Genomic DNA, 114,910 nt, shown 5'->3' with positions numbered 1-114,910 from the left:
GTTAAAAAAACAACGTTTTTATTAAAATATTATATTTTTTAAATATTTTATAACCTTATATTTTTTTAACTTTTTTGAATGACAACATAGAGTTTTAATTTCATATTCCAAAGCAGAATAGTTTTTTGTTTATTTAGATACATAAAAATCGAATTCAGGACGAGTAGTTTATGAGTTATATGTACTTAAAGTTTAGACAAAAAAATTTTTTCAAAAACATGAATACTTTTTGAAATAATGAGTGTACAATGATAAAAGAATCACCCTGTATAATATAATATGTATTATAACGTAGCAGATATCTATACAGGACGATATACACATTCGAATGCCGCCGTCTGTCAAATGAGTATTCATCACAATATTATAGTATACCGTATACGAGGTGTATTTCAAAATGAACCTCAGAAGTGAAAAATATTTTTTAAAAAAACCAAAAACATTAATTTTTTGCACAAAATAGTTTTATTGACATCTAAATTATTTTCTACATAATAGTCTCTGTTTAAATCTATACGTTTTTGGTATCGTGATGGGACGAGCTTTTGTAGTGGCAGTTATCCTATAGTATAAAGGTGTAGTACCTACTACACCTTTAATTAGAGGTGGATAGGGTGGGTTGTCTATATGTTATTTTTCGTAAGCGAATAATACAATAATACTTTGGAATATTTGAATAGTATAATAGTAACTATTATTTTTTTAACATGTTGAATAACCTATTCAGTAGATGGGATGTTATGTGGATGAATATTATTGAGGGTGGGTGGTTACTTTTTATGTTTCACTACACTTATATTTTTAAAGATAGCCATCACTGAGCTTTTGTATATCATCCTTAAAAAATGGCACCAACTGTGCAGAAACAAGTCACCGAAGTGCACACGTATGTAATGAACTGTAACACATCGGAGTTTGATTTTGGAATAGGCGAATAGCCTTCGTATAATAATACAAATTATTATTGTCTTATAGGGCATGTGCATATATTATGAGACGTCATGATGACAATAATCTCGGTCGGTTTTCGCATTTTTTCAAAAATTATAGATGTATAATACACACCATGCAGTTTACGGTTAAAGTACGGTCAGAAAATCTTAAATCAAAACAAATTTTATCGTGAAGATTTCTCACTTGTGCCTTATTATTGTTACACTGTCGTCGCGCGCATCTTTCGAATAATACGACGACCCAAAACGAAAATATTATAATATTATATTGTATTACTAAAGACTATATCATATTCTTAAATAGTGCATATACGTGAAAATAAACACCAATGTCAGACCTGTACTGCAGATAGATTTGTAAGTACCTACACGGGTGCATATTACACCTACCCTCAGTCGTAATACCTTTATTTACGAATATTATGTATGTATATGACGCATAGTTGTAATAGTTGTGTATAGATGTAAACATAGCAAACGAATACCACGGAGCGTGAGCTGTAAATCCGTCCGAGAAGTTGAGCGTTATTTTCCACGCTGTATAATATAGGTGCATGCGTGATAGCGACGTGTGTATAGCGTATTATTGTACGGCGCGAGCGGCGAGCGTGCGCGTTATGCAACAGCGGATGCGTATAAGCAACTAATTATCGCGGGCGGCGGACATATGTACCTACTTCCGGTTTTTGTACCAGCACCGCCTGCACCGTCGAACTTGCACACCGAAACGATCGTTGCTCGGGATCGCATTTACGTTTTCTCGGAGACGATAGTTTTGTAAAAGAACTGTGCATCAGGCATAGTAAAGAAAATAGCTCACGTAATTATATAGATGCAGTATACAGAGTGATTCGCCGACCATGCTCATCACCTCTCTTTTTATTTTTTAACAATATAGGTACAGTTATTTTGAAAATCTGATTTTGGGATATTTTTAGAATTTAGATGCACTTAAAGATCATGTTTGAAATTCTCGAGTTCTTTTTAATACTTAATAAGGAGATGAGTTCTGTGGGGATACAGACTTGCGTTTTCCAAACGAATGAAAATGGGAGAGGGGTGAGCATGCTTCAATGCTTGGTGAATCATTCTGTATACCTAGTAGATACACGAATGCGGTATAAAATAAAGTGTATCATAAATTCATAACGCACGATAACCATCATTAATGCATGTATATCAAATTATATGTATTTTATATTTTATATGACGTAGCCCATAAATACATTATCAGCCTATCTAAACGCAATATAAAATATTATATAGGTACATAAGTGCATAACTAATGTATTATTAGCACGGACGATGTGTTTCTTTGATCGTGACTTTCACAGTTTATTAAGTGTTTCGACAAATGATCCTCTATTAACGAATTAATCTTTTTCTTAATAGGTATACCGTTTTTCTCCTATTACAGTTTAGCTTACATAGCAAAATATAAATCATATTTTCAAATCACAAATATTAAAGGTGTTTCTATAAAAAAAAAAACTAAAAAGGATTGCGAGAAGAAAAAGAGAAGCTACGCGTAATCGGGTCTTCGAGTCAATGCTGCGGCGAAACCAGAGCGCGAAGAACCTTTGCTGCAGCCTTTCGCTTACTCGAGACCCAGATTTTATAGCTTATATTGACTATTTGTCTTCTGTTTTCAGTTAATTATTGGTAGGTTATAATAATCGTAATTAATGTCAATAAATTTATCATTCTTAATTGTAAGCATAACTGCATGTCAGGCATATAATAATATAGATAATACAATTAATATTAATAATGCGTACTGAATAGGTACCCTACACAAAATGAGCATGTTTACGTGTCTAATTCTGACAATGGTCAGACCTGTAAAATTAAATTGACTCAACACTAATTTTTAGAATTTTTTGTATGTTTTATTTTATTTTTAATATTTCTGAATCGTCATTAGTTAATAATACATAATTAAACATATACTTAAATATATATTTTTTCTATTTATAATAAATATAAACTAAAAACCATCGTTCAATGTTCATAATAAGTTTAGAAGTTTGTCTAAATCAAATTAAAGGGATTACAAATTTATTTAGTCACGATTTTTATAATTGCCATATCATATGAGTTATTCATGCATCATGCTTATGGTAGGTAAACATTATACACATTAATACATTATAACATAACATATTATTAAATTTTATTTTTATTTTTGAATAATATGTTTAATGAGATAATTTCCCTATTGATTGTACCACAATTTCATTATTTTTACAAAACATTTTAACTTTTATCAACTTAATAATTAATTTGCTTATTATAAGCTATTATTACCTAACGATTACTTTAAATAAAAATACTAAAAAAAGTATAATTTGTTAAAGTATTTACGATGTCTTACTGGTCAGTGGTCACAGTTCATATTCCAAATTAAGTAAAAAAATCACGGCATTATTTTTGAATATATTGCCATTCCCGCGCGTCGTATGATAAAATAACATAATTATTTGCAGAATATTCAATAAAATATGCAAAAATATCTATCATAAATAATTTAAAAAACAAACGAAATAGTTTAACATGACACTTAGTTTATATAATATGCACCACCATATAATATAGTCTTTGCAGAGTAGAACATAAAACTACTACATTTAGTTTAGCATATTACAGTACCTAGTGACTTCTAAAAATCTTATTTGAGTGTGTCCGCCTTAACAATTTTATCTTGTTCATAATATTTAAATGCGAATTGGTTACTCTTTAAGACCGGTTTGCTGACGCGCGGCTTCCCGGTTTGAAGTCGGCTTAGGAGTTAGGGTGCTTTGCTAGCCGATATTGTTGGCTTACAAGCACGTCAAGCACCCTAGCCATCCTTACCCTTCAGCATTCAGCTGCTAGAACAAGAAGTTCTTCGCTAGCTGCACCTCCGTCCTCTTCTTCACCACCGGTGCGAGAGGTGTCCCTATACCTATGGTATATCTAGTATAAGTAGTATTTTTTTAAAGAAATGTTTATATTGACGCGACTACGACAGAAGGTGATCTGTTGCTCCGCGGTGTGCCGGTTACCATTTGTAGACGGGTGACTCAGTGGAATGTGGATATAGTATCTAATGCCCACACAAAAAAATCACACACGTGGTTTAAAAATTAGACGATTAGAGTAAAGTACAACGTTATTTATTATGTCACAAAAAAAACAAAACAAAAGTAAACTACTAACTGCAGTAGTGTCATCTTAAGACCGCGGCTTGTGGACCAAACCGGGGTGAAGAACGACTTTTTGTGGCTGCATACGAATTATTGCGTCGCTGGTATTTTTGGGGGTTATATTAGTTGCGTCCCGATTTTTTTTTTTGTTTCGAGTAGGTACTTGTATATTTTAAACACTAAACAATATTTTTTTTATATTTTAGGGACGCAATTATAGTATTATACCTTTTTATACGACACGCAATTCGTAAACAACGCGTGTCGTACTCCATCTCCGGTAGCCCCTCTGGCAACAGGCCAGGAGGCATATTAGCATTCTAGGTCTATCTAGGCATCGGTTATAATTTTAGCTGTGTGCTTTGTCGTTTATTGGTTTTTCCCCGCTTTATAACCTAAATTGTTATCTATACAGTATTACAGTATCTGTTCTAAAATTCCCGTATCACCCAAAATATCTCTGCCATCAAAAATTATTATATTTAAATGCGTTTTTTTCTTATACTAAATAATAAGTGTGAAATTTTGATTAGGTAAATGGCATAGAATTCAATAGAATTCAATTTTTTTTATATTTTTTTACCAAAATGTAAATCAAAATAATACGTGCTTTTTTATATAATTTTTATATATTTTTTTATAATTTACTTAGTATTCACCAATAAATTTTTAACTACACCTCTTTTGATACAGTCCTAAGTCTGTATGAAGTGGGAAGGAATTTGTGTTGTAAAAAACCGGAACCGTTTGGGTAATTACCTGGTTGTAAAACCTTTTTTGACGGGAGCCGAATGGGCTACGTCCCCTTCAGTGGGTGGATCCTTATCTCCTCTAGCTCAAGCCATGTTACCTCCATCACATACGCTTATTGTAAAATAATAATTACAGATTGTGGATCTAATGAATGTTAAAAAAAAGATATTGCATAAACATTTTTTTGTTGATAATTTTTGAATTTAAGAGGAAGCCATACCCGCGTCCTCTTAAAAAAAAAAATTATCAACAAAAAAATGTTTATGCAATATCTTTTTTTTAACATTCATTAGATCCACAATCTGTAATTATTATTTTACAATAAGCGTATGTGATGGAGGTAACATGGCTTGAGCTAGAGGAGATAAGGATCCACCCACTGAAGGGGACGTAGCCCATTCGGCTCCCGTCAAAAAAGGTTTTACAAACAGGTAATTACCCAAACGGTTCCGGTTTTTTACAACACAAATTCCTTCCCACTTCATACAGACTTAGGACTGTATCAAAAGAGGTGTAGTTAAAAATTTATTGGTGAATACTAAGTAAATTATAAAAAAATATATAAAAATTATATAAAAAAGCACGTATTATTTTGATTTACATTTTGGTAAAAAAATATAAAAAAAATGTATAAAAAATTATATAAAAAAGCATATTATTATATTGTTGCGTTATTGTGAATTAAATACTAAGTTAAAAAAATATGTGTATATATGTAAAAAATTTAAAAAAAATCAAAAATCTGGTAGAAAAATTTTGGACAACACTTGAATGTGCCATCAACATAAATACAATGGGGTTTTTTGAGAATGTCCAAGTTGGTGTCACATGTAAAAATAACAATATTTGATACTTTATCATTAAGAAATAAAAAGTACTGCAGTTTGGGTAAGTACCTATTCGTAAAACCTTTTTCGACGGGAGCTGTCTTGGAATGGGTAATATACGATTGCGAACGGACCTTTTCCGGTGACACGATTGCGAACGTTTTTACTCGACTTTAATTTTGCGATGTTGTCAGATTTGGTGTTAATAACAAATTTTTAAATAATAATTTTAAAAATAATCAAATAGTAATAATATAAGGGTTTTTTGCTAATACACCACGCCGGGGTGATGCCGATAAGATAGATAGGTACAATGGTTAAAATGATTTTTCAGTTTACCGTTTTTACCCAGTGACGAAATTGAAGATGCATTTTTAGCATTAATATCCGAATGCCCCAACCTAGAAAAAGCTCATGTATTTACAGACTATTTAGTATCGACATATATTGCACCTGATTCATTATTTTCACCATATCTTTGGGCACAAGAACCCTCAGTAAATCCAAGGTATGGTTTTAAAATTTTTTAAATTAAATTCTAGTTCCTTCCTATATTAATTTTATTAGTAAATTCAAAATCTCTAAGTTTTTATAATTATTTTTTAGAACTACTAATGGTCCAGAGAGCTTTCATAGGACGTACAATGGTCAGTTTTATAGCCCCCATCCTCCAACACACGTAGTTATATCAGTTTTAAAAGAAACACAAGCTCAAACTTTGACAATAATTAATTCAATTAAAAACAATATACATAATCCTATGGCCAAAAAAGATAAATCTAAAATTGAATTAACTCTACAAAATTATAATGATTATAAAAAAAAAAACAAGGATTTAATTTTATATTTAAGAAAAACTGCAAATTCCTACCAAGGAAAAAATTTAAAAAAAAGTAAAAATGTAGAAAAAAATTTTTAAAGGCTATTATTTTGAATGTATAATTATGTATTATTTTATTTTTTATACAGAACTCAGATCTATGTATATATGTATTATTTTATTTATTCTTCAGTTTCTAATGTAACACTAGTTAACATGTGTATTTTTAAAACTAGTATTTTGAATGTATTATATTATTTTTTTATTCAGTTTCTATAACGTAAAATTAACAAGTACATTTTGTAACAGTATTATTAATATTTATACAACGAAAATTGTTTTAATTAATCAACATTTTAAACGCTACATACCTATTTGTATAATTTTATTTTAGTTTGTAACGAAGAGTTGTTGTTTTAATTGTATTAATACCAATAGTTTATATTTAAAAAAAAAAAAAAAATGATTATAATAAATGTTTAAAATATTTAGAAATTATAAACTTGGCAACGTTGTCTAAAAAAATTTTAGCAATCGTTCGATTTTCGGCTAAAAAACAAATTCTCTGATAAGAGTTATTCGTTCGCAATCGTGTTATAAAAAAAGTAGAACGTTCGCAATCGTATTGTACCCCTTGGAATAAGCAAACAATGGACGGGAGCCGTTTGGGATGCGCCGACTGGAGGCACTTATTAAGGGTAGGGGTCTGTTTTTAGTGCGTTAGTATAAGACAGAATGAGATTAAAAAGGAGGATAGTGCAATAATTTTAATTTAGCAGGTCCCGAAAACAGGTGCATTTAAGTCGCCTTCTGGGGTCACTAGGAATAGCGTTGGTGGATAGTTCGGAAATCAAGGGATTGCGATGGTTGTGAAATTTTAGAGTTTTTTTATGTTGATGTGTGGTGATGTACATATATAGATAACGCAGTAGGCGAGAGCGGTTATTTAAGACAAATCTTTTGATATATGTAAGAGTTGTCAAAGTTAGCTGGCGTTCTAATAATTAAGTTTTTTAAATTTGTAAGATAGCCATTATTTTGATACAATTTTTAATAGTTAAAAAAAAAATAAAATTGAGTAAAATTTGACCAAGTTATAGAGATTATAAGTTAAACATTATTGGTTTTTATTTTAAGAAAAATTATTGTTCTTAGAAATTCAAAAACATTACTGGCTCTATAACTTGGTCAATTTGTATTTCAATTTTAATAACTTGTTAAACCGCCGGCTAACTGGCAACTCATCCCTATATCAAAAGATTTTCCTTAAATAACCGCTCTCGCCTATTGCGTTATCTATACTCACATCACAACTTATCAACTTAAAAAAGTGCCCTAGTGCCTCCAATAGGTGGCTTCTTATCTTCTGTAACTCAAACCATGTTACCTTCATCACATACGTTTATTATAAAATAATAATTACAGATTATGTATTTAATGAATGTTAAAAATATATTACCTATATAACCATTTTTTTTGATAATTTTTGAATTTTTGAAAAAAAAAATTGAATTTTATATCATTCAATCAGTAACTCCATACTTATTACTGTAAAATAAACCGAATTTAAATATATTGATTTTCTCAAGAGATATTAAGGTTGAACCGGATTTTTGTCACAGGCTGTATAACACTAATATAATATGTGTATTTATAATTATTGTTTATATTAAGTACCTAAGTAGTAATTACCTATATAATATGTATATAATAACACTAAGAAATATGCTTTAATATTTGTTGAAAATACATAATAGGTTGATATTAAGGCTGTTAATGACCTTTAGCTATTATATTATATTATATCTACATTATTCGACTTACAAGTGCATAACATAGCAAAATTATGCTCAATAGATCACGTTTAGCTCCTTTAGTTTAAAAATTAGAGTGAATCGACCTATTATGAAACTGGATGGTATAAGAACATTATCTGTGTTTGTATTATCAATACATGCTTAGTTTCACTCAGAATCTTAATTATTATAGTATTAGTATAATAGTATATACTAGACGTCGTACTCGCTGTGTTGTATTTTATCTAACTTACTAACGCACACCATATCAAAATATAAGTTATGAGTATGCAAACATTAATATTTAAAAATGCACTTATTGAAAAATGCAATTATTCACTTAAAAATTAAAATATCGTAAAACACCAAAGAAAAAACTTAGATAAGTAGTGTTCTTAGTTATTAAGTTTGATAATAGGTCATTTCATTCTAATATTTAATCTAAACAGACTAAATTAGAATTTTTAAACGTATATATATATATTTTGGTATGGAATGCATTAGTAAAACGGAGACAACACAGCAGCCCTGTAATATTACTCTTCTTAATATTGTGTATTATAAGGTGTTATAATGTTATATATTTACTTATAACTTGAAGCCAGAAGCATTGGCATTATTACATCGGAAATTTAAATTGTATACTATATATAAATGTCGAACTAATCACGATGCATATAATATGATAATAGACTAAACAATTTTGATTTAGATCATACAAAATGTTTGTATCCCTCGAGTGAATATTTCTCAAACTCATTGTACTTATACATTTAATATTAGCGTTCATATGCGATAGTCTTGCTTTATTTTAATTGTAATTTATTATTTATTGCACGTAATAAATGTAACTAATAAGTAATAACCTATAATATTATATCATTATTATGAATTTTATGATTATTATACATTAGTACTTATTACAATTATGTGTATCTGTTTATATCTACTGTATAGTTTACCTTATAAAATATGAATACATATTTGGTTTTAGAAAACGGATTTATCTAAATTATATAGTATATATACCGTTATGCGAGTAATTATGGCATGTCGAGCGATTTGCTGCACGATATGATATTATAATGGAACGCGATATAAATATATAATTTAACATGTGTATGAACCAAATAGTAAATATAATACCCTCGAAGCTTTTATTATGCAACTTTTGATCGATAATATTATTATTTATATTGTTGTAATGACGTTTCCCATTGTATACTTCTATTACATAGGTACAGTATTGCCATTATCTATATTATTATTATAACTATTATTATACAGTTAATATAATAATATAATATGCCCTATTGGATGTCGCCGTTTGAACGCGAGTACCTATACTTTTACATAAGATTTACCATAAATCATTATTTGAGCTTGATTTATAATAATTATAACTTAAAAATTTTTTTTTTTTTACTTTTAATTTATAAAATGAGTTATAAATAATTAATTTAATCAAATAACGTTTATAAGAGATATCCTTGATTTTGCTAGATATTTTTTTATTAGGGGATGAGCCATGAAGTACATTGATTTCGTTAGTATAGGTATAGGTATACTATTAGTTTATCTTATCGAGTCCACCAATTTGAAAATTAAGTTTATCGGAACTAATAATGCATGGTATAAATTTAATATTATCTTACTGAACAAAAATTACAAATTATAGTAACATCGATCTTTTTTTTAATTGTTATATTTAGTTATTAGAATTAAACTATTAAAAATCTCATTTTGATTAATAATAAGATATAATAAACTACGAGTATATTAATAAATATTTTATTATAAAATTATACAGTTTAATTTAATAATATCACCTTACCGTTTAAATGTTTAAGTAATATATATATATATATATATTATAATCCCACTACGACTACTTGTAAATACCTTAACTATAATAAATATTATAATTCTATTTAATCTAATGATTCTAATGTATCGAATCTAAAACATTTATGTAAAAATTGTAATATTATAACTTACTAATGGCCACAGACGCTGAGTTTATCAGATTAATAAAAAATATATATTTATAATTTGAGTTGCATTTGTACCTTACATTGTTACCATTGGCCCAAAACAAGATATAATTGTAATATTTTTTTTGTTTTTGATAAAATTTTATAGATTCTATATGTTAAGGTTCGATTTAAACATATTTATGAAAATTATGAGTCCCCCAATTAATTTAATCAATTTAGTGTAAAATCAGAACTAAAACGTTTGAATTTTCTTAGAAATAGAATTAGTATGGAAAATGTTACAATTTTATCGTACCCGTTTCCCCTTTATACACAGTTTTAACGATTTAAAATACTATAATATATTCTATTATTTATTGATTTTTAATAATATATTTTGATATACTTTATATTATTTTTTACTTTTTGAATTATTAGTATATTATTTTTACGCACTATACATAGCAATGCATAATTATATTATTTCATTAACTTATTTGAAGATGAGTAGTAAGCAGAATGACTACGACCACAGGTAAAAAGTATAGGTATAAGTATGATTTTATGAAAAATATATCCTACAATTTTAAAAAATAATTATAAGTACAAAATACATATTAAATTATTTTAATTGCATATAAATATTGTAGGTGAATACTACGATATATTATTTATGCACAGAGTCGTCGTAACCTATAAAATATCTCTCGGAAAGAAATAGAACAAGAAAATGTCACCGTCTAATTTAAACTGTTTCTGGGAAATAAAAAAAAAAATAGCAACACAATATAATATAATAATGATTATAATTTCATTATTAGAAACGCATACGATGTACGTCTTCCGTTGAATTGTGACATAATAATAGATATACACATGATATCTCATAATTAATTATGTTCATGATATGTATATTGTTTTTAGTGTAAACGTCATAATACTATAATAGGTACTTGCAGCTACAGCGCGTCGCATACATCCGAAAGTTTCCGAGTCATTAAATTTGAAACAGTAGATACGCAAATCTAAAGCGTAAATAAACTACACGCAATTTAAGCCAATTTTCTGAAAATCGAAATGTTATGACGTACACTAGTAGCCAGTAGGTACGTAGGTACTAATTAGAGAATAATCGCTACTGAAAACATCCACCCGTAATAGTCGTCAACATTTATATAAAAATTTAAAATTTTAAACATAATATTACACAGGTATAATAGGTATGTTATTGTGTATATACATAATATGTATACGCTGTATGCATGAGCATATCACGAAGGCATACAACGCGCACCTAATTAGTTTTAATTATTATTATTATTATTATTATCCGTGAGAACATATACATAGTATAATACATCTATATCTATCTATAATCTAGTTTTTTCTATATAAATAAAAATGAATGTGTATGGTTGGTTATATAAGCTTAGAAACTAGCAACTATTGAACCAATTATTGGCATCAAATTGTACACACATAAATTCCTTAAGACTAGGATAGTATCCTTTGTTTTATTTTTCAACTCCTTTAGATTACTCTAAGATGGCTCACATATGAATTTTATTTTGACTCACAAAAATCGAATAATTTTTTGTATTTAATTCAAAAAAATAATATTTAATTGATTGTTATTCAAATGTACAACCAAAAGCAATGACAGCTTAAGTAAAATTGTACTACCCGTTTTTCAGGCATTATATTATTAGTGTGAATAGAACTAATATCATCGTATATTAATCTCTATTGAATATAATATGACTTCTTTATTTGACGTATACTTTAAACAATTGGCATCCAAATGACCAAATTGTTTTACAATGTATTATATTTTTATATTTACAAGTTTTCTATATCGGCTAGCTTATCACCAAGACCAAAACAGACTAAGTCATTTAGACCTCAGCTAATGAATCATTAGATTTTTAGAAAAATATAATATTAAAATTTTAGATTCTTTATGAGGCGATGAATTTAATGATTATTTCAATATTAAATAATAATAATAATTTTATAATATTTTATATTGATAGTAGTTTCTGGTAAAAAATTGGCTTAAGTTTGTAAGTTTGTTTACTTCAGTAGTTTAATAAAGTACAAAATCCTCAATATTTTACAAAATAATCGGGAGAATACAAAATCAAAAAAATATGGTTAAACGAAAATATTTGCAAAAAATTATTTTTAATAATTATTTTCATTTCCAACATGTGTTTACAGACACAAAAAAATATATCATTGAAAAATCAATACATTCATATGCCTCTGCACCGAATCTAAAATATGATGTTACGTAATAAGTACCTTAATTTTAAAAATCAAAGTATCATGTTTTATTAAGAACACCGTGTAATCGAATATTAATTATTATAGCTTGTAATATTATGTACATGAATCTTATTATTAGATGCCAGCAAGACGTCAATCTGGATAAACTATATTATAAAAACAGTGAAAAACAGTGAAAAACGAGTGTTTTTGCTTCTACGTTGAAACATTTTCTGAACAAATTTAAAGATTTTTTTTTCCAATTAATTTTAGATACCGCATGAAGTCATGATATATTGATAGGTATCTTTAGTTTGTTTAAAGTGTTTAAACTCTCAGTAAGAATTAATTGTAGAAATAATACGATTGTAGTTATTATTGGCCATGGTTTTGATAATATTGTTTTCGATTGATTTAATTATTGTCGCGGTTTGTGTTTGAGTTTCCTTCAAAACAGAAATCACTACATGTGTAGGCAAGGGCGCCTGCAGGGGGGGCTGGGGGTCCACACCCCCCGCTGTTGTAGTTATTATTATAAATAATAATTGTTTTATATTACCTACCTGAGTGGCTTAAGTATTTATACTTTTGACTTTGTTTTCTCCCCTCCCGATTTATATTTCTACGGGCGCCCTTGTGTGTAGGAAGATGCTTGCTAAAAATTTAGATAAACGACAACGTTGCTCAAAAGATCGTTCTCAATCGTTTAAATATAACTAATATAAGGTACAAAATATTATTTCTTTGATTTGCCGACAATCGTTCTCAATCATATAACACCGCGTTCAATATACTTTAAGTTTAAAATATAAATGTATAATGCGTACCTACCTATTGTAATAAAACCTTCATTTTTATTACATGATAACACGGCTAAACCAATGGTCCCCATTTTTCCAATCTCATCTATTCTACGCCTTCTTTGGAGATTTTCAAGTCTCGCGCCCCTTCCTATAAATTGAAAAAAAATCACCTTATTTTGTATAATCAACGAATATTAACTACAATATTCGGAATGAGTACTTTTTTTATCGATGATATTAATTATAAAATATAAATAACAGAATTAACAATTAATGTAAAGGCTGCAGACAACACTTTTATTTAGACAATTTTTTTTTACGATTAAGTACCTCGGCGAAGATTATGAGTGTTCAGCGACCAAACACTCGTAATCTTTTAATCTGTACCCGATAATCGCTCGCTATTAATTTTTATTATTTCCCTGCATTATAAAATAAAAATAATTACCTAAATAAATATAAATTTTACTTCGTGATGACAGCTTGCACCCCGCAACAATATGTACACGCCCCTGGGTTGGGAAACACTGGCCATAAACTAACAAAATTCGCAACTGCAATGTTGTACTTCGTACTTTAAAAACGATATACCTAAATTAAATAAATTACGTGCATCGCAATCCTTGAAATTAACATAAAAATTGTTTATAGCCTGTACTTACGTATCCAAATTACGATTGTGTTGAAATTAAAATTATTTATGTATAATTGATAAGTGGATCAATGACATTTGTTCATGTAACATTTATTCTATATCATATTACAACAATTAATAATAAAATATATAATAGGTACTTATAGTATGCTGCGTAGTCATTAGTCCGTAAATTCTACGCAGTCATCAACTTAAAACGCGCTGACTAACAAATAGTTAAGTGTACAATTTAGTATTTAGATGTAAATGATAGGTAATACCATATATAACCAATACAGATTTGAAATATTTAAATATATTATACGCACTGCACGAATTTATTGACAAATCAGGTTTGGTTTTAATTTATTTACCATTGAATACCAACAAAAAGTGCGTGAGGCGTTAACTATCTTATTTATTATAAGAGAAAGTATACATAGGTATAAATATATAATACACTTATTATAATTTATATTATATAGCTATACTATTTATTGGAACTTACCTATATATATTATATAATATATATCAAATACTTAATAATTATATATTTTCATATATGGTGCTTTATCTGATAATGATCGATGTTAATAACTTTAAATTTTAACAGATAATATTTGAAGACCAATAGGGAACCTCCGAACTTATGTATACCTAGATCTTGCAAACTGCAGGATCATAGATAAGCATATAGTGTGCAGGATTTTAATGTTTTTTTTTACTACAAACGTATATTATTGTTTGTAAAAAGCATACTAACCGGTAAGGGGTGGCCGGAAGGGTCTATATACAGAAAGGAGGTTCTCTATATAAAAACGTAAAAATATCTACATACTAGTGATTCATCAAATGTGTTCGCTCCCATTTTAGATTCTTAGTAGAGCGATCAGATTGATTTTACAATGATGTGTGACTGTGAGATTCCTTGTGTCTGCAGACACATGTGCACACCATAAGTTCTTAAACTTATTATTTCATCCACCGCCCACTTTTAGAATTAAAAATTTTCCAGTTTTACCATTTGTAGTGTATCTTATAAACGGTAGTACCACTAGTATCTAGTTTGGATAATTGGATCCTATACCGCTCCCCTGAAGACTATCATCATTAGGGCCCGGATTCATGATGATGATTCATCATTCATCGTCCACTTTGAGAATGACTGGTGTACACAGTTAATAGTCTATAAAATTCGATTTTCAACTTTGTGAGTGGTTTTGGATAGTAAATTGGATATAGCTTTTACCTTATAAAGATCAAATTTAAAAATGAACAGTGTTTTTCAAAATAATTGGGAAAAATCAAACAAAAAAATTAAAGAAAAATGGAAATTTTTATACAAACCAGAGTATAATTTAAAAATATTTGACTCTTTTTGAGCAATTTATGAATATTTGAAATTTATGAAATCTCGAACATTTCCAAATTATTTTGAAGATAGAAAAATTAGGTTCTTTATATAGGTATCTAAGATTTATAAATGTATTAATACAAAGTTCTTTAAACATTTTTCAACCTTTATTAAAAAAATTTTTACTGTTAAGTCAAATTAGCTTTTTTATATGCATTTGAAGTTCAAAATATCTTAATAAGTAAGTATTTCATATTATAGATAGAAAACCTAAAACGTATACATCAAAATTATTTTTTATAAAAGTTTGAAGTTTAAATTTGGACGCGTAATTACATATTTTCATGATGAATAGCTATGTCAATTATATTTTGTTATATTTCAAAAATATTATTTGTGGAAGCTTAAAACATAATAATCATATTCTGAATTTTACTATTCGCAATGATATACCAAATATGTGTAGATTAATTTTAAGATATTATCTATTTATACTATGCATCTAATATTTACACTGTTCTACGTTAAGGTATATTGACTAAAAAAAATCATAATATAAAATGGTAGGTATACATTTATATTGACAGTTTCTGCTCAGAATCGTTTTTCATATATATAATGGATATACCTAATTGAATTTAAATTTAACACATCCTTACATTATCCAATTCGATACCTTTAGGTACTATACAGTAAACAGTATTGCGGTATCCAGACTTGCCCATATTTTTAAAATACTACTTTATTACGTATTACAAATACCTCTTGAAAATAACTTCAATAAGGTCGTACGTCATGATAGCTGCATGTGCTGCAGAACTTTGTAAAACTTTTCACTAAATAGAAAATTCTATTTATAACTTTTATGCTAATACGTAATAATATACCTACTGTATAATATATATTAATACACTTTAATATAGGTACTATACTTGCAGCTTTAAATACATATGACTTACGCAACTATTTGTTAAATATACTGCACATATATATTTAATTATTATTTATATAAAATGAATTATCTCCCGAGATGTCGGCTATATAGTAGCAGCCGCCTGCAGCTAGGTTGCTCCGCCTCGTCATCGGCCACAGGTATTATGTAGAATCAACGATGGCTCTACGAAGGTCCCCCGCGTGTAATATATTATGTGTTATAAAAACGGCTTCGATAGTTTGATAAGTGACGAATGAGATGATACCAATGATATCATACACCGATATACTCACCTGTAGTCACACATAGCACGCCACCGCGGCCGTATAGAAATATTGGACCAAGGACGACAAGAAAAAATACAAAACAATCGCATATAATCCAATTGGTGTGCGCAGCACCACAATTAAATAATACTAATAATTACGATTATAAACGCTTACCTATATATAATTCGTATGAGATGTATATATACGTATGTGAGAAAAGTATTATCGTTTATTCAGTCGCCGGTTACGTAGACATACTATATGGACATCATTTCGATCCATATCTATATATAGCCAGCTTCTTCGTCCGGTCGGTTCCCTCGCCTATATATTTTCATTATACATAGTTATACTGTTTAATACGTATTTTATGCATGTGTCATTTGCGTATTCTGTCCGTGTAAATAAATACATATCAGCCATAGTAAATGAGATAAATAAATAATGATGGCGACGAAATTTGTGGTTTGTTTGTTTTTGACATGTTACGTGATCGTGAAAAATGTTGAATCGGCTAAGCTCCAAGCTCTACCGTTACGTAAGTAATGTATCTATTAAATAATCATAAACAAAACAAATAGGTAGATACATTGAACACTCGCCAATTATTACAATCAGTTAAATAATTTAAAAATAAATAATTTTTAAATTTTTTTTCAATAATTAATATCGCCAACCGGTAACCTGCAATTTTTCACATATCAGATGTTTCTTTTCATTTTCATTTTTCATTAATTAAATAAATCGATTTTTAACCTAACATTATATAGGTACTACCTACATACCACAATTTTAATAAATAATAATTATCAAATGTATGCTGCATGTAAAATATTATTTTTGTATAATTAACATTTTCGTTTAAATATTTCAAATCTTGTTTTAGCATAGATATTTTGATTTATAACTCTATAACTCCAATAATTTCGAGCCCTAATTATACTTATCTGTTAATCAACTCATAATAATAAAATAAAATAAAGTATTGGATTTAATAATAATACATGAGTAATATAGGTATATGCATCTTACATAGGGTCAAAATGTTACATATACAATATACATATAACTTTATATAGATTATTGGGTATTTTAAAAGATACAAACAATTTAAATCTTGTTAAATTGTTAATTTCTAACAAAATACAAAACGTATATATAATATAATTAAATAATATAAATTTTATATTATCGGGTGTTTAACAAGAAGTACAAAAACTATAGCATAGCAGTATTGGTTGATTATTAGATTATTATAGGCACTATAGTTATGAAGTTTATTTTAAAATTTAAAATTTAAAATCAATATAATATTATCCACTAAAGTGGATATAGTGAGTATACTCAGTTTTCATCTGAATATTGAAAATGAAATTCAACACTTAAAAGTAAACATCTTTATTGATTAATTATTTATACGAATATATAAAAAGTATAGAACATATTAAATATCTACAAGATACAGCGATCAGCGATACAATAATTTATATAGAAATACAGTAGGTATAGGTTATATTATTTTTGTTAAACAATTTAAAATATATATAGGTAGGTTCGTTGGTCGCCGTGGATATATGATATTTCAGTGACTTTAACGAATGCAATTACATTAATAAAAGGATTAATATAATCAATAAGCTCATATTTAGTTGTTTTTATAACGTTACTGAGTTATATACCTAATAATAAATATCTGAGGATGTATATATATATGTATTATATTGTTGATAATAACGACAATTTAAACACAGAATATATTATTATTATATAATTTAAATATTTTGATAATGGGTTTAAAATAAAAATAAAAAACCGAAGATAACCTTCATGAAAATACCTGTAAAATAACCTGTCACCATATAATATATATATATATATGTATATCACTTCAGAATTAATTTCAATTATGTAGGTATGTTACGCAATATAATATTATGTTTGTAACTATTTATCGAAAAATAATAATAATAATAGTAATAAATTAATACTGACATTGACATATTTTGAAAATACTAACATTCGACTTAAGGAGGGTTACCAACAATGCTATTTATTATAATTACACGATGATCTTTAATTTATCAAATATTAGTTTAATGGTTTAACAATAATTAACTACCTTAATTATTATATTATGTAATATTATTCATTGCAATTTATCCCTTGATATTAACCTTCTAGTTCAGTAATTGTTCACAAAGCTATTTATTTCAAAGCACTTCCTTATGTTCACGCTAATTCTTTTTATCGAAAAACACTAATCATTTCAAAATCTATTAACGTTTTTGAAAATATTTTTTGTTACATTATTTCCCGTCGAAATAAATTAACATTTTTAATTAATATTCTGAATCAATTTATTTTTCAGAGCATTTCTATACATTTTTTTTTAATTGTTAAATTTTTTAAAAGATTTACAATCTACTTATTAGTTATTAACACAATGAGTAAATGTGATACACGGAAATATAAACAAGGGGTAGCAAGACAATTAATTATTCAATCATACTTAGAGAAAAAATAGAAGTTTACAATTACTCGAATGTAAAACATGTGGAAAGCAGCCACTCATCATTAGCGAAACTTTCGTCAGGAATTTCTATATATAAAAGTCGAAATCCGGACGAGTAGTTAAGAAATAACTTTATAAGTATTTAAAGCTTAGGTAAGTGGAGTACCTATAGTAGACCAACATTTTGCGGGATATCCCCGCGGTACTGGCCGTACCACCCCACTTCACTCACCGAAACTATTCATTATCTTCAACTCAAAAACTACTTGTCCACATTTCAATTTAAATGTATCGAAATATTCTGTTTCAGAATATGAAATGACAAATTTATGATGTATTTTATCATTAAAAAAAAAAAAACTTAAAATATAATATTAATAGATTTTTTCAAATAATGAGTGTTGTTCGATAAAAGAATCACCCAGTACATATATTATATTATAATAATTATATATCAATAGTTATTAAAGTGATAAACAAATCGTGGCACTGAATATATCAAATAAATGTAATGAATGGATGTGATTATTACGGTTTTATAAACGGTTACAGCATCGTACATCGGTAAAGGCTGTCTAAGGGACGATCCAAACTTAAATGAATGCGTCGTGCGCAAAGGAGCTCCGGTAATCGACCGTTTAGTCAAAGGTGACCCCAAGTACCGGATACCGAAATTGGATCCTTTGGTCATACCAGAGTTAACGATAAAACAGGGTACGAAACAAGTGGGTCTGACGATGACGTGCAAGAACTGCGAACTGCACGGACTAAGGGAGACGAGATTCGTCAAAGCCAGGTATGAAAACAACATTAACGTCATAAATTATAACTTATTTTATTATATTGCATTTGATAACATTTGTATAATTTTATAGAGTTGAAGTATGATAGCATTTTATTAATATTTGATAATGAATAGACTACATGTATAAAATCCCTATGGATTATATTATTTGGATGCAAAATGGTATTATCTGTGATTTAAACTCATACAAAAAAAACGATAAAAGGATATTTAATTTTATTAAATTAAAAATTAATTATTTTTCAAATTTAAATATTAAAAATGCGTTTTTTGAGTGTACAAATCATGTAAGTCAGATGCTGGTAGTTTGCAGCATTATAGTGGGCAGTGGTACATAATTGTACTTTATAAAAATTGATCAGCCCTCCCCGAAAAAAAACCCTGGCTACACCACTGATTAAAAGAATAGTTCTATATAGTAAGTTTAATATAATTAAAATTATTGTACACAGAGTGGACGAGAAAAAAAGACACGTAGAATGGGACTTTGAACTCGATCAATGTATGTTTTTGGGACAATATTCTGTAGAAGGACAAGTCCTGATATTGCCAATCAAAGGCGACGGAGACGCCAATATTACAGTTAGTAAGTGCTTTTCGTGAATTATTGTCAACTATTTTTAACCAAGAGACATAAAAATCAGTTATAATTTCATAAAAATTTATAAAATAATAGTTCACTGATATCCAGTATAATACATTTTTAGTGACTAATATAAATCGTTAACAGATAATTACAATACATTTATTGTAAAACAACTTCAGTGATTGTCGTTGATTAAATTCTAGTGATGTTGACGAAAAAAATATCATTTTAATCCATAAATTTAAAACAACATGAAATACCTAAAATTTGGTACTTATTTACCGATACTTTAAAACCAATATGCGATAATATTAATTATTAACGATTGCATTAATTGTTATAAAAATCTAGGGGAGGAATTAGCCACAATGCCACCCGATATAGAATTAATAAAATATGTACACATTACGTAAAAAATTAAAAGAACAGTCCTTAACTAATAACTATATATTAAAAAAATGCAAGTCATCAAAATTCATGTTATAAAATAATTTAATTGTATAAATTTATTAGACGGGATAACATTCACGTATTTGTACGACTACGATCTAGTCAAACGAGCGAACGAAAAAGACTATGTGGATATCACCAAGAGTGAATTGAAGTTCAATGCAAACGGGATGAAATTGAAATTAGATAATCTATTCAATGGCGACAAACTTTTGGGTAAGTGCAATAAGTGCAAATAACATTATATTATAAGTACATTGCATTGCAATCTATAAATTAAATATTTATATGCGTCATGCAATTACCGCAATTTCGATAATTATTTAATAAAATGAAAAAAAAAACACTGAAAACTATATCATAATAGCTATTAGTAATTAATATACAAGTTGTATAGGTACACTTACTACACTTACAATAATATGCAGGCGTCACAAATTTCTTTTAGTAATATTATAATGTTAAATAGGTAGGCACTAGGTACACTTTTTTTTAATAGATCATGCAAATAATAATTATATACCGTTGCAAGATAAATAAAAATACAAGACCTTGTTTAATCTTTTCTAACTACCTTTATATGTATACTAAATTACCTATCTACCGAGCGTACCTATAGGTATTTATATATTTATGTCGTAATCTTAAATCTTAATAGAGGATAACCTTGTCAACAAATTAATATAATATATTAATATGTATACAATAAGTGTAATTTAAATATCTTTATAAGAACATAAATTTATGTCATCACTTATACATATAATGGGTAAAATATATATTTAGTTTATCACAGTTATTTTAAATTTTAAAAACATAATATTCTGTATAATTATTACTTATATTATTACACAAGTGAAAACGCTGTAATAATGAATAAAGGTATACTCGTATTTATTATTTTTATTTATATATATTGTAACCTCCAAGTGAACCGAGTTAATTTTTTTTAACATATGTTTATTGAGTTAATTATAGCATAAGAAAAACAAAGAAATTAGGGGTAACAGAATTTAATAAAATTATTATATTTACGCGTCGGTATTTGATATGTTTTACTGTTGTTTGTAGTCCTGTAGACGACAGTCGTCGCCGTGGTCGTATTTTTAAAGGACGCTTTTGTTTTATACATTTCAGGAGATAACATGAACCTATTTCTAAACGAGAACTGGCGAGATTTACTTAAGGAGTTTGGACCCGCTATCGGTGATGCCTTTGGAACAATAATGAAAAACACGCTGGGATCGGTGTCCGATCTAGTGCCGTACGACTTTATTTTCCCAACTAGTTAATCTATATTTTAAGTCTCTACTCACATATTATTAATTATTAATATAAGTTTTAACTTACAAATTTAATATGTACATATATATACCCGAGTTAAATTGATGTGTAATAATATTAATATGTAAATTATATAATGTGAACACTTAGGTATAATATAGTAAATGATTTTATAACCAACCTCTAAATTGCAAAATACATTTGCATAATATATATATTAATTAATAACCAAATATGCTTTATTGTCTACATAAAATTGTATGAACTCACCACTCACGTGCTAAAGGCTAAGGCAACTGCAGTGGTAGGTATTATTTAAATTTCCCAGATAATCGACTTAATGCTAGTTGGGCATTATTTAATTGCTATAAAATTATAATAATTAGATACCTAACTGGTATCAATATCTACAAGTTCCTCGCATTATTATATGTTTTTAATTTTTCTCTTTACAAATGTATGTCAATTATTAAATATATGGTATTCTTAGACCTTTTCGAATATGAATAAATAATTTAAGTATAAGTTAAGATATGGTTTACAATTTTCAGTATCGCATTAAGTATAAAATTTTAAGAATAGCTAGGTCATAGGTATATATACTTAACTTATACATTATTAAATCTTCATATATATTCAGCGCCAGATTGGCAAGATATCTGCCTACCGAGTTTTCGAATTTCTAACGTTTGATTACAGCTGCTACAGCTACTATATGGTTTAAATAATTCAAATCAATTATATTTTCTACTATTTTTTGTACTAATTTATCACAAAAAAAAAAAACGACCTAACACTAAAAAACAGGCCCACCGAGTTTACTCGATAGCTCGCCAGACCAATTCGGCACTGTACATATTTCACTTGATCGTTATTTTTATAATGCTAACTTAAAACAATAATAGTTACTATTGTCTAAAATTTATTTCAACATAATATTATATATGTAAAAATGTAATGTTAATTTTTTTTATTGCTTATACCTACACAGCAAAATAGTCTAATTAATAAATACTTATAGAATACAACTAATACTTATACATTATCTTTAAAATCCTATACATCTATTAAATAATATAATGTGTGTTATAAATTAAAGATAGTTAATAGGTACTTTTAAGTTCTAACTTATAAGTTATAAAAAAGTATTGTTATATATAATATTTACTTATTATAAATCTACTACTTTATTATTACTTTCGAAATCATTGTTATAATGTATGTACTTAGATATCTAGTGGCTAGTTTGTATTAAACTACTTTTTAAGTCCTAACCATTTTAAATTTTAATTATACCATTATATAAAAACTCTGCAGAAGTGTAAACAGTATACATTTGAATAATAAAGTACCACCTGACCGATACACATACAAAAATAGTGATAAATTAGTAATTACTGTGCATTATAGTGTTTTTAGATTCTGAGCGGAGCGATTATTATAACCTATATTATTATTGGTAATTGGGCAACATTTTATCTACCTGATTCGCATAAAATATTTGTTTACCATTTAATACACGTATAACAAAAATATATACCGAATCAAATTTTATAATACTAAATGTGGATAGCATAGATCAGGGTTTGGTCCAAGCTTTTGTAGTTTGCGGGCCAATTTACAATCATAAAAACACCGGGGGGCCGCCAGCAAAAATTATTACATTACAGATTAAATTACTTATATTTAGAATTAATTGATTAATTAATGTGATGATTGGCATTATTTTTTAGAAGCTAATTTTTCAATATCAATTGAAAATAATTAATTTAATTGTTTGGGGGAGGGAAGGCTTCAAGGGTTGCGGGTTAAACCACTCTGGCATAGTTTGCAATCAACTAAACGATCGCGATACTTTTATATAATCTATGTAAATTACGCTTACATAATTTAATATTGAATAATTTATTACATTTGATAAGGCACACGGTTGCTTCAAATAAAGTTTCGTGTTGGGTATTGACGTATTGTAGCAATTTATATTATAATAAAATTATCATTATTATTTTATAAAAATTTAATATTGGCCAGTCGCGTAATTTGGAATTGGTTCTGGAATATGAGCTTATAGTATTGTTCTAGTGGGGCTATGCCCCCCACTTGACAATTAAATCACATATAGATACAAATATTATATTAATTTATTATTATAAATTAAATGTGGTAAATGGTATAATAATAGTTTACAAAGACAATAAAGTAAACAATTAAATTAAATTAAATATATTTTTCATAAATTATAATATCAAGTCAATTCCTTTTTGTTTTTTTCGCCAAAATATCCAGTACGTCATCGGGGTTCAACTTAATGTCCCGATGCACTGATAACATCGTAAGTCCATTCAAGCGTTCCTATTAAGTATTTAAGTTAGTAAAAGTTCATAATTATTATGTAATTTACAAAAATAATGATTATTACTCGTTTTAGTATAATAGACATTGGTGTTGCATTGTTGCTCAAGGTTTAGTAATATAATATTTGTAAAATAATTAATACCTTATACCTACCACAGAATAAATAAAATTATGTTTTCATTCAATACCAGTCTACACCACGTTCATATTATTTATTTTTGTAAAGTTTTAGTTAAAATTATAACAAGAGTCGTAAGTTGTAGATTTTATCAGTGTTATTTTTTAACTATGAGCTATACAATTTTTTGCTCATAATATATAATATTGTAATTGTTGAGCAATCGTAATTTTACTACTTTACTAGTTTTATATTAGTAAAATAAAAAAAAAATCTTAACTACGATAATATCCATGAATTCTTATTTCCTATTTTAAAATATTTTTAATCTTAAAATCTTTTAAAGCTAAATGCTTACGAGAATTTAATTATGGTTATTCTAAAAAAAAGCGTCTGGGGGGATATCCCAATAAATCCCCCCCATAATTACGCCATTGATTTTGGCCTATTACCATATATAATAATAACAAATAGTGGCCCAATCACTAGGCTTATCTGTTATAAATGTAAAACAGTAGTGGCCCAATTTCCAGGGCACCTGAATGTATTGGTTGATATGATTTATCATGTTATATATTTTTTCTGTACGAATACACAATAAGTCTTCGATAAAATACTTACTTTTAAAAAAAGAAGTGGGAGTGGTTTTGAATATCAAATTGGACATTGTTTGTATTTTAGAGGTCTAATTTAAAAAAATCTCAGTACTTTGTTTTATTACCTATAGGGACAAGGTGGGGCTAAAATACTGTATTCCCTGAAAATCAAAATGTGTCCTAAGTTTTATAAGGTATTTTAGTTTTGATTACAAAAATAAGTAATAACAAATATTTAGGAATTTCAACATAATTTAAAATATTTTGAATTTATACTTGTATTTATTTTATATATTTTTAGTACCAAATACCAATATCATATAAATAATATTAATGTGTAAGGTAAGTGGTACCTACATAAAAAAAGGGGGATTTTAGGAGTTATAACCACCAAATATTTTTTTTGCTATATAAATCTGTCAAAGCCCAAAGGTAACAGTTAAATTTATAAGTGTGTCCCCTGAAATCAGATGTATTTTAGGCCCTGGGAACAAGGATAAAACAAACAAAAAATTTACGCAAATCGAATTCTCGAGAAAATCAATTTTTTTATTCGGAACTTCTAAAATGAAAATTTTTTTTAGATATTTGAAATTTTTATCAATCAAAGTGGTTTTTTTCCAACTATTTTTTAGCTATTAATAAAAATAATTTTTATTTATAAATGTTGATTAAAAATTTAATAGAAAGCTCTTAAAGTTGTTTATTTTTCAATTAAAAATTATCGAACATTTATATTCACAATATTGTCTTATAACTTTCCAAGCGTTTAAAGCTAAAATTTTGTCAAAATTCATAAAAAATTTAATTTTCATACCCAAGATTTAAAAATGAAATATAATGTTTTTATAAGTTTATCAACTGAGGTATAAATTAAAGAAAAAATAATAATAGATATTTGAAATGTTTACCAGATATTTATATCTTCATTTTTATTTAATACGATAAAATATTCAATTTCTCAACTTTTTTTTGTCATTTAGGTATATGCGTGAGAAAATTTGTTAAAAAAATTATTCACAGGGTCAAAATTCTTTAAAATTAAATACAAGATCCCACAAAAGTTATTTTTATATCTGTAGAAAAATTGTATATATAGACAGAAGTTTTTTTTAAATTTATATACATTTGAAATTAGAATTATGATGAAGTTCGTCAAAACATGCTCACTACCAAACAAATTAAAAATTCATAGAAGCTATTTTTGTATTTTGTTTTGAAAAATTAACAAAACAATTCTTCAGAGTTCACATTGAAACCATACAAATTATATCAACCCATTATAATATTAAAAATAAAATAGGCATATAAAAAATATATCTGATAGGCTTTTAGGCTGATTGGTTTTTTGGATACAATAATATATATCATTTAATTTAAATTTAATGCTCCTATAATAGTGACCAACACAGCTTATGTACAGCAGAGCAATACCCGCTTATCTATTTTTTTTAATAATTTAAATATTGAAAAATGTTGTTAATAGGTTTTAGAACTGTCTCTATGTACCTGAATTCCGCTTGAAATAATGAAATGTTCACAAATACAACCAGAGTTAATCTGGAAACAACAAAGCCAGGGCTGTAGATAGCTTTATCAAGCCTGAGGCCAACCAAATCTTACAGATTCAATTATTCTTCAAGATTAGACCTTATTTTATAATACAAATGTAATTACACATGAATAGTTCTAAAGCTGGTGTTCGTGTCTAGTGTAGCATAAGCATTAGCCGGGGCTTGTGTTTCAATTTTTTTGTAGGCCCAGGCCCCAGAAAAATGATTCAAAAAACTAGTTGCAGTACGACCTTGAACAAGACCTGTGTATAATTTTGAATAACAAAGTTACAAGATTTAATATTTTGTAAGCTTTTCATTCAACTTTCAAAAAGTAAATATAACTTAATAAATTAAGGATCATACTAATGTCAAAATGGATAGTAATAATAAAGACAGTTAGAAACAATGGGTGTCGAAGTCTGGAGTCTATGCATTTTTCACATAAGCCTCATCTTACAAGTTAAGTATAAATACATACTTAGAATTCATTGAAATGCGTAGATTTGTTCTTTTCAAAAATTACCATACAAGATTTAAAATTTAATCTATATATTCTGTTAAAGAAGAAAATAATTTAGACAATCAATTAAATTTTTAATATATTTTTATTTAGACATCCATTTTTAACATGATTAATTTACATAATCTTTGAACTGCATTGTTACATTTTAAAGGGTGACCTAATTTTGGAGTCAAAATGAAGCTTTATGTATTTAAATTCTAATTAACAATATATTGTAAGAGTATTATAGGTATAGGTGTTATAAGAAGCTTTCTAAAATTTACCAAATAGGTTTTGTAAAATTCAAGAATTCAAAAAATGTAGTAATAATACATACAATTATATAAAAAAAAAAAAATTACACATAAATAGCTTCAACTTGTAATAACCACAGTACCACACAATAAAATAAAGTTGAATATACATTATTGTTGAAAATTGACCAACATAATATTAATATATCATAAGTATTATTTTTTTTCACAATAACATACATTTCATATAAATCAATACAAATTAACATAAGTGACATAAATGAATAAAAATTTACTTAAATATTAAGTCAAGCTAGATACAATTAAAAACTGTCTCCAAAACACTAAGTGGTAAAAAGTGTTGACACCAATTATTATTTCTTGGATATTAAAAATTATGTTTGTATTTCTATTACAATGTATATTAACTTATATTTGTTTTATTCTATACAACTATTGCACCATAAAGTGAATATTGATTATGCTACACATACAACACATACAAAAAAAAAAAAAAAATACTTGTTTCATTATGCGTAAGACAAAGACAAAAATCAATGGCAAAATCTTTTTTAAAAAAAAAAGAAGAGGAAAAAAATAATTTATATTAAATTAATTTAAAAACATCCCTCACCAGCATTGGAAATAAGGTGTGATTAAGACAAAAACCAAATAAGACTAATACAAATTTATAAAAATCATATTAATTTCTATGTACACTTACAACAAAATCTTGACGTAAAGAAATACGTTCATGAATTTGTGTTCTAATGCTTGGGAGTGAACTTCGGCCATCAGTAAACTAAAACTAATTTAAATCTAAACTTACGACAAGATGAAAGTGTTTTGACACATTCTTCAATCTTGTACTCTAATCACGTGAATAAAACTCCCATATAGTATAAATTACTAAAACCTTATTTAAAATGTTATATTTGTGTTAACTATTAACACAAATATAATAACTATCTTAATATAATTTTAATATTAACTAAATAATATAAAAATTATGTACACTTACAACATGTCAAATGTTTTAATTAACAATTTAAAACATGATATCTATATAATTTTGTGCGTGTTTCCGTTGTGTCAAATTAATGACTTATCTTAATACTAGCTTAACAGTACCTTAAACAAAAGATTAATTACACTTACAACATGCTAAAATGTCTTTATTGACAAAAATCAACATGTTATCTAATTCAGTTTCAGGCGATCAGACAGTCAAATTAATGACGCTACTTAATATTAACTTAATAATATAAAAATTATTTACACTTACATCATGTCAAAATGTCTTGATAAAGAATTTAAAACATGATATCTAATATATTACACTCAGCTGTTGTATTAATAATATAACTTAACGTTAACTTAATAGTTAATAATAGAAATATTATTTACACTTACAACATGTAAAGATGTCTTAATTAACAATGCTTAACATGTTATCTAATTCCACCGGTCATTGGCCCTAATTTTAAGTATTCACTTAAAATAATAACAATAAATATAATATAAAAAGAGTAATGTATAGTAATGTATTGTAGTCCAGAATAAAATGAAATTAGGTTGTAATATAATACTTAATTTTGTGATGCATTTCAGGTAAAAGCTAAATTCAAACATTAATGTAGGATTTTAAATAAATGTATATTTATGTGTAAGAGATACAATTTTAGTTTAATAAGTCGCAGGCATATTTTAGATGTGGCAGTAGTATTTCAATTTAGAATATTATTACTTAAAAAATTATGGGAATGAAATAATTATCATAAGAAAATTAAACCATAATATTTATTTTTTATTCTAGATTATATTTAATTTAATACCTATTAATTTACATTTTAATACTTGCAACAAAATTAAATATTTAATTATTAAAGTATGATTTAGTCACATTAAAGTAATAAAACATTGATATTAATACCTATTTAATAGTTAAATTTTGAATAGAAAACAAATTAATTAACACTGAATCTCTTAATTTTGAAAAATCTATCAGCTAATCAATAATAAATAACAGCGAGATTTAATTAAGAGAAGATGAATTCAAAACTTTTTAAAAGCAATAATTGTGAAGACGAGAGTAGAGGAAATGGTTCCAGAGTATATTGTTGTTAACAATCCATATTTAATTTCACAAATTTTACTGTTTGAATAAATCCATCAACCCTATTTATTTAATTATATATTTGATGGCGATACTATGGAGGAAATTTTATTGAACATTTTTTACCATAATTTCGCATTAATGCAAGATAATAAATAATTAAATTATTGTAATTAAGAAATGTTCACAACAATAACTATATAAAACCTTTAACACTGCATAGTATTAGATCTTAAATTGTAACCAAACAGAGAATAAGACTTAATAAATCATTGCATTTTTTTGTTTGTTTGTTAAAGATTCAACACTTAAATTTATAAGCAGGTTATATTTAATGTAATATTTTATCAATATTAATTATGGTTCATGTATTACAAAAATAAAAACTATCATATCAAGGCACCAATCAATTTAATTTTAACAACTGAAATAATAAATTACTGAAATTGTTAGATATACTGAATTTTTGTCAATTACAAAACCACAATAATAATAATTAATAACATGGTTATAAGCTTAAATTAAAAAACTCCATATTATTAGTAATTTAATTTTAATTAAAATAAATATAATTAGTTCAATAATTTTAAAAATATATCAAGGTAAATAAAAAAAAGTTTGAATACATTAATGTATGAAGTATATAAATATTGTTAATTTATTATTATCCATCATAAATTATTCTACATTTTAAAAAACTTTATTTTCTACTTCTGACATGACAATTACAGTATCTTAATTTAATCTATTATTAAAATTACTTGACTCATAATAATAACTTATTTAAACTTATTCAAACATATACACTTATTGCAACTTCATGTTAACTTAAGTTAATACTGTGAAGTTGAATCTAACACTTTGAATTGTTTAAACTTTATGTGTTACCTATTTAACCTAATTATTTTACTAACCACGTCAAAAAATATTTTAATGTAGATCATAGATAATTTTAAATAATAAATATTAAAATGTTTTATTAATAAATTCAATTATAATTAGACAGAGTTTTTACCATACAATACATAATTTAGTAAGAATTTTGAAAGGTAACAGTTACACAGCAATTTTGACGTGGTTCATCATTTGAATATCATTAGTTATGACTTTTATTTTTAACTAATTAAACATATTGTTATATCTAAACCTTATTTTAACTGGTGAGGGAAACATTGAATTTTAATAATAAGTTTTAATTAAAATAAAGTATCACAGTTTTCTTTGAAAATAAAATGTATGATAAATAATAATAATTAATAACTAATGGATAAATGAGAAATATTTAAATTGACCAAGTTATCAAATAAAATGTAATATATTGTTTTTTAATACACTTTTTCCAATAATATATACATATTAGATTGGTCAATATTTTATCTATTATATATTTTTGAAAATCATATATATAAAGTAGCTTACATAAATTAAACATTATCACTGGTAACAAAAGTAAAAATAGAAAATGGAAATTTAGTAGCAATATTATTTTATTTTTAAATGATAAACAAGACTCAAATACTTAATTAATATAATTATATGAGATAACGATATATGAGTTTTATAAATACAGCAATTGTATATTTTTCATTTTCATTTTTTTTTTACTTACTTTGGCAAGCACACTCAAGTTTGACCAGCATCCTGGAGGAATTTGGTCTGATCTTAGTGCCTGCTTTATACCACTGAATTATGTTGTAACGAATACAGGCGAGATGTGTTCTGCGATACAAATAGTAGAGCAGTCATTGTCAAGTAAACTTGTAGCTGTTTCTACAAGCACCGCCATATTATGAAAATAAACTTTGATAGTTTGCAAAGAAAAGAAATAAAATATGGATGATAATACGATCTTGAAACAATTTAAGCCTTAAGATATTGATCTGAAAACATTTTTAAATTAAATTTTGATACAACAAAATTATGCATTATAAAATTACCTTTTTAACTCAAATTATTTCTCATTGAACAGCAGCTTAGGATAATACATTTTACAATATGGTCAGCAACGGAACAACACATAAAAAGAAAATTTGATCTAAAATATAAATATTTTTTATTAGTTTATTGTCAGACAAATTAAAACGAATTTATAATTTTATAAAACATTAGCTGATCTGACAAGTATTGCCCATAAAAAACTCCTAATTGTTTACATTAAAATGTATATAGATTATGGAAGATAAATAAAATACCAATAAACATCCCATATCAATATTTAAGAAAGAATAATTGATCTTTGCAACTATCATACTCAATGCTTAGCTGTACGTTTAATTTTTTACCATAGTAAAATAAATACAAATAGATGAAAGTACGTATAACAAAAAAAAAAACCAAATGTATATCAGACATTACAGCAGTTTTCCGCAGCAAATCTTTTAACAGATTAACTCAGAAGAGGGAGCCTGTTTTAAGTCATCATTAAAAAGTTTTAATCGTGTACCTAAGTATTTTTTATTTTTTTAGAAAAATGTATTACTATTTAATAATTAGTTATTTATTAACTCAGAAAATGGTTAATTCTGCATTATTAAATTATGGGTTCTCTCAGATGAGGGAGCCTGGAATTTTCATCATAGTAAATCTAATTAAACTAAAAACAAGTCAACATCAGACATTACAGCAGTTTTCCGCAGACAATCTTTTAACAGATTAACTCAGAAGAGGGAGCCTGTTTAAGTCATCATTAAGAAATGTTTATCATGTACCTAAGTATTTTATTATTTTTTAGAAAAATGTAATACTATTTAGTAAATAGTTATTTAATAACTCAGAAAATGGTTAATTCTGCATTATTAAATTATGGGTTCTCTCAGATGAGGGAGCCTGGAATTTTCATCATAGTAAATATTATTTAACTAAAAACAAGTCAATATCAGACATTACAGCAGTTTTCCGCAGACAATCTTTTAACAGATTAACTCAGAAGAGGGAGCCTGTTTAAGTCATCATTAAGAAGTGTTAATCATGTACTTAAGTATTTTTTTATTTTTTAGAAAAATGTAATACTATTTAGTAAATAGTTATTTAATAACTCAGAAAAAGGTTAATTCTGCATTATTAAATTATGGGTTCTCTCAGATGAGGGAGCCTGGAATTTTCATCATAGTAAATTATAAAATAAAAAACAAGTATTTTAATAGGCAAAAAACAATCAAAATTGTAAATTGTAGTGGTTTACTCAGAAAAGTGGTAATTTCTGCATTATTTAATTTTTGGGTTCTCTCAGATGAGGGAGCCTGAAATTATCATCACAGTAAACTTTTATTACTAAAACAAAACACATAATATAATATTTATAATTGTAGTAAATTGGTAGCTGAAAAACTGAAAACAACTAAATCTGATATTAAAATTCCTAAAGAAAAAAAAGAATAATTCAAGTTAAATAGTAATAATTAATAAGATTTAACAGTATTTATAAAATAAGTTTAGTAAAAATTTATTTTATTTTATGTTCTATATATACCGAATAACACAAATGTTGAAATACTTACTTTATTTAAATATGCAAAACTGTATAGAAAACTATTAGAGCATGTACTACTTCAATTATCCAAACAACTGATGAGTGATGTAATAAATTGATACTTGCTATCTTAAAGAACCAACTATAAATCAAAACAAATATCACAATTATTAAATCCATGTGCATTGAAATAATTTGTAAATAAATAAATTATTAAAATCCTTAAATATAATCTACAAATTACATCCATACAAAATTGTAATGTATTTTGATTTACTTAATTTTTTGTTACATTAAGACAAATTTAAGATTTAAGGTATATGGATTAGATAGTTACAACACTTAAGAGGAGTATGTTGCACACACACTTTTTAATATCATAAACATGGTCATAGTTTAAAAAATAACTTATTTTCAAATTGTTTTAAAGCTTAACTGCCAATCAACAGAATGAAATATAATAGTACATTGTTAAATTATCTCATGAAGTTTTAACAAAATATTTTAAGAGCAAAATATTATGAAATTCATTTCTAGATTTTAGATGTTAGATGCAATACTATATTAATTAGATTGTACAAAATAGTAGATACGATAGTTAGAAAATTATTTTACCGCTCACTAACAACTAAACGTTCTCTACTAGTAGGTAACTTACGGGGAAGCTGGGACATGCATGGATAAAGAATATTATCTAGGGCATCTCAATTTTTTATCAATCATAAATACATTGCACATACAGATTATGAAGTAGGTTTATCTTCTTAATTAATCTCATTAATATTAATGTTTTCAAAATTGCAGTACTAATTTGTTAAGGTTGTACAAAATAGTAGTTACGATAATATGAAAATTATTTTACCATTCACTAAACGTCCTCTACTAGTAAGTAACTTAGCGGGAAGCTGGGGAATGGATATTTTCTTTAGATAGGCACATATAGATGAAAGCTAATTTTACATCATCATGTATATTTACTCAATTTATTTCATTAATGTAAATGTTTCCAAAATGACAGTACTAATTAGTAAAATGATACAAAATAGTAGTTACGATAATTTGAAAATTATTTTACCACTCACTAAACGTCCTCTTCTAGTAAATAACTTAGCGGGAAGCTGAGGAATGGATATTTTCTTTAGATAGGCACATATAGATGAAAGCTAATTTTACATCATTATGTATATTTACTCAATTTATTTCATTAATGTAAATGTTTCCAAAATGACAGTACTAATTAGTAAAATGATACAAAATAGTAGTTATGATAATTTGAAAATTATTTTACCACTCACTAAACGTCCTCTTCTAGTAAATAACTTAGCGGGAAGCTGGGGAATGGATATTTTCTTAAGATAGGCACATATAGATGAAAGCTAATTTTACATCATTATGTATATTTACTCAATTTATTTCATTAATGTAAATGTTTCCAAAATGACAGTACTAATTAGTAAAATGATACAAAATAGTAGTTACGATAATTTGAAAATTATTTTACCACTCACTAAACGTCCTCTTCTAGTAAATAACTTAGCGGGAAGCTGGGGAATGGATATTTTCTTTAGATAGGCACATATAGATGAAAGCTAATTTTACATCATTATGTATATTTACTCAATTTATTTCATTAATGTAAATGTTTCCAAAATGACAGTACTAATTAGTAAAATGATACAAAATAGTAGTTACGATAATTTGAAAATTATTTTACCACTCACTAAACGTCCTCTTCTAGTAAATAACTTAGCGGGAAGCTGGGGAATGGATATTTTCTTTAGATAGGCACATATAGATGAAAGTTAATTTTACATCATTTGATACCAATAATAAACTATCATACATAAATACATTGAAGATATTGATTGTGAAGTAGGTATATCCACTCAATTAATGTCCTTAATGTAAATGTTTTCAAAATTGCAGTACTAATTTGTTAAGGTTGTACAAAATAGTAGTTACGATAATTTGAAAATTATTTTACCACTCACTAAACGTCCTCTTCTAGTAAGTAACTTGGCGGGAAGCTGGGGAATGGATATTTTCTTTAGATAGGCACATATAGATGAAAGTTAATTTTACATCATTTGATACCAATAATAAACTATCATACATAAATACATTGAAGATATTGATTGTGAAGTAGGTATATCCACTCAATTAATGTCATTAATGTAAATGTTTTCAAAATTGCAGTACTAATTTGTTAAGGTTATACAAAATAGTAGTTACGATAATTTGAAAATTATTTTACCACTCACTAAACGTCCTCTACTAGTAAGTAACTTAGCGGGAAGCTGGGGAATGGACTATTTCTTTACACAATTAAATAGTGCCTATCATAGAAAGATAAATACTTAGTTCATTGACCTCGCTCGTCACATGTTCATGATTTTAACTGTTAAGTAAAACTACTGAGTCTTAAATATAGATGTTTCAGACTTGCAATACTACTTAGTTATAGTGAACAAAGTAATAGTTACGATAGTTTGAAAATTATTTTACCACTCACTAAACGTCCTCAACTAGTAAGTAACTTAGCGGGAAGCTGGGGAGTGGACAGTCTGTTTCTTTACACAAATAAATACGTATGACATAGAATAACCACACACTAATTGAACAGTTTATATAATACCAATGTACTACGTATCAACCGAACTGAAAGCTTTAAAAAATTGAATAAACGTACAACAGGATCGATTGTCAACTGCTAAATTGGAAATAACAGAAATTAATAGTTTACACAATCGATTATTTGAAATTAAATAGGGTACCTACTACCTACAGAAGATACAAGTTAGATAAACTAACACGGGGTCATAATATACCTAACCTGTAAGTAACACAGATAAACCTCATGGGCATAGGGTTTAACAAAAGGCAAATTGGCAATCAATGAAATTTGAATCAATAACAGTAGAACTGATGGACAATAAGCAGCAAGCAAACCACATGTACAATAAACACTAAAATAAAAACGCGTCAGTGATGATGTCCAATCAAAATACTGACATTGATGGTGGATAGTAATATCAAAGCACGTGCATGCTAGTATTTCGATCGGTGGATGGACTTGGGAGTAGAACCAGACATTAAATCATTTGTATGTTAAAACGAAAATTAAAGTGGCATGTTGCCCGAAGTAAATGTAAGGTTAAGGAACAAAGATCACAGCATTGCTGTCAGACGGAGGTCAACGATACTTACATAGTTTTTCGTCGAGGCGGACGTCATTCTGCAACTACTGGACTATTGATCTATGCTAATGAGTTATGCGGTGATTCTGAATAAAGAAATGGTGACGGCACCGAAACCGCATCAGTCGGAAGATAAGCATTGAGATGGCGTACACCCTGGTCGCGAGAAGCTAACACAAATTTGAAATGTGCACGTGACAGATAAATGGTAGTCGGACACGTTAGCGTTTAGATGTCAAGAACTGAAAGCAAGGGACCCAATTTAAACTCCAAACAGCCAAATGCCAATGGAAAGGGCGAGGATGTCAATTTATTCTATAGAGGCAACCCAACAAAGAAAAATCCGCCCACCAACACGACCCATGGTCGGGCCGGTCGGCGTACAAAACACACTAAGCTAGTAAAGAAAGTAAAAAAACTTTAAAGCAGTAAAGACTAGAGAATGAACCACGGACGTGGAATGAAATGAGGAGTGAGGAAAACTACAGTAAAACGCCAGACGCCCAGACTGCTGTTACAGTAGTACAAATTGTGCAATACTTTTACAAGACAGCAAATGGTAACACTTCTACGCAAGTCGTACCAACTGTAATCAACTCATGAAGAATTTGACAGTCGTGACTTCATGAGTTACTGAGTTTGACACATAGAATAGTACACAGTTGACAGTATACTGCAGTCTGCAACTGTATTAACTATTAGTCAATAGTCACTAACAGTTGTACACTTATATTGGAATTTTGGACAAGACAAGGTGAAAACATTTTACAGCAGTATTTATAAATAATAATATGCCTCATCTCAATTCCATAAATAGTAAATATTTATTATTTAATATCTTCATGACTATTATATTCTATCATATATTAATAAATATTATAATATATAATATCCATGATCAACTATATAAATTATAGAGTATAGGTATATAACTGTATATTTAAGTCATTATATCTCATATTCTTATGACCAAAAAAAATAACTGATATGTCTTGAAACAATCTTTTATAAAAATATATAAATTTATACTTGTTTGCTAAGCTATGTTTATATATTTCTTCTTTTTATCTTTTTTTTTTTTTTTTTTTGAGAGATTATTACATAATACTTAAATAAAAATAAGTTAATATTGTGGTTTTTTATTACATTAATATCCATTCCCTACTAATAAAACTATACTATTGCTAAAATACCACATAAATGCTGTTATACCATAATATATTGTATCTACAAGTTGAATATATTTCAATTCAAACTAAACAATATAATTATAAAAACCACAATATAATTAAAAAAGTGAAATATGATTAAATCAATACCCATGTAAAAAGAGTATGAATTAATATTTAAAAATAATTAATTTTATAATTTCATGCTAAAATAGTAAAATATACTTAACTTTAATAATTTTAAAATAAATTGTGTACATACAAATATGACTACCAATAAACTTATGAAAATTATAATTATTCAATAAATGAAAAAACATTATTATAGTTTCTAAGTATGTATTTATTTTTTGGTTTTATAATATTAAATCTAGATGTTTATTCCAAAAATTAAGTTTTATGATAAACCTAAAAATGAATCAAAAGATTCTAAAAACCATTAAAAAATGGAATGAAATTATTATAAATTATAATGTTTATTCTTAGTAGTATTAATTAATATAGCAACTATATAGTTCTAAAATAATATTACTACATTCTTCATGTTAATGTTTTATTTATTCTTCAACAGCAGTAGATGCCGTATTTAAAATAACTTCAAAAGAAAATGGTGCAAATGCATAACCAAGTCCTTTGTAAAATTTGCTCTGGAACTCAACCCTAAAAAATGTATATTAAATTAATATTTTTGTATTAATATGACATAATACAATTAAATGATAAATGCATGAACTATGTATTAATTAAAAAATAAAGGATACAAATACAATTTAAAAACTTCTTCAAATAAACATTTTAGATGCAACTCGAAAAATTATTAAATAATAATTAGTTTTAAAATTCCTTTTAAAATGTAATAATAAAAAATGTTTTTACCAATGTAAACGAAGTGTATGTAAAAATGCAGAAAGTCCTTCCATCAGCACAAGAATGCCTACTGTTAGGATTGCCCAAAAACCAAAGACAAACCACAACCACACTCCACCTATCCATGAATTCAATATCAGACCTTTGGTCATTACCATACTCCATAACACTTCAGATAATTCTAAAAATGTTATAAAAAAAAAAATTGTGTTAATATACAATGAATAGTGAATAATACAAATAACTATGTATAACTTACGTGCATGAGCTAAAGAAAGAGCCCATAAGCGAAGGTATGAAGCTGTATGACTCACAGATCCAAGAACATATTCAATTGTATGAATGCCTTGGTGAATAAAAAGTTCACCAATCTCATTTTCATCATGTCCGCCAGCCGGTGGTGGTGGCTGTTGAACTACTCGACCAGCACCTTCTGCATCACCATTTTCAGTTGTTGCATGGCCATTAACTAACTTTAAAAGGGTAATAAATATAGTTGATTTTTAATACTTAATAAATATTAATATTTTTCATTTTATTTAATATTATAAATAATTTACTTGTACATGTTTATCTTTCTGTTGACGCATAATATATATGGGTTTGGCAAGCAACATAATTGGTACACACAAAAGTGCTACAATGACTAAAAACTTTTGTAAAGCACCCTAAAGAAAATATTTATAAAATAGATATTATATTCACACAAAAACTAAATAATGTAGTTTTTATTGTATGTATTTAAAAATAATGCATTAAGAAATATATTTACCTGGCCAGAAAACATGTAAACTGTATTACAATTTTCTAATGCAACAGCATCTTTGAATAACACCATATTAATAAATGTAATTAAAATTGATGGTGCACATGCGGGACTATCAGGAAAGGCTATAAACATTTTCAATTATTAATAATATCTATAGTTAAATAGTTGTAGTAACAAGTACATACCGTTTTGTGGTCCATATGATACCCATTTAATAAACATCAATAACACCATATAAAAGAATAGGAATGTCAAGAATATTACTTGTGGAATAAAATCACAATAAATGGAAAGCCGATCTTTAAAATATCTAAAAATTGAATTGTTTGTTAAATAATATTTTATTATGAAGATGTTAATCAATAAAAGTAAGAGTATTTTAATATCCTTACCTATAATTGTACAAACTTAGGCTAACTCCACTCAACATGTGTAATACACCAATTATAATGGAAATTTTCATTTTATATGCATTTAAAAACACAATTTTGTTTAATGCCAACTAGAAAAATAAATATTAATTTTAATTTAAAACCATTAAATTATAAACTATATAATATTATCATTTATTTTTTTACCTGCCATACGGGGTCGAGTCCTACTGGATATGGAACTTGATCATACTCTGATGAATTAGAAGGATTTATCTGTAAATCTTTATTACTCATCACAGTTGATTCATCGTAATTTGTATGCCAATGCGATCCAAACAAATTTAGAGATTTAGAAAAAATATCATTGTATATAAAACCAGTATACATAGAAAAGAGACCCATAAGTAATATTATGTACCGTCCAGCAAAGAATATATTCCATACCTAAAATAATTAATTATGATTTAGAAAACTTTTAATTTTTATATATTCATGAAGGATTTTTATACTTCATTATCAGTTTTTTTTGCAGCTAATGGTTTTTCACGTAGTACTAAGAAAGCAGCAAACAAGAACATCAAACATCCATGGCCAAGATCTCCAAACATCACAGCGAACAAAAATGGAAAACTGATTATGGTATATGGTGCTGCAATTAAAAAATAACATAAGTGGTATTAAACTTTAATTGTAACATTAAAGGACATCACAGCACTAAAAAATAAGTTTGCTTAGATTTAAAGTATGTCATTATCTGAGAAATATGGTGTGGGTCTCACACTTAAATAATTATTCAATGAGATGCAGGCATTTGAAAATATGCGTGTGACGTCATAGAGCTGAAGTCAGAACAGCGGCGTATGTTTTACAAGCAAAAGTATCTAGATTCAATTGTTAAATATAATATTTTTAGATTTTAAGTAACCTTAAGTGTTTTTTTTTGTGGTTATGGCACTGGTGTGATTATAATTTTGATATACTTTCTAGTTTTTTTATAGTAGATAAAACTATTATAATTAATTTTGTAAAATTTGGTTTGTGTGGCAATACAACGCGAGTCACAAACTCAATAATTATAATTTATAATAGGTATGCAACAACAAGATATATCATGGTATAATCATGCCATCGTCTTAAATACATAAATATACTTAGGATTATAAAAAAAAAAATTCTGAAATACTATTTTAAGTTATTCAAATCATAGTGTAAATCAAACTACTTTTACACGTAAAACATAGGCGGCTGCTCAGTCATCGGCTCTATGACGTCACGCGACTATTCATCAACTCTCATTATCTCGTTGAATAATAATTTTTTTAACTTTGAATTTTTACCAAAATGTTTTTCATTGTGTTGACTACAATAATACACCAATAGACTTAAAATTTTAAAAAAAAATGTAGTGTTGTGATGTCCTTTAAATATTATGAAACTTACTTGGATTTATTTCTCTGTAACTAGCAATTCCATAAGCATCAACCAAGTTTTGGAAAGCACTTGTAAATTTATTTGTTCTATTATAAGTTGGTGGATCTTCAAATGTATCCATTCTATTTAAAATGGGTGGTACAGAACTACCACTACGTTCCTAATAAAAAATTTTAAATTAAAAGATAAATTTCACATTAATTTGTTATAACTTTAAAAAGACTTACAGTTCCTCTACGTAAAGCCAATTGTATAGTTTCAATATCAAGTAAAGGTACCCAGCATTCAGCAATTAAACATTTTTGTGTTACATCCAAATTAAATAAATTTAATGTATGATAAATTGCTTTGATCTTAACGACTTTAATAAACCAATTTTTTATGTTTTTAGCAGCAGCAACAAGCACACGATGACGATGGTCTTGTGTTTGACCCAGTACCTATAATTTATATAAAATAGTTTTACTAAGAACTTGACATAAAAATTAAAAATTACATACAGTATTTAAATCTTCAATACGTGTCATAACTCCCATAGCCATTTCACGACGTTGAGATGGAGCTTCAGGACATGGGTATAATGTAGCACGAAATCCTTCACATATTTTACGTACTCGAGACTTAAGTTGATCGCCTTGAAAGAATATTATGAAAACAGATTTGTGGACTTGATCTCCCTAAAGTAAACAAATATTTTAAATAAAAAAGTGTATAACCAATGTAATAATTAATGTTATAATTTATTATTTGATAGTAACTTATTTGTGTGAACAGTAACTTAATTTGTAGAAATTAAATCATATATTATGTTTGAATCTAAACAGACCGATAAATTTATTGATTCAATATTTATCTGTCATTACTCATTACCTTTTAGAAAAGTACAAACAATTTAATCTTTAACTTTAATATCTATTAAGATAACAAAGTGGACCTAGGTGGTAATTTAGGAATATAAAAAATAAAAAAATTGAAAAAAGAGGAAATTTAATTTAAAAATGATTTATCATTGAATCCCAATTTACTATATCTACAGTGACTTACTCAATGATGATGTACATTCAATATCTATTGTATGCCAGAGCAGTTACCAAATTGCCCACCTTTTTTTTTAAATTACAACTATTGATCAATCATTTGTATTATGTATTTAAAAATAATAATTAATTTATACTATTTTTTAAAAACTATTTCATTATAAATATTATTGATTATGATTAATTTATTCTTACAGTTGATGGGTCTTCCAATGGAGTTTCAATTTCTGCTTGTCTCAAAAATACATTTCCACGACATGCACGCCATAACATCCTCTCAAATGCAGGAATTCTTTCACGTAGTATGACTCCAGCAACAAATCTTTAGTTTTAAAATAAAGTATTAGTTTATGAAACATAATTTAACATTTATTAGACATATTAAAGCATTGAAGACAAAACCATATTAGCCAGACTATTAAAATTGTAAGTAAATAAAACTAAGATTGTGGTGGAATGATCAATGTAATTTTCTCCCATTTACCAATATCTGCGCTGGACCTGCAATTCTTCCATGTATTCCACTCACCAACTCAGAAATGATAGATTATTATTATAGCGTTTATGAAATAATTCAAATTAAATATTAAAAATAATTTATCAAACTCTCACAGCAAAACATAAATGCCCTTAGTACAAGCATGTTTAAAAAAAAAAAAAAAAATTATATTTTATATCTAAACAATATAAATTTTATTTAATCATAGTTATGTTTTGTAAATATCCAATGTGTAGTTGTGTATATAAATAATAATATCAATATAGATACATACCCCAATTGCACTGGGCCAGCGTTGACTTGACGTGCTATTGAGTCATCACTAATAAGAGCCCGCGTCATTGATTCTGTTGGGTGCAAACCACCCTCTTGCTATTGTACACCACACACACACACACACACATATGGTCGTAAAATTTGAATAAATGTTTGATTTTCAAAATTATTTATAAGTTGTATTAAATCAGAAATTATCTTTTTGGTATTTATTTAAGGTTAATACATTAAACACGGAAGCTCATAAAATGTTTAGTCAATTTTAATTGATAATATATATATATATTTATAATTTAAAGGTAAATATTTTACTAAGGTGTATATTTATAATTTTTAAGTATTATTTAACATATTGATTTTTAATTACCTATAGTTCAATATGAAAAAAAAATGATATATTTTTTATTTATTGAATATCTGGGTTTTGTTTTTATTGTTATAACTTTTTATAAAAATATTGATTATGAAGAAAATATAGTAATTTTGTTTTGCAATGATTTTATAAGTGTAAAAGCAAAGCAGTGAAGTATAAGCATTGTTTATGAAACCCGCATTAATTTTAACATACCATAACAATTTAACCACAAACCAGTATTATTTATTATTAATATTCAAATAATTGTATTAGTCAATTAGACAAGCATGTATATATGTATGTATATAGCAATTAAATACATAGCCCAAAACTGTTCAAGATAATTTATAATTTTAAAGAACATAACATATTTGCCAATTTACAATAAAATTAGAAATAAATATTAAATTTTACAACAGTTTTTTCACCAGGAAACCCAGGTCCAGTCAAACTACACGGCAGCATCGGCAGCTATATATTGGGTATTTACATATGTGTAACCAATATGTGTCTTTAAATATCCTCCACCACAATCTTATTTACAAACTAACACAATGCAATATATTATGTTTTAATGATGTTCATGGTTAGTAAAAAATACATTCACAATTATTGATAAACATAATATTAAATAGCCATTAAATAAAGAATAATGATTTCCAATCATATTATAATACACTATAAATAATTTTAAAATGTAATTGATTCATTGATAGTATAATATTTACAAATAATTGTTTAAGTCATCAGTTGTACTTGAATAGTTTTTATGAATATATCATAAAATAAAAATAAAAACAAGTAGAAACTTACTTATAGGGAAATGCTGATTGAAAACATTCTTTATATAGTTATAAAAATATAATCCTATAATATATTTCACCATTACTATGTATTTGATACTTCAATAAAAAGACGGCCAGAAAATAAATGTATAATGCCCATTAGTGTATTTCCTATCATATAATAAATATAAATCGGAGCTTAAAACTAGTTTATAACAAGCCAAAAAAGACTTTGGTTTTTCAATTTTTCAATAGTCTAACTATGACTAAAATCACATATTTAAAATGAGGTTATAAAATAGCCAAGAATTAAAAATGAAACAAAATTGGACAATTAAAAAAAACAGTTCACAAAACTTACGAGAACATAGTGTATATCAAGTGTCAGTACTGTCAGAAAAGGATGAATAATTAAACTGGTTTTTAAGATCTTGGTTTTGGTTACAGTTAGGCTTAGGCCCGTTTTATATGGGCGCATATTGTATACTTGCATTTTTGGTTACTTCGGTTAAAAATATAGGCGCCACTCAGACGATGGCATGTTTCCTTCGCCAGTATGGCACTATGAACTTAAACAATGTAAACTAATAACGCACACATACGATACACGCCTATGTGAAATGAGCCTTAAAGTAAGAAAATGAAAATAAAGGTTTATTCAGCTAGTTTTAAGCAGATTTCCAAAAACCAGTTTTAAGTATTGTTATAAATCTATGTGACTATATTATAATATATAACATTCAATAAGTAAAAATAAATAAAACAATTGAAACAACTTGAATTAGAAAATAAAGTCAAATCTATTGCAAAAAATAGTATTGGAAATATTCTGATACTGACTTTTTTCAACTAATAAGGAAAATATTAATATTAATCACTAAGAAAATTCACAAAATGTTAGATCAGAACGAGCCAATAAACACACAAGATCATAATAACACGTCAGAGAATCTACCTAAAATAGTAGTTCCCAACCTTTTCTGGTTCAAATTTTGACTCTGATTTTTTCAATATTTTTGAACCCCACATTAACAATCGAGCAGAATACCTAAATAATAGTATATTTATAATCCCACAGATTACATGATTGCATTGGATAGAATATCAAAGCATACAGCAATTAAAACCAATACTACATATGAAAATATTGTAAAACCGTACCCTAGTTTGAGGGCTTGACCGCCGGCGCGAAGTCCTTCTTCGCCTAGCAGTGTCACTTGCTCGTCCTCCCGATTTGGGTCAGCCATCTGCGAAGCAACCGCGGTACCCATTTGCTGTTCAGTCTGGCAACACATACACACACGCGCGCGCATAGGGACGACATACGGACACACACCACCCCACCAGACAAATATTTTTGTTATAGTAAGTATATGATAAAATGATTGTATGAAAAAGCAAGCATCAAAAAATATTATAAATTACATTACTATATTTTTGAATAAATAATATAACTATTTGCTTTAAAAAAATATAATAAATAAGTTTAATAATATATAAAAATGGTGTTGAATCAATGTTACAGAACTTTTTAAGTATAATACAATTTTTAATGCTTACTAGTAATAAAAATTAAGCAAATAAAATAAGAAGCTTAACTAGATAATAATAAAAATGATCAATAAAATAATAAAATAATTAAAGCAGAAACTTTGTATTTCAAGTTTCAATTTTTACCATAGTGTAAAGTAAACAAATGCTATGAAAGTGATTATTGAAAATAAATATAATTTGTTTAATGGTTTTAAAATATAATTTAGGTTGCTTATATTTTGAAAAGCTCAAAATGGATTGTTATTATTAAAATATATTTATTTTCGCAATTACTAAACAATGTACTTCAATCATTTAAGTTTAAACTTGTATAAACAACTTATATTACCCACGCCAAAAAATGCATGCTTTAAATGACAATTATCTTGCCATGTTGACATAATATTTTTACAGTTAATCTTTTCATGAGATGTCATGTATTGCTATGAAATGCATGCATAGGGTTGAAAAATTAAAATTTTATTGATAAAGATTCATTTTTAATTTTAATTTTAAATTAAAATACTAAATAACATAATAAATAGTAACACGATAATATAATTTATTCCCAACATAATTGATATAAATATAAACAAAATTATTAACATTTAACTATATTGAAATGTAAAAATTGTAGATAATAGTCTATACCAAAATTAAAAATATTAATAGAATGCAATTTTTATTTTATTTTTTTGATATACTAGTCAACATTGCCAAACAAAAGTTTAATATATTTACAATACTTAGGCAACACACCACTATTTTTTTTAAATAGGTCATATTTCTTCGCCACAGAATAACATATATTCTGTTATTTTACCTCCACCACATAATAGATGAAATCTCCGTCATTTTTTATTCTCTTATCATTTCACAACCAACAAAAAGAATATAAAAATAAATATTGAGCAATAACTTATTTCATCAGTGATATAGTTAAAAGAGAATGAGAGTGCAGTTATGTTAACTGTACAGAAGATGCAAACATGCAAATGATAAGCAGTAAAATATAGTTTATAGAATACCTAATAAAAATACTATTTAATATATAAAAATAAAAATAATTTGAATAATAACAAATTTTAGAAGATTGATAAATGTATCCTATAAAAATTTAATAAAGAACTGGGTGACTACTATAGTTTGGATAAATATTCTTAATTAAATAAATACAATAAATAATATTTTTTAGTTAAATAATTCTACACTGGAGAATCACTAATAAATTTCAAAATTTGTTTTAAGTATAATTTAATTCAAACATATTTATAATTATACAAATTAAATACCTAATTAAAAATTAATATTTTTTTTTTCTGTAAGCTAAATGGAACATTAAAAAAATCTACATTTGTGCAATTAGCAAATAAAGCTCAACTTGATAATACTTTAAAGCAATTAAAAAGTTGAAAAAAAAATACTGATCAAATCATAAGAATAAAAAAAAATGCAGTGAAGTAAGAAAATGATAGAAACCCAAATGAAAACTTTAAGATCCAACTATGGTGAGGTGGTTCCTGTTTAATTTGATGTTGCCAGATACTGAAACTTATGAGATCATTATAATATAATAGTATATTATTTTTTATAAAATCTCTAGACAACTAGGTACCATTCATTTTATGGAAATATTATTTTAATTAGCAATAGGCATAAATGCATATTTAGCTAATCTATTAATTTTTTATTTAATTTAGGTATTGATGATTATTATTATACAGTAGAAACCTACTTAGATAACTTCAAATATTTATTTTAAAGATAATAAGTTAAAAAAAAATTACCTCATCAAAGAATACTTGAGTTTTTCGTAAGATATGTTTGAGCTCTGTTAACTCAAGAAAATTACGTTTCAAGGCTTCAGCATTATGATTTACTTCTCTCAACTCATTTTCTAATTTTTCAAATGTAGCCTAAAATAAAATGTAAAAACAAAATAACTTTTAAATTATATAAAAGTATAAGATTAAATATCTAAGATTCTAATTATTTATTCGATTGTATTGGAAATATATTTTTTTAATTCTTATTATCTTAAATTATAAATCTTGAGTAGCAAGTAAACCTTAAGTGTAAACTGTTTAAATGTACCTAAACATAGAAACAAATATAATATAGGAGTGAAGGTAATGTAGACCTATAGAATAAAAAAAATATATAGATATATTATATGCAATGAACTAATGAATTACTTCAAGGTCAATCATTTCACGGGGCTGAGGAGCTTCGGGATTTTCACCCGTATCCAACATGGGTATTCCATCCTTTTTAATCTCCTTTTCCAAGTACCGCAGTTTACGTTCCATTTCATCGCAGCGGCGCACTTCGCTGACAAACTTCCGTTGAAAAGCGTTGACATCAGGATTTAACTAAACGTCGAGTAAAAACCAAATGGAAAGGGAAAAAAATACGATTAACAAAATTTAGAAGAAAAATTTAGCTGTCTTATTATAATATTATATACATACATCCCGGAACTGAACCAATCCCAATTCTCCAAGTTCAGATACGCAGGCGTAAGCAGCTTCGCTCTGCAAAAACAACTGGCACAGGGCCATTTCCTCGCTGCGGAACAGCGATCCCATGGCTACGGTTCGGAGGTGCGCGTTCTCCGATACACAAACGACTTAGCAGCCCTGCAGTCGTCGCAGATTTTTTTACCTACTCGGCAGTGGTTGTGATGTTCAAAACTTGTCGCCGGACGACAATAGTCAATAGTCAATGGATATTAAATAGATGTTCTATAATCTATACTCCACACGGGTGTGGCTGGCAGGCGGTTCCTACTCTTCCTACAGACCACAATACTGCAATAGTAATAGTACAGAAGGCGATGGGCGATGCGATACGCGGGCTAGGTCAGAATATTATCTCGAACATTACTTGTATCACAGAGCGTACCTAATAACAAACGACAATTCAATTATTGAAACTGTGAAAATGCTGCACTGATAAGTGATGTGCTGTGGTGATATCACATTTCGCCAATTTTGATATCGAAATTTAGATTGTTTAATAATATAATTAAATTTAATATTGAGATATAATAAAAGTTTAAAGAAAAGCAGTGTCAAAAAATTAAATTTAATAACAATAATAAATAATAACCATAACAACACAGAGTCTTGACTACCGAATTCACAAATCGTCCGTCTGTGTAATAATTGTATACACCATGTCTGAATACGAATCTTTCGGCGGTGGACGTTTGAAATTGAAAAATGATTCAGGAATAAAAAAGTATGTGAACCTTGAGTATAATAAATATTAATAGGACAATTTAAAGTATTATTTCTGTTTATTAAAAAAAAATCTAGTTTATTTTTTCTTCAAAATGTATAGCATTTCTTATAATTTAAAAATAAAATAATACACAATATAATCGAATTTTCGCGGAAGTAACAAAAGCCAACAGTTTGCAAACTATTTCTTTATTATTTACTGATATGGCATATGAAGTTTGTTCTACAATCCAAAAAGATATTTTTATTGAAATTGTACCTATTATCAGAAGAACCAGAAACACTTAATTCTTGGACAATGGTTTAATAACGGTTGGAGATAGAAGCAAATATTTTACTATTTTAGTAAATATTAAACAGTTTTGACATAAAATTATTACCATAACAATTTTTAATAAACTGTTTGCTCTTGGTAGCTTCACAAAAACACGTTTTATACTTTGATTTAGTTGCCTAATCGTAAGATACATTTTTAATACCATCTAGACCCATGTGGGTCAGCTTTTTATCTTCATTTTTTAATTAACAAAGCTAAAGAATAAGTAAATTTTGTGTGAAATTACGGTTAAATAAAAAAGCTGTCAAGTGGTTAATCATTCTGCTGTACATTAAGTATCGAGTATATTTCATCATTGAGTAGATCATCATAATAAATGTGTTAAACTTGAACTCAATAATAAATCATAATTTATTATGAAAAACCATTCTTAGTAAACACTTTCTAACTTTTTGGTCATTAAAATTATCATACAATTATTTTAAAAATTACTGAGAAGTTTCTATTTTTGACCCACCAAGATATAAACTAGATTAAATTTACTACCAAAAACCTCCCTCAAAATTGATGACTGGTGTAATTTTTATACTAAAAAATGTAAATAGGTGAATTAAAAAAGGTTAGGTTGTTGTTTGTAGGAAGGTTATTGGAAGATTATTCAACTAAAGATTTTTCTATGATGTAGATACTAGGTAAATATGATATGTTGCTTGCATTTGAATGAGGTTAAAATTTATTTTTGAGATGAGCTATAAAGAGATTTGCTTATTCTTGTGTTATCATTTTATAGAAAAAAATCTATAACTTCAAATTGTATAAATAAACAGGCGTTACTTTCCAATTTACCTTTGCATAGTTGCATAAACACTTATTAACCTTTCCATTCATGCACTATAATAATAAATATTGTATATTTTCTATGTAAAGTAGGTATTCAAAATTGCTATGCATTGTGACACGTCAAAGAAGCTACTTCATATTTATAAAGATTACTGATTATTTAAAAAAAGATACATTAGGCAGTTTAAAAAAATAATATATATATTATCCTTTTTAAATACATACTTAATATCATTTTAATAGTTGCTTTAATCCTTTCAACAATCCAAGTTAATATATGACTTAGTATAAATCATACAATTTTCATAGTATTAGTTAATTTACTTAAAGTATTTTATACATTTATTGTTTTAATTTATACAGAAAAAAGAAGAAAAGTAAAAATAAAGAGAAAACAATAGAAAAAGTGACTAAAGGATTAGAACAGGAAAAAGTAACCAAGGAGTACCATGTGCCTTCTACTAAGGCTGAATTAGCCTTCATGAAACAACAAGAAAAATTGGTAGAGTATTTTTCATCATTAATATATTGTCTTATCAAGAATCTAATAGTATTTAACTAATTTATTTCTTATTGAATAATTGATTTTAGCAAAAAGAAAAAATTTTGAAAATTGCATCAACAACACATAAACAAAGAGTCGAAGAATTTAACCGTCACTTAGATAATCTAACTGAACATTTTGACATACCAAAAGTTAGTTGGACAAAATAGAGTTATTATTCACTCTTATATAATTATTTTTGTATACTCTTATTGTAAAATTGAAATAATGTTTTTTATTTAAGTTATAAATAAGTTATAATATGTATTAGGACATACAACCTTTTTATTAAAATTATTTGTATTTGTAATTACTGAATGTTGTTGATTGATTAAATTAAATTAGTCAAAATATAATGTTCTTTGAAATATTAATCAAATAACAAACTACTATTTAGGATTGAGTAAGACGAGGGGAACAGAAATAAAAAATACTCAATAAGACAATAATCCAAATTTGTTTAAAGTTTTAATTAATTGTTTGTAATAATTTATATTATTGATCATTTATCAGATAATGTGTTATCAATATTTGCAAAATATGAGTAGTTTAAGTCATAAATTCATAGCACATAATGCACATTTTGTAATTTTCAAATACACATCTGGAAGACAAGACATATATGTAAACAAATAAAATAAAATAACTATACTGTTATATTTCTGTTTATTAAACATTTTAATTGACATTATTGATTCTTCAAATGAATACATTAAATACCAAGTTTTATTATTTAACATAAAATAAAATGTTTGATTGAACTTAAATCTTTTTTATGTTCTTATAAATTCTAACCTTTAACTTTATTTTTAAAGTGGTCATGAATATTCCAAATTTAATTTGTTCTTCTTATATGTGATGTTTAACTTCCTAGTATTGTACTTGTTGGACATATAGTACACAGGTTTGATTTAAAATAAAAGTTTTAATATCTAAACGCAGTAGTTTCCAACCTTTTTAACCATACGGCACACTTCATCTCCTACAAAATTTTCGCGGTACACAAATCCATATAATATGGAATATAATATGAAAACCATTGATCTAAAGATTTGATAACAGCTTATTATATTTAAATCACTAAACGACAAACGTTGATATCAATTTTAAGTTGTCGGTGCTGGGAAAGATTCTATTTTTCATGACTAGAAAAACGGCTAGTAGCAAATTCTAAAATTAACATATTAAAAAATTCAGCAAATTCATAGCAAAATGATGACACCAGTTTCAATTTATAGTGTAGAAGGATTAATACAGAATAATGATATCAAAGCGGACCTGTGGGAGAGGGGTAATCGGTGGAGTTAGCCAATGAGTTGGTGTGCTCGTTACCAGTGATATCGACATGCCTGAAAACCCATATAAAGTAGATAATAATATATTAATATAGACTTGGTGATGAAAGACAGTAGAAAGTATGGATTTTTAAAACAACGGTGGAACACTTGTAACGAATACATTGATTGCAATAGCTAGGAGAATGGTTTTAAAATTGAAAATAATAAGGTAATTACCAGAGAGTAAATAGCTAATACATACAGGAAAGAGCTTCTGGAATAGCGCAGAATTTTACATTGAAAGAAGACGCACGTGTTCATATGGATATGATAAATATGAAGATAGATCGGAAACTAAATATGTACTCGTATATGCTCTTAAAAAAAAAAACTAAGCGTAGCCCTACTCTGAGGGTAAAATAGATTCATCTGTAAACCACAGTGATCAACTAAAATTGTATACAATAAATTGCCTGAAAATAGTATTGATTGTACCTTCACGAAGGCCGTGGCCGTAATTCGGTCCCGGATTAACAAAGGTCAAAGGAAATTAAGTGAAACTATCCACTGAAGGTATTAGGGTAAGGGCATCATAGGAATGTCATAAAAGGGTAGTTTGTAGATTGTAGACTTAAATATGCATGTGTGAAAACCTCTAAAAATAACTGAATTATATATATTATAATATTATATAGTATACAAGTGTAACGAATTTTTATTTAATGTTAACCGAACTATATAGGTACCTATATTAATTACAAGAGAAATGGATATGGAAGAACATTGCAATCTGAGTAGCAGAATCAAAAGGACAACATCGCGATCCGTACTCCTACTTTAGCACGAATGATTAATTTGTAAATATCAAAGTAAAAAAGGAGGGTGGGCGCCCAATCAATACCCTGCTAGTAACTAATAAATTAGCTCATTTAGAGGTGAAGGAAGCTATGTATGTATAGTATGAAATTAATGCACTGTCATCGTAGATTTCTATCCAAATATGTAGTTTTGGTAACCAAAGAAAGTAGAGCACTATCCACATAAAATGGACAAAAAGAGTTAGGAATATTCATGGTGGCATCCCTTGTACAAAATATGCACGCCAATGATTATGACATGCAGGCTTTTAACACGGACGTACATGGGCGGCGCTATACTGAGGCCAGGGTGGGCAAGTGCCCCGGGAACTTTGGTTATTTTAAATAATTAAAGCGATAAGGCTAGACGCATAGACATGGCCCAATCTAACTCTGATGGTACATACTCGAGAGTTGGGATTCATCATTTCTATGGGGCCCAGTATAGGCTAAATAAGTAGGTACCATTAAATAAATGCGAGAAAATGACAGAAATAATAAAGAGGCAAGAAATGGAAAGATCTCAATATTTTGGTTTTACTGATGCCATTTTTATTTCAATACCTATTGTATAATTTGATTATCAGTATGCTTTAAATTTGAGTGTAGAATAGTACCCAATAGGAATAAGATGAAATATTTGGAACGTTATCAACCAAAATACCATTTGTAGAAGATGATCTGAGGAAGTAAACTGTGAAAAAATATAAGCTTTACTTACAAAATTGTTATAGATTTAGTAGACAGCTTATGAGAAAATATATTTTCCACGGTCATGATTTTTTTTATATTCTTCTATTTGATACCTCTAGACAATTTTGATTCGTTGAAAGATGACTGTCTTTACAAAAGTTTAAATTCATTCAAATAAATTGAAAATACCGGATTGGTTATCGCTCATCAGCTTAACTGCTTAAGAAGATGCTACACCCACATACGTTAACTAGCTCTGTCCGGGGCCGTATCAGACCTGTTTTTCGGGTCTACAAAAAAATTAAAAATCTTGACAGAGAGCAAAGCTGGAGCTAAGATAACGGTCCGTATCCGCGTATTATTATAATGAGGCTGACTGTTCGCATCATATTCGCATGTATATAATATAATAAAATTATAATAAATTTATTACTTATATTCGAACGATCGATGAACAACGCGTTTTATTAAGGTAAGACACTCTTTAGAACCTAACTTTCTGTGTTAAATAAATGGGTGACCAGAACCTCAGTCCTCGAGCATCTCAGCATTTCAGCCTCTAAAATAAACAGTTGAGCATGCAGACCACTTATTTTAATAAGAAATTTAATAATATTCATTTTTGATATGTGTCGACAACAAAACATGTCATCTAAAGTATTAGGTAGGTACGATATTATTTACTATAAAAATGGCACATGCCAATTCTTTGCAAAACAAGATCGTTTGACTGGACCGATCTTCATTGATTAATTCCTAGCCGGGGCTGTTAGGTTTCTAACAATCTAACAATACATTACCGTACTCTAGTGTCGCTAATTGTATGTTTTATAGTTTTACGCATGGCTAAATGTATATATTTCACATGAACCATAGTTTTATACGTACAGAAATAGACTTTTTTAGCTTTTTACCGTTAAGCCCACAGGTATGTCATATATATATATGTTGTTTTATAAATCTGTGGATAAGCCTCATCGCAAGGTGGATATCACGATTTAAGATATAATCACAGGTATTTATATTATGTATATTTATATTATTCTTAAATCGTGGTGGATATATAACCGCCACGTTATCAATTATTGTTATTGTCGTCATCGTCTTGATAAGTGATAACTGAAATCAGAACGGGACAGAAACCTAGTCCGAATCGAATAATAAATATAATAATTAATAACAATAATAAATTAACATCATTGCAACTACAGCAATCACAATGTTTTTATTCCCGCTTCCCTCAACATAGTGACAGCGACATCGACGTCTGCTAAACCGTTGTGACCTGCGTCCCGTAATACGACTGCTGCGTACACCAGAGCTCACCACCGCCCGTGAATACAAAAAATCTAGAAATGGGCAACGCTGACACCAAACTGGTGTTCCGAAAAGCCGTTGTTCAGCTAACATCTAAGACCCAGGTAAGTTTGAACCGTGATATGAGTATGTGTCTATTCTAACACTGCATAAACTGCACACAGACCATCAGCTCTGAGGACAATGACTTTTGGAATCAGTTTTGGTCGGAGACCGTAACCAATGTGCAGGACGTGTTTACACTCGTGCCGGCCTCTGAAATTCGGTTACTTAGGGAAGATGTACCTGCTAATTTGGCCACGCTTTGCTATAAGGCGGTCGAGAAGTTTGTCAAAGCTGTGGAGAACAGCTGTCGCACACAGCAGGATCAAAATACAGGTGAATACTTTCTTGTTTATATCATTTGACTATGGTTTCAATATTTGTGTTTATTTACTTCATTATTATTTTTTTTTGGTTTCATCTACTAGTCTTGAATTGCTCACGACTGTTGACTAGAGTGCTCCCATATGTCTTTGAGGAACCAGATTGGGAGAACATATTCTGGTCTAGTTTGCCAGCCGGCAAAGGTGATCCACCCATTCCATTGGCACATTCACTGTGTAGTGCTATATGTGTATGTATACCAACAGAAAAATTTTCAGTCTTCTAAGATTTTCATAGATTTTGTTTTCAGGATTTATTGTTTTGCCCAGATTTCACAGTCGCATCGAATCGTAAGACTGGGCCGGTAAGTTTCAGTTCTTATTTTATTTTAAAACTCTGTCGTAATAATGAAAAAAATTCATAACTATCTCTAAAATAATCAAATTAAATATTATATTTAATATTAAAGTAAACATAAATCATGTACTTCATTTTTTTTTACTTACTTAAATTTAATAAAATCAGCAATTTAAAAAGTATGTTTAAACAAATAAATAATTATTAATGTATAGTTTGGATTGTAATAATTTTATATCATATTTTTTTAGGATAAAGCAGAAGATTTACATGCAGTAGATAGTTGTGAATACATTTGGGAAAAAGGAGTGGGTTTTGCACAGTCTCCTGTAAAAAATGCAACTTTTGAATCAAATCGCACTGAACTACTGCGTTTACTGTTGACGTGTTTCAGTCAAGCTATATACTCACCAAATCAAAGTAAAGTATCTTTCGAAGATGCCACACCCATGTTTGTTGTTTTGCTTCAGATTTCTTAATTTACGAATATAGCAAATTTAGGTTCAAATCTTCATAGGCTGTATTAGTATATAGTGAATGTTTTAATGTTATAAATTAATAAAATGCTCATAGCTTGCTTAAAAATAAAAATAACCGTAAAACACCTTTATAACAAAACATAGAAAATTATTTTATCCTCGTGTTTGATAATAAGCCAATTCTCACTAATATTATAACTTATATATAAGCTAAACGCGAGTTACTGAACGTAAATTTGCTGATATGCAATTGTAAGATAAAAATAACAAATGCAATTATGGTGTCCTAAACATCATCCAGTATTTTGATTTAAGTTCTTGTTTTTAACACAAATATATTATGCATTTAGATGGTAATAGATGGGTACAATATGTAACCTCAGCCGAAAATCGCCATGCATTGCCTATGCTTACATCTCTTTTGAATACTGTGTGCGGTTACGATCCTATTGGCATGGGTGTTCCGTACAATCATCTTCTATTTGCTGACACATCTGAACCCTTAGTTGATATGTGTCTACAAATCCTTATTGTCGCTTTGGATTCTGATGTTCAACAGGTATACATTAATATATTATACATTGTATTTTATATTTTTATTGTTCTGTGTTGTAGAATGATGAAGCAGCCATAGATAATTTGTTTATTAATTATTTATCAAGAGTTCATCGAGATGAAGATTTTTCATTTATTTTAAGTGGATTTACAAGGTTGTTAATGAATCCCTTACGACAGACTTATCTTCCACATTCCACAAAAAAAGTGCAATTCCACCAAGAGCTGTTGATATTCTTTTGGAAAATCTGTGAATTTAATAAAGTAAATGTTTAAACTATCTGATTTATAGCGAAGAGGTTAAAATTAATTATCTATTCATTTGGTATAGAAATTTCTATATTTTGTACTCAAAAGTAGTGATGTCCTTGATGTTTTAGTACCAATTTTGTATCATTTAAATGATTCCAGAGCAGATCAATGTAAGTGAAAAAAATATAAAATTGCTTAATGTTTACATTTAGGTTAAACATTTTATTTTATTTTTCAGCTCGAATTGGTCTTATGCACATAGGAGTATTTATTTTGTTATTACTTAGTGGTGAGAGAAATTTTGGAGTACGTCTCAACAAGCCATACACTGCAACAATACCTATGGATATACCAGTGTTTAGTGGTACACACGCAGATCTTCTTATTGTTGTGTTTCATAAGATAATCACTACTGGACATAACAGAATGCAACCACTATTCGACTGTCTTCTTACAATCCTAGTAAATGGTCAGTATAATTTTAGATTTACAATAATTTCAGAATAATTTATAGTGTTTTATTTATAGTCTCTCCATATTTAAAAACCTTGTCAATGGTATCGAGTACAAAGCTTTTACATTTGGTGGATGCATTTACAACTCCATGGTTTTTGTTTTCTTCACCATCTGCCAATCACCTTGCTTTTTTCTTGTTGGAAATATTTAATAATATTATACAATACCAATTTGATGGTAAGTACTTATTGCCTCACATCATGTTAATATGTTAATCTTGTTTTGTTTTCATTAGGTAATTCAAATTTAGTATATACAATTATTCGCAAAAGACAAGTTTTTCATAGTTTAGCGAATTTGCCAACTGATTACAATACTATTATTAAATCACTAACTAAAAAAGCAAAAAGAAATATGCAAGCCACTAGTTCTGTTAGTCTAACAGCTACTGAAACACCTAGTATGGAAGGGTCTACTCCTGCATTGCCTGCCGAGCCTGGAACTCTTAATGCCACACTTCCTGATACTCCAGGTAAGAAGACTGTTTAAAAACAACTAACCATGTAACCATTTTATAACTAGAGTCTGGACTTTTTGCTATTTAAAATCTTAACATTCTTAAAAATGTTCTATTTAATATGCTTTTATAAATTTTTTAAGTATGCAATTAAAAAATTTAACTTGAAATAACTATTAAATACTTGTAAATTGTGATAATTAGTAATATTGCTTAATAGTTAATAATATGCAAAGTAAACTTATTTCTATGTTAAGTTGAAAAAAATATGATCATAATTTGTGCTTCTATGAAAAGTCAGACTCTAATTATTTTCTTAGAATGCTTCTAAATTATAACATGCATTTGTTCTGCCTTTGCTAACTGGGTGTAATGTAACGAATGCCAGGTGTAATGAAAATAACTGAACGTGAAAGTGCTCATCCGGGAAATTTAACCTTACCCGCTGAACTGGTTATGTCTAATGGCATGACAAAGGAAATTACAAAACAATCTTCTAACCAAGGAGATTGCTCTCCAACAACATCGTCGCCTAAGGTTTTTAATTTTTTACATAATATAAATATTTATTTTAATATTATTAAGAGCTTGAAATAATAATAAATTAATATTCTTGTGTTAAGTCCATTAGTTTATATTAAATATTTATTAAAAATATTAAATTTATTATGTGGATGTTATAAAGTATTTAGATAATATTAACTAATAAATAATACTATTTACTATATTTTCTTTACTGTATGGCTCATTATAGATTATAAAAATTAAAAACCATTGAAATCTTAGTATATTAGTAAACTTATGTGCTTAACTTTTAATTGTGTACACATATCTAGAATGATGCAGAATGGACTCCAACTACAGAGTGGGTGCGATCTTGGAAGGAAAAGTTGCCATTACAAACAATTATGCGATTACTGCAAGTGCTAGTGCCTCAAGTGGAAAAAATATGCATAGACAAGTATAATGATTTATTACATTTTATTTTTGTTACAATCCATAATTATTTATTTGACATTTAAATTTCATATCAATGGCTGTATAGATGGATTATCAAGTCATAAATGATATTGTTAAACTGAATAATGAACATATTATTTATGTTATTTCTAGAGGTTTGACGGATGAAAGTGAAATTCTAAAATTCTTGCAACATGGTACGTTAGTAGGACTGTTACCAGTCCCTCATCCAATACTCATAAGAAAGTATCAGTCTAATCCAGGAACAACTGCTTGGTTTCGTACATATATGTGGGCTGTTATATTTCTCAGGTTTTGATAATAATTATTTTCAAACAAATTTCAGGTTCAATGTTTATATATGTATATAAAATGGATGTTTTTTTTTTTAGAAACATTGATCCGCCTATTTGGTATGACACCGAAGTAAAACTTTTTGAAATACAACGCATGTAAGATTCTTATAATATCTGTTGTTTGTTTTGATTTTTGAGAAGACAATTTTCATGAGAACAATTCTTTAATGCATTATGCATTATACATGTTTTTTTTTTTTTTAAGTGTGAGCTTTTTTTCCCTTTTGGATTTTATTGAGTTCTTTGGTGTTATCGAATGTGAGCATCTTAAAGTGATTTATGCCCATTGATAAAATGCATTTTAGTTATGTTTTATGTATATGCAACCCCAATTTGAAAATCTGAACTATATAAAATTGGCTAATATATTGATATGATCTATGAAACTATGTACTCTGAACATAGGTTAGAATAGAAACTTCTAGAAATTATATCTTAAAAATAACATTATTACAATAAAAAAAACCATCAGCATAAATTATTTTTAATATCTCTAAATGTTAATATTATTTCATATAGAAAACCCTATTGAATTATAATTTACTACGAGTATAAACATTTATTAAATATTTTAAAATGTATAACATAAATGTTGCATACTATTTTATATTTAGACCTAGTTCAATGGTGCTTCTGTGAATAAAACTAGATTTTAAATTGTGATTTTACTTATAATATATTAAAAAAGTTTTCGGCAACCAATGTAATACAAAATCATCTTCAAGTTTAATCTTTTTGCGTATAATAACTATATCACATTACATACTCAGTACAAATAAATGATAACGGCAACAGGCATAATATCGCTTTAAGATGCATTTTTGTTCCATAAGTCTAATTTATGATTTGTTACTTTTAAATATTTATGTTTATTAAATGTATACCAAAAAACTATTTTGAGATTAACAATATTTTATTAACTTATTTCTGATAAAATAAAATATATTTATACATAATACATATAAATTATATATGAATAACTGATGCTGTATATTTTATTTCAATTTCTATTGTCTAAGTTAGAAATTGGTATTAACTACCGTTAAAAATCAAAATAGGTAAATTTAAATATATTAATATCGCAATAACTTAAGACAGATATTGGACACCTATATAAAAAACCTATTACCATCTTACTTAATATCTATAGGCTATACTATTTATAATCAATGATATGACATAGGAAACTATTTCAGTGATTGGTACATTTTTAAAAAAAGTTTCAAGTATTAAATTATAAATACAATACTATTACATGTCATATCTGATTATCGTTTTATATTATGATTGATAAATAAGTGTAACAAAGAAACATATTAGATTGGAAAAGGAAATAAATAAATGTGTTTTCAAAATTTGAACCATAAAATATTATAATAATTGTTCATTTTATAAAATATCATTACAAATTATAATAATAACAAGGGGAGGGATAAACAAAATTTGGATTTAAAGTATATATTTTATAATAATATATTAACAATTGAATAATTGGTACACAATTGTTTTTGTTTAAATTATTTTTTCTTTTTGGTTTCGTAACACGATAATATTTGTGCGGTCCTTTTGTTTAGAAAAAAAAATGTACATAATATTATGTTGTGCGCTATTATTATTATTATCATTATTCATAATAATATACATAAATAAATATTATATCATCATTTTGTACTCGCTAACAGAATAAATAAATTAACTAGACACGATTGTACAGAAATGTAAAATAGTAATATATATATAATAATAATGATAATAATAATTGTATTATAAAAAAAAAAAAAAAAAATCTAAGTGTGATGTTTCTTGTTCGGAGCTTCCGTAAAAAAGAAAAAATATAATAGTAATAATAAAACTTAAAATTATAATATATTATTATAAAAATGAACTAAAAAAAAAAACATACAAACAAACAAATTGAGAGAGCTCTAATATATATAATATATATTTGTTGGTTGGTGAACATTCAGATCGTTTTTCCTATAATTTAAATAATATACATACACATAAATATATATATATATATATATATATACACACACACAGTCGCTAAAATAATCGTGGTCTAAGGTAGTATTTTAGCAACAAACGTAATCAAAAGGCAACGGCAGCGATAAAATTTTACTCTTAGAAAAGAGAAAACCCACTACGAACGCCTTTCGATGTTGTTATTATTCCATCATTATCTATGAAAAATAATTATTACTGTCGAGATTCTTTTTTTCCCCACCAACTCACGAATGTCCATCAATCGAGATTCAAACGATTTTATGTCAAATAATAATAATAATAACAAATATAATATATTATCATACAAATGTAAGCATTCTAATCTAAGGTAATTTTTTTTTTTATATATATGTTTTTTTGTCATGATATTTTGTTCATAGTTATTATTTATCAATGTATTTCAACAATATTTGGAAACGGGGTAGAGAAGGAGCAAGTGATGGTCAGCAGGGATTGGAAATCGAATAATAATAATCATATAATAACAATTAAAATAATAATATAAATAAATAAATGGCGTACAAAATATATGGATGTACAAAATTCGGAAAGGGTTTGGAGTCCTAAATCGTTAATATACATAAATACCTATAATAATTAAACTATTTAAAAAAAGTTAAGCGGTCGTGGTGAAGGATTAAGGATCGGAAGTGGTCAGCTTTTATACATTTTACGCAATATTAACAACGTCGGTAACAGAGATAAATGCAAACGACTACAATTATTAATTAATCATGTAATAAGTACAATGTACATTATATAGTACCTATGTTTATATGGTGTTAAATGATTTTTCAAAAATTATTACAAAAATCGTTGCCCAAGTTCACACGGTCGGGACAGGGAGTACCAGATGAGAGACATTTAAAATAATCTAAATTCATCTCTTCACCGCGTTATCAAATATTTATGTATATCAATGGATATAATAGTATAATATACATATATATATATTATTTTATATGGCTGCCTTCTTACACGAGTAAAAATTATAATTAATCGTAATGTATATAATAATCTCATAGGATAATATTATTATATTGTATATTATAATCAGTACGGGGTGAATCGGTTGTAGCCACTTCGGTACATTGGCTGAAATCAAATAAAAAACAAAACATTGTTATTATACAATAATAATATAGTAAAGGTACAAGCGTTAAAAAATAATTTTCAACAATTGAGATAATCTGCTTACAGAATAATCTAGTGGTCCATGGATAAAAAAAAATAGCGTACAGCATTTTATTAATATCTTAGCTTGTTTACTTAGCCAGAATTTTTTTTATAAAATAAAATATTCCTATACATTTCGTAGTTTCTTACACATATTACATATAGGCAAGTATGGAATCTTTTAGAATTATTTTTTTTATTAATTAATACCTATACCAAAATTATATTGGTGAACAATTATGTTTCTGTAAGCAATAAGGTCTAACTATCTAAGTACAATGGGATAAGTACGAGATTATTTTTAGTTATTATAACACTTTTCAAGATAATAAACCTGCGAATTAAATATTTCTCGACATGAACAATTTAAAAATGAAAAAAATAACATAGTTTTAAAAACTTTAATAATTTGTAGTATAAATATATCGAAGTTGAATATATTTATACGCACAAGATACATTTTAAGTTATCATCTATTTTATTATTTTATATTAAAAACTGATCTGTGAATTCACATTTTTTTATTGGCAGCGACATTCTAATTTCATATATTTGACGTGACGATCCGAGGCTGCTGACATTACCATTTTAGTGGGCGTATAAGTGAATAATTAGATTGAATTTTTTTTTTTTTTTTGAGGGTGATAGAATTATTAAGTCATGTGTTGCATTTCGATTAACCTGCTTTCATGGTACTCGGTTGTACATTCACTTTCATTTATGGTGGAAAAGATGGATCAAATTTATAAAAAAAATTTTTTATATTTTAAAATTATGATAGGGGTAATAGTCACAAATTGATATGTTCGCCTCTGACCTCGTCACGCCACCGAAAACTAAAAATAGACGAACAATAAATTGTTTTAATTAAACGCAATAGGTTTTTTTTTAGTGTAAAGTAATATCGTTTCGCGCCAACAGTCATTTATAACTACATCGGCCGGACACAGATAAATAATTTCGCAAATTATTTTATGGCCCGTCACTTGCCAGAAATACAATTAATTCAATAAGCCGTATAGAACGATACTCGATAACATGATATAAATCCAATTAATTTTAATGAAAACGCATTTTATGCGTCCTTAAGAGTGCGATAATATAAATTACATAACATTCATTAAATATATCATTGACATAATATTATTATATTCGATCATATTTTATAACATTAACACGACGAATATTAATAATATTATATCGCAGCAGTATTTAGTTATTATAGGGTAGGCTCTCAGGCTCTTACTAAGACCTTTACGGCTATAATAATCACTATTCACTATCGTAGCAATTATTTAGAAGCTATACAGTCTAAACTATATAGTAGGGGTGACCACTAACAATAATTTTGCGAGCCACATTGTTAAGAAATGTTCATAAAATAATTAAAATAGTTAAGAGGACGTTATACCCACATGTGTTGTCTCTGTCTTACTAATGTAAATCATAGCAAATTTTCGTTCAGCAGAACACATTTTGTGATGTTAGTTTTAATATTAGTCAATTTACCTATTATCAAACTTAAAGGTAATAATGTTATCTAGGGTATCTCGTAGGCTTTTATTAGTATTTTAATTTTTGAGCGAGTTACGAGCATTTTAAAGTTTTAATATTTTACATAACCATAACTCACTTAAAAATTAAGATATCAATAAAAACCTGTGAGATGCCTTAGATAATATTCTTATCTTTAAATTTGATAATAGGTAAATTTACTCTAATATTAAAGCTAACATCACAAAATGTGTTCTGCTGAACGAAAATTTGCTATGATCTACATTAGTAAGACAGACAACACATCCGGGTATAACGTCCTCTTAAGAATAATAATTACTCTAAGCTTAATGTCAAGAGCCGCGTGCGGCTCACGAGCCTCGTTGTGGCCACCCAGCACTCATAGGCACAGATAATCAAGTGGTAAAATTGGTTCAGTTAAAACAGTGCTAAAAGGTTATCAGTTTATACTCATAAATTAATTTATGCGAACTTTTCGAATTATTTTTTCATTTAAAATTTAAATAATGAATAGATTTTTATAAATTTAAAGAAAATATTTGATAATAAAACTATTTGATAAAACATCTGTAATAAAAATGTAATATTTAATATTTATTTTTATAGTTATTAAATCAATCATGGTTAAGCAGTAAGTTTCGAATGCCGAAAAACCGGTCGAATAGTAAAATATTTAGGAACGAGTGCCACGGTAAAAAATTCACATCAATAATCTTTTAATATTATATGTATATATAATATGAGTGTGTTTATAAGATAATAATATACTGACCCCGTATCCAGTGACTGGACCAATACCGTGACTAGCTAAGTATGATTCTGCGGTGTATTCACGCCCAGTATATCTAAAAACACATTTGTTAAAAAGCAAAAAATACAAAATTAGTTATTGATTTAAACATACGTAATAGGTATAGAAAATGTATGGTATACATGGTAAAATTTAGGCTAAAAATGTCTTTTAAAAAATACGGAATTAGTTCGTACTATTTAAAATTTATCAATCCTAACCTGCCTAACACTAATCAAAGCTATAAATTAAAAAACAAACGAAATAAATATTTTTTACTCTTTGAAGTGACTTATCACCCTTATATGAACGTTATAAATGAATATATGATATCAGTTGACAAAATAATTAATCAATTGGAATAAAACAAATTAAATAAATAATATATAAAACAAAACAAAAATTCACACAACACGTAAAAAATGCGGAAGTCACATAGAACGAAAAAGACTACACAAAACATAAATAAAAATATTTAATCTAAAAAGTATGAACAAATAATATATATATAAGCTATACAAAGCCAAATTACAGAATGAATTAACACAAAATAAAAAGCTTTTAGTTTTACACTACGGTAAAAGAAAAATATATACTTGCATGCAGTTTTCTTTTACTCATCACTAACTAAGTAAATGTACAATTCCATCGCCGTGATCAGTTAAACGCTTCTATACACATTACACACATATTTTATTTCAACATACGAAAAAACATACAAAATATATGTATTGTAAACTACGATTAATAAAGGTTTTAAATTTTAATATGAAAACAGTCGTTGTGCACACAAATACACAATAATATCATACGAATAACAATTAGTAATAACTAATAATTATTACAATAAATTATTCTATGTAATATAATAAATAATCGTGAAATAATCGTGATAATTTTGGCACACGAGTTACATTTTATTATTTTACTATAATAATTATGATATTGACGATATTGTTACATGCAAGAGTTGAATAATAACAAAATTACCATTTAAGACAAAATCTGTTTATTATTATTTAATTTTCAAGAAGATAATGGGCCTCACTGAACATATTCAGCTAATAGAGAATAGATCTTTAAGAATAAAGACGCTTACGCGCGCATATTGTTAAGTCGTATATATATCGTATATTCGTAGGTACATAAATTATTAAATAACATTACCAATAAGGGATCCAACGATAAACACATTAATAAATTAATAATGAATATGAAAGAGTTTTACAAAAATATAAAAATTAATTCAAATGGATTACCCAGTACAGTTTTTAATTTTTAACTCTATGGATATGTTTTTTTCCAGCGCTTTAAGGCTGCAGGCATTATAGCAAACACGTATTTAGGATCAATTTTCGAAGGGGGGGAGGGTAAATATTTTTATACCTCTAACCCTCATGTTTACGGGCTTGCATTATTAGAACTAGTATCCGCGGTTAAATTGCGATGAATAAAAAATGTGTTTATGTTGATCGCTATATTGTCCAATTTTTTTACGAATAAATCTGATAAAAAAAAATAAATATTGTAACGCGTGGTAATGGTAGAAAATGAGATTTGTGAAGCAGTGTATTATAGGTTTATAGTCGGGTGTATATATATATATACATATAGTGATATATTATAATAATATGATATATGATGTATCTGATGTCAAATTTACGAGTGTTTTATTGGTATATATATGTGCGGTGTATATATATATCAAACTAATTTTTCACTATACAATAATGTGATACAATGACACGAAAACTCCACTGTGGAAAAGAATAATAATATGATGAAGTAGTATTTTAATAGAATAAGCACGCATTGGATATATTAACAATAATATTGGTGACATCGAAATACCGACACGGCGGCAAAAACAATTTGTCTGATGATGGTATTACCACTCGTATAGCGTTTTATGTTCTCAAATTTCCCGCTGCTTGTTGAATTTAGACTTGAGTGAGTGATCAAATATTCGATGGTGAAATAAATCCGGCTGGCAAATTTTTTTCATACCCTCAACAACTGTAAAAAATGACGAAAACCCGAAGTTTAAAAAGACGCGAACAGCCACGCGGCTGTCTATACTAATTAAAATCAATTAAGCGCGGTTGCAGCTAAAAAAAAAAATTAGAAGTCTGGAAAATAATGATTGTAAATAAAAAAAAAAATTGAGGTGGTTTTAAAACAATTTCATTGTTTTCTAACGTCAACACAAAATATCAAAAATACAAGATAAATATGTTTTATAGTTATTTTTGTGAAAACTGAGCATTTTAATCGGGTGTTTACTGTTTAGGTATAAAATATATGTTAAACGGGAAAAAGATTAGGGAGTAATCACTATAACTTCATCCCAAAATATGCTTCTGGCCGGTGGTCGTTGATAGTTATGTTTTCAACTTAACTATTACATATAGTCATATAGAGGTGTAATCAGAAATGCTCTAAGGGGGAGGGGCATATTTTTTATAAATCCCAAACATGAAAGTAGGGAGCTATTTAATATATTTCTATATATCAAATATATATATATATAATCGAATAATTTTTTAAGTTGTGTTAGTTGTTTTCGAGTTAGTATTCTAAGAATTAAATGTACATGCCAGTACCTATGCCACGTTAATAATCAATGGTGGGGCGATCTAACCCTATAAACTATCCCATCCTTGAGTACGTTTGTAAGGACATGAAAAACGTTATTTTTGCTATTTTAAATCATAATTATATAATGTGTATAGAGCTACTGATTAACTGATCATGACGACGGTCGTGCAGCGTGTGTTTGGTGAAATAATAATTATAATAATATCATCGTATTATGTAGATAATTTATAAGGGGACACATAATTTATCATCATCGTCATGATATAGTTTATTATCACTCTCACCCAGCTGGCAACGCCGTGTACGTAGCAGCGGCAGCGGCCGCCGGGTTGGCCATCTGGTTGTTGGCGGCTGCAGCCGCCGCGTTGTACGCTCTAGCCGCTGCGGCTGTGTACGTGGCGGCGGCAACGTAGGATGCCTGTTGCGCTTGGGCCACCGCTGCGGCGGACGACAACGCTGGAGTCCCTTGGGCTGCGGCTGCGGCCTTAAGTAGGGGTGACGCGGCTGCTGCTGCGGCAGCTACCTGTTTTTGGAACGATTAGTAAAACAAAAATTCGTTACATTTACAAAAAAAAAAATGCAGGCACATTATCACACGTGGACGCGTTATACCGGAATCAATCAAGCATTATATTATTATTATATATTATTATTGTTGTATATATATATATATATAGTATGGTATAAAAGTATTTAATGTACTTAGCAAATGAAAAATAATTAATATATAACGATTATATCGATATAATAATAAATATATATATATATATATATATATATAACGTTAAGTTGCGCTTTTCCATTATTACTTATGTAGAATAACTATCAACCCTAAACCACCAATATAACAGCGAACAAAAAATAGGTAAAATACAAAATAAATAAAATCCACCTGTAAGTATATTAATATAATATTCATCAACACAAAATTGGACAAGAATTGAATATAGGTAATATGCATGTCATAATAATTCAAAAAATACATACATTTCTTATAAAAAAACAATATTAATTCAATAATATAAATTTACCGCGATGCAATAATAATTACATACACTATAGGCAAGTTAATAAACGGGTGAGGATAAACGATAAAAAGTAGAAAATCGCGAGATGTAAACCATAGCTTACAGTGTGCACAATGTATAATATTATATCAGTGTATATAATATAATAATAATATAGGCAATAGAAATATTATATGAAATTATAACTTGCCCAGTATAGTGTAATCGAATTATAAAAACCTCTAAATACTATTGTGATATTATTAGAGATGTAAGATAATATACGGCTTCAAATAATCAAGACGAAAAATAAATAAAATAATTGTCCACTATAAGGTACCTCATCTACATTTAAATGTTTATGTGAAGTAACTCTATAATCTATACATAGAAATTGACGAAGTCCGTGCGTTAAAATAATACATACAGGTAACATATTTCATAATGAATTATGAATTATGATGTTATAATTCTTACAGTTATAGTAAACAGAAAAAACAGAAAAAAATGTATAAATAATAATTATAAATTTGTAAACATATACCTATTTATTAATTTATAATATTATAAATAAAAATTATTCGAAAACTTTCTAATATATATATATATATATATATATATTTATATATATAATATATGGATACACAAAAATAAAAAATAAAATAAAAAACCACTATGAACCATTTCACATGCAACAGTTAGCTGTACGTTCAGCTAATATGTGGCATATCACCCTAAAATTTTCCTTTTAATAATATTATATGATAGATAGCAGTACATTTCTAGCAACACAAATAAATGATAAGACACATAATTATACATATATGTATATACATATATATATATATATACACATATATATACATATATATATATACATATATTTATTTTCAACCAAGGCTAGTATAGTATTAAGATGAATTATTAATTATTATATATTATTATAATACCCAAATTTGAAATTTTTATTTTCTCAGTGAAACGCTACAAGCATAGCTTTTCGTCTACATTTTCCCCAACAAAACAGCCAATACACAATATATATATATATGTAAGGAGAAAGAAATAACAGGCAACCCAAAATAAAAATAAATAAATAAAAAATACAATATACATATACACATAATAATAATAATTAAGTGTACGTATATATTTTATGTAGGTACATATTATTTAGGTTATAAAAAACGACTAATAAACAACAAATTTGTTTTCCTTGTACAAATATAGATACGATAAAAAAATTTGTTAAACATACTAGATAATTCAACCTGTATAATAGTTATAGCGAGTGAGTTTGTGCTCGTATATATATTTTTTTGTTACATGCAATGTTTTATTATTATTATTTTTTACTTTTTTTAATAATAGGCCATTTCAATATATAAAAATTTCACAAACGATTCCGCCACCGAAAAATAAATAAATAAACACTAAATATGTTGCACAGTCTTATACCAATCAAAGTCTAACGTAGAAATTAAATACTCAACTGATGCCAATTACCACTTCGGGGTAGCGACACATTTCCACATTAATCGTGTTGTTTGAATTATTTATGAATATCTTTTTCACCCTTTCACTCTATAGACTAACAATATATTAGTGTAAACATTTAAAAGTGTACACATATACATCATATTACGTCGTATTTAAACATAACTAAGTAAATGGATTATGTATATGAATTGGTAAACGGGGATGTATAATAGTGCTTGCTATTGTTGTTGTAGACATAATATTATAAAAGAACTTTAATTAATTGTTAAAATATGACAAAACGATCGCAATGCATAATATACCCATCACTATGTATACCTAATAATTTAACACGTATGTACTATGTATATGTGAGTGTGTGTGTCATTAATGTTTATAAATGCTATTGATTCTAAAATCAGGCAACAAATGCCTAATGTTCTAAAAAAAAAAATTTAAAAAAAAAATCACAGGAATCAAAGACTGTGCAAAAATTAAAATATATGTAACGTAGTGTTAATAATAAATAATGATTAGCGCTCTATATATGTAACCGATTAGTACAAACTTTCAGGAAAATTCCGAATAACAGAATTTGGTGTTAATAAAATTAATATAATATAGGTATGTACAAATATTACTTTGTAACCGCATATAATAAAATATAAAATATTGATCAAGACACTGATTTCTCAGTGCATCTACATTATAGAAGCGGTGATGTCAAGAAAAAAAGGCCGGCCATGCCATTCGTCATGTTTTTTCGTATATAAAACTCACGTTATATTTCCCTTTTCCAGCCTTTGTAATCCGTTACACATAAGATTTTTTTCTAAAACGAATTTCAAGAATGACGATTGGAATGAATTGAGCAAATTGTTCATGTTAAAATATAGAAAAGGAACGCAAGTTTTTTTTTGATATTGTAATTTAATGCATTTAAAAATAAAAAAAGAGATGAAGAATAAGAAAATTGTATAGGATAGGAATAGTTTGTGATTATACTATATGAATCGTCATTTACCTCATTGACTGCTCCTGCCTGAAAAAAAATACCAACACCAGTTCAACTAATTCTCAATTCATTTATTGGGTCACCTTTTCATAATCAATATAAAACGACTTAAAACAAGTTTAAACGCAAAGCACTTTATTACTTATGAGTTCATAACCAACCACACTTGAATATAAACCGAATTAAAACAAATAAAAATAATTGTTTTATGAAGTGGAGCGCGAAACCCGACAAGCTTAAAAAAACCATGTTTAACCTCCCATTTTTGTCGATTCGTAAATATAAATTATAATATAATATAAATTTAACATGGTAGGTTCTTAGTGTTTTTTGTAAAATATTTAAAACATTCATTTATGATTAATATGAAGTATAAAAAGTATAAATAATACAAAGATATTACCTGTAACCTGTAGTTATTGTCTGCAGCTTGAGCTGCCAGGAATGGATCATAGTACACTCCACTGAAACACATTTTACTGGTGGTAAGAATGAAAAGCCGTAAACATTGTTTACAGTTTTTCTCGATATTTTTCAACTATAATATCTAACACTAATAAGTAATTCATATTTATAAATAATATTCTAACAAACATCAGATATTAATCTTTTATTTTCGAATCTTATACACATGATAATAATGTTATTGTATTCGATTTTAAGAACATAAATATGACTAAAAACGGTTAGAAAATGTACTTGTAATTACAAAACATCTCAAATCATAGATATTATATCTTTTGAAAACTTATTTTATAAATGCATAAATTATTTTTTCGAGTGATAATAAATATGTCTGATTTGTCTAATTGATAACCTTCCCAAATATGATTCAATATCTTATTATTATTATATATTATATGCTAGTTATCATGTTTACTTATTTCATTAAATAATTACAAATTGTAAGTTTTTCTTCCCATAAGAAAAACAGTAATATCAAATTTTACTTTAATATTCAAGTATAAAATAATTAAATAATAACAAATTTTTATAAATATATAGGTATGTTTACAATAAAACAGCCTACCTACAAAGAATTTATTAATTATATAGTTATTTAGATTAAATAAGAATTTAATGCAAAAAAGTGAGTTCACTCCCCCTATACTCATAACTTTGTCAATTAATAATAAATTATAAATACATTTTTTCGTTTTTTAATTTATGAATACATAAATGTTTAAAATGGAGGCATAATATTGTTATTGAACATAACATATTACATTATTTACTATTAAGGCCTATAGTAATATAATTCTGCATAATTTTATACAATACTATATCAATATATAAAAAAATAATTTAAGTATTATTTATATATATATAGAATAAAAGTCAAGATTAAACCAGTTTTACGGCATAGGACAAGAACTTAAAATTTAAGAATATTTTTTTTTTATGTTCACGGGTATGCAACGTTATTTGAAACCAAAATGACTACACTTATAGTGTTTAGTGTGTGTACTGTGTATACTGTATATTGTATATATATTATAATTTTATGCCTAACTGGTTATCTGAAATATCTGTGTATTTTCATAACTTGCAAAACCAGTTATTTCGAATGCAATTCAACTACGATGAACGTTGTAAAAGACTTAATCGATGGTATTGTAATACAAAATAAAATTGAAATAGATTATAAAAAATTAATTGTACGCGGATGGTTATAGTATATGAATAAAAATGCTTTATGTTATTAATAATTTAAAATTTATTAATACCACTGTGTTACAGATAAAAAAAACAACGAATAATATTAGTTAAGACTTGTGGATAATTAATTATTATGTATTTTTCTGCATGTGAGCATAATTTTGGTTAATACTTGTATTTAACAGAAAATAAAATTATTACCTATATAGTAAATATACATTTATAATAAATCTACAATGGAATAAGAAAATGTAAAACAAACTAATTCGTTTAATTTTGCACAAGTATAATACATATTATTACATTAAAGTGCATAAAATAAAAATAATTATTGTTATTTGAAGTATATTTCCATAAAATGTAGAAAGCATATTGAAATGGAATTTAACACAGAGGCTCAATAAATAAAATTAATTTTATAATTTAGAAATATGTATGTAAATGATGATAGTTTTAATCATTCATAATGATTATAATGAAGTTTAACGAAACGCACTGTAATGATGCAATAGTAGGCAGAGATTAATAGATAGATGCAACTAATAAAATGTCGTATACGCGTGGTTTACACATACTATTTTTTCTACAATAAGCATATTTTTATTAGATTTTAAATTTTTATAAAATGATTTATATATTTAAAAAAGTCATTTATTAGTAAAAATTTTATCCATGACATTTTACAAGTCACAGCACAATTTATTTTGAGGTGACGGGGAGGATTTTCAGGCATAATTCTTACTTCTTACAGCTAACATACTTACAAATGGGTATTGGTAATTTAGGAGATAAGAGAGGAGTGATATAACGATGATAATATTTATATGTTAATGGCTGTGTATTCTACAGTTTTAATAGGTGAAAATAAAGTAAAAATCTCGGAAGTAATGGACTAGAAATATTACGCGTTGTAATATGATTCATTTTACTAATGAGGTTAAGTTAAGATGTATTTGAAGAGGCTTCAGAAGTCGTTGGACAGAATTAAAATCCGTGAAAATTAGTAGGTATATCAAATAGTTCTTTTTTCTACAAAATGAGCGAATACATTTTAGACAAGGCAATTAAAACAACTTTAGCACAATGGTCAGTAATATAGACACGTATCGTCACATTATTAATTAGTTATTAATTATTATAGTTTATAAGTATATTATGATTAAATATTTTATATATCTTTTTTAAAGTAATTGATAATTAATAATTATTAATGAACACACGACAAATTAATATTTAAAAGTAATATTCTATAACCAATTTTTTGGTTTGGTTTACTGTCTTATTTATTATATATACGCAACTAAACAGAGTGATAACTGATAAAACGAGTATTTATAAAAGACCTGTGGGAACCTCCAATGTAGTTGAGCGGTCTTAAATATTTTAATACATATTTTGTACTTGAAATTTTAATTTCACTTCGAAGACAGAAAAAATTCGGGCCGACGCCAATCGCATGATTTTATATCGTCGCGAGTTAAATCATTATTAAAAATTAATAGATAATATGTAATAAATTAATTACTATTAAACGTTTTTTTTTGTACTCACGGGGCGTAAGAACCGGGAGCCGTGTTTATAGCTTGTAACGGATTGGGCGTGACGGCAATGCTGGTCGCTGGCAGTCTAGCGGTGTTAAATCCTGGAGCACCGACCGACGGAAATCCGCCGTTGGACGCCGCGGCCACAGCAGCCATTGCGGCCGCGTTCCTGACGGCGTTCGCGGCCGCCACAGCCCGGCCGCGTTGTATAGCTGCCCCTCTGAGTGCTGCTGCAGCGGCTAATAAAATAGAAAAAATACCGCGTTTGCGCGATGACGTTATAATTAGAATAATGATTTTATTTCGCTTTTTATTTATTTTTTCTGTGCCCGCACCCCATGAAAAGCGTTTTTACATTATTATACACGTACGGCAATTTCTTGAGCACACTCGTCGCGTTTACTTTATGATCTTAAGCAACTAACAGTATTCGAGTTAAGATTTTCTAGAATATTTAACTTAGTATTAAGATATTGTCAACACACTGTTTATTTTCTTTCTCTGACCCATGCATAACTAGATAAAATCCAATCACATAAAATCATTATTTGTGTTTTCAAGTAAAATCACCTATTACAGAAACTATAGAGTATATTTTTGTAAGTATAGTATTTTTAATTGTCTAAACATAATTTAATATACATTTAAATTTACAAAATGTTTTCTATATTTATATAGTTAGAGTAATAGAGTAGTATAAAATCAAATAATACCTTTTATAATTTTTGTAATACATAGTTGAATTAACTCTCAAGATTACTCAAAAATATAGACGATTTTGCTTTTGTTTAGTTGCGTGTGGGTCAGAAAAAGAAAACTAACAGTGCACCTACTACCTATCCTGTTAATGACAATTTGTATTTAAATATTTGAATTTATTAACATCTGTCGTACCCCAGCAATACAAATTTTTTTCTCGAAAATCAAATAATTTCTGTTTTATGCAAATTTCTAAACATATGATTAACTTTTAACATTTTTTTTTGTGTATATAGAAGTTAAACCTTTAACTAGTTATTTAAGACTAATACTTGTTTATGTTTCTACTTACTAAGATTTTAAGCAAGTAGGTTATTTTATAGACGTAAAACTCGCTAAAAAAATTAATTACCTATCGTAAAAAGTCGATTTACGAATGCCAATAATTTGTTTACAATTAAGTTCCTTAGTTGGTCAATTCACTCTAATTTTCAAACTAACAAAACCACATACGAATTCTTGAACGTATATTTTCTATATAGGTATGCACTTGTAAGACGAAGACAACATACGTGCGGTTGTAGCGTCCTGTTAAAGATATTCCATACAATTTAGATGATGATTTATTTTAAACTATATAATCATATTAGTATATAATAGAATTTAAGATCATTCAAATTTTGACTTCTGCAATAAAAAAAAATTAAAAAAAAAAAATATACACTACCTAGGTACTAGAATCGCAGAAAAAGGTTGGTTTGAATAAAAAAGTTTGTAACCCCCGTACGTAATTACTGTAAAATTCCAAGTTTTTAAATACGATCTTTAAATACTACATGTACTTAAAAATTATTAAAATCAAAATAAATGGATATTTTAAATATAATAACTGGACGAGGATGCTCAAAAATTCACCTTGTATTGTACGCATACGTAATACATCGTTGTATTTTATTATCTTTTGCTCGTAGAATATGTTTACAATTTACATGCTAAAAAAAATTAGTATATCAAAGTATACTACTCAAAACGCGTTTATTTAAGCGTGGTTTTAAACACGCTTTTTTTGTTGTATTGATAATAATTTTTTCGACTAAATGATAACGAAATATTTTATAATTAGAGTACAGATACTGCAATAAGATTTAACGTAACGAGAAATTATTTAGGTACTGCAGTTTTTTTTCCGCTATGTACATTCATATATTATATTTCATATGTACACGTTAATAAATATTCGTGTATCATGCTGTTTGATCTAATACAAATCTAAATTAGCCATTTAACTTTAAAGAAATTCTAAACAAACAGTCTAACAAAAAAACTACTCATCTAAATGTTAGTTAGATCATGCACGTACTATATTTAATATTTTACATTGCACTGGCAGTTTACTTACCCTCAGGCCACTGAACACAAACTGCAAACCACAATAAGAACAAACCAAATGTTAGCCAATACATAATTAATTTACCATACATACAATATTATACATATAATGTAATGCAACTACTTAAAGCGTAATTTAAAAAAAAACTATACAAAAGCATGAATTAAAAAAATTCCCAGACAACCAATTGTAATTCGTAAAACTACTATATTATATTAAATACTCGTATGATTTTCGTATACTTATGTTTTAGGAAACTTTTAGTTAATTGTTTAACTAAAATATAGGTATTACAAATTAAGTGAAACACAACTTATGTGGCCTAACAAAAAAATAAAACCGAGAAGTGTTCAAAAATAATAAAATGATCGTGTAAAATATCATGCTCCTTAAATAATGCAAATTAACGCCTATGTAAAACAATATTTAAGCATGAAATACGTTAAAATATGGTCAATGTTTTGGAAACATGCACTAATTTTTGCAAACAGTTTCTCACCAAGGTTCGGCAATACTCCGTTTCTAGAGAGTAATACTATTGAAATCAACCAAAACACATAACAAAATGTAAATACCATATTGAAAAACTATAAATGAATAATATACCTTGGAAGTTATATATCCCAAGATCACGCTATTATCTACCTTATAGAGACAAGCTAAACACGGTACTGATACTTAAAGAAAAATACCTACAAATTATCTAAAGCCATTAAAGTGTTCTGAATTCTCAATTCGAGACACGATCCAAATAATATTTTATATATTTGAAATGGGAATCTTAACACAAAAATATTGTTACTATTAGCATCGAAAAAAATTATCAAATATATTGCCAAATACCCAAATGAATATGTTTATAAGCAAACAATAGTGAAGAAAGCCATTTTAGTGAGTACTTTATGTACATAATATTGGTCTATATATTATTATGATTTTATGTGTATAATTAACCTATATACTTATATATATATATAAATATATGTTTATAAATAAAGTATATTGTTTATAATATACTCGCTACATTATAGATCATATATTTAAATAATAGAAAAAAAATACTAACCATTTGGTAATTGTAAAGGCGCAGCTACTTTTTTAGTTTGCACTCTTGCTGTTGCATTGTTCACCTAAAATGTTAAAAAGTAATCAAATATTTTAAATAATTATGGAGTTCCTAGTGTTTCTACACATTAAATTAAATACACATTTGAATACACACAGATTAATAATAATTATAATTTAAAACTAATATTACAATAAAACAAATTTGACTTAAAACTATTACATACACAATGTGCGACAATGAAATTGAAATTAAGCAAATTACAAAAAAAGTTATAATAAAAGTAAATCATAATTTCAATTTCATTATTAACAAATTTGTCGGACATATATATATTTATACATAATTTCCGTATTATACATAATATATTATATGAAATCATGACTAGTCTACAGCATACTTACTCGTCGTCAACGACATAATAAAATTGGTATATTCGTCCCAGGGTAGTGGCGCGTCTGGATAAATTCACCCGATCAGCAAAGAAATGTCAAATAATCTGACACTTTGAAACACAGAAAAGAAACGCTTGACACGAGACCTCTAAATCACGCTTGTAACCTACAATCAATACTAGCCTTCGGAAACACGTAATAGTCAGAATATGTTGTAGAATGTGAAAGTGTAGTTATAAATAAAAGTATAGGGGATTTCATTATTTTTATTTATTGTTTTTTGACATTACGTCTTAAATAGGAACAATGAAGTTTTAGTAATCAAGGAACTAGACACATTAAAAGAGGAATAAGACAAGAGAAAATGTATTTTACAGCCAGGCCCATAGTCGTGACTGAAGCATCATGCAAATTATCATTCAATTACAATCGAGCGTCTTGATACATGGAAAGATTTACAATAATATTTTATCATTGAAAAATTCAAGAATAACAATATGCAACATATCTTCCTTTCAAATTAACTACACTAAAAAAATTAAAATTACCTAAAACAAAAATATGATTGAATAATGCTGGTGGTAATAACAAATCACTATATAAGTATCCATACTTCAGAGTCGAACATTCACAAACTGAGTGCCAACAAAATAAACTGTGAGACCTTTCAAAGAAAATAATTTAGAAGTTTGAAGCTTCAGAATTATCTACCTAACAAACAAATAACAAATATTCGTTCACACACATCTCAGTCCCAATAAAAATAAAATAATTTTCTTTTCATTTTTTGCATGCACATTTTCATTTAAATTACTACACATTTTTCAATTTAATAAAAATAATAATAGCATTGAATCTTGTAAAATGAACATTCTAGTAAAATATTAATAATAAGAATTATTTGAATTTGACATTACTTTGCTGAATAAAATTTCATTTAGACAAATTTAACTTTTGATGACAACTTTTTTATATAGAATTATGCAAATTAAATACACAGTTATCATACAATTAAAATGCTCATTGTAAATATATTTTTTTTAACCCACAGTAGAAATCCTTCCTGACTATCACCATTTAACCAACAATAGCAATTTAACTGTGCCCAAGATTAGGTCAAACATTACAATATAGTTTGGACAATAGAAGACACGCGACAGTAATTTCTACGCTGATTTTTGTCAATAAATTAGTGGTTACTTAATTTTAGCATCAGTCATCAATATAAAATTATTAGCCAAATGTTAAACAATATACAAGTGATACATACAGTGTATGTAGTAATAGGCATGTTTCAAAGCAATAAACCTAATTAATAAAATGATAAATACATAATAAATTTTAAAAAAGATCATGATCTGCATACAAGTTACATGAATGTTAATGAAGTATTTTGAAATAAATAAAATATAAACATTAAAATATTTTTCAATTAAAAGTTAAGTTTAAAATAATATTATAATTTATTATAAAAATAAAAATATTTGTACAAAATATTAAGTACAAAGATTAATTATTCCTATCTTAATAAATTCATTGATAAAAATGGCATAGCCAAGCATTATGTTTTGCCAACATGAATGAAACTAGATGAACTTTTCATTCAAAAAAAAATCCTATTAATTCCCAATTTCCATCATTTATGTACCATTAATATAATTTATGTTTTTAGCAAATAAATAGAAAAAAAAACTTTAAAACAATTAATTAAATATAGTTAGATATCAAACTGATGGATATTTTTATATTACACAAATATTTTTATGGTTCAGGAAAATATTGAAAATATAAGCACTAAAAAAATAATAATAATAGTAGATAATAATAATAATAATAATAATAATAATAATAATGATAATAATAATAATAGATAATAATAATAATGATTTAGAGTTTTTACAATGGTTTATAAATTATAAACAATTAAGTTTCTACGTCGTGATTAGTCTTACTATGTAATAAGTGTAAACATATAAATTATAAGTAAAAATATAAGTATAAATATAAATATATATATATATATATATATATATAATATATTTATAAATAATAGCATAAATATTTGCATGCAAACCTCTATTTTTCTGCCTTCAACAACTGTTCCGTGAAGATGTTCGCGAGCCTCATCAGCGTCAGCGCTATTCCCAAACGTTACAAAACCGAATCCCTGCATGCAACACACACAACAAAACACATGCAAATAAACAAACTCAACAGAAAATAAATTGTTTTATTATTATTACTAAGTAGTAAATTGATTTTTATATATTTTTTAAATGTTTTTAACTTTATTCTTAAAGAATTCAGATGAAAATTATTTAGTTAAATTTGTTTGGGGAAAGCGAACATTGACGTTCACAGTTAACACTATACAATAATAAAAAAAATAAAAAAAATAGTACAGTAAATGCTAAGTTAGTCCAGCATTCATTATGTATAGCGTTTCACAAGAAAGTGGAACTTTTAAGCGGTATACATTTTTATTAGCGTTATTGTGCTATTAATTACGTGTCAATGATATACTAGTGTTAAGTAAAAACATAAAATATTGCGCTACTTATAGCGTTGTGTGAATGCTCCCAAAAATTGTCCGTTTTGGATATGGAAAAATATATAAAGAGAAGGATTTAATACTCAAATCTCACAGTACAATGAAAATCTTCAATAGGTATTTTGTTTACTCATACTGAGTATTAAATAAATTATTTGGTGATACACTTTTTATAATAAATATATATATACAAATTTATATACTTTAGTTTTTATTATTAACAAAAAATTTTAAATATTAATATAAAACTTAAAATCCAAAGTAAATAATCACCCTAGAATAATATGATTTAATATTTATTTAGAAGCTCCCTAGGACAAAGTGGTATAATAATTTATTAATAATTGTTATATTTCTTTTGTTTTTTTAAAGGACTTAAAGTTTTTTTTTATATATTTATACAAAAAATGTATTATTAAAAATGTTTCATTAATTTGAATAATTTTATTATTAATTAAGTCAATGTATTATTTAAAGTTACTTAGCTGCCAACAAAGCGTGAATGGTTTATTTATTTAATCAAGTTATACATTTTATAATAATTATGATATTTTATTAACTCTAATTAACCATAATTACCTTTGATCCACGCTCATTAAATATAATTTCAACATCTAGAATTGGTCCAAATTGCTGAAAAAATAAATGACATAATATTAAGACCAAATAAACAATAACAATAATTTCATTTTGGAACTATACAAGATGTATAATTAAAATCATTATAATAGATTAAAAATGTTATGTAACTTGGGTTAAAATCTAGAAGCATTATTATTTTCAACATTTTTAACAACTTTTTAAAAGCTTATACATGATGAACATTTTTATAGCAATACATGAATATTGATGATTTGGTTTTTGCAGTAATAGTTTATTATACATTTATTTTGCTCCACATTTTATATAAATGTATAAATGTATAAGTTTATTAATTTTAAGTATTTAAATGTTTTTTTTTTTTTAATATTCTTTAGATCAGTGGTCTTCAAGCTTTTTGGACTCGCAACCCTTGTAAGCTTTGTAAAAAAATTATAATTGCTTAAAATTGCTAAAAAATAAGACTTATTGCAACCCAATTTTAAAGCTTACGCGACCCAAAGGTTGAAAACCACTGCTTTAGATTATGTAGCTTGAATTAGAAATGCTTTCTTTATGTTTCATTTTCTAATGAAGTAATACCTACAACTTTTTACTCCATGTGAAATGTATCTCTTTAAGATAAAAAATAGTTAACACAATAATATACTATTCCTAGTAAATGGTTATTTTTTTCATACACATTAAATAGAATTTGAATTGATATTTGATTTATTGTTTATTACTTAGTGACAAAAGTGCATCAATTTTAGCATGTTTCAGCTATGATTCATCACAGATTTATTTTTACTTCTCAAAAACATTAATAGGATATATTAACATATATTTTGTGATATACAGAGGTGCGGCAAAGTGGAAGTTTTCTAGGGGCAAAGAAAAATATACCAAGGACCCAACCACTACTATAGACACAAAAAATGGTAGAGGGGAGGGGAGCTTTAACATAAATTGCATATATAATTAATGCATAATAATATAATAGAACTAATTATTATCAGTATTGACTACATATTGAGTATTATATTATATTTACAATTAAAGGATTAAAACCACAACTCAACCCTCTATTTAAAAAAAATTTCCAAGTCAATCACCTTAGAAATTATCGTTTGCCACACCACTGGTAATATGAATTATTATAATATTGTATGTACTTATTTAAACATGTTTACAATTATTTATTTAACTTCACAGTATATAACAGTATATGTTACATTTATTTGTTAGAATTTTTCAAAATAACAAAAATGTAATGAAAATTACTTTTGAAAAATAACCCTTAAAATATAAAGCATTACAATAATATGTATTGAAAAACAAAAGTAACAATTTTTTTATTAATCAGAAAAAAACAATACTATAATATATATGATTAATAATTAGTCTATTATTTAAATTATAATTTTTTAAAAACTCACAACTTAGTTTTTAAACATTTAGACAATGCATTTACTTGCATAGTACTTTATTTAATTTACTGTTTTTAAAATACATTTTTTTTTTTTGATATTTTGTTCAAGTTATAGCCATACTTTCACTTACATTGATTTTTGGTTGATTTTGATAATAAATTAGAGAAATAACTGTATGCTGGTTTGATTTTTAAATTGTTATAGCCTAAAGGTAAAGAAATTACTTTTCATATTGAAGAGTAAATTAATTTTATCAGAAATATATTTGAGTAATGACTCATTACTAATGAGTAAAGTTACTATTTTACTTTTTTTTTAATACACAATATTATATTATTTTTTTTATGTATAAATTATTTTATTTTATTTTACCTACATATTTTATTTTTATTTTAAAAATGTTGAAATGTTGAAATGTTTAAATTCATACATTTTTATTTTTTTAGTTTATAAGTTGGATGATAATAATTTTTATTCTCTTACATTTAAATAAATCTGTATATAACAGAACACAAACAATATACCAAAGTTAAGTCATTAATATTATATGTGTATAATAGATATAAAGACATTATATATATATAGAAATCAACATAATAATTTTAAAATGAAATATAACCTAATCAAACCTATTTTACATGTGGGTATTAAACATATTTTAATGAAACTATTATTAATAATACAATTATATTAATCAAACAAAATATTAATTAATTACCCCAAACATGGCACGCAAGTCAGGCTCTCTAAATCTAAAGGGTATATTTGATACATGAAGTCTCTTTGATTGGATATTTTTGTCTTCGCTAGATGAACAAGGGGACCCAGCGCCAACATTGGTAATGTTCGTTGGTGAGGCTACAGATACTGACACCGGTGTAGTCAATGCATTTGTAGCATTAGTACATTCCAACTATACATCACAAAAAAAAAAAGAAGAATATATGACAAAATGAACTAGCTGTTTTTGGATTATACAAAACAATATTACTAAGGCCACTACAGTGTGAGCAGAAAATGTTAGCTAATTGTCCAATTGATCATAATATCAAACCTTAACCCAAATATTTACCGGTTGTGATGCTGTAGTGACTGTAATTTGTTGTTGGTCAGACTTGATTAATCCAACAGATTGCTGTTGTTGTTGTTGTTGTTGTTGTTGTTGTTGTTGCTGTTGCTGTTGTTGTTGTTGTTGCTGCTGCTGCTGCTGCTGCTGCTGTTGTTGTTGTTGTTGCTGCTGCTGCTGTTGTTGCTGCTGCTGCTGCTGCTGATGTTGCTGATGCTGTTGAAGCTGCTGCTGTTGTTGTGATGACGCCATGGACATATTAAGCCCAGTCGGGGGTGAGTATGCAATAGGTGGCAACGGTGGATCACTTTCTACAGTCACTTGTGGTGGAAGTGGAGCTGTATTTTGAGGTGCAGCCACCGTGGCTGGCATTAGAGTTGGTTGCTGGGGATTGGCCATTTTAAGCGTCATCGCAGCCATTTGTCCGGGTTGTTGCATAGGGAATGCACCAGACGCTGCTGCGAGTGATGCATATGGATCAATTCCTCCTTGAACCATTTGCTGTAAACATAATAGTAATTTATTGTTATTTTTTAGAATTCAATGATATTAATAATAAACATCATTTTTAGTAAGTAAAACTAATCGTTTAATTTTAAAGGTCAGATTTTTTAAAACATTTTATATCAAGTTAATTTCATGAATGTTCATCAAAGATAAATACCCAACGACCTTATTTGTTAAAATGTATTTTACACAAAATATAATGCGGACTAAACGGACTCTATGTTTAACATCAATATGAGCATGGGTAACAAATATACATCATAAACGGCTCAGAAGCCCCGGTCAAATCCATACGTGTTCGAGGGGCTCCCCTCCCATATTGTAAATCTAAATCAAATCATAGTTACATTAATTTATATTGTGTTATAGTAGTTATACATGTAGGACTTTTATACATATTATACATGTCGTATTAAAAATTGGTACATAATAAGTTTAAGCTGACCGTCAGCAAAAACATTCAAGACGTTACACATAATATCGTTATTTGTAACGCAATGATATGGCTAATATATACGAGTATAAAACAACTCCTACCATCGTGGATCTATCGAAAACGAAATTCTAGATATTTATTTTAATGGATATAAAAGACGACTCGAAAATATAACGGTACAGAGATATGACATCATCTTTATCATCACAATTGACACGTATATACATCTGCAGTGATGTAAGTCTATAATATGTACGGTACCTGACCTATATTATAGTGTATAATAAACACACTATAATTTGACTTGGCGCAGAACTAGGTAGTTTTAGGTCGTACATCGTGTGTGTACGACGAAAAATTTCACATGCCTCTGGGTAATATCGATTATGTATCCAGTCGCAAGTAATCGCAAGGGCATCAAGTAACGTCATGATATTATTATAATCGTACACTCAATATTTATATGTAAAATAGGTATGTACAATGTACTATATGAATATAAAAGTGTACCTATATAGTATCGTCGAGATAAACTTGAAGGATCGACTGTATCATCAATGTAGATAATTCTACTGTGACCGTCTTATAAACGAACGTAATATAACCATAAAAGTAATATTACGTGATGTATAGTATAATATGCAAAACGATCAGCAGATTATAACTTCATAGATGTTAAAAGATATTCTCAAATAAAGAAAAAAAAAAGGGAAGAAAAATATAAAATTAATAAAACCCTTTAGAATTAAGGTTGAGTTGGGTTACAAATAGAAAACAATTTTACAATTCGTAAAAAATCATAATCTCAATTACTTTTTGTCGTTATCACAAAATAGTTTTCGATACTTTTAACTTATAAATTATAACAATATACTTTTATATAAAATTAAGAAATAAATTACAATTATTACGGTAGCCTTCTAGTACCTTACTTCATTCATCTATAATTTTAAATGCCAATTTAAATTTAAAAATAAACTATTTATTTAAAATTTAATATTAATGCATCATTTTTTTTAAAATAGCATTTACGCAGTTGTTTCTTTAAAAAATTTTTCCAATTCTTATTTAACTTTTAAAATTTATGCCAAAATCCCCTTTTCCAAAAAAATTAATACAAAATATTATATTTTAAGACTTAAGCATTTAGATTTAAACTACCTACTGCCAAATATGCGCATTAGTCTGTTATGTCAGATGACTAGTCATGTTTTTTGGCCCATCTTTAGCGCAAGGTGATTTCTGGTGCAATAGTATTTACTGCAGTAACAATCCCGCGGAGATATGAAGCGAGCGCCACGGAATAATTATATTCATAGACGGACTAAGCTATGGGGCCTCGAACAAACGAGTGGAGTTAGAGCGTCGAAGAGGTATAGAATGGGTATACATGCCGCGCGGGTTTCGGGCCAGCAACCAGTTTGACGTACAACAGCTGAATACTAATTATTGCGGATATATTATTATATTATACATATATATACAAAATATATAATGTTGTTTTAGGACGAGCTCGTATGAATACATACCGACGGGCTAAACGTGTGTATGCGGGACTAGACCGGTAGTAGGTATATTGTAATATAATATGTATGCATAGGCATCAAAGTTTCACCAAAAAAATTACATAACTTCGATTTTTAAATGGAGAACTGGTATGACGATGGCCATATTCGTGCGGTGCGTGAAAGCGGTAAAATATTCGTGACCAAACCACGCGCGCAAGCTAGACTCTTCCTGAAGACGCACGTGCGTCTCATACTACAACGACCTGTATTTTACATATTTCGCCAGAATGCCGCTGATTGATAAAAAATAGAAAAAGAAGAGAAAATAAAAAAAATTGTCAATTGTTTCCGGACGGATGTTTAGTGCTTCGTCGGGACGTTGGAAGTAAACAACAAGTATATGAATGTGTGCGAATTCTCGTGTAAACGGCATGAGTGTAGTGTAGTGTGTACCTACTCGAAGGACTTGTCTATTTATTTTTCACATTTCGTCGTGCACATCATAAATAATAAGTACTTTACTATATAGTATTATAGTATATTTACAGTAGTGTAGTGTACATCAGGCCACGGGATTATTCACGGAAGGAAAATACGACGGGGCGGTGTGTGGGGGGGATTTCGCTGGAGCGGAGAGCACTCTGGTCTAATGAGGATGTACTGTGAGATGCATTGTGTGCACCGGGGCCAATTCGGAGGACGCGTCTATCGCGGTGGGGGATGACTATTGTTGTAATACTTCACCGACGACGACGTTGGAAAAAAATATAGAATATGAAATATAAATACACAATATAATATTATAGGTACACTAGAAAAAAAAATCCAAATATTATATTGTAAAATGCTGCGGGCTCGTATATAATATAATAATAATATGTATACAACGTTTTTGTGTCGCTCGACAAGTGGCTACATCCTATGAGAAAGCGAGCCATATTACGCCGACATGGCCGGGCCCGTTTGTACATTGGGATAATATTATTGAGTTAAATTGATGTTTATTGTCGGCTATACATATATAGCTGCCGCCGACAATATTAATAATAATATAAATGATTCGTCAGAAACGAACGCGAATGAGATAATAAACGCACGCGTACATACATCATCAAACCGTGCGACGACAGCATTTGTGCGTGCGTGCGATACAGAGCTTGGCAAACGCGTCCTGAAACGCTAGGAAGATTTTTTTTTTATAGCCGCACTAAATTTAGATAGAATTTATTGTCCGCGCGATTGCGGAGCGAACTTCAAACGCGAGACCTGTTGAGCAAGTACATAGGGCGCGGCGGGCCGGCGGCTTTGTTCCCGCATTATCGTTGTTGTTGGCTAAGGAGCCGAAAACGTAGTACGTTGTTATACTACAATTTTTTTATTTTTTTCGAGCATTTTACAGCAACTACAGCAAAGTAGAAATCGGGCAGCTCTTTCGTAACGAATTGGAATGATACATTATTTTGTTTCATTCTCCTCTTCGTATAATCGTGTTAGAGTTCCCTCGTATCTAGCTGAACTTATTCGAATTTAGTCGTATTCTCCTTCGGCAATGCCGAATATAATATATTATATAGTATGAAATACTATTACTACTTAATTCTTTAACAGCGTCTCGCTAAGAGTACGAGAGCGGCAATATACTAGGCAATTATAAAATTAATGGATATTATTATATTATTATTATACTTTAATATAGGTATAATCATAAGACCATCAAATTAAAAAGCTGTAAAATATTGAGCAATTATATGTACACGAATTCCTTTTTAAATTCAGTCGTTATACAAACAACTTAATAATTAAATAGACGTTTTTCCAGCAGAATATATTGGCCAATTTCTAAACTATTGTAAATGAAGTATTAAAAACCCTAATAGGCTCATTCCACAACCAGTTTCATTGCACTAATATATTATTTATATTTCTAAATAAAATATAATTGTCCACAACCACAATGGCAACCCGGTCATGATTTAATGGTTTATAAAAAAACATGTCTATACTTCAGAGAAATTATTATTGATTTAATATAGGTGTTTGATTAAAAAATGAACCTAGAAAAAAATCCAAAATTATTACACATTCTTTCCACATTAAATCTATCTAGTACACCGATACATATTAGTACAAAATGGTAAAACCATGATCATAATTCATAATACAATATAGGCTATCAATGTTACTTGTTCAGACCCAAAAGCCATACTCATTAAAACATTACTTTCTACCATAGTTCACAATCACAAAATAATCAAAATAACGATATTGTTTATCAGTCATTACTCATTTTTATCAAACTAATTTCACCTCTTAAGGATGATATACCAAATATCTTTACAATGAATTTGTATTGTTATCGAAATTAAATTGATTAGTCATGTTAAAAACACAAATGTGGACATTAGTTACATATTATGTAAAGCAGACTATTATTGTTTCATGAAATATTTGTTTTTAACACAGGTATTTTGAAAAAAAATAACTGCGTGGTCGTAAACTTAACATTTTATCGGGACAAAAAAAAATAACTAGAGAAAACATATTACTTTATTAGAATGTTACGCCCATAAAAAAATTAGATGAGTAAATAGTATATACACGCGATTATTACACAATTCGAGAGTAGGTAGGTATAATATGATATAACATAAAATGTATTCAATAATTGGTTTTAAAACGAATCAGTTCGCTTTGAACTTGCTTTATACATCAGTAATAATAATATCTAATCAACATGAAGCTAATATATCCAAATAATAAATATATATTAAATTAAAAAATTAAAAAGAAATATTCACTGAAAACAACAAGTTGAACGAAGTATTGGCAATGGGATGTATTTATATACTCATAAATGAAATGAAAATACTTGCCAAATTATGCGAGTTAAAGAGTTCTAACGAGGCCTTACGGTTTTAAAAATAATTCGTACATAAATGGTTGTCATTCCATTCAAATTTCAAGCCATAATATGACCAATTTAATTTATAACAGCACGGTGCAATAGTGTATAATTTATAAATGGAAACCGCAATAGAGGTAAACGAACGATGGTAATCAAAGGTTACAATTGATAATATTATTTCGACGAAATAATTGTCAAATCTCACGCATCGTATCAAGTCAATAATCAATATAGACTATGGTTATAATTACTAGACTCGTTATTATTTTTCAAATTATACTATACGACATTTAAAACTGCAAACAACCATCATGAAATATAATATTTTATAAACGATTTATTGTAGACAAAAGATCGTCTTAAATGCAACAATCGAAACTAACCATAAATAAATATTTTGTTATATAACATTCAATATTAAAAAAAAACTTCAATTAAGAAAGATAGTAACATATTTCATATTAAAAATGTATAAGTATAGGTACAATGTACACCTATGTATTTACACATTTACAGTCAACAGTATTATAACAGATAATTAAAATTTACAATTTCTTTTCATAAAACTGATTTTTTTCCAAACACACACGAACTTATCGATGCCAACACACAACAGACGAAAACAATATTATATGAATATCGACAAAATAATAATTAAATATTTGATATGGTAGTTTATGTTATGAGAATGATGAAAACTCATATATATTTGATGTTAAGCGTTTTTTTCTTTCGATAATTATACACTCAAATAGGGAAGGAAGTGCCCTCTCCCTTCTTTTTTTTATTACATTCGAATACAATATTTAATTGAATCTACCAATCATATAAAAGTACCTATATTATATATGTATTTATTTTTTCGATACCAAATAAGAACAATGGTTACAAATTAAAATTATTTATTTCTGCATATACATATACGATATACAGAGTGATTCATCACTAAGACTCGCTACCATTTTATTAATTTATTCAAATTCTGATTTTTGGAATTTTTAATTATACTTAAAACAAAATTTTAAATGCTTATATTTTGTTATGTTATTTAAATAGTAGTTTATAGTGTTTATACATATCGATACAGAATTTTTTTTAATATATATTGATCAAAATTCGAACGAAAAATTACTGAATTAATATAGGCACTATCTTGCTGAAGATAATAATCAATAATAATAAGTATAAATAAACCATGATTTTAATATTACAGTACCTACTTGAATAATATATTAACATTTTATAATCAATCACAAATGTTAATACTAAACTAAATTTTATACTCGATATTATACTACTTTATATTTTATGTAAACCAGTTATTAAGAATTAATATCCTAAATACATTGAATTTTAAAACAGAAACAATTCGTTTTAGATGCAATAATATTACCGAAAATTAGGCATCTGCTTAGCAATTTACAGTAAAAAAAGCGCATTTAAAAAAATTATATTTATATTGGTGATATGGAAAAAATATCCATGTCACTGAAAATAGTCCAAGTGTATTGAAATATTAAAAAATCATTATTTAAATAACTGTATTTTTAAAGAATAGATAAAACAGTGAGCTTGCTATGCGAATCACTCTGTATATGTTTTCCAATTTAATTCAAACACTGCAGATAACGTTATTAAATTAAATTAACATAATATACACGGACAATGTGCCTACTCCAGTGTTGAATTTTAATCAAACATGAACTTTAAAACGCAATAAATACGACATTCGTTAGATTTTATTTAGTATACACAATAGTAAGCAATTTAATGTACCAACTGTCATAGTGTGTGTTAAGTTGTAAAAAATTAGTAATATGACTTATATTATGGCATCAGTCATTGCTACTTAATCTAGGTAAAAGAAATTAATATTTTAAATATTTAAACGATAATTTTATTAAAATCTAGACGGTCCTGAACACTAAATATTATATTTACTAGTATGACCTATTCTTATAACAATTAACAAATTGTAAAACAGACCTTAAATATTATCATACACTACAACAAGCAGGGACGACCACGGGTAAGGAATTATGTTTTTACAGCTGAATGTGGATAATCAATCAAATTTTAGTAATAAATACTTAATTACTCACTTACTACCTGGTGGAGGAGGTTACTTTATTATTCACATAAACAGTTTAAAAAACATATTAATTAAAATAATATCAATCAATTTAAAAATGAATATGAGCCTAAACTTTAAAGCTCTAGACGGCATTACATTTTGTTACTTCCACGATACACTAATTTAACTTTTTCTGAAAGTATCCCTAAGCCAACAAGTCACACATTAATTAAAAAATATTGATTTGTAATCCCATAAGTCATACATACAGGCAAAGAGCATATACTGTGTATACGTTGCGTGTGTACGTTTGTGCGAAATGCTACTCATCATAATAATTTACTCTATGCCTATCGGATATGGATTGAACGGAGAATAATAATAATCGTTTAAAAGCGAAACCAGACAAAAACAAACACGACCGGCACTGTCGAAACGTCGTTTAAATTAAATCACGCGTATAATATTATGTTGATACCCACGTCCATAAATAAAGTACAAAAACGCGGATGAAATGCAATTGGGCGCACGAACAGTGAACTTTTATATGGTTTCGCAGAGTATTACCCTCTGTCTACAGCACACGATATTATAAACAGTCCGTTTCCTCGACCGTTGTATAACAAAATAAACTTCAACAATACGTTCGCGGTACTTACGAGTGATTTAATTTTATTTTTTGACTTCTCGCCTTACCAACAGGTAGGTAATGATGACGACAACGACAGACAACACGTGCGTTTCCCCTCTACTCAGCTGAACAAACGGTAATTCGCTAGAGAAAAACGAACCGCAATAATATTATTATTATTATTATTATAACCATCATCGTATCGGGCTAATAAAACCTTGGAAAACGCGTAGAAGTACAGCGAGGGGATGTAGAGGGGGGATATGTAGGCGGGAGTCCGTTTTGTACGTCATGAGTTAATATTGTGTGTACCTATAAGCATATGAATTCATCAGCAGATTTAGACGAACGTAAAAAGTACAATAATAGTAATATTATATAATATACTATTTAAAATTTTGAATGAAATATAATGACTTCTAGTCATTTAATCGACGTTGTCGAGGTTTTTATTTTCGAAAATTCGCGAAATCCCAGGAAGAACGATTTATTACACTGCCGTCTGCCGGTAATAATTACACATATAATATTAATATGATTAACATCGAAAGCAAACGGACCGCGATGAGTACCATCTAGACTCATAATGATATAAACGTCATTGCTCGCCTATAGCTACACGGTCAGCGAATTCCTATTTAGTTATATCGCAGGTACATATTATAATGTTATATGCGCGAAAAGCGATTTCTAGACCGGCACGCCTGCCTGATTCACTAACCGCTCGTTTTAATTCGCAATTAAGAAAGAAAATCCTATGGTTCCTTACTGTGTGCACACGGTCGATTGAACCCGCGGTTTAATTAAATTTTTTTTCGTACGCATCTACATTAAGTACATCAAAACCTGACTACAAGGATATGGCAATAACACAATACCCGCGTGATAGTATAACAAATAACAACACTATAGTACAACAATTGTATCGCGGCGAGCATTAACAAAATAGCAGTTCGATAAAACAAACGGTACGTAGTAAAATAATATCAAAGTCCTCGCCAGAGGGCACAAGTCCGAACGCCGTTTGAGGAGGCGATTTTCTCAATTCGAAAACACGATAGGTATGACGATATGACGTGATATTGGCTGCCGACGCCGCCGCTCGATGTGCATCGTATCTGACACGCGAACGATGATGTTTATCATCATGTACAATGATAATAATAACGACAATTGTAATTATAAAAGAATACTATCGAAAACGCGATATATGGCACGCCGCGAAGGTCGGGTTTTGCAACGACGAGGTTAACCTTGCCCGCACGCGGTTTGTACGCCGTAGATATGTGCCAAGCGTTTTATATGCCGCACTACAACTACTATACGACACAACACAATAACCGCGTGCGTATTGTAAACGATCGACCGGGGCGGAGGCGAAGACAAACAGGCGCGGCGGCAGCAACGCGAGAGGAAAAAAACACCCGACAACGACACCGACCGTTTTTGAATTCGTGCCAATAAAGTGTAACCATATCGGCCGTTCGGTGTGCGTTTGTCCACAGCCCGAGGCGTCGGCGATCCGATTACCTACATGCGCGTTATTGACAAACCCGTAGGTACATAATACATAAATGTAATATAGTTTATGGTCAGGGCTCTAATACACGCCTCTACGTGTTTTTCTATGCGTTTAAATGCAATTTTATTGTTGTGAAATTTGCGTTTACCGGTAGGTGGATAAAGGTAGGTACGCGATCGCGGAAATACAGCATGATAAGTCCGTAAGCGCGCGTACGATTCGACTATAGACATAGAAACTACCTATTTATTATCTGCGTATGGCGCGTGGAGTACTGGAGTATACCTATAGCCTATAGGGCGGAAAATCCTTCAAAATCGTTGGTCAGATAATAAATGATAACGCATAATATAATCTGTGATGGAATATACAACGGAAGACCTGGTTACTATTATGATAATTCAAAATATTGTGTTATCTCATCACGGTGCACCGCCACCGAATAGGTGCAGCAGCTGCAACGATTTGTTAGGTGTGCCACCCGCAAGGAATCCGTCGTGATTACAGGATGTGGGCGCCGCGGTAACGAAAAATAAAGTAAAAAGTAAATATAATATAGACAACACAAAACGGGGCGAGTATAATTTGTCGTTATTATAGTATGCGGGACGACTAAAATGTACTTTGAAATGCATACTTATCACCGGTATTTAAAAATACCCAATGCCAATCGACAATGTTTTTATTTCTTTTTTTTAATTTAATTTATAACTGTTGTCGATCTAAACGAAATAAACGATTTGGAGTCTAGACTTACTCCAATTTATACACCCCATTTCCGTGTTAATCAATGAGAAGTATGAGCATCGCATGCTAGTAATTTGACTATTGTTATCACTTACACGATAATAATCGATATAAAGCTTTCACATTTATCAGGATAACAATAGCCAAAAATCTTCTCGTGGACTTAACAATACATACATAGTTACTGTCCGAAGTCTGCACGAGAAAACGAAAATAGTAATAATTATTATATAAAAAACAGAATATTTCCCAGGACCCTGCAGGCTACAATTGACAAATGACAAATAATTATTAGAAACCGCGTGGGAGATCTTTGTTATTCTCGTTACGATTACAGCCGTCGCGTTTATACAGATTCAATGGTATAATAATAAAACACCGTAAATGAATTATGATTGACGTGAGAGACATATTCGGAAAAAACAAAACAACGAATGTCGTCGAGTAACAAAAAAGTTAAACAAATTTTCTTTGTGACCGTACAGCAGCTGATTATCGCTCGGATAACCGTTTTATTCTTTTGCAGTGAAATTATATTTGTTGTTTTTTCAATTATATCGCAGATCGATCATGAAATATATCATTACCGTCGTCTAAGGTACGAAATCTTAAACTTTCTGGTCGATGCATGGGGTAGTCTGTATGTAGTACAAAAAAAGCGTTCGAAAAGAGCTTTTAATACACACGTCCATGGATCAATACGTGCAACGACGACAACATCCACATAAAATAAATTCCCGAAGTCGCGATCTCGACTAGTTTCGACCTAAATAATAAATTTATGTATAATGATATCAACTGCTCAGTCGACGACGATAACGTCTACGCGGGACACGATTCGCGTCGTCGTACGTTCAGTTCTCGTTCGGTGAGTCGGGGAGAGGAAAAATCAATGTTTCGAGTGCGTTTTTAATGGCATTTTCCCACCGTCGCTGCCTCCACCAACGCCACAACTACACCGGGGCACGACGAGACGCATCCCATACTCTATTACCGTATCTATCTATATAACACGTATAACATATAACATATATATTATTATTATTTCGTTCCCGGCACGTTACCAAGCATACATCCATCTAAAGATATATATGTATACATATAAACGACGTAGAACAGATGTGCGAGAGCCGCCCCCGTCCACTCCCTACGTAACCCCATCACAGACAGACAGGATAAATAAATTATACGCGGCCCCCCTCGACATGTGTGTTTCTCTCTTGGGCGACCTCCACACACGAGGAACGCACGCAACACGCGGCGGAAGAAAAAATTTAACTGAAATAACGCAGACTACAGCAGTGCCGCCCCTCGGGACAGAAAGGAAATTATACATTTATACTATATACATAATCAAAGAATATGGATATGCCGAGTAAATAATATAATATTATTGTCGTTGTCTTAGTGTCTGGTAATTTTCAGTAAACCAAAGTTTTATAATAATCGAGCAAACGACCGGCAATGCCAACGGTATTTGAAAAAAAGTCCTGAAGGCTGATTAAATCAATACATGGTCGAAAAAAATCGCTTTTATCTGCAACAATATCGTTGTCGTACCTAAGGCGTACTGAATTATAAATATAATAATAGGTAACAAATAATTGAGACGTAAAAACGATTAGCGATATAATATTACTTTAATATTGTCGATACAACATATAAAATAATGCGTACAGTGTACCTACACATAAAAGTAGCATTAGGTGCGAACAGTCTTAACACCGTTATCGGGATTTTTATCAAATATGCATTATATTATACGTATATATACTCGTGTATATTATGTACATCATTCGTCGTATACGGATGAAGGTTCGAGAAACTTTGATATTGATATATAGATATTTGGAATGAGTTCCAGTGTTTTCAACCGACAACATAGAATTCAAAGTTTATTTGATACATAATATATTTTAGTGTTTTTTTAAATAAATCTAATAAACCATAAACATATTACGTTTTTATCAAAAATATAATAAAAAAAAAATATAATAAATAATACACAGAGTGATAATATTTTATCGCCAATCAGGCAAATGCATTTTTAATATTTTAGGAAATAAAATCATTGTTTTTAAGTTTTTAGAACACATAGGTAGATATAACATTACATTTTTCTAGAACTTTCATTAAAATTAAAAATATCTTACATTTTTCAAAATATTGCCTTGGTTTACGAAAACTTCATCACTGTATATATTATAATAATAGCAAAAAGTTTATAACGATAAAATAAAAATATATACCTATATACAGTTTTCGAACGTATTTAAAATCAAACACATGTCATGTGTACTCTATACGGTTGGCTGCAGTCCATATGGTCAATGGACATTAGGTTACATACAATAATAATATAAAAGGTCGTTTTACAGCGATAGAGTTATTAGTATATAAATCCGCTAATTACGAGGAAACAAATTAACCATCACTGAGACCATTGCGCGGGAGTTGACCGTGCCAAGTTTCCGAAACCAATTTCGTTCACGCGAATTACAATAAGCTTTTTTTCTCACCATTTGCAAACGATATTCAAACGTTTGCTTGGCAACCGGCAATATTATATTGCTCCACTCGTGTCATGTATAATTCATTCGTCAGTTGCATATATGAGCAGCCGTCTCGTAAAAATATCACATGCGTTGTAGGTACTTGTACTTGTAAAAAAAAATGTATAAAAATATACGTCAACCAAAATGGGGGAAAACATTTTTTTATTTTTAATAACTTTTTTTTAGTCAAGCACAAAATTCAATACCACGTTTCATTGTCAAAAAAAAGTCTTTTGTTTATACAACCTATACGTACATATATAGACTATATAAAATGTACGGCGATGCTATTATTCAATCTACTCGATAAATTGTAGGTCGTAATATAATATGTCATCGAACGGGAATAAAAAAAACCTCTTTCCACAGCTGTGATAGTTGGAGGGTAGTTGAAAAGTGGGTCGTCATATAAGACGGCAATGAATGCGAAAAATGTCAGAACGCCCGTATTGTACATTTTGGAAAAAGATAAGCTTTTATTTAGATAAAAGTAGAAAAGAGAGATGAATATGTCGAAAAGCCAGCGAATTGTTGAGTGGGAATAAATAAAACGACGAAAACACGGCTGAGCACTTAATAATATATAAACTCACCTCGGGCCCGATATATACAGACGAATTGTATTATACGAATATCGATCGTTTGGGGAGCCAAGGAGGAGCTTAAAGCGAACGGCGGCGTCGGTCCAAGGAGCGAAAGATACTATACTCGCACATTATTTTCGTCTATTTAATTTTGAAGGAAATTTTAAAATACATGAATATCATTATAATATTATAATATATGAAATGGACTCTTCGCCATACGATTGACGTCGAAGAGAAAGAAAAAGCAAAAAAGGGAGGAGGAAGAGGGAAGCAGTGATGAACACGGTCTGCAGGGTCAGTATAATTAGTGTAATGGACTTTTGTTTCGTGTTCGTAACTCGAGCGACCATCAACAGGCAGGGAAAAATAATAACTCCTTGTTTTGTCACGAACAATAAATGTGTAAATAATATTATATGTCATGTATGTCATAATCATCGTGTGCTTGATATACGAAATAGATACTAGTGCCTAAATTCTTCCACCTGCAACAGTGGCATATTCGTTGATCCCTTTTAAACCGATGCAAAAACAATCAAAAATATGACGTTCCTAGCACTAGGGTGAGCGAAATGGTGTGCGATTTCCGAAACGAAATAACTTTTAGTCCACTTGGCCGCGCTGTCGGCGAGGGTCATTAAAAATAACTCACAGACGGGGGCGGCGGCAACGATTATTACCCCCTACGAACGACAAAGCTAGAAAACTGGGCGCACATCAAAGTTCGGTATTTTCGAATTTTAAGAAATATTTTGGATGACAGCGGTGAGATCTATCGATCTATCAGAGGGGGGGGGGGCGCGTTCCAAATATTATAATACGCGCGATCGTGATAACGGCGAATGCGCAAAAGCCGGGAGAGAGAAATAATAATAATCGTGTCATGCAACAAACGCATTTATCTGTACGGAAGAAAACCTTTGAGTTATCGCGGCCAATGTGACGGTAATGACGTGCTGTACAATATACACCTATATATTATTATATAATATTAATTATATTTTATTTCACCGATGACACAGGCACGGCGAGTGGAGCGGTTAATGGGTCTGGGTAATATATAATACAGTTGTAACGACGAAACGTCTCGGCTAGATAAGATTTTCGATGCAGGTACACAATACACATCCGCCGAAGGCCGCCGAACCCAAACAACTCGTCTTAATCGCCATCGTCGTGAACGAGCGCGCGCATAGACCATTCGGCCGACAATAATACGCTATATTGGGTACGATCCTCCCGGCGGCGGCCGACGAGTCTCACACACGCACGCGACGCGGCGATTTCTAAACAACTATGAGCTGTAAAGCCTACATAGTAGTAATCGTCATCGTCGGATGCGCCGCACGGCGTTGATTCCTATTATTTACACATATTTCGTAATATTAAACGTTTTACGTTGTACTCACTGGATAGTATAGCCCCTGATGGGGGATCAAATAGGGCGTTGCAGTCCACAGCTTGAGGCCGTATCGAAAAACTTTGTTTATCACAAACGTAGAAGGGCGGACGACTGGCGGCCTAACATGCTACACTACGGTGGCGCGTTCCCGATGCGTTCGTTTTGGCGATGATCGGTTTTCCGTGAGAGGTTCAACGATCAGCAAGCAGTGGGTTTTACGTTTACACGACGCGTCCGGAGACCGGCGTGTGTGCTGCGGGCGTTGGAAGAAGAGAGCTGGCTCGGTAAAAATACTCGGTAAACGCGGACGACGACGGCGGCGGCGGCGGATGATAAAATATTTTGGGAAAAAAAAACAAAACGCGACGAACAACAATATAATATAAAATTAACGATTTTTTAATATGCTAATAAAGATTGATACGTTTCGATAATAATAACGACGATGACAATAATAAAAACCAACTCGAAACCGATGGAAAAAAAATTACAATAGAATAATAATAACAAGAGTAACGACTTTGTGCGTGCGTGTGCACTGTGCACGGTGAAACGAAAACTGAGAAATGTTTTGCGAACCGACACGGACGCCCAGTGGCACAAGGCACAAACACAATCTGACGAATGGATTGGATACGGGAAAATGAACGTACGTACGCGGGCTCCCCGTGCCCCGTTCACCGTGCGCTTCTATCCCCTCCCGTCAGAATAACGCTCGCACAAGAGCGCGCGCGGCGGACGTGAGTGAGAGAGAGTGCGCGGCGGCGGCGGGTTATCCCCACCGCCGCTGCCGCCGAGGCGCGCGCGAATCGATGAAACAGATCGGTCGGTCGGCATACACGGCGCGCACCGCCGCTCCACCATTGCACCGGCCACCAGCCGGCGGGCTCACGCTCGCGAGGCCCCGCGCCGCCGCCCGGAGATACAATACCTCCCGACATCAAATTCCAAACCTTTCGTAAAGTCTCGTTCGACGAAACGATGTTATTATAATTTATATTCATATCGTAATATTATAGTACCTAGATAATGCGATCACGTGACCGTATCGTGTAAACATCGCCACGGTGTTCGAAAAACCGAAAACGATGACGAGTTTGGAAAATGTTTTCGTGCCGCTCCTCCTCATCACCGGCATTGTTATACCCCTAACAGTGTCCCATCGCTTTCAAACCCGCCACACTCGATCCACACTAGTGGACAGTCGTTAAGTCGCATCAAAATTATACCGTTTTTACTGTACAAACGTACAGTGTACAAAATATAACTAGACTAGTGTATGATCTAAGGTACACATTTCTGGTAGGTCCTATCCTCGGTACACAATGATATACATATTTGATTCAGAGTTGGGTAAACACTAAGGTGTCACTCGTTACCGTACAAAAAGTACCAAGTATATAGTGTTTCAGACTTCAGTTCACATTTTAAAATAAAAACAACATTGGATTGGAACTACGTTGGATTTGTTAACAAAAAAAAAAAAAAATATATTAATGTAATCTAGTCATTGTAGGAGTTTTAATATATATATTATTATTTATGGTTACAGTTTGTACTGAATAATTTTAATATGAAATATGAAAACGATTTCCTGGACTTCCGCTTTTATTGAAATATTGCACATTTAATAAAGACATATTTAACAATATATTTTACGAATAATAGAGCAATTTTCATTCAAAATAAATGTAAAATTTTTGATCAAAACATGAATACCACATAAATTACAATATAGATTTAAGTTATTTGATAATACGTATATGTTTAATGCCCACATGATATGCATTAATTGTATCGAAAATAATAACACTACTAACCTATTACTGTCATTACTTAAAAAGTAACGACTAATGATCAATTGTTACGTTATTTTAACAACACTGATATTATATTTTCTACAATTGTACAATAGGTATATACATAAAGATGCAATACGGTCGAAAAAGCCCTCTTCCTCGCCAAGCCATCCACCGTAAAAGAAAACCATAATAATAATATATTATCGAGACCCGACGGGTCTTCCTTCAACTGGTGTCGGCGGCAGCGTGTTGCTTCTTGCCGGACATTATAACTAATAAGGGGAATAAGGATAATCAGTCGAAACTAAGTCGAGTGAATAATACTCTATAATACTATTATTGGTATTAAATTATATTATTGTAATATTATACAATATACGTATTATATGATATCCTAAAACAATAAATACTGTTAGTTTTCAGTTTATTCAGTGGCATAGTCTTATATGTGATAATTTTTCTGGGAAGTGTATAATTTTCATAAGAAAAATTATCTAATAATCAATTATATAGAGAGAAAGTTTACATAGATTATTATTAATATTATTTATATATTAATTAGACAAATTTAAGTAATGGAATATGAAATAGAATATACGAATATAAAATTATAATATTTAATAGATAATATTAAAGTTATAACTTATAAGTAAATATTAAGTACTACCTAAATATAATTATTTAATAATAGAATTAAGGAAACACATTTATATAAGTCATGTAATCACTAATGACTAATCAGTCAATCACACACAGACACACCACTGCACTGTATGTTAATTGTTCACATTTATTTTCAAATCTAATAATAAATAAGAGATTAAGGTTGACTAAAACAAATATCATACTTGCTAGTTAAATAAGTAGACTAAGGTTATAATACGTCTTCGATTATAATATGATCTTCAGTTTAAAAAACCTGACAAAAACAAAAGAATTCTTAAATATTTGTTTAGTAAAGACATGGCCAATGAAGTGCTGTGTGAGATGCGCTAATCGTTTTTGATAATGCATTAAATAATGTTAAATATCTGTATACTGTTAGCTAGTTTAAATTATTATTTTATTCATAAAATATTTAAAAAAATATTGTATACCAATATATATTTTTGGTTCTCATTTAAAAGTATAAAATTATTTGATTAGGTAAATTCATCAATCCTACTTAGTATAACACATTTAAATAAATTTTCTTGTTTTTACTTGGTGGTGACTGGTGAGGGCATGTAAAAACTACCTTCGACAAGACACAAGACAATACAACAAAAAATACGCCATTGAATAAATATAAAATGTATCTTGACTCTTACAACATGAAATTTATGACAAACATCAATACCTACATCATCAACATTAACTCAACGCGTACAATGCGAAAAATTATAATATGACGATAGTTCCGGTAAAACTTTAAAATGCGAACATCAAAATGTATTGAGATAATCGTCGGAGGTTACAAATAACACGTTTTTGTTCCCATACATTTATCATACAATACACAAATTTTTAACTACCAGAAATTATAACAAGGTGTGACGTAACAGTTTTATTCGCGTTATACCTAATGTTAATGTCGTATTAACTGTCTTATTCCTAGAATATTATTTAAATTTTAAATCCGTACGTTTGTGTTTATATAATAGTATTGATTTACATACCTGATAGCATATTAATGATCATGTAAATTACTCGTTTTTAATAATTTTATTACATTTTTGTTTGTACAAATAAAAAAAAAACAAATAACTTTTTAAAGCAATAGTTAATCAATAACTAATAAAACATAAATTATGTCAATTATGAGTATTTGACTGAATTAAAAATTTACAAAATTACTATAATATATACGTTTAAAATTTAAATTTAAATTGGTATTACTGGTTGTAAAATAAATAGATATGAACTATACCCGGGTTTAACATGCATAGAATTATTATTTGTTTGAATTGTGTAAACGTTACATTATTATTGCGTATAAAGTAAACGAAGGTGGAAAATCTATTTATATTGATTAAAAAATTGTCTAGAATTATATCATTCGACATTCATTATAAATAGTATTATATCAGTATTTTTATCATATAATATCATATTTTTAAGAAAAAAAAAATTAACTAAAATGATCAAATTGCAGTACTCCAATTTCGAATCTAATTTGTTGAGGTCCATGCCAATGAAAATGACATAAAACTTTCTTAAAAACAAAAATAAAACGATATTGAATGACACAGACACAAATACATAATACTTATGTATATTTTTAAATTCTAATGAATAAAAAATTAAATCTATATAAAATAATTTAAAAAAATCAAAATAATGATTATGAATTTGATTATAAAAATAATAACTAGAAATCAGAAATCGACGTAAACTTAGACGGTTTTGTGATTTATTTTAAATCGTGAACCAATAAAATATGTACATACTATTATAATATAATAATTATTAATTATTACACAATTTCAAATTGAATTTCACGCGGGAGATATATACAAATGTAATGACAACAATCGAAGAAGGTGTATTTACAATTCCAATGGCATATTATGTCACAATAATTGTTTCACAATACATACGATATAGTATACAAGACACAAGTATCACATTACAAGTGTACACTACAGTACTCTATATTTCTATAATGTACACAAACAAATTTTAAACGTTTATTGGAAAATATAGTAATTAGTTTTAAACTTTGAACACTAAACAAATATTCATTTTCCGACCTAATTATAAATGTGCCAAGAGAGTAAAAACCAAATTTGTTAAAAAAAATTATCAATATACCTCTATTACACTAATATTTTTTTCCTTTTATCGTTGCATAACAATTTTATCTTATTTCTATTGGTGTTAAATTTTTTTGAACTTCGGTCGTTATTAAAATATATATAATAATATAATATTACTCGTTAATATACTTTTGTACGACGTTATAATATGAGTACTTACTTTATTATGTCTAGCAGTATAATAGACTACTATTTACATAGTAGGATTACTATAGTATTAAATAATACGTTATGTCTTTTGGGGTATTACGATGTGAAATAAAAACCACCAAAATGATCCTTATTATTTATACCCGGTTTCGTAAATCATAAATCATAATTATGTAACGACATTGCGGCCAATTTAATGGTATATTTTGTGATGAGATTTCATAGTAATACAATTTGTATCATTATACACGATCTTAATAACTTTTTCTACACAATATGTATCAACGATACGTGATTACCGATCACCAATGGACAATCAAATAATTTTACTTTTTTACTTTTATCAAAACGTACATAAATATATATGATCCAATAGGCAATAACGATAAAAAAAATACAAGTTCAATGTTCAAACTATATACAATATATATTATGTATACACTATACTCCGATTCATCCGCGAAACAATCAAAAACCAAGTCCTCGATATACCAAATTTAATTATATCAAGAAAGAGTTTAACGTTTAACACAGTCACTTTCTCGAAATCGTGTGTTGGCGGAGTGGGGACACGGTATACTTGTATATTTATTTATTTTTTAAAAGAATGTAGGTAGAAAATGACACGAAACTTCCTACATCCATAAATCTTTATTTTTATTTTCTTCGGCCTACCCACCACATTAAAATGAACGCGAACTACATAATATTATTATAACGTCGAATGCACATAATAAATTACGTATTATGTTGCTTATGTCGCATTATATTATTTTGTCATACAGGTATAGTTACGCGATTTTTAAGCCAATCATTAACGAATAATAACATTAGATATATTAATGCCCTACAACATTAATATATACCTACAACGTTGCGTTTGAATATTGTAAGAAAATCGGACACTGTCCCTCCGTCGGCAGAAATGATCAAAACGGGGTGCGCCTGCGCCTATAAGTGAAAGTATCATTACAATAATGCATTTTTTCTAATTTAATATTTAATTTATCATCGTTGTTCGATCAACTTTTTTTTATTTTGTTAAATTCTGTAAAACGAAAAAAACGCAGTCACGGGGCGTCGATTAAAATACAATTGAATTTAAATCGAATAACAGTGTGAACACCGATGGATTCGTCGCATCGTCAAAACAAAACGCATTCGGGTGTATTAAAATTAAAGCTCAAAACCGGATATGTTATGCACGATTCGCATGTACAGCGTATTATACCTAGGTCGTCGCCGGAGCGGAAGTTTTATCATGGAGGCGTGTCGATGTGTTAAAACCGAAAGTGATTCCCATGGTCATAACAAATTTCAACCACGACCGACTTTTGTAGTAAGTTTTACACTTTTACATGGTAAAACAAATTTTAATATTTCAAAAAGTAATTATTCCTTAACGTTAACACCACAGCAAGTTATTAGTAAATAGGTAATATAAATAAAATATTAAATACATATTACATACAATACATACTATTCAGAGAACCACTAGAGTTGGTAAAATGTTGCTAATTGGATAATTATTAAGATAATTTTAAAATAATAATTCGGAATTTTTAAATATTATTATTAGAGTAAAATTGTCTTTAGATTATATTTAGATAACATATAATTCGAAAAATACTATATTCTGCCACTGTTCACACTAAAAATCTTAAACTGACAAACATCTGTGCTGACAATCCATATTAATACTACAGTACTACACACAGGATTTTAATGAAATTTAATTCAATTGTTTTTGTTTGTTTATCGTTATTCAGTACACAAATATCTTGGATTAAAATGGAAATAATAATTATGTTATTTTGGTCACGTAAAAATGTTTATTTTTTAAAAAAAATTATACGAAATGGGCACCTAACCTATGTAATAAAATAATTAATAATGTATATTTGAACAATACGATTGTCTGTCTTGGTCAGTGCAGACGCGTGATGTTATAATAATAACATTTACGTTGAAATCAAAGGTGCAAGTATTATAAATGTATAAATTAAAATAATATTATTTTCCAATTAGAAACATTGAAAAATAGAGAATAATTAGAATTGACTACAATAGAACTCTGTTCATGCTGCATATTTGTTGTTTTCCAAATAACGTCAAGTGATTTTTATCAAATCGGAAATAATATAAGGTAAAATAGGACAGGTAGTAGCAGTAATAACAATAGACCAATAATATTCATACGTATTTTTCAGAACAGAACAATTATTACAAGTATTTATACTAAATAAATATTATTTTAATAATATTATAATAATACAATTTGTTTTACTATTACATAATGGTAACATAATATGATCGTAATCCAAAGACACGAGTCAAACACTCGATTGTCAAGATTAATAGATACTCGAGTGCGGTTGCTCCTAAAGTCACTCCACGCGATAATTAACGAATATTATGTTAACATACCGATGGAGTAGTGTAATTTTTTAGTCCGGCCTGTGCTATTCGTCGCTGTCAACGTAAGTGTGTCGATAAAACAATATATTGAAAAAAATGTATAACACGAAGTCGAGTATGTCTACTTGAAACTCCAATTGAGACTATTAATAATATTGTGTTCATAATTCTTCATATCGAACGCGAACGACAAAACAAGACACGAAATATTTCTCTCCTGTCCCAAATGACAATAATTTCCAGTAATAAATCTATAAGCTATAGCAATCACGAATCATTGCATGTATCAATACAGCGAAAATTCCTGAACACATACAACCGATTGCGGTAAATAATCAAAAACAAAAATTCCAATATTCTAAATACTATATAATACTGACTTACGTTGAGTAGTGAATTGAGTCCTTCCCAGGCACTGTCCAGCGCGCTGACAACATGTATCTGGTCGAATCGGCTCATTTCACGATACCTAATCCTGTGACTGTAGCTCATTAAATTCGTTTCGTTTCACCGGTCTGAAGTTGTTGTATCTTTTGGTTTTGCCGAGAAAAATCAAGATGTCGACGACGGATCACAAACGAAGACTATAGACAGTAAACGCGGAGACGGCAGAATGAAAATGCAAACAGCGGAGCAGCGGACTGCAAACGCGAAGACGACAGACGACAAAACAGGACGTGCAACTGTACAAAGTGGTGTAGGTTGTAGGTACCTATTTCAAATGAATTGGTTTTTACTTTTTTCCTGTGTTATCTCATGACAAAAAAAAAACAACAAATAACTAGTCCCTACGAATATAAATAATATTGGAAGGCATCTAATAATAGACATCCACTCAAAATGAAAATACTAGACTATGGTCGGGACGTCGAACAGAGGACGCATATTATACAAAAATAATATTAATGTATACATTACTGTACAATGTTCACGTCCGACTTGTAAATAATTGTAAGCTGTACACCGTACATAATTGTTTGATCGTCCGTTTTTGTACGGATTAGTAGTTCATATTAGATAACCATCAGTTTAACAGCTTACAAGACTATAATAATATATTCTTAATTAATAATTATTATACGCGGGATATTATACCTGTAAAGCAAATTTTTAATTTATTAGAGTTTTTTCAATTGATCACTTTAAAAATGTAGGTCGACGACGATTATACCATAATTAGAGTTGATGATGAATTGATGAATATGACTATGATATCAGATTGAAACAATTAGCAAATCATAACATAAAAATCTTGTTAGTTGTTACTATTATTATATTATATAAATTCGATAAAAGTATAAGTATAGCAATCGTGAAATATAATTTAATGGTAATAATCGTGTTTTTCGTTTGGTAAAATTTTACTGTTGAAGAAATGAAATGTTAAAAAATTATGTCATGATTTAATAATATTGTATTATAATATAATATTATATAATATATAATATATTCCTATATGTATTGATAATTGATATATTGTGTTTATGTAGCCATGTAGGTATACAAGTACAAGATAGGTACACGATAATAAATTAATATAAACATTTTCAGATTCAGTATAGTTATTATATTTGACTTACTCACTCACTTATGTATAACTAGTCCTTCATGATGCAAAATTAATGACAGAATTTCGTTTATTACTTTATTAGTTTCCCCTTAGGTCGCGAGAAAACTTGGCAGTAACTAACTACCATCACTGCGCTTATTCGTATAGCATAAAAATTCAACCATGTTTAGTCAAATATAAGTTATATTCATGTAATCAGTATAAACACTAATCGAATATTCAATCATACTGGTATTGGTTATCCTTGACATCTGTTAGTAACACGTAACTATCCAGTGTATTAATGTTTTACAATTTTATATAACAAATTATATTATTATATGATTTACATAAAATAATAACGATTCATATTCGATAGTGTCTATGAAAGTTATATAGGTATATTAATTTAAATTCGGTTAAAATTAGTTTAGTATTTGAATATTATTTTACTTGCAGCCCCTTTTCTGTTTTTGATAAATATCGAAAAATATTATGAAACTACATTCTTACAAAAGTAAGTGGGCTGATTCCGATGATTTATTTAGGTTAGTGACAAGCATTGTCTTAGATTAGAATGCAAACCTAAATTGTCTCAACTTAAAAACTCAAAAGTCAAAATTTATAAAAATGCATCTATGTGACATTATTTTATGTATAATTGTTGTAAGGATAAATAATGTTATTATGTAAAGGAAAACTCGTTTAATATTAATCTCCTCATTATTAACTTTAATGATGATGAAGTGTTCTGAGTTCTGTATCTACCTACTCTTATTTATTGATAATGAATCGTTGATATTTATAAATATGTGAATGGGAGGACTGATGAGGGGCAATAAAATAAGACCATCATGCAGAAAATGAAAATTATGAATACTTCTCTAAAATTGTATTTAAGTTGAATAAATACATTTAAGTTTATATTTTTTGGGTTAGTCAATATTCAAAATTATTATATAACTTCAATTATTTTATTACTTATTGCAACATATCGCAACGATTACCTATTACAACTAACAAGTTAAGATATGCATTATAATACACACGAAAAAACTGTGCAAATAAATCAAAACAAAACGAAGTTATTATTGAGTAAAATTTTACCGTTCACTATGCGGTCTTATTACATCAAAATAACTAAAATTATACACTGGGTAATTTTGTACGAAAAACGAAAACGGTATACCTGCACGGGTGAGTATTATATAAAGAAACATATACGTCACAAACTATCGTGGCTGCGAATAGTACGAAAGTTAAGGTGGCCTACAGTAAGCAATCCGTTAACTCTGACGTCCGCATCGTTTGAAATGGACGTTTAAACGTTTTGTACATAGAACGATAGAACCACAGAATCAGGATTTAGGAACGCATTGTGTACCATCCAACACTTGCATTATATGTCGAGACAAATTTCCGCGCGTGCAAACAAACGAGTTGAGCCATGTCCAGATCAATGTTTGCCACGTTCGCGTTCATCGAGTTCATCACGAATCGTTTTCATCTAATCAAAATGTTGAACATGTTTAATGGAGTAAAAAAAATTGTTTCTCGTATGTAACTGTTTCAGTGATAACACTGGTTGTTCAAACCGTGTTCAGAAATCTGAGCGCTATTTAATATACGGGCCCCTTGTTATATCTATATACATACGGCAGAATTACAGACTGACCGACGGAATGTAGTTAAAACCTGAAAAACGTCATGTTCCCGCGGGTCACCATCATAATATAGAGTGGCCGCTCTCGGCACTTTTAACGCATCTTTGAAAATTATTAAGTATTATTAATATTTTTTTTTTTTTTAGAAATCTGTAGACCACAACATATCGATGGACCGCAATACCGCATCATGATAAGCGAACAAAAATACATTGAATATTCATGTCAACGCGTTTTATATAATTTTGTCTTGATTAAAATTCTATAAAAATCTACTGACATTTATAATATTATTAGCTATAGTAGTAGCTATACTTAGTCCGTCAGTCGCCAGTCGAACAATATGTATATATTCATAATATTTAAATATTTAATAATGTTACAAGAATATATTGTTAAATTCTTAAAAATTACACAATTTTTATTAAACGTCTTTATAAAATATTCTTATTGCTTATAATATCATATATTTGTTTTAATGTGTGTGAAATCACATTCGGAATCTCAGTGTATCATATAGGCGCAATATTTCAATATTTTACCTGGGGAAGGACTGGACAAATTTATGCCAAACTGATTAGGGAGGAATTTTTCCCCAACATCCCTTCAGCTTACCTTTTAAAAACCTTGTTTATATCATAGGTAATTTTTTAATACATTATGAATTTATGATTATTACTTAAACTTCTTCAGATAAAAAGTATCGGGGTTGTAACCACATCTATTAATTCAAAAATAAATTGCACTATTATATTTTTTAAACAATATTAAAATAACCAAGTTAATGAATATAATTGTATATTTATATTGTATTTATAAAAAAAAGAACCGGTAGGTTTCTGCCTGAAGGGCAGTAGCTCTTCTTTGAAAATTCATTATAAATAAATACAAGAAATATTATTGAAAATATCCTTTTCTATTATCTATAATCTATCTTTAAGAAAAGATTTGAAAATCTGTCTTTTGAAGTTCTGAGCCATATGTTTTAATTCTCCGCATTGAAGAACATGATCATGTAATTTAATTTATGGGAACGGCTAACGCCACTTATAAAAAGGATTATATATAAGGATACATTTAAATTTTGAATTATTCAATAATAATCACAAATATAAATATAGTAACAGCTGATAACCACAGAGACCCAAAATTATAACATTTGGCTTATAGAAGCAGCCCTGCTGTAAGGTGAAATTAGATTAGGCCTTTGTAATAAGTTTGATAAGTTGACAAAAACTCTTATCTATTTAAAAAAAAAAAATTTTAACTATTATTTGTTATAAAATAAAAAATTACTTTATTTATTACAAATATCGTTCCATCATCTTGAGGGGGATGGCTAAGTTCGCGATAACTGCCCAAATTATATTTATGTAGCATATGTATTTGAAAGAGGCTCATCAGGCGGTACGTTACTCTATCATATAGGTGCAGCGCTGGAGCAGTGGAGCATAACTACACATATTTAAATGTATTAAATATTTTATGCACATAATAATATAATATATTTGTGTATGATCGATCGGACGTAACAATTCCTATTTCATATTATGCACTATGTAAAACAACACATGGTATAATATTATGGAATACGAAAATACAAGTGATGAGTATATCACTGGAAAATGCATATCCCTCCCTCCAAAATAAAGTATCTAAATAAGCCACTGTACCTACCTATAACTGTCCTACGCATAAATTATCTCGCGACTGGCGCGCGCGTAGGTTTGTGTTATGATTATTATCGTTAAGGTCATTCGCGGGTATATTATGTTCCGTTTCTTTTCATTTTTTATTTTTACGTCACAATTTGTAATGACGACATGACGTAACTGCTGCTATAAAACGTAAAATAATTAACTAGTCTTGCACGCGTGTATTATTAATTATTCAACCATATTTGGACATCATTTAATACATTGAACGTTTTATGTCATATTTAACACCATCGTGGTTAAATGTGCGAAATTGTTGGGGCATAATGATATTTCATATGGAAGCGAGGAGGTATGCGCGTAAAACTAGATAATGTCGACATCAATAAACGGTGTACCTATACGGCTATATACTCGTTTTCAACGCGTGGTAAAAGATTTTTCAAACAAACAATAATACGTACATAAATATTACACATAGGTATTAAATATTATTATAATATAGGTATGTGTTATATAGCATGTTATATATATGCTTATATATACGCGACGGGCATATGGACAGGGGCATATACTTGCAAGTTATGGTTTTATGAACGACAAAAATGACGCACGCAGACGCGACCGACACCTAAAATCCGCTGCGGTAATCGAATTATACATTCATACCGTCAACTCTTCTTTCGAATCGAATCATTTTTTCCTCTCGCGTTGCACGTCATCCTCTGGCCCGCGCGTGTACGCGTTGTACATCGAATAAGGAATATCCTGTGAATTCATTAGTGGGATATATTATATCATTCGTCTGCACACTGAATATAAATCAATAGAGAGGGACGTAATATCATGTGCCCATATACATATAATACTCGTATATATTATATACCTGTTGCTAACGCCTAACACATCCACAATATATTATCCTTAACGTTGTGTCAATCATCTAATAAGATATCATATTATTATAACGTAGGTATAGTAATCGAAAAGGGTTCTGTTTACACGATCGCGACGTAAAATAATACAGGTACTACACGGGTTTGTACGGTGTCGCACGCAATACGCTTATTTTGCAGCATACGTCCTAAACTCCTAACCCTGTGTCGATACTATACAACTGTTGCGCACGCCAGATCATCTCTATACATATATTTCATCTCTTTTTTCATCATCTCTTTGGCACAACAATCAGCTATACACTACCGACTACCAACATATTCCGCGCAGCTGTAAATTATGAATAAACCATCAAGACATCTTATACATTCAAATTCAAGTATATAGATATAGTATATGTATATAATTAATATTGAATTGGTATCTCGTCATCTGTACAGTCGTCCGTAATACATTCAACAAGCTTAACAATAGGACACGTAAGAACAAAAATAACACAATATTGTGTATTTCGTACGTAAATGTAAACCGACCATTAAAACGCATATACAACTGAATCTAGAAAGTTTGGAAACCGTAATTCGCAGCAGCGATCATGCACAGATGATAACAACTAACAAGCAGCATATAACGCTATATATTATAATATAATATAGTTGAATACAGTATATACTAAATGTCTGTATACCATGACGATTAGAGTATAGTTCTAATTCTAACCTTCATGCTATATGCATGCATACATCATACGTAGGGGCATTATATATAATTATTATTATATAGGGAGTCTTGATACAATATTATTAATCGTGGCTCTGTACGCCATATCTCTGTTAATCGTTATAAATGATTACAATTGTGTATACAATTAATAATCTCGACCGTTATACAAAAACATTATATACACATAGTTAATGTAAATATGATATATGGTCTTCAGTTTCCTGTTACACGGATTTAGGATTTCTACGTTTTTTAGGCATATTATATTATTAAACATCAAAGAAATAACTATATTCTAATAACAAATCATCGCAAAAATTAAAACAAATAAAGTATAATGCGATGTAATGATTACTGATAATATATAAGTACTCAACATTTATTTATATTTTTTGTACATACTAATGAATAATGATATAATATTATAATGATAACTTCGCGTGACCTTAGGCTTTCAATTATTTGTTAACCGATAAGGTATAACGGAATTTAAGATCATATTTCACTATGAAAACACAATACTTATAATGTTATTAATTCAAAGTTTCTTCCATTACTAATTTTCCACTAATAATATTCGTAAGTATGCAACTAATAACTAAACTTTTTGGTTAAAATTTAATTTTCGATTTAAAATGTTATACCTATAAATATTATACAATTATTAATTAGTAATTTATTTAAAATTTAAATTTGTATAGGATTACTTTTAGGTGTAAATACATGAATAATATAATATTTACTAAAGTAATATTAGTTTTCTAGCACAAGTATAATTATTTGTAAAATATAAGGACCATATTTTTTTTCTATTATAATAATTGCACGTTTGCACAATAGTACAACGATTCACAACCATAAATTAAAAACCATATATTCTGCAAAAACAAAAATTCAAAGAATGAGATTATGAGACACAGACATTTAACAGTCCACTTATTTTACACGAAATCGGAAATATATAATATGTAATAAATATTTTTAAGATTCTGAGCGGAGTAATATGTTTGGTTTTACAATGTGTTTTTTTTTTGTTATTTATTTATTTATTTTTTTACATATTACCTTATTTTAGAACATTAAAAGTACTTCAATCTTCAATTTCAATTTTTTGGTAGGATAAACGGAATATAGTTAGTAATTTGGAGAGAGGAGGGGTCAAAATCAAAAAGTCCTCAGTATTGTTTATTCAGTATTTACCTTTAAAATAATTAGGAAAAATAAATTGTAGTTCTTGCGCATAACCAAATTTTTGACAAAATAAATTTTATTATTTTAATGAAATCTAATAACAGTAATAGCGAATTACAGTATAGATATTTAACATTAACTGTGTATAGAGTTTAAATATATAAATAATATTTTATTCTTTTTGGGCTCTTTATAGCTATTTGAAATTTTTTTAGTGGTTGCCTACAAATAAAATCGAATGATTCCATTACAGAAATACAATGCAGGACTAGCTGATTGTTATAAGCTTTATAGATACCTAATTAATGTTACCTAAAATATAATTTTAAAAATTTAAGCTTAATTATAAAGTTTTACATATCTAATATTTTTAATTTTATTTACATATTTTCTAATTTTAAATAACTATAAATCAGTATCTTATTGATATAATTTTTAATATTCATATCTTTAAAGTTTAAAAATATAATAGACCCATGTAAGTTTAGCTTACAATAATAAAATTATAAAAAAAATTGAAGTGTAATTGTAATTTCACCGATACTTTTATGAGTGTCTAAAGTCTAAATTTGATATTTACGCGTAAAATAATATAATGAGATCTCATTAAACAATTTTTATTTTTTCAATACAATTTAAAGATTGTTATTTGATTTATTTGTAGAATATCTGAATATATATAAACTAATTTTTATTTATAGGCATTTCTCATTTTTTATTTTTTTTATTGTCTTTTTTTTTTAATGTAGTTTAAGTTTAAGTATAATCGGACAATATTTTAAATTTAATAAAATACCCAACATTATAAGTTGTTCTTATTGTAAGTTAAAAATATTAAAAACATGTGGGAGCACGATTATTATTTATTTTATGAGTGATTTGAAGTTCAAATTCTGTTGATTACAAATTTTTTTATTAGTTCAAATGTTAACAAAATTGGATATTTAATCAAAGAATAACGATTTTAGTTATTTATTTGTTTGATTTACTATACGCAAAAATTTTTAAAATACTTTAATTTTATACTAATAGTAAAATAAATTACTGTAATTACAATATAAAATAGGCTGGCAAGTGACAAACCGCTTCCGCTTATAGAATCGTTTATAGTTTGTTAAAAATGTATAATTATTAAAATATATTATTATCATTGAATTTAAATTTAGCACATTCATTACGTTATATAATCCAGTAGCCTATTCAATGATGAGGTGCACTCAACACAGTCAACACCTACTTACTGCACAGTAGAGTGGTTACTGATTACCTATATATTTGCCTATATATTTTTATATATTTGTTTTATAATAATATAAAGATGACACTCGTCTGCCCACTGTCAGTTTTAATATGAAGCCCTTAAAAACACTTCCCATCGCGTTATATTGTCGTATCAATTATATATGCGAGGATCATCTCCGTAGTGTGCAAGTGAAACTCGTTCACGTGGGTGCATCGAGCGCAATACATAATATTATGATATGCATTATTAGGTTATTAGACCTCTGTGGAAGTGCGTACACATAGTATCCGACTCGTTTTAAACGCTCCCCGCACACGTGGGATGCTTTGATGTAGTTTTGGTGCCAGTGTTACTTTCCGCTTATGGTAGCTTGCCGACCTTGTGGTATAGACCACGGCAGCGATTTTCAGACGCCAAACCTCAACACTTCGATCACAAAAAATAATATCTACATAATAATATAAGCGTGTGCATGTGTATAATAACGCGTTTACCGCCGTTACGAGATTCTTGCCGTATATATTTATATTACGACGCATTCTTTGCGATTCCCAAACATAATGCTACTTATGTATATAGTAACACGAACAGATGAACCGTTACTTTTCCTCAATTCTCAGCTGGATGATAATTTTATATTTTTTCTCCGTCTAACTCGCTACATCCGTATAATATAATAATTATTATATACGCATTGTATATTGAGTAATAATTTGCTTTCTATATGTATATACCATAATATATAATAGGTACATGTACGAACAGTTTGAACGTTTCTTACTTAAAAAACACATATTATACTTAAACAAATTATAGTACGTTGTATGAATTATATTTATACGATTTAATACGTATACCGCATACCATTATTACACTATAAAATTTATAGCTTTACCATGTTGGTAATTTATTCAATGCACCGGACCACTAAATTTCTAAAACTCCAAATCTAATCTATATCATACTTATTTGTTATAAAATAAAAATTTAGAAGTTAAAGTTATAGGTAATACTACATATAACATATTCAAGAAATTAAGATATAAAAATACTATAAAATTCGCTTCGTTTTATACTTTTGTAGATGTCGAGTGTAATGGATGTTCTAAATTTGAAATCAACGATAAATCACTGTAAACGATAAAGGATTTTGAGTGCAGAACTG

At 28.3% G+C, this 114,910-nt stretch overlaps 5 protein-coding genes, 1 long non-coding RNA gene and 1 pseudogene across 22 annotated transcripts; 4 read left to right on the top strand and 3 right to left on the bottom strand.

The window, feature by feature from the left end:
* Positions 1–4,843: 4,843 nt before the first annotated feature.
* Positions 4,844–6,817, top strand: LOC132918958 (uncharacterized; annotated as a pseudogene).
* A 9,894-nt stretch (positions 6,818–16,711) lies between these two features.
* On the top strand, positions 16,712–23,518 carry LOC132922431 (protein takeout-like). The gene is made up of 5 exons (XM_060985943.1): positions 16,712–17,110; positions 19,637–19,880; positions 20,342–20,475; positions 20,989–21,141; positions 22,063–23,518. The coding sequence occupies exons 1-5, from the start codon at positions 17,017–17,019 to the stop codon at positions 22,215–22,217; spliced, it is 780 nt and encodes a 259-aa protein (XP_060841926.1). The 5' UTR covers positions 16,712–17,016; the 3' UTR covers positions 22,218–23,518.
* Positions 23,519–27,420: 3,902 nt separating this feature from the next.
* Positions 27,421–36,839, bottom strand: LOC132920942 (uncharacterized). Of its 2 annotated transcripts, XR_009660807.1 has the most exons (5): positions 36,383–36,839; positions 33,204–33,317; positions 31,644–31,741; positions 31,316–31,586; positions 27,421–28,074 (listed from the first exon to the last, which is right to left on the bottom strand). It is a non-coding gene; the product is annotated as an uncharacterized LOC132920942 (long non-coding RNA). The 2 variants fall into 2 exon arrangements; XR_009660806.1 differs by lacking the exon at positions 27,421–28,074 and having other exon boundaries at positions 31,176–31,586.
* Positions 36,840–37,860: 1,021 nt separating this feature from the next.
* LOC132920939 (V-type proton ATPase 116 kDa subunit a 1) lies at positions 37,861–48,305 on the bottom strand. Of its 4 annotated transcripts, XM_060983687.1 has the most exons (18): positions 47,939–48,305; positions 47,663–47,839; positions 47,255–47,383; positions 45,096–45,217; positions 44,890–44,982; positions 42,215–42,341; positions 41,483–41,659; positions 41,210–41,422; positions 40,992–41,142; positions 40,061–40,200; positions 39,756–39,995; positions 39,570–39,679; positions 39,363–39,487; positions 39,181–39,299; positions 38,969–39,076; positions 38,668–38,881; positions 38,418–38,589; positions 37,861–38,201 (listed from the first exon to the last, which is right to left on the bottom strand). In XM_060983687.1, the coding sequence occupies exons 1-18, from the start codon at positions 48,053–48,055 to the stop codon at positions 38,099–38,101; spliced, it is 2,637 nt and encodes an 878-aa protein (XP_060839670.1). In that variant the 5' UTR covers positions 48,056–48,305; the 3' UTR covers positions 37,861–38,098. The 4 variants fall into 4 exon arrangements, with proteins under 4 accessions (XP_060839670.1, XP_060839671.1, XP_060839673.1 ...); XM_060983688.1 differs by lacking the exon at positions 44,890–44,982; XM_060983690.1 differs by lacking the exon at positions 44,890–44,982 and having other exon boundaries at positions 45,096–45,181.
* Positions 48,306–48,449: 144 nt separating this feature from the next.
* LOC132920941 (protein FAM32A-like) lies at positions 48,450–51,030 on the top strand. Its single transcript, XM_060983691.1, has 3 exons — positions 48,450–48,710; positions 50,193–50,331; positions 50,421–51,030. Exons 1-3 carry the CDS (start codon positions 48,646–48,648, stop codon positions 50,541–50,543), a joined length of 327 nt encoding a protein of 108 aa, XP_060839674.1. The 5' UTR covers positions 48,450–48,645; the 3' UTR covers positions 50,544–51,030.
* A 3,276-nt stretch (positions 51,031–54,306) lies between these two features.
* Positions 54,307–59,795, top strand: LOC132920632 (protein HID1). The gene is made up of 15 exons (XM_060983149.1): positions 54,307–54,621; positions 54,682–54,895; positions 54,988–55,133; positions 55,194–55,247; positions 55,492–55,660; positions 56,070–56,278; positions 56,335–56,538; positions 56,606–56,696; positions 56,765–56,995; positions 57,055–57,219; positions 57,278–57,514; positions 57,888–58,036; positions 58,336–58,460; positions 58,613–58,771; positions 58,852–59,795. The coding sequence occupies exons 1-15, from the start codon at positions 54,556–54,558 to the stop codon at positions 58,913–58,915; spliced, it is 2,283 nt and encodes a 760-aa protein (XP_060839132.1). The 5' UTR covers positions 54,307–54,555; the 3' UTR covers positions 58,916–59,795.
* A 375-nt stretch (positions 59,796–60,170) lies between these two features.
* On the bottom strand, positions 60,171–98,306 carry LOC132920633 (RNA binding protein fox-1 homolog 2-like). 13 transcript variants are annotated; one of them, XM_060983150.1, is made up of 14 exons: positions 97,663–98,305; positions 82,788–83,282; positions 82,434–82,628; positions 80,283–80,336; positions 79,227–79,319; positions 76,758–76,821; positions 76,191–76,226; positions 75,701–75,721; positions 73,613–73,841; positions 70,806–70,881; positions 70,412–70,429; positions 67,186–67,424; positions 64,286–64,358; positions 60,171–61,917 (listed from the first exon to the last, which is right to left on the bottom strand). In XM_060983150.1, the coding sequence occupies exons 2-14, from the start codon at positions 83,277–83,279 to the stop codon at positions 61,876–61,878; spliced, it is 1,632 nt and encodes a 543-aa protein (XP_060839133.1). In that variant the 5' UTR covers positions 83,280–83,282; positions 97,663–98,305; the 3' UTR covers positions 60,171–61,875. The 13 variants fall into 13 exon arrangements, with proteins under 13 accessions (XP_060839133.1, XP_060839134.1, XP_060839135.1 ...); XM_060983151.1 differs by having other exon boundaries at positions 70,806–70,866; positions 97,663–98,304; XM_060983152.1 differs by lacking the exon at positions 70,412–70,429.
* Between the last annotated feature and the right edge of the window lie 16,604 nt (positions 98,307–114,910).

This window comes from Rhopalosiphum padi, chromosome 2, assembly GCF_020882245.1.
Source record: "Rhopalosiphum padi isolate XX-2018 chromosome 2, ASM2088224v1, whole genome shotgun sequence".
Classification (NCBI taxonomy): Eukaryota; Metazoa; Arthropoda; class Insecta; order Hemiptera; family Aphididae; genus Rhopalosiphum; species Rhopalosiphum padi.
This window is presented reverse-complemented; position numbering and strand designations above follow the sequence as displayed.

Bases quoted from the DNA above. Each gene is read 5' to 3' on its own strand.
- LOC132920941 (XM_060983691.1), top strand. From the start codon at position 48,646: ATGTCTGAATACGAATCTTTCGGCGGTGGACGTTTGAAATTGAAAAAT. The intron at 48,711-50,192 runs GTATGTGAACCT...TAATTTATACAG, and splicing joins AATGATTCAGGAATAAAAAA to AAAAAAGAAGAAAAGTAAAA. The intron at 50,332-50,420 runs GTAGAGTATTTT...AATTGATTTTAG, and splicing joins TGAAACAACAAGAAAAATTG to CAAAAAGAAAAAATTTTGAA.
- LOC132920632 (XM_060983149.1), top strand. From the start codon at position 54,556: ATGGGCAACGCTGACACCAAACTGGTGTTCCGAAAAGCCGTTGTTCAG. The intron at 55,248-55,491 runs GTAAGTTTCAGT...ATATTTTTTTAG, and splicing joins CGAATCGTAAGACTGGGCCG to GATAAAGCAGAAGATTTACA. The intron at 56,697-56,764 runs GTAAGTGAAAAA...TTTATTTTTCAG, and splicing joins TGATTCCAGAGCAGATCAAT to CTCGAATTGGTCTTATGCAC.
- LOC132920633 (XM_060983150.1), bottom strand. From the start codon at position 83,279: ATGGTTCAAGGAGGAATTGATCCATATGCATCACTCGCAGCAGCGTCT. The intron at 80,337-82,433 runs GTAATTAATTAA...TTATTTTTTCAG, and splicing joins ACTTGCGTGCCATGTTTGGG to CAATTTGGACCAATTCTAGA. The intron at 75,722-76,190 runs GTGAGAAACTGT...TGTGGTTTGCAG, and splicing joins CGGAGTATTGCCGAACCTTG to TTTGTGTTCAGTGGCCTGAG.
- LOC132922431 (XM_060985943.1), top strand. From the start codon at position 17,017: ATGATGGCGACGAAATTTGTGGTTTGTTTGTTTTTGACATGTTACGTG. The intron at 19,881-20,341 runs GTATGAAAACAA...TATTGTACACAG, and splicing joins ACGAGATTCGTCAAAGCCAG to AGTGGACGAGAAAAAAAGAC. The intron at 20,476-20,988 runs GTAAGTGCTTTT...TAAATTTATTAG, and splicing joins AGACGCCAATATTACAGTTA to ACGGGATAACATTCACGTAT.
- LOC132920939 (XM_060983687.1), bottom strand. From the start codon at position 48,055: ATGGGATCGCTGTTCCGCAGCGAGGAAATGGCCCTGTGCCAGTTGTTT. The intron at 45,218-47,254 runs GTAATTTTTTTT...ATGTGTTGCCAG, and splicing joins CTCAAGTATTCTTTGATGAG to ACTGAACAGCAAATGGGTAC. The intron at 44,983-45,095 runs GTACGGTTTTAC...ACTATTATTTAG, and splicing joins GGTCAAGCCCTCAAACTAGG to GTATTCTGCTCGATTGTTAA.